Genomic DNA, 144,179 nt, shown 5'->3' with positions numbered 1-144,179 from the left:
TTGCAAATTTTAGAAAGATACGACAATATACTCTCCCTCTTTGACAACACATGCCAAAGATAACACAAATCAAATGAATAGAATTGTACCTAATGTATTGATTCATATGCAATGTCTTCATTACTTTGTTGCATCAACTGATAGATCTTCAATTCTATTCGTGTTGATGCATCACTAAAACTGTATTTTAGTGAGCTTCAGATAGGGGAATGACCCTTAACTTACCTCTTAGATACAAGAATGCATCCTTAGGTAAAGGCTTTGTGAATATGTCAACAATTTGTTCCTTTGTATGGACATATTCCAATCTGATTTCCTTTTCTTGTACCAATTCTCTAACAAAGTGATACTTTAGAGCTATATGCTTGGTCTTTGAATGCATCATTGGATTCTTGGATATGTTAATTGCACTTGTGTTGTCACAAAACATAACAAAAGGTTCTTTGATTTCTTGCTTCATACCTTCCAATAATTATTTGAACCATACAATGTTTGAGCAGTTTACTGCTACTGCAACATATTCAGCCTCTGTTGTGGACTGGGATGTATAGTTTTGCTTTTTACTTGTCCAAGAAACCAACCTCTTTCCAAAAAAGAAAGCTCCTCCACTTGTACTCTTTCTGTCATCAACATTCCCTGCCCAATCTACATCAGTGAACACTTTTAAATTTAGATTTCCTCCAAGTTTATACCATAATCCATAATCTTCAATTCCTTTTAAGTATCTCATAATCCTTTTGATTTCCATCATGTGATTTTCTTTTGATTTTGCTGAGAATCTTGCTACAATTCCTACTACAAGAGCAATATTTGGTTTTGTGTGCACTACATACTGCAACTTTCCAATCATAGATCTATACAATGTCTGATCCACTTCCTTTGATTCATCATCCTTGGTAAGTTTCAATCCAGTACACATGGGAGTTCCAACTGGTTTGTAGTCTTCCATACCAAACTTTTTCAGTATCTCCTTGATGTATTTAGATTGAGTGATGTAGATACCATTCTTATTCTGATGAATTTGAAGACCAACAAAGAATTTTATTTCTCCAAACATTGACATTTCAAATTCTTTTTTCATTTGTTCTGGAAATTCTTTGCAAAGATCATCATTTCTTGTGAACAAAGTATCATCTACAAATATTTCTACCAAAACAATCTTATTATCTGGTCCTTCCTTTATGTAAAAATTAATGTTGTCATTAGTTCTTTGAAAACCAATCTGAATAAGATAGTTATGTAGTCTTTCATACCATGCTCTAGGTGCTTGTTTCAGACCATACAATGCTTTATGCAATTTGCAAACTGTGTCCTTCTTGTCTAGATCAACAAAACCTTCAAGTTGTTCAATGTAAACTTTTTCATCCAATATGCCATTGAGAAATGATGACTTGACATCCATCTGATAAATTTTGAATCCTTTGTATGCAACATATGCAAGTAAGGTTCTGACACCTGCCAATCTTGCAATAGGAGAAAAATTTTCTCCATAGTCTACACCTTCTTCTTGAGAGTATCCTTTGCATACTAGTCTAGCTTTGTTCCTTGACGCCTTACCATCTTCATCTAACTTGTTTCTGAATACCCACTTAGTTCCAATCACATTCTTGTCCTTAGGTCTAGTTACAAGAGTCCATGTTTTGTTTTTCTCTATCTTTTCTATCTCTTCATTCATAGCTTCAATCCAACTTTCATTGTCTAAAGCATTTTTGACATTTCTAGGTTCAAAATTAGCAAGTAAACAAGTGCGTTTCAACTTACTTCTTGTCATTGTTCCTTTTGATTTATCTCCAATGATTTGATCTGGTGCATGATGCTTCCTGACATATTTGGCTAACACAGGCTCCTTGCCTTTTAAGTGACTTGCATTGTTATCCTTGTATGCTTCAATTTTCTAGTTTTGATTTTGGTTGCTCAGAATCAGTAGGTGTTGATTCGATAGCTTATGTTTGCAACTCGGTAGGTATTAGCTCGGTTTGAACTTCCTGCGACTCGGTTACTGTAGACTCAGGATTTGAAGATTCCTGATTGATAGGTGTATTTGGCATTGTATCAGGTTCAATGTAAACAAATCTCCTGTAATCTTTAGGTTCCCTTTTGCTTTCTTATTCAATTTTTTCTGCAAACTCATCCACTTTCACATGTGCACTTTCTATGACTTTGTGAGTAGACAAATTCAAACATCTATATGCTTTGCTTTTTCAAGAGTATCCCAAAAATATTCATTCATCACCTTTTACATCAAATTTACCTTTTCTAGATTCTTTCAAAATGTAACATTTGCTTCCAAATACTTTTAGGTAACTTACATTAGGTTTGTAGCCATACCATAACTCATAGGGGTTTTTGAATGAGTCCTTTTTTAGCTGTACTCGATTCAAGGTATGAACTGTAGTGTTAATAGCTTCCTTCTAGTATTTGATAGCAATGCTTTTTTGAATCATTAAGGTTCTTGCATAGTCCATGATAGATCTGTTCCTTCTTTCTGCTATTCCATTTTGTTCAGGAGTTCCAAGTGTTGAAACCTATCTTTTGATTCCCCTTTCAATGCAAAAGTTATTGAACTCATGTGAAATGAATTCACCACCTCTATCAGACCTCAAGCATTTTATTCTTTTACCTATTTCCTTTTCTACTCTAGCCAAATACCATTTGAACTTTTCAAATGCTTCTAACTTCTCTCTTAGGTACATGACAGTCATCATTCTTGAATAATCATCAACAAAAAGAATGATTTTTTTTTCACCAATATAACTTTCAATGCCAATAGGTCCACACAAATTAGTATGCACAAATTTTAGAATTTCTTCAGACTGATAGTTCTTTCTTTTAAAGCTAGTCTTTCCCATTTTGCCAATTTGACAATTCTTGCATAAATCAACCTCAGATTTCTTTATGTTAGGAATGCCTCTTACTTTCCTGAATTTACTTATTTTTACCAAGTTGTCAAAGTTTACATGACATAACCTCCTATGCCATAACCAACTTTCTTCAACTTGAGCAATAAAACATGAACATTCACCAAGTTCAAGATAAAACAAGTTACCTTTTGTTTGAGTGCCTAATCCAATCAACTTACCTTTGCCATCTAGCAGTCTTGCTTTTCCATGCATGAATTCTACTTTAAATCCATTATTGAGTAGTTGTGCCACACTCAACAAATTGTGCTTTAGTCCTTCTACCCAATATGCATTGTCACATACAAGTTCCTTGGTCAGTGAGATTCTTCCTTTTCCTTTTATACAACAAGGTTCATTGTTGTCAAATCTTACACTGCCACCATCATAGTCTTCAAAATGTTCAAACTTAGTTTTATCACCAATCATGTGATGAGAACAACCACTATCTATAATCCATGTATCATTTCTGCTCATATGAGAAATGAGTGCCATTTCTTCATCATTATCAGACTCATCTTTTACAGTAATGTAAACAATTTCATCTTCTTCTTTATCATCAAAATGATTAGAATTTTTAGCCATGAAACATATTTTCCTACCTTTATCCTTGAATGATTTGAAGTCTATCTTGCCATTGCACTTGTGACCTTTCTTTTCATCCTTGTTATGCTTATTTGGGCACCTAGCTACAATATGTCCAATTTCTTCACAAGAAAAACAAATTAGAGGAACCTTACCTTTGTATTTCCCTTTGCCTCTTGAATATTTTCTTTCTAGCAATGCTTCAACCACCTCAAGATCACTGTCTAAACTCTGTTATGATTCTTCATCACTATCTGACTAAGGATCTTTTATCTTCTTGCCTTTTTCTTTTAGTGAAAGCTTGGCTTCGAATGCTGATTCAATATTCTTGATAGCTGGAACATAATTATCATAGAACTTATCTAGCTCGAATGCAGTCAATCTTCCAACTATGGCCTCTAAATTTATCTTATGATTTGCTTCACATCTTCTTTCTTGAATTGCAGAGACTCTGATTGCATAAATAGGACGTAGAGTTCTAAGAACTTTACTTATAACTGTCTCCTCCTTGATATCTCCTCCATATGCTTTGATTGCACTAACACATGCTTTAACTCTTTCAACATATTTTGTAATGTTTTCATCCTCTCTCATCTTCATTTGATCAAACTGTCCTCTCAAAATTTCTACTTTGGCTCTTCTTACATTATCATCTCCTCCATAGATCTCTTTCAGCTTGTTCCACATTTCAAAGGCAGTTTTGCAATCCTTGATGTCATCAAATTCTTCATAACTCATAGCAAACGCTATATCTATCATCATGTTGTTGTGAGTCTTCTTTTAAGCAATATCATTGATAGATAATGTACCAGTAGGCTTTGCATATTTTTCATCAAGGTACTTCAGTCCTGAATCACCAATAGAAGCCAGATGAAGTCTCGTCAATCCCTGCCATGCTAAGAAGTTGTCCTTGTTAAGTCTTGGAATTTCCCTTTTGTAAGACATCCTAATCTTTAGCTTAGATCCTTGAAATCTCTTACTATAAGCACCAAGAGCTCTGATACGAATTGTTGGGATTATAGATGGAGTAACTGAGAGGGGGGGGGGGGGGGGGGGGTGAATCAGTTACCACAAAAAAAAATCCACAGATCCCTTAGATGTCTTAATAACTAGTTACTGATGTCACCTGGTAAGTATACGAAAAAATGTTGTAACTCGATAGATGCAGTGTATGTTAACTTATTACTGAACTTTAAGCATTCATAGTGATTAACATGCAACCATAAAAGAAATAACATGAACACATGAAACACCAGATTTAACGTGGAAACCCAATATGGAAAAACCACCAAGTAACTAGCTACCAATTTTCACTCTTCTAAAGTGAGCCTTGTTAGGAGCCAACCCTATTAAAAGTTACAATACACACTGTTAGGTGTGACCCTGTTAGAGGATTTAATCACCCTATTAGGAGTGGCCTTGCTAGAGGTATTTAGAACAATTCAACTGAACTGTCACCTTGTTAGAAGATTTACAAAATGGCTGTTAAACCAACTATGTTAAGAGATTTGAAATCACTGCTACAATATTAGAAAGTAACAACGAATTGACCTGAATAGGATGCAACTGAATTTGTTGATTACAGATCTATATTCTACACCATTAGATCCTCCTTGATCAAATATAGCTTTGCTGCTCCTCAATGATCTCTGATCATCCTTCAAATTCATTTCCACAATAATTAGTCTTCCTTCTTATTCACATTACATTGACTCCATCACTTACCTCTTATAATTCGCAACTTGACTTCTCATATATACCATTCAGACTATCAAGTCGGCTCATTCATAAGTTACATTTACCAATAAACCATACATCAGTCGGTTACAAATATTACTTTAAACAAATTAACGTTATTTCATAAATCAATAAAATCCTTCATTGGCCGACCCTGCTTGGTAAATGCTGCTTCCAGAAATAATTTCCTGAGTTAAATGTCTTTACTCGGTTAACATTGCAACATCTGCAAAATTCTTTGGCTGCCGAGTTAACTCGGTAAGAACTAAATTCCTTCGCTATCCATGAGAGCTTGGTAAGAATTGTTTCTACCATATTTCCCTTCAATGACCGAGTGAGTTCGGGAACAACTGAATTTCTTTGTTTAACCTTGAAAGCTCGGTAACAACTGTCTACACAAGGTACAACTTGAGAACACTCGGTAGACACTGTAAACCTTCTTTGCTAACCTTTTGAGCTCGGTAGGCTTTGTCTTTTTCCTTTCTAACCATCTGAGCTCGGTAGACTTTGTCTTTTGCCTTGCTGACCAATTGAGCTCTGTAGACTCTGTCTTTTGCCTTGCTGACCAACTGAGCTCGATAGACTTTGTCTTATGACTAATATGACATTTGTGTAACATCAAAGACAACACACAATTGAACAATTGTATCCAACAGTCAACTCATCATGGTGAAGTAATTATTTTATTTCCAAAATAATTCCTTAAGCCGTACAATACAATTTACTGGTGTGCTCTGTTAATTACTTGTATTGGTAGTCCTTCTGTAACTTATGTTGTATTGTCTGTACAGATCTATGCACTGACATACGTCATTATGACATTATCAATTATCAATCCTCAATTGTGCATGAGCTAACTCGAAGTCTGTCATTCGTACATACCATATTTGTCTCTGTACTGCTACAAATTGTCTAACACTTAGACAATTTTCTAACTCTGATTACATCACGAAATACCAAAATGGATATGTTGCCATAAATGACAACACTCATACATCTACCTAGCCATATTGTCAACATATTTACCTACTAGAAAAAGAAAAAAATAAATTATTTAAGAATTTACTTATTGTATTATCTTAAAATGGGCACATTTTTTATCTTTTAAACTCCCATCATTTGTCAAACTTATGGACCATGGATGGATTCATGTCATTTTGTCAATTTTGAGCTTTCTCTTAGGAATGTTGTGCAAGTTTTATTTCTACCTTTTATTCTATGGCTTTCCACACTCTTCACTCCACGATGCCATTTTGTATAACAAAGTTACAATTTTAAAAATTTGTTTCTTTTGAGAATTTAATTATAATCACACTTGATTTGATGATAAATTTCAAAATTGTAATGTTGATTTTTCTTTCAATTAATATTGATATTTTTGTAATGTATAGACATATAAAGGAGAAAAAGAGGAAAGAAAGAGAAAGAGAGGAAATAAAGAAAAGAGAAAGAGAAGGAAAATAAATGAGGCAAAGCAAGAGATGGATTACACACAAACATCTCTCTCTCTCTCTCTCTTTCTCCACCCCCCACCCCACACCACACCTCTTCCCCTCAATCTACCCATTTCCCTCAATCCATCTCTTTATATATCTCTACTTCTATCCATTTTCTTTTCTTTATCTCTCTATTCCCCCCCTCCCTCCTCTCTCTCTCTCTTTCTCTCTCTGTATCATTATCACTGCATCTCGTCATCTCTTTTTTTCCCCTCTTCTCTATATCTCTACCTCTTCATCTCCTATGTCCTTGTTTTTATCTCCCCCTCTACTTTTTATCTATTTCTACTCCTCTTTTTATATTTCTCTCTCTTCCTATACCTCTAAATCTATCAACATACCTCATTATCACCGTCTTTACATATTTCTTATTTCATCGTCCCTTCGTCTCTATTTTGGTATCATTTTATCTCTCTCCACCTCTATATAAAGCACTTCCCATCCTTCCTCTCTTCCTTTTATAAACATATCATGAGTATATTCACAATGCAACCTAATCATCTTTTCAACTCTATTCAGTTTTCTAGTGATTCAAAGTTAACTCTTTACAATCTCATGTAATCCACAAATACAATAAAAAATAGACCAAAATTTCCTTTATTAACCTTCCACAGCTATTTCGTATACCAATTTGTAACTTCCAATTAAAAAATTGTAAGTCCGTCCCTAAACTTTGTTTTTAATGGATCACCACTAAGAAACAAAGTACCTAAATGGACCACAAAAATTAACCAATTTAGAAGAGGAACTACAAAAATGTACAATTTCTATGATATCATGCGATGCCTCCAAAAAAAAACATTGGTGGTGTTATGATCGATCTGAAACCGCGCCTGTGCCATTCAGATATCTTCCCTCACATGATCTGCAATATATACAGCTGGACATTATTTTAGTTGCAAAATGCTATAAACCCTCTTGTTAAATCTCTACTAAGTTTTTATCTGAATTTAAAGTCGGGAGCGATTACACAGTATTGCCTGTTTGCTGTGGTATACTGATTTCATTCATTAGACATATTTGTTGTACTGTAAACGTATGATTATCACTGCATAAAGGTGAGTGAATTAATGGCGTTTCTGATTACTCTGCTCTTTCTTTCTGCACATCAGATTTATTTATGAAATTTGCGTGATTTTAATGAAATGAAAGAGCCAACAGTCACATACTTACTGTCCTCATTTATTAAATCTCTGTGTTTGCTTAACGTTTGAACACTGCGTGCAGGGTAGAAAGTTACTGACACTTTGAATTCTCGGTTTGGTTTTAGAAACTTGTACGAGATTTTCAGCTGCGAAGGAATGAAGAAACATCATCGCTTAGCCCTTCCTTCCTGGATAAATACACGAAGAGCACCATTGAGTGATTATAGTTTATCGTTTTTGACATTTAATTTTTCAATTATTAATTCTAAAAGAGTTTTAAAATAATTAAAAGTCTCTTTATAAGCTTTTTATATGCTAAAAGGTGGTAATTTTTTATAGCTTATTTGATTCATAATTGGTCTATTTGTGAGTCATTACGAGAACTTATTTAGGACATCTTTAAGTATGTATAAATTGACAATGAAATTGCTCATTTTTGACCTTTCGACTCTTAATGAATTCTAAGAGAGCTTAGTTAACACCCAAAAGCTTAAAAGTATTTTTTAAATAGCTCAATTGTATAAGATGATCAAATGCAATGTATAGTTTAGGCTCTTTTATATGTAGTTTGAAATTATGTTTATTGGATTCTTTTTATTAGATTTCTATCTTTAAGTTGAATGTTAATTATCTTAATTATGCCCAAATTTTAAATTTTGTAAAGTTATTGTCTTTAATGTATTTTTGTCTTATGATTACATGTTATGAATCTTGTATGTACCTTTATTATTATCTTTACATTGTCTTGAGAATATTTTTATCATTTATTTACATTGGAAACAAAATACACTACTTCACATTTATCCGTTACATATGTATGTTTTAATGATATTATTTATGTGTGCTTATATGATATGCTTGATGTGTTAACATAACTACATCTTATTCAATCATTAAAAGAATTATTATTGTTTATTATTATAATAATACATCTTTATTTTTCACTCTTCCAATTTCTTATATCCTTTGGAAACATTCAATTGGAGAGAGTATATATTGATAAGTAGGAGATATTTTCCACAAGTCAAATTGTGATATTGCTATCAAGATTCAACTATGTAGTTTTTGAGTCAAACTTATTCACCCATGTTTCATTAGTAGTGATTTAAACGAATCCATCTCTCATGACAATAAATGGAACACTTGACACTCATTAGATCCAGGTGATGCTCACAAAGGTGAAGCACCAAAACTTCTTGGGAGGTCACTCATCCTAGTACTACTCTAGCTTGAGTGCACTTAACTACAAAGTTTCCTTCATGGTCAAATCCATTCTTCTTGCAACCCCATTTGCAAAACCTTCACTGAGTGTTGTGACTTATAAGGATTCAATTGTGTATTTTTTGAGTCAAACTCATTGACACATGTTTCATGAGTAGTGATTCACACAATTCTAGGACTTCTCGGGAGGTCACCCATGAGAATAAATGGTAAGTCACCAAGTGTTGTGAGTTATGAATCATTCATTAGAAATCTCCTTAAGCTGACCAATTGATAAGTAGGAGATATTTTCCACAACAATTCAAATTGTGATATTACTATCAAGATTTAATAATGTACTCTTGGTGTGAATCAATACTCATGAAACATGGGTCAATGAGAATACTCAAAAACTACACAGTTAAATCATGATAGCAATATCACAATTAGAGTATATAATGTCATTGACCTTTTCATATTTGAAATTTTTTACAGTGTTTGTGCTAAATAAGTCTAATCACACATTTACATGTTATTATATTATTTCATTTAAACACCACCGCAACATTTGGAGCTTTAGTGCACCACCACATCATGTGGGATTTTATTATATTACCAAATTATGTAGACCTTTATTACACGTTTTCTTATTGTACATCCTCATTGCATGCTTGCATCATATGTATTCTTCCTAACACTATTTAAAAAGAAAACTTCCCTACCTATCATGTCCTCTTAATTTTTTAAAGATAAATAAAACAACTTGTAGTTTATGCTTATTTTGATCATGCGCTAGAGACACTATTCATTACATGTTTTTTGTATTTTTTTATGTTTCTATATAGTGCTACTATGATGAAGGCACAACAAAAATCATTGTATCACTTTATAGACGAGTTTATTCATAAGTATTTAAGTTTTTCCTTTTTTTATGAATAGTTTGGTTTCTTGAGAATGTATATTTTGCAATCAAGTTTTTGTTAGATTGATACACACATCAAAATATGAGGAATGCAATGATGAAAGCCACATACCAATGTCGTTTTCTATTTCATTTTGTGCTCAATTTATCTCTTAGACTCTTATAAAGATCTTTGACTAACTCAGGTTGATCCCAAGAAATGTAGAACCTTCAAAATTTAGAACTTAGAATTCAAATTCTAACTTTAGCATTTCGTGTTCCATCCCATTAACTAAACATCATGAGCCAATGTAGTGACACACGTTTTGTGAGACATTATTATGCCATGACATTCAAATACATTAATTGTGTGTTGGAATATGGAATATTTAGAATAACTAGTGGGGGGGGGGGGGGGGGGGGGGGTGAATCAGTTATCCAATGTTCATATCCATGTATCCATATCATGCATGCATCCAATAATTCCATAAATTAGTAGGTCACTATCCTAGATCAAAATAACTTTGTAAAAATGTAAACATTAGACACCACAACATCGATCACACATTTTAACACAAGGATTTAACATGGAAACTCAATTTGAAAAAAATCGCTAGTAACATGCTACCAATTTTCACTCTTCTAAAGTGAGCCTTGTTAGGAGCCAACCTTGTTAAATGTTACAATGCACACTATTAAATGTGAGCTGGTTAAAAGATTTCAATTACCCAGTTAAGAGTGAGCCTTGTTAGAGGATTTTAGAACATTCCATTAGAATGTCACTGGTTAGAGGATTTACAAATGACTATTAGGTCAACCTTAATCCAAATGATTTATCCAAACTGATATAATGATTAGAAAGTAGCAGCAGGATTTGATATGATAATAAAATACAACTCACTTGCAGATTATAGATCTCAAGTTCACTCCTCCATTTTGCTTGACATTCATACCCTTCATCTTTGATAGCTTGGTCACCCTTCAAGCCTTCAACTCCTTAAGCCTTCTTGCTCACTATGCCATTTGCAGATTCATCCCTTCGGCCACCATATGAAGCAATGTAATGCCCCGCCAAGGGATCCAAAGAATTTTACTAAGTTTGCCAAACAATTTTATTTTTTAAACATGAAAGATAAAACCATTCATAACATTTGCCGAAGAAATAGCAACAATTCAAATAAAAATAAACATAACATATATACATAACAGGCTACATTCTTTAAAGATCCCTTAACGTTGTATCACATCTAAATTAACTATTCATCTAACATCCCATCCTTATGAAATAACAATGATACATCCAATGTACTTAAACAATATACAAGTGTCCTTTTGTAATTATATTTTAGTTTAGCTCAATCATCCACTGTACATATCACAGGGTATGAAAAGCTTAAAAGAATAAACATACAAGTAAATAAAGTACATCATCATCATCTAATATTAATCCATGATGCAATAACATTAATGAAACCGCATATAATACATGATACATCATCACAAAAGATATAAACATCCATCACAAAAGATAATCATATATCACAAACGTAAATAACTAAGTGCATGGTTCCTCCCAACCGTAAATAGCATCATTAGACCATCGTGGATCCTAGCCATCCCTCCGTGCGTAACATTCCAAAGCACCGAAGAGATCATCGGTATTAACATAGTAGGAATGTCACCCTTAAAACATCCTACTAACATGCAAAGTAAAGCATAATAAATCATCAACTAACATATGCAAAGTAAAGCAAATCATCAATATAAGAAACATACCAGTAAATACATCCATCATAAGGTATATTATCTATCATAATGCTCCAAGAACATAATGAAGAATAAATACCAACCAAGGATACTCCAGCCATGGTGTCTCAGACGGATCTCAAATGATAAGAGTGAAAATACACTACCACCCAACCGTGTGGAACCTAAGTGGTCCACTCCCACCGTGCTGAGGAGATAATCTCAAGTCTCAAATAGGATATCAATACACATAGCATAAAAAGTTTAAGAATCCTAAAAGTATAGTAACTCAAAGGTTTCAACACACACAAAATCAACATCTAATTCTCAGAGGCACACAATGACATGTAGGAAACCTACTCTGCAAGCAGGAAAGTGTCATCACATTTATCACATACAAATTACCCTAGCATTTAGCTAAACTCCACGAGTCCATACTGATCTCATGTGGCCACTAGTATCCTCTCATACTGACGAGACATACTATGGAATGCACGGTCGCAACCACGCGTTCTCACTACTCCCATCCTAGCCTGTACAAGCACTCAAGGCATGGGTGAGAACATCAACAATTATCTTTTTAGGTTCATTTAATCTCCATTTAGTGTGTAAATGTTATCACTTATTAACCAAACTTACAATGAGTTACCCTAGTAGCCACTTAGGGCCCCGACCCCCATTGCAAGCCACTTCCCGACACTACAAGTAGATTACCTACCCTAAGCTCATAGAATCATAAAAGATAATCCATAATAAAACCATCAAATATGCATAAAAGCATCAAATATTCATAATAAGAATCATCAAATCTCCAAGATAAGAATCATCAAATCTCCATGAGCATCTGAAAAAGCATCAATAGAAAATCATGACCACAATTGGCAACTGAAGGCATCACTGATAATCATAAGTATCCATTGGTTCTCAACAAGCAACCAAGAATATCTCAAAATCATACTGATCGAAGACTCCAAAATGGTTGAGTCAAACATGTCACAACATGACATCATCAAGAAATAAATCCATATTTCAGTCCCATCATGGCGACTAGAAAATAATCCAAGGATAACTGATCGATGACTCAAAAATGATTAGCTTAAGTGTCTCGTACACATACATCTCAGCTTCACACATGAAGACTGATGAACAAATACAAACATTTCATAAAGCATACAATCACATTACCATGGTTGGGCTTATAAAGATCGAGACCAAATAAGATCAACATGCCAACACATCTCATAACCCCCGAGCCTCTGGTAACAACCTAGGACTGGTCAACACTAGTCAACCCAAAACCCAAAACAAGAAGCATATAAAATACACGATGCAAACACATGTTTTGGTTTACTAAATTCACATAGTTGAATAATGTGTAGGGGTTTCCAGTTTTCAATTTGCAAGTATATTTTCAAGTGTTTTAAGTTTCATCATTTGATCTACAAGTCAACTCATTTGTTCCCCGATAGCATTATTCTTCCATTAATAAAAAATAATACTTTAAGAATAACTTAAAGATAAATATTCACTAAACTGATTATCATTGACCTTTAATTGTTCTCTTGATTTAACTATGATCTATATTCTAATTAATTAACTCTTCTTTAAGGTTACTTCAATTTTTCAAGATAATCAAGGATCATTATTCATTATAATATAAGAAAGCCAATTATCAATCTTCGAATAAGAAGAAGATAACTTTATTTATCTCAATCCATTAACATAGGTACACCATCCATGACCTATTAACATCTTATAAGTTTTCAATTAGAAACTTAATTAAGTATTACTAAAGTTTGATTATTTTAATTTAATCGTTATCATCAATGACAACCATATAATATCTAAAGTCATAATTCAAGTCATAAGACTTATCAACTTTGATATAAATAATTTACAATCTCGTTAAAAGAATTATATCAATTAAATCTCTATTACATAACTTAATTATTAATTAAATCTAATTAACTCTCATTAATTGATTTAATTAATAATTGTATAACCATAGCAACGTTTCAATTAATATCAGTTGACTAATAACTAACTAGAATTCTGTAAGTTAAAAGTCAACTATAATTCAATACTCAAATGATCGTATTAATAATTCAATAATAATAACTTGTTAATATTTAATGACAAGTTATATTGGGAATCTTATTATTAAATCTTTAATGATCACATACATCACTCTGCAACAATGTTCTCATTTATATTTTAATAATAGCAAGTTATAATAAATCCTCAATACCAAGTATTATTATCTCAATAAATTTTCCCTACGTACGTTGATTCAGTTAACTGATAATCCTCCAAATTATTAACCAATTCAATTTGATTAATATCTTTTACAGTACTTCAATCATTAACTAATCTCCTTTAGAGTAACTCTGTTCGTATTTATTGATAACTATTTAAACTATTTATACTATTATTTATTAATAGTTTGTTAGACCCAACAAACATTAATAAATAATAAACTTATCACAACTATAAATAATCAATCTAGAGAACTTTTACATAGAACTTCATTCGCTAACTCCTAATACCATTAAGGTATTCAAACGTATTAACCAATAACATAATAATTCAATCTTAATCCAATATCATTTAGAGTTTCTAAATTTAAATCAACATAATATAAATTATCATCTTAAAATTATTTAATCAATATTAAAATCAACCATTAGACTCCATTTTCTAATTGTTCTAATAATATTTTGTCTATATAAAAGTTGTTTGAAAAAGATCTCTACCACAAACCAATAAGACTCATTATAGATTTTAACATGAATAATTTTCAAATTCTTAGCATTATCATTGTCATTAAACAACTCTAAAATTGTTTAATAGTATTCAATATACATTATAAAAAGTCCACTATATAAACCATATTAAAATCTCTTTTCTTTTAATCCATTTGCTTAGATTGACTAATAATTAACTACACTTCTTCTACTATTAACTAATCTTAATTAAATTTGATTTAATTAGATTAGATAATAGACCATATAAAACTAATACATATTAATAAGATTCTAATAAGGGAAGATTGCAATAATATCTTTAATTCATTTCATGCTTTGATATATATATTATTTTTGTGAAGTTTAAGCATAAAGAACTCTTAGTTATGAGAAATGGAGAAATATCTATCCTTGAATAAAAAAGTTCCAGTACGACGGTCATATCTCCCTAATGAACCATTGGATCGGGTTGAAATTTAAATATGTTGAAGAGGGCCAAGTTGCGCTGATTCTGACCGGAGCGATCAAATAAATTTGATCACAATAAAAAGTTATGAATGACTGAGTTCGGGTCTATCCAAAGGGCATCGACAAAACAATTTGTGATGAATTAAGAATTTCTTGTTAAAATAATTATTCTCTAAATTTAACCATAAAAGGGTTTGTTCATATGCATCTAAAAATATAATTGATAGAAAGATTACATCTAATCATTCGAATTTTCACCATAAAATTTCTATTTTAATTCCAAATCTTGTCTTTCTAATTTAATATAAATTCGAACCCAAACTCGATTAAAATATAATTTCTTTCTCATTTGGAACTAGGGTTTTTCTATTGTTTTCTTCTCATCCAAATAAAATATTTAGATTCTAATTTCAAATAGTAGATTCAATCACAGAGAGTATTCAGACACATAAAACAGATATGATGAAGACAAAAAGAGAAAGAGTGCAAAAGAAATATGAGAATATCACGAGTGCACCTGGACACTGATGCTACCTTGCCATGCCTCAGAAGTCCATAGAAAATCCCTTCCTTCTCCATCATTCGCAATTCTTCCAAGAATCCAAGTCGATCGAATCCTCCAAGTGATTAGAAGTGCTAGAAGGAGCATAGAAGCAAGTAGAAAATATATGAGCATATGAATCTTCTCTCATGCATGTAAGCTTTGAAGTTTCTATTTTAGCTTGTAGCTCGTGGCTTCCATTAAGCTTTTCATTTAAGCTTCTATGAATGCCTGAATATCAAGAGCTCTCAAGAAACCTTTGGAATGCTTCTTGAAACTGCTGAAAGGTGTCACCAACTAAGCATGGGTCTTTTCCAATTCTTTTTGATGAGTCATAGAATTGTAGACACCTTGTGTTTAATTGATGCACTAACCCCCATGTTGTTGACACATGTTAATTCTCATGCAAGCTTATAACTCCAATTTACTTTTTAAATAATCTCTATTTAAATTTTATAACTTTCATTTTAATTTTTATAACTTTTATTATTATTATTTTATTTATTACTTTATTATTATTTTATAATTATTATTAATTTTAATTTCTAGTTTCCTTTTATTTAATTCATTTTTCTCAATAATTCACATTTAATTAATTACAATCAAAATATCAAAGATCATGATATTTTATTAATTTTCTCAAATAAATAATTTATTAATTAAATCTATTTATTAAGACTTAATTAATGAAAAATTCACCATAGACCTCTAAGATAAAATATGAAAACTCATCATAGAACAAATCATACAAAATAAATCTAAAGGGTTAAAAATCACGAAATATGTCATCCGACACATTCGGTGGGCATTCAACTCAGATACTTGTCCTAATTTTTCAATTAAGACAAATGGCTCAAAGGGTTGGGATTTGGACTTGAGAATTTATCTCCCCTCTCTTATGATTGAGATAATGTGATAGGGTACGCTCATCTTGGCAATTCAGGAAAGTTGATACTCGGTACCTGCAACCTACATAAAAATCATGCATGTACATATACAATATATACTAAACTAAACAGACAATGGTAGGAAGTGGTGCATCATGTAGATCCCTACTAGCAGGTGACTACAACTCCCTTCCTTAACCACATCAGACATGCCATACAAAAGCAAACACGCACACCATACACATGCAAGTATGGGGTAAGTATCCATAAGAAAACACATATGATAATAAATCATCTTACTAATCATCATTAATAATTGAAAGCAATGTAATAATCATCATCAATAATTGTGAACACTAAAAATAATCATCATACATACATGAAATGTAGAGTCTAAGTAATCTCATCACATAATAAACTAAATCCATAACACAATATCTGATAATCTCAAAAGAATGCTGCTAACCAACAACATAAAACTAGTTCTAAAAGAGTTCAGCAACGATAACAAAATGTGAACTAGGGGCAAGCACTACAAGCAACACCTTCAAACTCTTTGCAACACTCATTACTTATGGCCTTGTATCTCCTTATAAAGAGAATTATGATCTTTTTCCACTTAATCACAATCGTCCATCTTAGGATTAGGTTAGATTCATCAAATCCTCCCTCTTTCTATTATGTTTCCTTTAGAAATTTCTCTTAAAATCTTCGTTAGATTCACCTCAAAATGGTTTACTTTGAATTCTATGCCTCCAACTCATCATAATTATCTTCCACATGCTTCACATAATTCAAGAAATTAAATTTGTCGGCTTAGATTCATCAAATCTTTAATTTAACTCATTTTGCTGTCACTCGACATCTACACTTTTGAAATGTCCCTTTTCTGATTTTACATGATATTTCCAACCTTTAATCAGATCTTTAAGATCAAACAACTAATATCACAAAGATCCTCCAAATTTCTCAAGAAACCCCAAATCGGGTATGCCAGAAATTGTGCCAAAAGCTTCACAGCTTCACCAATTATTAATAAATCTGAAAGTGGACATTTTTACAAAAATTTCAGGAGCATAACAGCCTACAAAATGACATTTCCAGATCCGTATAACCTTTACACAATAGTTCTCAAATGTAGGACAAAAACTATGCTCATCGGACTCCCGAAATTAACACAAAAATGCCCGGAAACACCACACAACACTAATAAACTATCTCAAAAGTTTAATCACGTCTCAATACATATATTCAGCTCTATTTTAATAGCTTAAAGTCTAAAATACAGCAGCAACCAAAACTGATATGAAATGCTCAACTGAAAACACCAAACTCGTGCAAAAAACACACCCAAAAACCCACAAATCTACACTGTTCAGCACAAAGGCAAACTCTGTATGAGAATGCACATGGAATGGCTTCAAACTCCTATCCTTAGCCTTCCTAGAAACTTGCAAACTCCCATTCTTGGGTCTCCCTGGAAACCTGCAAACTCCCGTTCTTGGGTCTCCTTCTCCACAGGTTTGGCAGCCTCTGAAGAATAACAAAGAATGAGCAAAATCAAGTTCTCCTCCGCCCAAAAATGCCTCCAAACCCCTTAAAAGAGGGCATAACTGTAACTCACGTCCAAGAGAGGTTAATGAAACATATTTTAATAATAATTTTCATTTATTAGTCCAACGGTTTCCAAAGATTAACCCCCTTTTTCCGAAACTTCACTTTCTTGGGCCTGCCTGCCTTAGCAAAGATTATTATTTTTTAATTATTTTAAAAGGGGACATGACAAGTCCTCCCCTCCCAAACATTGCTTGTCCTCAAGAAATGGTTGAAAAATAAACCAATCAATCCACCTGGATCCCAAATGTAGTCATGAACTATACTACTACCAATTAACACAGGCTCCTGCAATATCCTCTGCAATATGACCAAGAGGAATCCATAATCAAATTGACAATTATAGCTCAACCAAACTCCGAAATCACCACTACCACAATCAAAAACCCATGAGGCACAAACTCTTAGAACATCAGAACCCAAGCAAAGTGGACAAATCAAACTACCAACACAGTAAATACCATCAACGCATCCCACTGGCCTATACGGAATGCACAATCCAACTCTGCAACAATGGTGAATGCTCTCGAATGAAACTGTACCAAGTATGGAGAATCCACACACTGTACAACTCCTGCAGTCAACACAACTTTGCAAATCACCGGCCACTATCTCATTACCATAACTACCATGCACCCCTGATGGTGAAAAGCCATCACAAGATAAATAGCAAGAATTGGAACCCAAACCAAATCTTCCTGCCATCAACTCCTCAACACAAGGATCAAATGCTAACTGATGTACATACCTTGCAATATAATGTTGATAAAAAAAACCAACCTTAGTCAACAACTCACCATGAACAAGTGATACAAACCACTGTGACTGATCACCAGCTAAGTCAGGAGATGTCATAGCCAAAGGAGTAGAATCAATAACAACACCCGCTGAAGCATCACTCTGAAACTCCTGCTCTAAGTCATGTATTATCAAGCTGTCAACTGTAGAACCTATCGCCATGTCATGCCCATCACAACTCTCATCTTGAGGCATCAAATTGTCCCATAACTGATGATAAGCACTAGGAACCAAAGTACATCTTTGTATCATTATCTCATCAACATGGTCATCAAAGGTAAATTGATGAGCATACCTCACAGTGTAATGCCGATAGAATGCACCAATCTCAGTCAGTGGCTCAGACTGTAATCCAAATGAAACTAACTGCAATTGATCATTAACCATGTTGGAACTAACTACTACCTCCGAAGATATCACCAAGGGAGTAGTGTTACTAGTAGGAACCATGCCAACTGCCGACTCACCAACATCACACATGATCTTTGATAAATCTCTAGTCTCTGTGCCATCAATACTAAAGGCCACCACCATGTCAGGCATACAACAATCTGCTACAACACCCAACTCAACTGAACCTAACTCTAGTGGGAATGAACCTGATATTCCAATGTTAGTATCAAGAATGGATGCATCCCCATCTCCACTGTCTCTGACAATCTCGGCCATGGACATCCTCGGATCACCAAACACCACTGCTTGTGACTGTATAGAATCAGGTGAAGACTGTAGTTGCTCTAACTCCATGGTCACCTTAGCCAAATGAAACTGTGACTCCTTGAAAGCCAACTGTGTACTCTCAAGAATCTCAGAAGTCACCACAAGCTGCTCAGTAAGCTCACTCACCTCATCTTCCTTGGCCAACAATGCATCATATGCTGTACTGCCCCACTTCATAAGATAATCTCTGTCGGCTACCAACTGCATATAATCCTGTCTCAAAATCTGGATAGCCTCCCATAAAGAGTGGAACTCTGTCAAGGAAAGATAACTGCCTCCCTGCTCATCACTAGTAGGAGAACCCCATCCATAAACTGCTAACAACTGACGAGCAGCATCGAAATGCTGGCAAGTGATAGCAATATCTTGGTCACTAACTCTCAACTAATTAGACACATGATGGCGCTGGCTTGACTGTCTCCTACAAACCTCCTCTGATGCACTGTCTAAAGGAGTATCCTCAAAGTTACTAGTCTCTAGAGTATTACCATCCATATCCTGTGAATCAAATCTAAAACTCATATCAACATACGGAGTATCAAAAACATTAGCATTGCTGTCCGACTCCTCTATACCCAAGGAAACTAAGTCTTCAAAATTGCCCACTGCATCCTCCTAGATGTCATCAATGCCAATATGATCCTGGGACTCATCTATACACACTGCCAAATATGAAATATCATCAACACATTCTAGCAAGTATGGTCGACTGGATATATGAACAAAGCCCAACATCGGTGTATAAAAACTAATACCAACATTGGACAAGCTGCTAGCACAAGAAAAGACAACATCGTGCAATCTGCTAATCAAATCCATGATAGCACCCAAACAAACACTGCTACCAAAAAGTGTTAAAGATCTCCTGTCAACTGAATCCCAAATGCCAATATAACAATCTTGAGTCCATATTTGTAAACTAGAATCAGCTGGTAACTCAAGCAAAATCCTCACTTGAGTAATATGACCAATACCAACTAACTCCACATACCTATCATGATGAGATAATGAAGTCAAAATACTATCTTCACTCACCTTTAGCTGGCGGGATAAATCATGTGAAGTACTACCTGCCTCAACCTCATGTGATGAAGCATCTAACTGTGCTTGGTACTCTTTCTCAGCAAAGTCATGAATGCTCAATGTTTGCTCATCTCTACCAGGTATCTCACCATCCTGCACAACAACATCCTCATAATCATCATCTGAACCCACTACACTGTAGTCACTGCCTGTTGTAACTATACCATCCTGAATACCTGTGGCATCACCCTTTGACAACCTGTAAACAATTGTCTCAATTTGAGTATCAAGTTGACCGTTACTATCAATCTGTGTAATATCCTTTCCCACCACCTCCTGTGGCAGAGTAGAATCTGAGACCTCTACCTGGCTATCAGCTAGTTTCTCAAACTCCTCATGCAAGTTCTTGGGAATTGTGTCATCTGTCCTATGAGAAAATCTGCCAAATAGAAATCCAGTCAACTTATCCACCTTAGCTGGGTCAGATAACATGTCATTCATTATACGGTGGTGCTCAACCAACTGTTTAGACATGTAATGGCTTATTTTCATAAGTTTATCTCGAATGTCTAAATAACCATCCTTTCTACTATTTTGACTCTGGCTATCAATTGTCCAAGATCGTTCCCTCTGAGACTCTGTACTATACCTGTCCATTCTGGATAAAGTAGAGTGTAACCCCAATAGGATATAACTTCTTCAAACACCAAGAACTAACATGCAAATGATTATAAGTAGCATGCAACCATAGATTTGGACATGCAACTGATTAGAAGCAACATGCAACCACCAAATTATGACATGCAAGATCTGGGTAGTTGTCAAAACTGACATGCAAACTTCTACAACCACCAAATTCACCAAGAACTAACATGCAAATGATTAGAAGTAGCATGAAACCATATATTTGGACATGCAACTGATTAGAAGCAACATGCAACCACCAAATTATGACATGCAAGATCTGGGTAGTTGTCAAAACTGACATGCAAGATCTGGGTACTTGTCAAAACTAAAATGCAAACTTCTACAACCACCAAATTCACCAAGAACTAACATGAAAATGATTAGAAGTAGCATGCAACCATAAATTTTGACATGCAACTGATTAGAAGCAACATGCAATCATAAATTATGACATGCAAGATTTGGGTAGTTCTCAAAATTGAAATGCAAGATTTGGGTAGTTGTCAAAACTGACCTGCAAACTTCTACAAACCCTCAGGCTGGCAAGATCATGGCTCTGATACGACTGAAATGTTCCTTTTCTGATTTTACATGATATTTCCAACCTTTAATCAGATCTTTAAGATCAAACAACTAATATCACAAAGATCCTCCAAATTTTTCAAGAAACCCCAAATCGGGTATGCTAGAAATTGTGCCAAAAGCTTCACGGCTTCACCAATTATTAATAAATTTGAAAGTGGACATTTTTACAAAAATTTCAGTAGCATAACAGCCTACAAAATGACATTTCCAAATCCGTATAACCTTTACACAACAGTTCTCAAATGTAGGACAAAAACTATGCTCATCGGGCTCCCGAAATTAACACAAAAATGCTCGGAAACACCACACAACACTAATAAACTATCTCAAAAGTTTAATCACGTCTCAATACATATATTCAGCTCTATTTTAACAGCTTAAAGTCTGAAATACAATAGCAACCAAAACTGATATGAAATGCTCAACTGAAAACACCAAACTCATGCAAAAAACACACCCAAAAACCCACAAATCTACACTGTTCAGCACAAAGGCAAACTCTGTATGAGCATGCACATTGAATGGCTTCAAACTCTCGTCCTTAGCCTTCCTAGAAACCTGCAAACTCTCGTTCTTGGGTCTCCCTGGAAACCTGCAAACTCCCGTTCTTGGGTCTCCTTCTCCACAGGTTTGGTAGCCTCTGAAGAATAACAAAGAATGAGCAAAATCAAGTTCTCCTCCGCCCAAAAATGCCTCCAAACCCCTTAAAAGAGGGCATAACTATAACTCACGTCCAAGAGAGGTTAATGAAACATATTTTAATAATAATTTTCATTTATTAGTCCAACGGTTTCCAAAGATTAACCCCCTTTTTCCGAAACTTCACTTTCTTGGGCCTGCTTGCCTTAGCAAAGATTATTATTTTTTAATTATTTGAAAAGGGGACATGACAACTTTTCACTCAACAATAATAGTCTTCTAATGCCCAACCAACATTGGGTTGCTCGACATCTTCTAAGTCTTCCTTGCCTGGTCACCACTGTTATTTCCCTAATGTTCAACACTTACTATATTTTTATTGACACTTGACACCTACTATATTTTTTGACACTTGGCACATGTTGAATTCTGCTCAGCTTGAACTAAGTTTGCTTAGCTTACACTATTTGCTAGGCTAGGCTTGGCAGACACTTTTTATGAAAACACTTCTTCTTGGCTTAGCTAAAGTAACCATTCACTTTATCCTTAAGTAGATCAACAATAGACTGTATCATCAATGTCTAGCTTGGTCTTAATGCTCCTTTTATACACCATATAACTCAACCTTTCTCTAGGTACTCTTGTTATGCTTTCTTTTCAAGTCCTCTTTATCAGTCAATCAAATGATAACATTTAGATCAAAAAGTAATTGTCTCACTAACTAGTAGCAGGTTTGACATCAGTGACAAAATAATGATTGTTCCATGATAGGTTACACACTTCAAACAATCTCTTTTCAACATTGTGTACTATAACATATTTAAATAGCTATACAAAGATAAGGAGAATAAATATAGCATACATCAATTTGAAAGGGAAAAGATGAACTTAATCTTCATCATCATTTGGACCGTAAACCATGCATACATTAATGATTTTCTTCCTTTTAAATTTGGTTTGCTAAAAATATTGACTTAGAAGAACCTTACCAATTGAGTTGAGAAATTCTTAAAGGTTGTCTCTAAATATCACCTTTGATGGATTCAAATATGCATACGACAAAGAACAATAGATTTCAAAGAGGTTTTCCTTGATATTAATCTTACACATTTAAGATCATCCTTGCATACAAAATTGTTTTTTATCACAAATTTTAATAACAACTGATTTAAATTTGATCTCTCCCTTCTAATATTTATTAAATTTTTATGAGAACAATTATAATCATAATACTAATCATCATTAAAATTTCAAATATCGAGAGGATGAACAATCTAAGATCACAATTCTAAATTGGAGACAATTTCTTAATATATTTAAGAGTAAAATAATTTTATAATAAATAAATATTATAATATAAGTAAAATAATTTTATAATAAATACATATTATAATTATTAAATATTTATCCATCTCTATAACAAATTTAATATAAATACGTAAAAAAATCTATTAATCTTTTGAAAATTTTAAATATCTATATTGAATAAATCACTATAAACAAAAAAATCAACATTTAATATGCAATTTGAAAACATGAAACATTAGGGGAAGAGATCTAGTGGCCAGTGTCCAATAATCAAATATAGTATCATTATAGACTCTTTTGGTTTTAAAAAGCCCCCAAATATGATAGCACATGTACTAATAACACTTGTAGTGATTGCTGATGATTACACAGTACTAATAATAATTGATTATTTTTTAGCTTTCTTGGTGGTTGATTGGCCTTTTTGTGCAAAGAGTAGTATTTTTTTGGTGAGGGGGTGAACATAACAACTTTTTACAAACAATTTGGAAAGATGCTTTTTGACCACTCACACTCTACCACTTCTACAGAAACAACTCAACCTTAGCTTTTAAGCTCTTTAGTCACCTCCCATTGTTTACCAAATTTTTTATCAAATTTTTCATTCCTAGTAGTTTTCTATTTTTGACCATTAATATTCCTTTCCATTTCTAATCTTTTGATTAAAAAAAGCCATAATAAAACATATTTGAAATCACGATTAGATCAAAGTGTCGGCGGCCATCATCACTATGTACATTCCCTACGGTAAAAATCTTACGGGAATTTCAAAACATACCTTCAGCGCATGTCTAGGGTATATACACAAATTGATAATTCAATAAAACAAAGGCTCCAATCCACAAATTGAGATTTGAAGTCTCCATGTGAAAGAACTGTTTAGATAAAGATATGGGAAATAGCAACAGATTCCCTTTTTGAAGCTTTTTGGCATCAATCCTCCTGTTTGTCAAAGTTCACACAATTTGTTGAAGGCCAACTTTGAATTCAGCAAGTAATCTGAACGAACAAGCCAGTTTATGGGTCAATTTTGAAACTTACGTTTCGTCCTCAACCTAAAGCAAATCGCAGCATTCCTTTAGTCATAGAAAAATCAGTTGATATCAGAGCCGGTACTAGGATCTAGCCTTATGATACAAGCAGATTAGATTTGAGAATTCAAATAATGTCAAATGCTGTTGTGGAGATCTCTATCTACATTCACAAATTTCACAATCTCGACCTTTTTGAACAAGGGTGCGTTTTTAACTTGTCTGTATACGTACGTGTTTACATACGTGTTTCTAAAAACGATTGTTTACATACGTGTTTAATTCTGATCCAGGACTGCTTTGTCCATGTAGTCTACATATCTTTCATGACCTATATTTGCAACTACTGGTTTTCGGACGTGGGAAATCACCTACATTTTCCAACTAACAATTCTGAGACCTGGGTTATGATTTACATTTCCCAACTGATGATATTAAGATCTGGGTTTTGTGTATACCAGCCTTTGTTGTCAATGCAGAAGAACTTCGCTTTATATGAGAATTTCTCCTGCTTTGGTTTTGTTTAATTTTCTGTAAAAATGTTGTGTAAATGACTAGATCATCCCTCATTCATGAAATTTGCATTGATATAGCCTATTGTATAAGGTGGTCTTGATGGTCTAGCAAATCAATAAGAGATCTGCAATGGCTTAAGTTGATTTGCAGATTGTTGTTTCTTAGGTGAATGCTCATTTAGGTTTACACTTTCATCTAGTATTGGGGATTTCTACGATTGCCTTGTAATAGTGTCCAGTGATAGGGAAAATTCTGAAGAAAGGAAAAAATTATGCTAGGGAAACATGCATCTGCAGAAGTTTAAATAGAAACTACAAACAATTTACTTTTTCCAATTCTATTCTGTAGGTTTGGAAAGGAAAGAAAAATGAAAACTCTAAGGTTTCTGAGAAAAGTTACTGTAGTCTCGAAAGATAAAGGTGTTTTTCTAACAACATTTGGGATGAAAACTTTCTTCTGAAATGGGGAACGTTTCTTGTTCTCAAAAGAAATTGCTAAATAAACCACGAAAATTCTGCTCGTTGTGGATAAAACATAGGATATTTGGCTTTGCTTTACTTGTTTTCCTTGGAGATCGACTCTTGAAACTTAATTTGAAATTTAGAATTTTTAGGTTTTGTGTTTTGACTCATCTCTTTGGGGTGTAATAGATGGTACAAGCTAAAAGTGAATTCAAGGCTGGAGGGTTCCGAAGATGCTGCTCAGGGCATTCCTACTCGCGTAGTGCAATATGAAGGTAAAGATTTGCCAGTTTATTTATCATCCTTTATATATTTATATTTTGATATAATTACATTTATGTGATATATATGTACAAGCTATATGTAGGTATAAGCTCAGTTCACTTCTGATTTTCAAGAATATTCACAATAATCACTTTGTAGTAAAGTCTGGGCTCTACATGTTATTTTTCACTTTTATAATTTATTGCATTTTTTCTTGTTGCATTGCATACAGTGCTTGAGGTTGGGTAGGCTTTGTATTTGGACTCAGTAACATGCTAGCGTACCTCTACTCTCTGAATTAGGAGAATTCATATTATAATTACTATGTATGGGAGAATAAACTGTCCAGAACACACAAATTAATAGAAAGCATATCATTTTTTATCTACTCTTTATTCATGTTTCTCCTGTGATAGTGCAATACTTTTGTTTTGAGAAGCTGGAGTGACAATCAGTGTGAAATTCTTTTGCTCATCTCTTGAACAATGGTCATAATGCATGCATAATTTGAATAGCATTTGCCTTCCATGCTAACGAGACAATCTTGCAGCCTTTAAGCTCCCTGTATGTGACATGTAGATAAATGATACAGTGAGAGAGTAGTTGATTATGCACGTGCATATGAACAATTAGGTATGAAGTGTATTCATCCCGAAAGAACTAATTTTGAATTTCTGTTCTTGAATTGCAATTTATTATAAGGCTATCTTGTATATGGAAATAACGTGATCTACCTTGAATATGGAGACATATTGACTATGTTAAAATTGCTGATAGGAATTTTGATCTAAGAAATTCATAGCCTATACAAAAGTTGTGTCAAAATTAGTACAGTCATTTTTATACCAGGATTTAAATTTGGTTTATGTTTAAGTTACTGGACTTGGTTGTGGGTTCACATAAGACTATTTTTTCCTTGGGTGCCATTTATTATCATGCTGAATATCTAATTTACTCCTAATTGCTTATAAAAACAGAATATTCAAGTACCTCATACTTGTCATTTACAAAAATAAAAATGCTTAAAAATTCATTGCCGACTGGCTATGCGATGTGCAGAAGTTGCCTTATCTATAGAGACTTCGACAAGTTGAGCAATTGTGGTGTAATGCCCTGCCAAGGAACCCTTGGAACAAAGGGGTTAGATATGCCCTTGACATTTTTTTTGAAACATAGAATACACATTACATGACAGAGTGCATCTCATAACCATAAACATAAGTAAGATACAACATGCAAGACTAAATAACAATCATCTCCTGATCGGACACAAGCAACAGACTTCACAAGCACTTCCAAAGGTTGCAAGACACACACATGGAACAAAGAACGTATTTTCACAAGACGGCACTACAAGGATTCAAACAACATCCATGAATCACGAGAGGCTAAGTCAGCAAGATCTCACGGCTACTCTAGGAGGACACTAATTTTTTCCTCAATCTCATATAACTAATTTTCATTTTTAAGCCCAAAGTAAATGTTCCTAACATTGTTAACATTAACCATAAACATAAACAATAAGATAAGCAAAGTGTCTTCAAACAATCGTGCACAAGTGGAAGACTCAAGATTACGATCAAATCGTCAAATGAGAGTCATGCATAACATGCTGATTCCTGAAATTTGATTAAGTTCGAAATTTTCTAAAAAACCCTTAAAATCTAGAATATTTATTTCAACTCCTATGAAGCTGAAATCACTCTCAGACATCCTAAAAATATTACATAAAATGTAACTTAGTGTATAAGAAAATCTTATACATAAATGTTACATTTTATGTATGGTCCTGGAGCTGAAATCAGGTTGACAAGGCCTGAAAGACATCCAGTGGTGAATCAGAGATGTTGGTTTAGGTTGCGGAGGCGCTGATCCAAATAGACATTAAAGGAGGCAGAGACGCTGATTCATGAAATAGGACAAAATTGCTAAGGCATGAAGCCTAAGCCGTCTCCAATGTATTGCCAATAAGCATCTAGTTCCATATCGAGGAGTATAGGAAAGCATAGAGCGAGGCCATAATCACTTGATTATATCAATAAACATGTCATCCATAAGCATCCATAAGCATAAAGGAAACAAAGCTAAATGCCAAGAACATCAGTGTATAAAGATGTACATAAGCATATTCGAGGAATTCAAGAAATGAATGATAGACATTGAGCACTCAATGCTTCAAATCCTTCTAGTAGGAGGAAGTCCATCACTTGTACACCTATCCCTAGGAGTGGTAAAGTGCAATTGCCACCCTACCATGTGGAACCCTTAGGCCCACCCCACTGTGCTCGCGGAGATAGTAACCCAACCACGAATACAAGGTGTACACACAAGCAAGGAGTGGTTGACACACACACCAAGAAGATATATAGTCTCATATATAGATGCAATAAAGAAATGTAGACTACAAGGATACATGGAGAACACTCAACATGTGGTCTACATCCAAAGCACAATCACAATATCACATATCCCAACACATCAAGTTGCTACTAACTACTAATGAATCTAGATACAAAAGTACCAACCATAGAGTATCTTTGCACACACAGGTCAATATTGACATCTGAGGGTCAACTGCCATCTACCACCCACTTGAGTCACTCATGATATCTAGGGATTCAATGGAGTCCATTACTTGCACGGGTCAAATTCTGGCATCTAGGGATTCCAAATTACTCTTGATTAATGTTGAAGACCATTTTATTTTATTAAGTTTTCACTTCTCAGGAAACTCCTTTATGCTTCCACTACAATTACTTTTGGGCCAAGGTCCAAGTAAGGAGGTACTCTCCATGTGTACTTAACATACCTAGTCCTATGGATCAATGTCTCATGATGAATTCAACAAGAAACTCGTTCACTTGATTTATGCAAGGACATAAATAAAGCTCTTCATCTATACGGACTACACTAAGGACAAGAAATAGGGGCTTAGTCCACTCGGTTTACATGAAATAGGGGCTTTATTTTGAGAAATGTGGACTAACTTTTGTGCATGAAAAAGAATTTAAGAAAAAAATCATGCCTTGGACTTTGTTGTTAGGATACGAGTTAGATATCTTTTAGTTTTCTTGTTGCATTCAAAATTTTCAACAAACCATGTCAGCCTCAGAATACTTGAAACTTAACCTTCTTCTTTGCATGATTTCAGTTTATTGAGCTGGAAACAGTTTACATTGTACAACAATGGTGAGTCAGTGACTAATTGTAAATTTTTCACGGATACCATGATTTTCTAAAGTTTGATATTCTTCCCAGTTTAGTCCGATGATCACTTTCTATTGATAAAATGTTTATCTGAATTGATTCCTCCCTTATCACATATATTTTCTATTCAGTTTATTTATGTAGAGATCTAGATCTCTTTGGTGCTTATCGAGAATATACAGTAATTTTAATTATTAGTTATTATTAGCTACATTTTGTATGAACTAGAAGAGATCTTTATTTTGAGTACATACACAATGATCCATGTTCATTGTTTAGTGTTTTCTGTGCAGTGCCAGGTTCAGGTTCAGATGAGAATGCTGGTGTCTGGCAGATTGATAATGATGACCATAGTTTTTGTACTTGTCCTTTTGTAATCAAATATTCACGACAGGATGTTTATTTGTCAGTGATGGTGTCCTTTACTTTGAATTTAAGTGTATCAAAGGTAAGAGTTTGGTATATAATTTAGAAGATTATATAATTCATTATGATACGCAAAACTTGATAGTTCTTATCTGTCTTATTTTTTTAATATGGAAACCACACTTATGGAGACTTAATGAAAACCTCTTTGAATATTAGGGGACTACTGCAAATATTTTTGTTGATTTTTTAGGTCAGAAGAGGCATTTGTACATAAGCAAAAGATTTACTATAGCTTAGCAAAAAGCACAAGTTGAAAGATAACGTCAAGTTTAATTCCGACTACAACATTTTCTAGTAGAAAATTCAAGATGCTCTCTCAACTCTCTCAATGGATTCTTATTAAAATATTATAATGTTATTTTAATGGTCATCTTAGTTAGTCTTTAATTTATTAAGTAGTTTCTCTTTTCGTCTTTAGTTCATGATTGTTTCTTTTAGAAACATCATCTTCATAAATCTATATAAGGAGCTTTCATCTCCTTTGTTTAGTACAAGTACAACAACATTGATTTACCATAACATGGTATCAGAGCGGGCCGATGAGATTTCATTGCAAATTTTTTAAGATAAATTTGAGCCTTTTTTAATTTAGAATTTATTCTAGAAATTTGTTTTTCAAGTTTTTAAAATAAATATTGTAAGAGGTATCTTATGAAATTTGCGGTTTGTCTTTGAAGATTTTTATTGAAAACCGCAAACTTGGTTGAAGGTTTTGATCGCCCAATTTCTTCGTTTCAGCAAGTTTCTGATTTTCGATTGTTGCATGTATTTGCATGTTCTGGCATGTTGCTTGAATGTGTTTTTGTTACTTGCATGTGCTGTTTTACCATGCGAAGTCTCATGTTTGGCTACATGAAGGTTTCTCTGATGGGTTTTCATTATTTTTTCCCTTAAGAGATCTAATGGGTTTTCACAACATTTTCCCTTCAAATTATTTTGATGGGTTTTCATAATTTTTTTCCTTCTATTTTTTTTGATGGTTTTTTAATAATTTTTTCCCTTCAAAAATTCTCTTTTGGGTTTATAAATTTTTCCTAAAAAATCATTTGTTGTGTTTTTATCTTTTTTCCTAAAAAACAAAGCTTTGTATTCTCTGATTTGTGTCTCGGATTTTGCTGTATGGTTTTGATTGATTTTCACCTAAAAAATTGTGTTCGGTTTTTCCAAAGTTTCTCCTAAAAAATATGGCTTTTTGCAATTTGTTTCGGGGCATCATGCTCATTTGCAAATTTTGGAGGGTTTGCCAAATTTTCCTCAAAATCGTGGTTGTTCTCAGTATTTGTCTCTGTCTCTAGGGAAGAGCAACTTCATTATCCAACATCAGGTTGGATGTTTTGTGATGATTCCCAGTCAATTGTTTTGCTAATTCTGGGAGGGTAAGTGGCAGACTCATCTCAACGATAGAGTCAGTGGCCGATTCTTGTCTCTTTCTAGAGCATTCTGAAGAAGAGGGATCCCTTCTTTGTTATTTTTTGGACGCATTTTGGCTTCTTGGTCATTAACATTTTGCAGATCCAAGGAGGGTCTCAGCGGCAGCATAATGTTTTGTAGAATTTATTACCGAAAGATGACAGTTAGACGGTGATCATTAAGGGAGGGTATTAAAATATTATAACATTTCTTTAATGGTCATCCTAGTTAGTATTTAGTTTATTTAAGTAGTTTCTATTCTTGGCTTTAGCTCACGATTATTTCTTTTAGAACATCATCTTTGTAAATCTATGTAAGGAGTTTTCATCTCCTTTGTTTAATACAACTGCAACAACATCGATTTACCATAACAATTCCAACCATTTAAACGTGCCTTTTTTCTACAATCTTAAATAGAGATTTAACTTAAAATTAAGTACCTTTGAATTTGTCTCATACCGCAATGTATGCTGTATAAAGCAAAAGATTTACCATTGCTTATTAAAATCAAAAAACAAGTTAAAAAATAAAATCTAGTTTAATCCTGAATACAACATGTTTTGGTACACAATTTAAGATGCTCTCTCAACTCTGTCAATGGATTCCAGCCCTTCATGCATGTCTTTTATCTACAATCTTAAATAGAAGCTTGACTTAAAATTGTGTACCTGTGAATTTGTCTGTTGTGACTGTAATTTAAGCTGTATATATCTGGTTCTTCCAGCTATAAGAATTTATCAGTCGAGCATCATAAGTAATCTTCCAAAGTTCATCTGCTTTGCACTATTAAACTTTTGTCTGGACAGAGATTTCTTTTATTGAGACAATCCATCACCACTTGGATCCTAATTTTTGTTGCGAATATATTGCTGAATGGTAGGCTCAAGTTAATTGTATGTACTTGAAAAAGATAGCTTGTCTGGGGTGTCTAGGTATCCTTGAGCACTGATGCATAAAAAATAAGCATTAGTAGCTGAGTATGATGGTACAACTTTAAATACAAATATCAATCTCTCTGCAAACCTCGAGGCAAAAAAAATTACTTAGAAGATATGCATGCTAACTCAGACCAAACAAACATTTGAGCATAGTATGGTCACTGCAGTGATTCAAGACATTTGTACAGGAACCCACCTCACAAAAAAATCATACTCTTATAGATAAGTGTATATTTATTTTGTTTTGTGAAAACACATCTCACTGCCCTATGTTTATCGGATGGGGACGTCCCAAGGATGTGAAAATAGAGAGGAGATCACCCTCCCTGCAAATTGTGTTGCAGTTGCGGCTTGAGGATGTTCAATATTCTGAAAGTGCATTTAGGATTTTTGAACCAAAATACAAGATTTTCAGAAGTGTGAGAGCAAAGGAGAATTGCGAGCAGCTGAGCTTGGCATAGCAGTCATTTTTTAAGTTTGAGGGCACCCCTGATTATTTCCATGTGAGTCATCTGCAATCAGGATGGGCATATTTAATTCTATAGTTTGTCAATAGTTAACATCAGTTATTACATTCAGCCACTCACTTAAATATTACCACGTTACTCATTCAATAAATTTGGCCACAATCATTTGTATCTTTGAATTTTCAAATTGATGGGAGAACATTTATATATAATAATTTCAACTTTACATGTACATCCACTCTCTATCCCCAGAATTTTGGATTTTGCTATCCCTGCACTCCCATGCCTCTTATAGTTGAATCTCTCATTATAATTGTAAATTAATGTAAGATAATTAGATTTTTTAAACCAGGTCAACATAATACAATATATGAATATCCCTCTTTTTTATCTGAAGTTATTTTCTAATTTTTGTATATACTCTTTTAATTTTTGAAATCATGCAAACTGAAATAGTATAAATATAGACAGCTATAGTTACTTAAGATAAACTTGAGTGGAAGCAATCAAAATGGGACTAGCAATATAGGAAACTCAACTTAATCACTCACAGCACTGAAATATTTACAGATATAAATGTTCTGATCTGGAATGCTGTCATGCCCAAACTACGAGGGCAAAAGACACACAAATATTTTTTTTTTATTTTAAAAATTGATAATTAAAAAGCTCTAAGTTTTAATCTGATCTCTTGCAAGGGAAGTGAAGGTTCACTACGATACATCTTAAGTTTAAAATTCTAGAGGATGAATACATTGTTAAGATTTTGAAACTTTCGATAAAAGGTTGATATCCATGTTTATTTGATTCGTTATTACATTGCTTAACAATCATGTGAAAATTATTTTAATAACGATCTAAAAGAAATTGGGTTTAGATTTATCGCAAAATCCAATCAAATAAACCCGAGTTTAAACCTATTTCAAAAAGCCAAAAAAAAACTACCATACTCTATCTAATTAGAACGAATTAAAACAATAATAACAATTAAAAAAAATCATTAATCCCAAACTTTAAATTAAAGGTTAATAATGTGAAATATAAACTAGACATAAATTTAATTAACTAACTAATTTAATGCTTCTAAATTAAATTAAGCAACTAAACTAACATAATAAACAAACTAACTTAAATCTTATTTACATTAGCTAACTTAAAATCAGCTTAGTTAATATCTACAACTATCTTTAAAATAACTTACAAATAAAAGAAATTAAACTACTAGCAAGAAAAACTAATCTCTAACTAATAAAATTACTAACTAAAAAACAATTTTAAAAGAAATAAAATAAAATAAACTACTAACCTACTAATTTGCTAAATCTAAAACAATTTACAATTTAAATTAATAAAACTAACTATCATTATAAACTAGCCTAACCCACCCCTACAACACCTACCTACTCAACATCCTACACCCTACTCTACACTACCCCCTCCCTAAGCCCCCACCTACACCCTAGCCCCCTGCGCACGCACTGCCCGAGGCCTGCGCATGGCAGGTCGGGCCCCCTGATCCTGCGTGGGCGGCAGTTACGCAATCCCAAGTGGATGCGTGAGGTGGCGACCTGCGGCTGGGGGGGTAAATAAGGACCAAAGCAAACGTAAGTTTTTTTGCTATCTTGTTAACAACCAAACTTAAATGCTCCCCCCCAAGTTGAGCGCTTTTTTTTTAAAAGAAGAGGGGATGGGACATGGGGCAGGGTGATGTCACCCCCCCATGATCATTGTTGACCTGCCACAACTTTTAATTAACACCCTTTTTTAATAAATTTCAAAACTGACGTCCAAGGAAGATAACTAACATTGATTGCATAAAGTTTTATGGGCAGCAATAGATATTTTAGGATATTAGTATAGTATTTATTTAGTTATGCATAATCTTTTTTATTGATTATTAATTTCTAATTTAAATTAAAAAAAAAACAAGGAATCACAGAGTATATTCTCTGTTACACAAAACTAATTGATTGCCTCTCCCATACAAAAGGCAGAGAGTTTTACTCTCTTGCAACTCATTTATTTTTGATGAAAATTTTCTAAGTATAGAAATTACAAGGCAAGTATATATATTTTTTTCAAGGTGTATTTTTTTTTGGAATAGATTTAAAACATTGATACCAAAATCATTTGATCTCCTATAAATCTTAAATTGGAATAATTCGACCTTTGTCAATAATTTCTTTTTAAATGAAAATCCATAAAGCCTAATTACAACCTTAACATACCAAGAATATGAATTATCCATTTTATTCAATAATGCAATACTTGTTGATTCAAATAATCATGCAACCTGAATCTGCATCCATGATCATAATTTTCATTTTCAACATAAAAGAAAACTTGAAATTTTACCAAATTGAACATCATCAATTCCATCCTATTTTTGAGATTCATCCATCTAAATTTAAATCACGATTAAATCACATGATGACCAATTATACTCAAAACACGAATTTTATTGGCAAACCTGATTCAAAGGCTCAGCCGGGAAAGAACCAGGAAGAAAACCCGGCTTCGTTGCCATTTACAACAAAGTTTAAAATACAATTTACAATAGGATATCAATCCCAAATTTCAACAATTTAATTGAATTTTCTTCATGACCCTCATCAAGGGATTTATAGTGTTTTCTGCAACACATTTCTAGAACCATGGAGGGAACAGAATTTGATCAAGTGACCAAAAACATGACCAAGAACAATTCAACATGCATATTCATACAAGGTTTTCACAATAAGATCCACAATGAATCAACACTAGGGAAAGGTGGATTCTTCCAACAGGAGAAGTCAAGCACAACACCAAATCAGATGCCCAATTGGGGCTATTAACCAAGAACTTCCGTTCTTCCATTTAACCATGCCACACTCATACGAGGTTTGTGCTGACGGGTAGGGGCCCATAACACCCTACCCTCTCTCCCTCTTCTCATCTTGAGAAGAGACTCTACACTGGTTGGAGTCCAAGTAAACAGACCTTTCCCAAAATTGGTCACTTCTGCCTTCTCCAAGGGTGAGTAATACCAAAACACCCATGCAAGAAAAATCTCAAAATTGCAAACATAAACATGAAAGGAAATCATCCAAAATAACATGTTTTTCAAATCTTCCCAACATACCCACAAACATACAAACATAGAAACAACAACAAAGTAGCATAAGCATGAAACAAACATGAAAGCTGAACAAGGGAGATGAGAATTCCTACCTTCACAAAGAGATAATGGCAATGAACAAGTTTGAGTAGAGTTTCCACTTCCTTCCTTCAATCTTCAAAAACTCCTCTCTAAATGTAGAGATTGGGTAAGAACCTCTACTAATCCAAGAAGGGCCTCTAAATAAGCTTCAAACTCAACCACCAAAGGGATCAATAACTTCTCCCACCCACTTGCAATTCTAGAAACTCCTAACTCTACCCACACTATGGTTAAACACTAAGTGGAGGTGAGGTGAGGTGACTCAAGATAACCACTTGCAATTTTCGCACAAAGGAAAAATGAGACTTTTTGAGTGACCTCAAAAGTCAATAAAAAGGGGCTTAGGGGTTGGAAAAGACCCCTAACCCATACCCATACCCTTTGGGTATGATAATTTCATGTTTTAAGCCTTAGGAAAAAGGTATAGAGCCAAACAAAAACTAGGAATAAAATAGGACCATCTAACTACTCTAACAATGCAGATTAAGCACTAATCCGGATTAAGGGAAGACTAACCTCGATTAAGAACCCAATAGCAAACTAACACCAACTAAACCAACTTGGTCCAAAGGTTGAACAACTAACCCTAATCAGCACACTGAAGAACATAAACAATTTACGAGTGTCAAGCGACACTAAAAGAACATAGTTACGAACACTAACATTCACTGAACACCGAAAGATACATACATAGATCTCACAATACAATACGTGAATTCCGAACAACAAGGTTTCCAAAATTAGCACATAGAGATCAGTTCTGTTCCTCTGTAGGGTTTCTCGGCTAAAATATCTGCACACTCATTGCACACATCAGTAGTCCTGCAAAAATTATATGTACATATATGCATACGTATTAGAAATCCACATAAATTGAAACATACATCAATAAGGGTTTCTTCATCCTGCTTAATTTTTTTAACCATTTAAAATCACTTAAATCAAAGTCTCAATCCTACATTTACTGATTTCATCAACATACATATACATGAAACATTAAATGACAAACATCAAATATATCTGAAGGTAACATCACACAACATGAAATAATATAGTTTGTTCTAAGCATCAGATAATGTCTCGACATCTTGAGTCGTGAATATCAAAATAATAGTAATGTATCACTATGCTACGATGGGTCGGGGCGAGGCCTCACAAATGCAAAGTTCAGAATCACATGGGGTAGATACCAACTAACTGAATACCCTACTGCAGATTTGGGATGTTAATTTGAAGACCGGATAATTGATGCTGTTAAACTGAGCAGACCCTATGATATCTCAGAGCCTTTCCCTGTTCCACAGATGATCAATGGGTCTGCTCTGAGTCAAACTATATGATGTTGGCCAGAGCTGTACACTAAGGATATCCAATCTACCTATGATCAGTGGTAGGTTTCTGTGATCCCTTCTATGAATTGCTACCCATAATGTGGTGTGGTAAGGCTGCAATGCTGTCACTAGCTACTTCAATTAAATCAGCAAACAACAGCGAAAATAACTCTAGTGTATTAGTAACAAATCCCAAATATGTGACCAAAAGTGATCTCTGAATATGTTAGTCACCCAGCCAATAATGCAGAATTATATGTTTCTCCGCAGGGAATCCTTAAATGGTACAAACTTGTCACAAATGCAGGCACTACAGTAAATCAACAATATAATCAAATTGAAGTCTGAAATGAAGAAATTATAATTCCTTGAAGATGATAAATTATTTGCTTGCACGTCAAATGACCTAATTGCAGGCAGAAAGAACTCGTATATAAGCAACCTTGGGCTTGGCTGGAAATAATATTGATAGTGTCCTCCAGAAAGTGGTACTCAGATCCTAATGGGATGCACAGCAGCTATAAGTTTTGAAACCCAACATGAAACATTCAAAATGGTAATCGCCAAGTCTGCTCACAAATCTGCTATCAACCCCAATGCAACCCCATGTGAAGATACTCTAAAGTGTAATAAGATTTTCATCTTCTGAGAAAGAAATCCAAGAGGGTTTTCGTCCTCTCAAACCCCACAAAATCAAGGATGCTCATCCTTGGATATGCTAGATTGAACACACCACTCTAATTCTGAATTTTGGATGGAAAAGATAACTTGAAAATGATCCCTAGATGAAGGTAGGCACATGCTTGATACACTTTTTCCAAAATTGGACCTTCAAAATTTCCTTCCAGGTGTGAAAACACAATATTTTAATTTTTTTTTAACTTAATTTAATTTTCATCACAACATTTTTAAAAACTTTTATTTAAATGGTAGTGTCTAAAATCACCATTTATTGTAACTATAATTATATTGGTGATTTCTCTTGAAATTAGAGATCATTGGGACCAACTTAAATAATATTATTAATTAAATTTAGTCCAAAAACTAAATTACAGATTGTAACGGGCTGTCAAAATGCTTAATGGAGACTGCAGCATATTAATAAGCACTTGATCTGATTATACTCATGCAGTGCAACATGTGTAAGGGATAGACTTCCATTTCTTGTCAAGCATCTCCCAACATGCTTTGCATCTTTTGTTGCTAACAAAAACCTTTTTGGTTCTGTTTTTTCCTTGATCAATACCCTCACAAAGAATTCCTCTAGCAGGAGTTTCCTTTTTGGCTTTAATGGTACTTATAACCATGGGTTGACATGTTTTCGAGGCCTACATAGTAAGTCAGTGAGGATGACTTGTCCAATCATCATTTCTAGATGTCTTCAACACAATGGTTGAGCTTGTCTTCTCATGAGAATCATAATCCTGATGCAAAAACTCTTTCAGCACTGATTATGTTCTAGTAAAATATGTGAAGTATTCGTTTCCTTTGCAAAAGTATCCATGTGATGCAAGTTTTTGACATAAAATCAATTAAATACAAAATTTGTGAATAATTTTAGCAATTTTCTAGCTTGATATGTGAGTGCTGTTTTCATCAACAGTGGGCTTCCTACAGCTTAAGAAATGTAATATATTAATAAGTAATAATTAATTAAATCTTTTCACAAAATGTTCAGCACAGAGTTCAAATTTTCTCCATAATTAATTTAAGAGATATTTGTCCAATCAAAGCGATTATTGAAAACCATATGGACTACATTTTCTTCTTCAATTTCTAGAAATTTTCGTTAATGATTTAAAAGGTATATCTCCTGGCTTTTTTTCATTTCTAGCATTAACAATTTTGAAAGATTCTTTATTCCTTTTAGCCAAGCAGCTAATATTTTTAATAGTATTCCCATCAAATTAGTAACTTCAAACCTTATTGTATCTTTCTATCCTTTTCTATGCCAATGCTTGTATAATGCACAAATTTTCATATGGTGTGGTTGAGTACCCATGCATCTCTTCAAATGCTTTATTGTTTTTATTTGTCGCTAATAAGGAATTCAACTCTTCTGACATTCTTTATGATCTATTACCATTGAGTCATTTTTGGCAATAACAAATAATTATTTCTTTGGATTTTGAATTATTTTCAGACACTCTTGACATCGGGGGTCTTATTGAAGTTTGAACTATTATATGCCTCAATACATGAAACTTCGTAAGTGCCAAATTTCAAATAATTAAAATATATGTTCATTGTTTATTTCTATCATTTAAAAGGAGATGCACTGTACTCATCAGTTAATTTTTTACAGTTTGACAGCTGAAAATCCTCCCAAATTTTCTCCAGCTTCAGTCCATGAAATCCGCATTCCTCCAAAAGCACTTCTTGGTTTGCATTCTTACTGTCCCATTCACTTCGATGCATTGCATATGGTGCTGGTAGACTTAAGCATACATGCTCTTCTCTACACAGCTATCCCCAAAATATCTGCAAGGTAAGAGAAGGAAATAATTCATTTTTTTTGTTTAAAGAGGGTTTTTTCAGCAGCCTAGTGTCATCTATTATCAAGCTTTTGAGTCAACATATGTTCTCTCTCTCTCTCTATATATATATAAATATATAATTTTTAAATTTTTTTTCCTAATATGGATGAACTGGAATATTGCAGCAATGAGAGTTTGCCAGAGAACAGTCAGGAAGGGGTGAGAATTAAGAGTGACCTGGTGTGTATCCAAGCATATGCCATACACTTTGTGATGTTTCTAAATCACCAAACAATTAATAGTGCTTATTCACCTTGAATGTTACTTATTTTGAATACAAGTCATTTGATCTGTAGAACTTTTATTCCTTTTTCTCTCATGTGAATTTTAACAAGGAAAATAAATTTATAGAAAACATATCTTGCCTGCAATTTGCTGTGGCTTATATTGAAGACATAAAATTGTATTATACCTTATCCATAATTTAATCAATATTCAAATTGGCATCTGCGAAGCTATGAAGTTTCATTTCTAGTTGTCTTCTCAAGATGTTTTGTGACTTCATATATTTGATATTTTCCTATTGTTTGAACATTCATATTTGATATAAAGTTGTCTATATTCTCACAACAGTCATTGATATAAAAGCTTGAAGTGTCTTGACAATACAAATTTTATTTAGTAGTGAGGTTAACCATCATTTACACAAAAGGAAATAGTAAACTCTTATAAAATAGCGTATAATTGAAATGTTTTAATGCCTTTCTACATTAAGATCTTAGCACAAAAAATTTCTTCTGTTACTGGTTTGGGCTCAGTTTAGTAGTGATATTGCTATTATTAGGATTGTAGTTTTTGAGTCAAGCTCATTGACTCATGTTTCATGAGTAGTGGCTCACAAGGACCCATCTCTCATGAGAATGAGTGAAACACTTAGCACTTATTGCATCTAGGTGATGCTCATAGAGTTGAAGCATCGGGACTTGTGGGGAGGTCACCCATCCCAGTACTACTCCAACTCATTACAGAGATTCCTCCATGTTTAGTACTACTTAGCTTGCATTCTCATTTGCAAAACCTTCAATGAGTGTTGTGCCTTATAAACCATTCATTAGAAAGCTCCTTAAGCTCATGAAGTAATAAGTAGGAGATATTTTTCACAAGAAGTCAAATTGTGATATTGCCATCAAGATTCAATTGTGTAGTTTTTGAGTCAATCTCATTGACCCACCTTTCATGAGTAGTGTTTCACAAGAACCCATCTCTTGTGAGAATGAATGGAACACTTAGCATTCATTGCGTTTACGTGATGCTCATGAAGGTGAAGCACTAGGACTTTCCGATAGGTCACCCATCCTAGTATGTCTCCAACTCAACTATGGCATTTCCTCCATGATTAAACCCACTTAGCATGCAACCTCATTTGCAAAACCTTTAACAAGTATTATGCCTTATGAACCATTCATTAGAAAGCCCTTTAAGCTCATCAATTGATAAATAGGAGGTATTATCCACAAGTCAAATTGCGATATTGCTATCAGGATTCAATTGTGTAGCTTTTGAGTCAAATTCATAGACCCATGTTTCATAATAGAAATATCATAATTTGACTTGTGAAAAATATCTCCTACTTATCAATTGACGAGCTTAAGGGGCTTTCTAATGAATGGATCATAACACATGATACTTGCTAAAGGTTTTGCAAATGGGGTTGCAAGTAAAGTGGGCTTAACCATGGAAGAAACTCCATAGTTAAGCGCGCTTGAGTTGGAGTAGCACTAGGATGGGTGACCTCTTTGGGAAGTCCAAATGGCTCACCTCTATAAGCATCACCTAGATGCAATGAGTGCTAAGTGTTCAAGTCATTCTCATAGGAGATGGGTTCTTGTGAACCACTACTAATGAAACATGGGTTAATGAGTTTGACTCAAAAAGCACACAGTTGAATCCTAATAGCAATATCACAATTTGACTTGTGGAAAATATCTCCTACTTATCAATTGATGAGCTTCAATTTAGTAGTTTGCTGATTTCTTTTTGGTTCGCGATGGCTGGGTTTGGTCATACACATTGTGGACATATTAATCTTCATGAGCGACCAATACTAGGTTATGGGATTGGACAATACATCATTGAATGGAGGAAATTTTTAGGAAGAGAGCATCCTAGAAAGTACATATAAAGGAACAAAAGCACAAAAACCAAAATGAACTCCAATTTTGGCGCAAGTGGTTAATTAATCTATACAAATAACCATGTGGGAGATGTAGGGGGAATTAAATCCACAAAGATTAGGGGATGAGTAAGATGCAATAGATTTCATCAAATATCTTTGTAAAGTCTTGCAAGGGAAGAATCATCTGTGTCATCATTGATCATTGTGAAAGGACCAATGCATGATTTGGTATGCACACTAGGGAGTGTGAAAGGTTGGTGGCTTGGCATGACAGTGTAAGGAGGAAGCGGAGTGCTTTCTAGAATCTCTCCTAACATTCAAGGTTGGTGTGAGTATTCTAGTATTCTATGAGTTTGTAGTTTGTTTTTGTCACCTAGGAGCTAGTTAAGGAGAGGGACCATGGTGTGGAGGACCATGACCATATTGTCAAGAAGTAGAGTTAGGGTGTCAAGGGATCAAGTATAGGGGCATTGGAGTAGTAGTGGTATACTGCAAGAAATAATGTCTCATATGTCTATTTGCCTCAGTGTAAATAATGGTATTCAGAGGGTGTTTAGTGCTACTAATCTCCCAATGGACTACAAGAACAAGGTGATCAACATGGGGGCTCTAGAGCATGTAGGAATCCCTTTGGGGATTTGTGGTGAAGAGTGATTTCCTTCTAAAGATAAAGGGCTAGATGCAATTGCTTTGGACATTTGAAGAAGGTAGATAGACTATTGTTTGAGTCTCTATGTGCAACGGTATCTCCCTTAATCTCATAGTAAACAAAGCATTTGAAAACATTTTTTCTCAATCTCTACTTCATCAAGGGAGCACAAACAATGGATTTGGTCCTGGTAGAGAATATGATGAATAGGGTCAACTTGTAGTTGGTGAGAACACACCCTTAATTGGCCAAGGGAAACCTCAACTTGGGGGATTGATGGCATTGTCGATATTAAGGATGATGGATGATACCATCCACCACTTGTAGGAACTACATAATATATTAAGAAAGCTTGAGGTTGAGCAGCTTAGGAGGAAAGGTTCGTGAGACATGGATGTATTGTTGTAGATATCCTCTTTGATAGCTTTAGTGACGGACATACCTATTTTTTTAGTACTTCCTTGCTTTGGTAAATTTCTTTGATGAATTTTATTTGATTTTAATGGAGTATATTGCCATCCATTAGTTCTCTTTAAGTTGATATCCTCTTGGTCATTCAGGGAGTTAATATAATTTATTTTTGTTAATGTTATAATTCTATCGGATAAATTATTATATATATGAGATATATAAATAATATATGATAAATATTATATATGGAATTATTAACTTATGTTAAGTGTGTGTGTATGTATACATACATATATAAATATATACCTTGTTATGTAAGAATTATAATATATTGAGGGTATATTACTTATGTTATAACTATAACTAATCTAAGTTAATATATTAAAGAGACATGCCTCTTTATATCACATATATATATTAATTCGTATAGTAACTTGGAAAACACATAAAAATCTTCAAGTGTTATTACAAGTTACAAAAGCAAATTAAAAAACATACATCTATGAGATCTTTTGAAACAACCGATTTTTCTACAATCTAATTCCATCATTTAACTAACTACATTTGAGTATCTATTTCACAAGACAAGGATTTTAAAAACATTTAAAAAAAAAATACTGAATATAATAATCTCTAATGTTTTCCTAAAAAATTGACAAATTCAGCTGAACTAAATCTAAACTAATTTCTGAAATGAAAATACAATACTATGCTTTGAATAACTAACCATCTTTTAAAGATAACGTTCATCTTTTCCGTAAAGTAAATCTTTCAGCTGGAAAGGAAAAATACTAACTAAAAATTAAGAGTACATACAGATTTAATGTGAGATCCCTTTTCAAATTGGTTGTCCAAACTTGACTTTGGTGAGAGGAGAAGCATTATCATTGGCTTAACCTCCCAACCGCGGACCTTTTTACTTATCCCCACATGTTCTAATTTAATAGAATGGCCTTCCCTACCTTGAGGTCAAGCATGGGACGTTCATTGATCCAACCATCAGAGTATTCAGGTGGGTTGAGGTCCCAACAGCTATTCAAATGAATAATTGGAGCATCAAGACAACAACGCGATCCATATGTTGTGGCAGGTCTGCCTATTATCGCCTTGGCCAAGGATTTCAGAGGTGGGTTTGATACCCGATCTCCACCACTCAGCTTGACAACTAATTTTTCAAGGTGAAATTGCATGAGCTAAATGCATTAAATTTGTTTGTGTAATTTTTAAGTTACTGATTTCCTTCTTGTTTCAATTTATAACAGGTTCATTAACTCCTTATCACCATTTTTTGGCCATCACCCGGTGACTCATTGGTGCCTGAACCTACATCCTTATTGTAAGACTTGCACCGTCATCACCTTTTCTGGTATTGGTCGGGTGGTTTCCTTGGTGCTCTTACTCTGTTATCTATTATTGATTCACTTCTTCAGAATTAAATAAAGAGTTCTAAAGATGACATTTTCAGACTTAACACAAGATACGAGCATACAGATTTATTGAATCAAACAATTTAGATATTACTGTTCTAGACCTTTGTTATACATAGCAGAGACTTGCTATTTACGTGGTTGGTTATCACAAGCCTAAAGAAGGATTATGACTGCTCAAGTAACACAGAAAGAATCGACTTGCTATATTTTCATATGGAAGACATAACAAGAAAAAATAATTGTTTAATGCCGACTCTGTTTGGACATCATAAATGAAAATGAGATTTAAAGGAAACACACTTATTTCCTTATGTGACACAAGCTTTGAAGCTGGCTTGCTATTCCCGTATTCAACACTTTCTTCCTAGACTTCCACGGCTTCCTGGATATGATGTTATGAACACAATGAACACACAAGTTCTGTCGGCAGCTTAGAAAGATTACAGGAGATAACATTGGGAAACAGTATGGAGACGGTTTCAGGTGTTAATGATTCTGAAACTGAGCAGGGTATTAGATGTGAACAAGGTGATAGGTATGAGCAAGGTGATTTCAGAATGAATGTGAGTTAGCTATTCAATGTGCACGATAAACGACAGGGCCAGAATATTTATTTAATTGAACCTGACCTTACAGCTTCCTGCCGTTACAAGATCATTTTCGACTTCTAAATTTAAAAAGAAAGAATAGGAAAAAGGAAACGAAAAGAGGAGGAAGATGAAGGGTTAATTTAATAATATTATTTTATTGTCTTTGTTAAGTTTATAAATATGTACGCATAAGATTGCTATGTTGGATTATAAATTAAATGTAAGGGTGCCATTTTATGTTTATATATTTATGATCTTAATTAAGAGAGTAAAATAATATCAAGTGATATTATTATTATTTGATAAAATTTATTTAAGGTAAGAATTTTTTTGTTTATAATTTTTTTAGCTCATGCGGATTTCACCAAGATATTTAGTTGTCAAGTCCTAATAAACTTGCCAAGACGATTTTAGGGTCAAACCTGTCATTCCTGATGACTAAATCTTATGACCATCCCATTCTGATGACCTCGTTTCGTAATGCTTCCCCTCTTTCTCCAGTCTTCATCCTGCAACCTTTAAAAACAACACTCTTGCCAAAACATCATTTCATGTTCATAATTTGTTAGATAATATTGTTAGAAAAATTCATCATAAATACTAACTGATTCATAAGAAAATAAACTGTTTTCATTTCACATGAATGCAACGGCTAACTTTAACTGACTCAATTTCACATGATAATCAGATCGATGCAATGGCCAAAGATAATTGCTTCAATTTCACATGAACATGAATAAATAAATCAACGGCTATAACTACTATGGCAAAACAATGGCTATTATAAACTAATTTCAACTAAGCATGAGAAATTATTTTGATCCAACGACTATATTTAGCTTAAAAATTTAGGGCAAAAATTGGGATGTAACATCTTTAACATGGTATCAGAGCAAAGCTTGGGAGGAAAGATGTAATGTTGTCGTAGATTTATATGTTTATGTCATTGAAGTTGAGAGTCTTTGAATCAAATGCAATTGGTGAGTGTTAGCCAAATTTATCAAGCCCTGAGACATTCTTCTTTCCCACGAGTAAATGTGGAGCATGGATTGTATGGGCTCGCTAAAGTTGGAAGCTCTGACGAACTCTAAATGGGAGAAGTAGGGATTTTTCATCCACTCAAGTTTGGTCATTTATAAAGTCCATTGGGGAGAGAAAGGCGACTGTGAGCATTCGAGGTTATAGAGAAGGGTGTATTTGTTTTTGCCTCTATTGGAAACTCTAGGTCTCTCTCAGCTTTTCTTACAAACATGGCATAGTGAATCATGACCACCCTGGGTGCCAGTAGTATAGAAACAATATTTGTGTCCTCTAAGGCTTGGCAATGGGGAGCAGTTCAAAGGATCGCCACTTTAGTATAGAGGACCCGAGATTAAAAATATATTACTGGCATACTATTACTCCAGTGAACTAGATCTCAATTCACATATTTTTGAAGAGGAACAGAGTTAGCCTCACATTAAAATACATTATCAAAGCATGTGATGATTTTGGTGAATAATCTTCAGAGAAAGATCCACATTTAGGGTTATCTGTATATGATCGCGATCATGGAGTTTATCATATTCCTGGACATGGGTGATACTTTTATTGTAGTAGTGAATAGTAGAAATATCAAACATAATTCCTTGATGATTGATGCACTTGACTGCTTAAGGCAGGAAATTTCAAATAATAGTACCCAAGTGAGTGCACTTGGTTGAGAGTCCATTATAGTCCACACCTTGCATGTGACTAATAAATATGATAGTGGGATATTCATCTATCAACTAATACTTTAAAGATGTGGCTAATGAGGGAATATGCCATCTAGTTCCTTGACTTTAAAGAAATGGAAGCTTTGAGACATCTCGAGTTGTCATGGATGGAGTAAGGAGATAGATCTGTAACCGCACAGGCTTTAATCCATCTATTTTGGCTTCCTCAAAATGAAGATAAAACACCTGACAAAGAATAGTTGTCTTTCATCACTGCTTGTTTGTTTATAAGGCTCAGGTAGCGCAGAGGTGGAGGTGTTTCAACACTAATAGAGTCTTTATCAAGAGTTGTATATGTAATTGTTTATCCCAAATCATAGTTTGTATGACATCTCATCAATATTTCATTGGAGGATAAGCCAATGCAACTCAAGAATGGACAGATAGGTACCATTAGTTTTCATTGTATGAAGATAGAGGAGGTTGTATGATCTGCAACAGATGCAACACAATGATCACTATTTTTTAATTAATACTAGTTGGTAAGTTGAAGAGCTTCATAAAAGTAGCATCACCTTCGTTGAATCCGAAGAGACTCTTATGTGTATAGCTGACGGTTCTTCAATGCCAAAGAGTCGGGTCATTAAAAGAATAAGGCAGGTTGTTCATGTGCCACACCAATAGAACATGAAGTATTTCTTAATTCTTGCGACTCTAAAGTGGAGCCCAATATGTTATCTACTGTGCAAGCTAGGTTAAACATACAATTTGGGAGGGCTGATTGCAAGGGTCTTTGTTGTAGCCTATAATGTTTAATGTGATTATGAATACACTTTGCTATGTGGCGTTAGAGTTGTTAGCGTAAAGCATTCAGTTTGCAGATTCATTATTGCTTAGACACCTTTTCTCCAAAGGAGCACATACAGCAATGGAGAATTGATCATATACTTATATGATTCTGTATGGTATATATTATGTTTTTTACTTGTTCCCTTTACTAGTTGATCACTATGATGAGATAGATGTCAATGATGTTGACGAAGGCATTTTGCATCTCAATAAATGGACTATGTTTTCTTGATTGGGTTTGCATATACTCTGCTGGTGATCTCTTATTGAACCAAGATATATTACGAAGAATGTAATGATTGAGGGTAGCATTTGCTTGAAGGCTTTGGTCAAGACGATGATTCAAAATGAACAGAAATGACAACTTTCATGATCAACATTAAAGTGATTTACAGATTCTCTACCACCGTGTACAGGGACGGAATTATTAACTCCTAGAGACATCTTCCATCAACAAAAATAGTGCATACCTTCGTTTGTCACATGAGTTGTATCTAGTGTCCAAAAACAAAAATTAAAGACTCATTTGAGTGTTTCACGAGTAAACAGTACAAGAGAAGTGTATATATATATTTTTATATCTCAAAGACACTAATGATTTATGCAAGCTTGGTCAATTTAAATTATTATCTCCTCAGACTATCCATAATATCAGTCCCAAATCAGTTTAAGGCACCATGCAAACTATCATACAGTTTGTATGAATGGAGAGCCTTGCATTATATGGCATTGGGGGTTGCTTTTTTATTTTGAGATGACAAGAGCTTGGATTACAGAGATCATGTTCTACACAGAGATCGTGTTTTATGTACAGATTATGTTTTATGATGGATCTTGTAGGGATCACTTTGAAATACCAATTTCTACAGATGGATACAAAGATCTTACAAAATGATGGACACAAATTTTTGTTGTTAAGTTACATTCATTTCAAAATATCAAATAGAATTGGGAGGTACAAATCAGCGTCTACCAGGAAGGTCATATAAAGGCATTGAACATAGTTAGCTGGTATAAGAATGAGAATTTCACATTGCGAGGGGAAATAGTAAACAATGTTTATTTACATTTGGACCATCTTTAAAAGAGATGTTCCATTCTCAAATAAATGAAAAGACATTTTTTGATTCAATGTCTATAGACCTTCATGTGCAAATAAGTATTTATCATCTTTCAGTATTACAGTTATCTACTCATTGTAGTCTCTCTCTTAATTGTACTTCTATATGTGTTATAAGGAGTCATTTGCCTTAATATTTTCCTTTGTCTCTGAGAATGTCCTTGCAGGAAAGAAGATTGGAACATTAGGCATGCTACCAATATTGTACAAACTCAATCTTATGATAGTAGCTCCAAAGAAGTTGTGATTCATTAATCATCTGATGATCATGTTGAATAATGTGAGGCTCTTGAAGAAAATATCATTGATTATTATAATTATGAGAGGGAGTCCGACACTTTGTCTAAGGCAAGAAGCTCTGAAGATTGATGTTCAGAGGGAGCTTGACATTTCATTAGAGGCAACCTTGGAGAAAGAGAGGGAGCAGAAAATAAAATGCTTCAATCAAACTTTTGATGATCTTGGTTCAGAAGGAGTAGACCTTGTTGATGGATTTTCCACTAGTCAGAAACTATAACAGCTAAAGGACTATGATTCATGGGATAAAGTCTCATGTATGTAGGTTGGAAGGCCTTATGCTATCAAGATACCTATTGAACTAGGGAAGCATGACTTGACTTGCTAATAAGAGGTTAGAAGGATGATAACGGATTCAGAGGGAGTTTGACACTTCATCGGAGAGAACCTTGTGCTAAGAGGTCAAAAAAGTTGATATTAAACTAAGAGGGAGCTTTGACACTTTATTAGTAACCTTGACAAGAAGATCAAAAAGTTAGTGCTTTTTCATGAAGAAAAATCTCCAAGTGAAATCCTTTGTATTACATTCTTGTCTGTGAGAGATAAGTTTGAGGTGAAGACCTTATTCTCTAATATGTTTTATAGTGGATGTTGTGACAACACCACGTGACAGTATTTGTGGAGACTTCATGTGAACTTTTGATGTCATACGTGTATGAGCTTGTCCCCTGTGTACATCATGAAGAAGTGACAACTTCTAAATGATTATCACTTGTATTAGGAGAAGTTATTGAAAGGTGACGACCTTACAATAACTTGTATCATGATATACATTTTGTGTAAATGTTGAAATAAATCATGAAAGGCTTTATCTTATAAATCAACAACTAGGTGTTAGATGTCATTAATTTGACTATCTACAAGTTGTTTGTATAGATATATTTTAGGTACTTGGTGAATATCTTGCCTTGATATTCTGATAGGCCAATACTGCACTGAGCACTTGGTGAATATCTTGCCTTGATATTCTGATTGGCCATTACCGCATGGAGTACTTGGTGAACATCATTTAGTTGAAGTTCTAATAGGCCATTACTCAGAGTACTTGGTGAATATCATTTGATTGATTTTCTGATAGGCCAATGCTCATGTTACCTAATTTGATATCAAATAGTAATTGGTGAATATCATGTGTTGATATTCTAATAGGCCAATACTTATATGATATCATATACTAGAAATCTTTTGATCAAAGATTTCCTATATGTATTATTCTTGAAATATTACCTATGGTGTAATATCTATGTGTTTTATCCTTCTTCATTAAGAGAGAGTGTTAATGTTATAATTCTAAGGGATAAACTATATTATATATATGAGATATATAAATAATATATGATAAATATTATAAATGGAATTATTAACTTATGTTAAGAGTGTGTGTGTGTGTATATATATATCTTGTTATATAATAATTATAATATATTGAGGGTATATTACTTATGTTATAACTATAACTAATGTAAGTTAATATATTAAAGAGACATGTCTCTTCAAGAGACATGCCTCTTTATGTCACATATATATTCATTCGTATAGTAACTTGGAAAACACATAAAAATCTACAAATGTTTTTTTTTTTTTGAAAAAGAGGGGTAAAAATTTATTCAATCAAATGCAAGTTACAGAACAACGGCCAAAGGCCCAAAACCACACTACATACTCCTGTCCTCCAGTAACAACTGATCAATAATCTCACAATACTCAGAAGGTAACTCATCCCTACCATTAATAGCCCATCTATCCACCTTCTCTGAAGCCCACTTTGCCAGACAGTCCGCCACTCTGTTCCATTTGCGAGGGATATGACGAAAGGAGACAGAATCCAAGGAGCTACAAAGGCTAAGAATTTGTCTGGCCAAAGAGGCAAGTTGTCAGCTAACATCCTCCAACCTCTGGTTATTCAGCATATCAATAACAATCTGAGAGTCTGACTCACAGATGATCTTCCGCCACCCTAAAGAACAACCACGCTCAATAGCAACTTTAAGAGCCAGGGCCTCCATCAGATTATTAGAATGTTGACCCTTATACACAGAGAGGAGAAAAACTGCACCACCATCATTACCTCTACCAATAGCCCCAATACCAGCATGACCAGGGTTCCCTCGAGAAGACCCATCTGTATTGATCTTCAAGAACCTAGCCGGGGGAGGAGACCACCTCCCATCTCGACAAACCCTTCGCTTAACATGGCTAGGTCCTTTTTTGGGAGTGCATCCCCGGCTGTTATCTCCCAGGTTTAGATTCCTCACAATAGCTTGATCCCCAGGATCAATAGTAACAGACATATCACACTTTGCATAAGTCGTCTCCTGAAGCCTGTTGAGAATCTTCTCCCATAGTTGGCAGCTTCCTAATTTGGAATCACAAAAAGTTCTACAATTCCTTTCCAACTAGAGGTTCCAAAGAATGAAGATCGGTCCAACCATCCAAGCAACCTGTAAGAAAGGAGTCTTCACTAGAGGTTTGCCCAAACTTTTCCAGAAATCAATAAGAGAAGAAGCATGAATACAACCATGACACCAAGCCTCCCACCATCTGTGCCATATCTCTCTGAAAAGGGCAGAGAAAAAACAAATGAGAAGCACACTGCTCATTGTGCCAACAAAGACAACAAATCGAAGGTCCCTAAAAACCTCGTTTGCGAAGATTCTCCCAAGTGAGACATTTCTTCTGAGCCAACAACCATAAGAAAAAGTTACATTTGGGCCATGAAAAGCTGCTTCAAACCTTCTTCCACCAATGCACTTCAGTCAGCCCGTGTAAGTTCCTGTCAAGAGTAGCATAGCCTTGGGCCACTGTAAATTTACCTTTTGGACTAGGACTCCAAGCCAAGTTGTCCCTCCCCTTGAGAGAGTTGCAAAACCTATTCTCCAAAACTCTAGAGAGAAGGGCATGGTCCTCATCAGAGCTGCCAACCGGCCACTCCTGAGAATCCTTCCAATAAGCCACCTCAACCTGACCTAGGCATATGACGGTCTTAAAATGCTCCACTTTAAGCCAACCTGCATTAGTAAAAGAATGGGAAAGGGGAAGAAGCTGGGGAAAACTAGAGAGAATGGGAGGATGGCCATCCCAAGAGTCCTGCCAAAATAGAGTATCCGAGCCTCCATTACAAATCCAGAAGAGACCCTCCTTAACTAGTTGGGCTCCCTTCTTAAGTGTACCCCAAATACAGGAGCCTTTACCCACCAAAGGAAGTCGTGGCACCTCAGAGCAATCTGCACTAGGAAAGTACTTATGGGAAAGAATCTTGGCCCAATCTTGATCTTGATTATTACACCATCGCTTGTACAACTTGGCAGCCAAGGCCATGGCAGCAAGAGCCATCGCGTGAAGCCCAAGACCACCAGCCTACTTTGGTCTACACACAGACTCCCACTTGACCAGGCTCCATTTCAAGGATAGAAGACTACCAGACCAAAGGAATTGCTGGGATAAAGCATCAAAGTCCCTCACAAAATTAGAGGGGGGAACCTGAACACAACACTTGTAAATGGGGAGAGACTGCACCACAGTCTTTAGCAGATCCACTCTCCTAGCAGAAGATAACCATTTGTAAGTCCAGTGACTAACCTCACTCTTGAATTTGTCCAAAATCCCCTGCCAATAGTCCCTCCACTAAGCACCCAAGACTAGAGGGACCTCGAGGTACATCAGCGGAAGAGAACCAATTTGGAACCTAAGAATTCTAGCAATCCTATTCTGAATAAGCCGAGGCATGTTAAAGAAATAAATAGAAGACTTATCATCATTAATTCTCTGACCTGAGGCTTTCAGATAGGTATCCAGAGCTTTCCTGATATTCACTGCCTCACTGATTCTAGCCATGCCCATTAAAACGGTATCATCCACAAACTGAAGATGAGAATACGAAGAAATGTCCTTTTTCCAGCTTCATCCTTGGATAAGACCCTGTCGCACCTGAGCTTTTAAAAACCTGCCAAGACCTTCTGCCATGATAATGAACAAGCATGGAGATAGCGGGTCTCCTTGCTGAAGTCCCCAAGAGGCCCTAGACAAGTTTGAAGGTTCTCCATTAATAAGAACCGAGAAGGAGGCCGAGGTCACACAACTAAGAACCCAATCGACCCACTCCGCAACAAATCCAAAAGTCAAAAGAATTTTCTGTAAGAACTGCCAACTTACCCGATCATAAGCTTTGGCCATGTCTAGCTTAATGAACATAGCTTTCTCCTTAGAAGTAGCCATAGAGTGGACTGCCTCCGTTGCTATCACAACCCCATCCAAGATTTGTCTTCCGTCAACAAAGCCACCCTGTTCAACAGAGATCAAAGAACCAAGGATAGGCTTGAGCCTCTCAACAATCAATTTGGTGATGATCTTGTAGACAACATTACATAATGCTATAGGCCTGAATTGATCCAGCCGATTAGCCCCTTCCTTCTTAGGTATGAGAGCCAAGAAAGTGGAATTCAAAGACTTCAACATCTGTTTATTACTATATGATTCCTAGACCACATATAGGAGATCATACTTAATTATCTCCCAGAATTGGAAAAACTCAATCGGAAACCCGTCTGGACCTGGGGCCTTACCTTTCTTCATATTAAACACGACTTTCTCCAATTCTGGAAGCAAGATAGGGCATAAGAGGGCGTCATTCATCTCAGCAGAGACTAGATGAGGGATACAATCTAGGATGTCCCGCACCTCAGGCCCAGCAATAGGATCTTCCCTAGAAAAGAGATCAGAGAAGTAATTGACAGCTTCCCTGGAAATATCATCACTAGAATAGATCTGGGTCCCATTAGTTAGGACTAGAGAGGGTAGAGAGTTCCCATGCCTTCGTGCCTTAACAGAGTTGTGGAAAAAAGCAGTGTTCCTATCCCCCTCCCGAAGCCAATCAATACGAGATTTCTGCTTCCAGAAAATCTCCTCCTGGAGCTCCCATTCTTCCAGATCCTTAAGAGCTGAGGACTCAGTTATACTCAACTCAGAGCTCAACCCATAGTCACTAATCTGGCGGGTGATATTATCTAGCTTGGTTTGAGCAGCAACCTTTTGCACATGTAGATACCCAAAACACTGTTTATTCCATCTCTTAAGTCTGTACTTCACATGTTGGAGCCTCTTACTGAAAGTATACATGGCTGTACCATGATTAGGCGTCCCCTCATACCACCAATCCACCATAAGATTAGGTAAAGACAAGTCTCAGAGCCACATCAACTGGAATTTGAAAGAAGGATTCTTGGTGACTTTGTATGAAGTGATGGAAAGCTTAACGGGCCAATGCTCTGATCCCCTCTAGTCAAGAATTTTAGAACTAGTAATCCACCTGTTGTCCATCCAATAACAGGATACCAAAAATTTGTCAAGCCTTTCCGAGATAGCCTCACCACCACATCTTCGATTATTCCATGTAAAGACACCGTTGGTTGGCTTCACATCAATGAGAAACAATGAGCCAATCATATCTCTGAGCAGATTTGAAGATGGGTCCAGCCTGGCTAGCCCATCTCTTTTTTCCTCCAAGCTAGTAACTGCATTAAAATCTCTCGCAATAATCCATGATAAAAAAGGGTCCAGAGACCGGATGAATCTAATGTGAGCCCATAACTGGGATTCACCTGCAACGTCCGTAGGAGCATAAATATTGGATAAAAGGCACCTTTCTCCATTCTCAAAGCTAGTGACGATCAAAGACATGGAGGACCGACTGGAGATCCACCATACTAGGGAGACTTTCCTTGGGTCCCAGAAGCAAGCCACTCCACCTGAACTATTCAAGGCCCCCACCCCCTGCCAAGAGCCCTGGGGCCAGATATACGTAGCACAATTAGCCAATCCATCCAAAGAAAGTTTGGTTTCCTGAATAAAGACCATATCAAGAGACTGAGACTCGATTAATCTGCGAACAACCTTTTTTCCGGGGATGCTGTTCAACCCCCTAACATTCCATGACAACACAATCATTTATGGTGGTGGGCGAAATGAGAATCAATGGGTTTCACAGACCCGAACTCAACCAAATTTTCACCCATTATCTTCACTTTCTCCTGATCAGTCTTCTTGCCACTTTTTGACGGTTTATCTAAAGGCCCCTTTTTGAAGGGTTTCTGATGTATGCCTAAAACAAGAGGAGCCTTATTACTCTTTGCAGAATCGGAGGTCCCCTTAGGCATAGTGGGTTCCAGAGCCACCAAAATTGGGTCCTTTGAACCCTGTGATCCACGAAGATCTCCGATATCCTGAACAAGAGGGAACAAATCAATATCCAATTGCCCGGCCTGTAGGTCTCCTGTAGATGGAATCCAATCCTCTCTCTGCGTATCCCCTACTTGAATCTCATGCTGACTTTTGGCCTCAGAAGAGAGCTCAATTGGGATGCCTTCCTCTTGGACCATGTCTCCAAGAGCCTCAAACCTGTTAAAGGTGTCATCAGTCCGCCTATCCATCCAGGTTCTCTTCTTACCTTTGCCCTTATTACGAGATTTAACCTACGTAAATCCCTCATTGTCAATAGGTCCGTTAGATACCTTAGCCTTTCCCTTGTCCTCCCTAGGGGGTCCTGGAGCAGCCAAGGGGGGTTCTTATACCTGGGACATTTGTGAAGTAGATGCCCATATTCATGGCAGATTCTGCATCTAAATGGTAAGGTCTCATAGTCCAACTGCTGAATCCATGAAATTGAGCCCATACAAATCTCTAAAGAATCTGGCAATGGATTATTTAAATCAACTTCTACACAAATACGAGCAAAAGAGATTACCTTACGATCTTGAGTCTGTGAAGCTGATCCCACAGGTTTTCCCAGAAGCATTGAGATTGAGTGGAGGATATCTTCCCTCCAAAATTCCAAAGGAAGTCTTGGCAGGCGAACCCACATTGGAACTCGAGAGGGGATTTCTTCCGTAGAGTTAAAGCCTGTGTGCCAGGATTTGATGAAGAGCCCCACTTGATTAAAGAAATAAGGGCCGCCTTCAAAAGCCTTATTCCTGTCCGACATGCATGAGAAGATAACCATAAAATAATTATTAGCTGCTACCAGAATCTCCATATCTCCTTCTGGGTTCCACACCCGGCGGGCCCAAGAATCCAACGTAGGCAATGAAAGGCGGAGGCCCATAAATTTGCAAATAAGAGCATGATTGCTCTAGTACTCGACATCCTCTGAAACCTGTTCCGGTTGGATAACCAAGATTGGCTGGACCTCAGCTTTCTGCAAACATCCATTGATTTTTTGTAATCAGAGCTTCCCATTCGAGGAGGATTCTCCTTCCCCCGATTGGGGTATACCATTCAGAGCCTTACTACTGGCATGCACCACCGAAGCCGGCTCACCCATCTCCAAATCTTCACCAGGAGGCAAGGGAGAGGCGACACCAAGATCACCCATTCACCTCGAACCTCGATTTAACAAGAAAAAGAGGGAAGGATGGGGCAAAAGCCCCTCAACCCACAACACCACCGATCCCCCCCAAAAAAAACATAGCAATGGCCAGGAAACAACAGGCGTTCACCCGCAGCAAGAGGGAGAACCCGTGTTTGAAACAAGAGCATGCAAGCAATTGCCCCCAAAACCAGAGACAGACGCCACAAAGACCAGGACAGACGTGGGCTAGGGCACACAGGCCCTGGCAGAGCATGAAAAACTCGCCCATGACCTTCAATTGCAGTCGCAGCTCCTCCTCAGTCGCCGGCGCTCCAGATTGTCAAACTCCATAGAAGTGGATAATTTATCTTGAATGAGTTTCAAAAAATCTACGAGTGTTATTACAAGTTACAAAAGCAAATTAAAATATACATCTATGAGATCTCTAACAATTTTAATTAGTTTTCTTTTCTAGTTCTGCATCAGCAATTTCCAATTGACCTAGATTCTAGAGGCTATTTAATGTGACCTAAAACATCAAACAAGCAAAATCATTTAATGCTCTAAACCTTCCTTAGATTATAATCTATCTAGTCTATATCCTTTTCCTCCCATTTTAGAATGTTTTTTACTCCTAAAAAGTTCTAAGTAGCTGATCCCGCTTTTGCTCTGATTTTGGGTATGGATTCAGCAATTTTTTTGGTGCGGATCTTTGATACGACGGGGAATATCTATAGACATTTAAAAAATATATTTATGTATGTATATTCAAGATTAATACATGTAACATGTCAATGTCCATTCATTATTGGTTTAAAACTTCAAACATATAATAATAAGCTAGAAGTGTGATTCATAGACAAAATGATAAATCCATAATTTCCAATAAAATTATAAATAAAATGCCTCGTATATGATTATATCATATTGATACTTTGCAAAAGTCTCAAATTGTCATTATGTGATGAAAATTTAATTACAACCCATATTTTATATTTAAAAATTAATATCCACATTGATATTCATAATCAAGGTATATTTAGTTCCTCTTCATCTTCATTTGAGACTAAAGATATACTCTCTGATTAATGCTAAAGAATAACAAAACTTTCTAAAAAAAACGTTCCATTATTTTCCATGAATTGTGGAGAAAATTGAAATCATGTTTATGATGCAAAAGGAAGGATGAAAATTTCAATATAATTTGTTAGTTTGGGTGTGAAGGAGATATTTTGGAAATATTTTGTCAATAGACATTGTGAGTATTACACGCAAAGGTGAATTTGACATTTCTGTTGATTTTTTTCCCTATTTGTTCACTGATAAGTAGGAGTTATTTTCCACCACAAGTCAAATTGTGATTTAATTGTGTATTTTTTGAGTCAACTCATTGACCTATGTTTCATGAGTTGAAGAGGAACTAAATGTACCTTGATTCCTACGAAGATGAATGGTTCATAAGGCACAACAATTTGTGAAGGTTTTGCAAATGGAGTTGCAAGCAGAGTGGGTTTAACAATGGAGGAAACTTCGTAGTTAAGCGTGCTCAAGCTAGAGTAGTATTGGGATGGGTGATCTCTTGGGAAGTTTGGTGCTTCGCCTCTGTGAGCATCACCTAGATCCAATGAGTGCTAAGTGTTCCATTTATTCTCATGCGAGATGGATTCGTGTGAATCACTACTCATGAAGCATGGGTCAATGAGTTTGACTCAAAAACCACACAGTTAAATCCTGATAGCATTATCACTACATTGTTCATTACAATGTTTTGCTCTGACATTGTTGTAGCTATTTCTCTCTATTTTTGGTACATATCTTTTTCAAACTAAGTTTGACTACCATTTCGAAAATGCTTCTCCATGCTATTGTTGAGTCATTTGCTTATGAATTTCAATATATTTTACATGAATTGAATGTCTAGTTACAGAGAAATTTATTGGCAATGATCATTAAATCTCTTTGAAGGCTGAAGCGACGAACACATGCCCAGATTCCCACAGATTTCTCTAGATTCCATTCAGGTTCTGGCCGGATTCCAGACCTGAAATCATGTTGGAATCCAGGTAGAATCAGAACCCAAATCAAACTAGAATTAGGATATGGTCTATATTAGAGGGATCCGGTGACATATAGTACATCATGTTTGCTCTTGTTGGATCAAATGATTCATCATTAGGTCATGTGATTGGTTTAATGCTTTCGAAGCCTAGGTTGTAAGATTGCCTCTATACTTGGTTGCTTTTGTGTATATTGAAATGCAATCATATTTTAAACTCATCAATAACCTAACCACTAGCCTAGAATCTACAAACAAATCAACAACACCAATAGAGCTCTAAATCAAGTGTATGCAAATAGAATAAATCTAGTATACCTTCACACACACAATAAGCTTGATTCTATTGTCCTCCAATCCTTTAAGACCTCATACATATTATTATTGCACTCAACATTAAGCACTGACACAAGATGATATGAAAGGTTACAATGTGGTTGATTGGTGATTTAAGGGAGATAGCACTATGCTAGTAATGAAGCAATGATATCAAGTAGGTGCTGGTTGTAGATGTAGATAATAGACTTGTAGATTTTTCTTGTTGATGCCAAAATGATTGGAAAACCTCTTTTATAAGTCTTTAAGAGAGTCAAGGGTTTAGATTAAGAAGTGAGAGGAGAATGAATAGGATTAAGAGGTTTAATGAGATCAAGAGGGGCATTGACTTTATGATAGGCATATTTCACGTTCAATGAATCTAGTCATGTGGGGAGGTGTAATGCCCCCACTAGCAAGATCAATAATGCTTGCAAAATCAATGTTAAAAATTACATAATAATAAATTATATTTCACTGTTCTATCCCTCTATCCTAACCCAACCTTAAAGACATCTCCACATCAAGATCAATAACCCTTTTGAGGATCCTTAGATCCCTGGATACTTCTTCGTCTTCTATGAAGCGCTCCCTTTAAGGTCCTTTCTAGAAGAGACATTCTCTATCTAGGGCCCTTGACACATATGCATATGTTAACGTCTACGAAATATTCTAGTCTTATAACCATATTAAGATCACTCTCTTCCCAAAGGGAATTTCTTGATAATAAGCTATTAACCATATCAAGATCACTCTCTTCCCCAAAAAGGGACTCTCTTGATTTTAAACAATTGACCATTAAGTCATGTGTTATCCATTTCGAATTCCATCTTTACATATACATATGTATATACACAAATTATACACAAGTAGGATTCATTAATATAAATAAATTCATAAAAATAATTAAACAAATACAATCCATAGACATACCTTTCTTACCTTCCTCTTTGCTCGGTCCATGTGGCTCTATCCTTAGTCCGCCTTTCAATGAATTATTTATACTAGATTATCTCAACTTTATATTTACTTTCTAAAATTCTTCCTTTTCTAGTTATAAGAAAAAGATAAAATATTTTTTTTTTCTTCTTTTCCAAGAGTCACAACCAGTGTTACCAGCCTCGAACTTGGCTCGGACTTGGTCAAGCCCAAATTAGACCCAACCTCTGTCTCGGCTGCTAGACTTGGCAAATTAAAAACCCATGAAATTTAAAGATTTTTAAGGATTTTAAGTTTTTTTCATGCATTATTTAGCCAATTAACATCAAATACACACTAATTGAAGTAAATAGAAGCTACTTTGCACACATATACAACTTTTCATAGATCACATAAGTATAAATGAGAATTTTTGAGAGAAATTACTTAAAGTTAAATTGAATAAAATAATAAAAATCTGAAATATAGTGTAACTGCTAAATGTCTACAATATCCATGGAATCAAAAGTTCAATTTTTTTATGAGAAGAAAGGCTCATAGTAGCCTATTTCTTCCTATGAGTATGCCTAAAATAGGTCATGAAAGACTCTAGAGGCATTCTCTCTTGTGTTTGAGGTTGAACCTCAGTGACATGCTCATCACGATCATCCTCATAATCCTCATCATTAGAGTCAGATCCATCACTCTCAGCCTTAGGGTCCTACATTGGGTCTCCTCATGCTCTAGCCTCCTCCATTGACCTCCCCATTGCCTCTGCCTCTTGATCCACCTAATCAACCCACTCCAAGTCTTCATCGTTGAAGACAGGATCATCAACCTCTGTGTTCCACCTTGCTTGTATATCAACCTTCTCTAATACAATGAGAGATTTGTCGGTGCCCAAAATTTGTTTGTGGCAGAAGAAAAGGTTGTAGTGAAAAAAAACAAGATCATTCAACTTTTTTGCTGCCAACCTCTTGTATCTCTTCGAGTGTATATGCTCGAACATACTCCAATTGCATTCGCATCTTGAAGCACTAGATGGTTGGCTCAACATACTCCAATTGTGTTACCTCTTCAAATTTGCTCTAGAAATGGAAATGTAAATCAAGTTTGAAGGAGCCTCCTCCAAATGCTTCTTTTAACTCCTTGCAATGCTTATATGTAAGCCACAAAGTGCACAAACAATCAACAACCAATAGATGAGAGCCAACTGATTTGCTAATCTATCTCCCAAAACCCCAAAACCCCAATACTCTTACCTCAACTCTTATTTCTGTATTCTTTGTGCTTGCAAGTGATAGAATGACTTTTTTAGGTCTTACTTATGCTTAACATACCAAAAAAACAAAAAACAAAACATAATTTTTTTTGTTTGCCTTTTCCAAATGCTGCCTACCGGTCGAGTTAGGCTGACAGGACACGGCGAGTCAGCCGAGTCCACTGACTCGGCGAGTCAGTCCAAGTTGTAAGGCAATTTGCCTCGTTTTGATGAGCTCGCCGCGAGACTCGCTGAGTCTTGTAACACTAGTTACAATCTTTCATAATCTAGATCCTTTGAAAAGTCACAACACTTCATAGTTATAATCCTTTTCAAAAGTCACAACATTTCATAATTAAAATCCTTTGGAAAAATCCCAATGCTTTATAATAATAATATATTGGTGAAGAGTCACAACTATTCATAATTATAACCCTTTGGAAGGTTCACATCCTTTCAATATCATTTATACCTTTTCAAAAAGTCACTTCCTTATTTTCTTCACATTACTTTCCTCTTCCATTTTTTGTTTTTGAACTTCTATCTTCTTTTCTTCTTTTTTCCCTCTCTCTAAAATAAACTCTTCTCCCTTTTATATCTTAAATTTCAAGAAGTCATGTCTATTTATTAAATGTCTCTCGACTTTTCATTAGATTTAGTTAATTTATATTATTCTATGTTATATTATCTATTAATTTACTTATTTGTGTTTATTTTCAAATTCTATTTAGAAAGTTAACATATTTCTATACTATTATCTCTTGTATTTAATTTAATTTGTTTATGTATTCATTGTAATTTTATTATTCTCTAATTATTCAAATATCATACCGAATATTATTTGATTGATAATATCGATTAAATAATAATAATTTCCTATTTTGTATATTTTAGTATTAGTTTTAATGTAACTTATTATCATTATTTATTTATTAACATTGTATTATCTAATTATTATTAAAATTCTATCTCAAAACGGGGATATGACAGTCCACCCTTCCACAAATTGCTTGTCCTCGAGCAATTAGATAATTTCTTTTGTTGAGTTGAAAGATATATTTCTTTTAGTCCAAATTCTTAGGTTGTTATCATGGGTATGTTGGAATCCTTTCTAATAGTCATTAACTTTCTACATTAGTCTTTCATATGAATTATTTTTCTAGAGCCTCTTCAACCTTACAAGATGGCAAGATTAACTTTCTACATTAGTCTTTCATATGAATTATTTTTCTAGATCCTCTTTAACCTTACAGGATGGCAAGATTATGCTTTGATACCATTGTAATGTCCCCACTGGCAAGGACAATGATACTTGCAAAACCAATGTAAGAATTTATACAATAATAGATTATATTTCACTATTCTACCCTCTATCCTAACCCAACCTTAAAAACGTCTCCACATCGGGATCAATATCCCTGTTGAGGATCCTTAGATCCCCGATTACTTCTTTGTCTTCTATGAAGTGTTCCCTTTAAGATCCTTCCTAGAAGAGACATTCTATCTAGAGCCCTTGACACATATGCATATGTTAACATCTACAGAATATTTCGGCCTCATAACCATATTAAGATCACTCTCTTCCCAAAGGGACTCTCTTTATCGTAAGCTATTAACCATATTAAGATCACTCTCTTCCCAAAGGGACTCTCTTGATTGTAAGCTATTAACCATATTAAGATCACTCTCTTCCCTAAAAAGGGACTCTCTTGATCTTAAACCATTAACCATTAAGTCGTGTGTTATCCATTTCGAATTCCATCTTTACATATACATGTGTATACATAAATTATCCAAAAGTATGATTCATTAATATAAATAAATTCATAAATATAATTAAACAAATACAATCCATAAGCATACCTTTCTTACCTTCCTCTTTGCATGGTCCATGTGGCTCTATCTTTAGTCTCTCCTTCGATGAATTATTCCTACTAGATTAGCTCAACTCTATATTTACTTTCTAAAATTCTTCCTTTTTTAATTACAAGGAAAAGATAAAATATACTTTTTTGTTTCTTCTTTTCCAAGAGTCATAACCTTTCATAATACAAATTCTTTGAAAAGTCACAACACTTCATAGTTATATTCCTTTCGAAAAGTCACAATACTTAATAATTAAAAACCTTTGGAAAGGTCCCAATACTTTATAATTACAATATTTTTGAATAGTCACAACTATTCATAGTTATAACCCTTTCGAAGGTTCACATCCTTTCAATATCATTGATACCTTTTCAAAAAATCACTTCCTTATTTTCTTCATATTACTTTCCTCTTTCATTTTTCCTTTTTTAACTCTTATCTTTTCCTCTTCTCTTTTCCCTCTCTCTACAGTAAACTCTTCTCCCTTTTATATCTTAATTTCAAGGAGTCATGTCTATTTATTAATAATCTCTCGACTTTTCATTAGATTTAGTTAATTTATATTATTCTATGTTATATTATCTATTTACTTACTTATTTGTGATTATTATTTATTATTAAATTCTATTTAGAAAGTTAACACACTTTCTATAATATTGTCTCTTGTATGTAATTTTATTTGTTTATTTATTCACTTTAATTTTATTATTTTCTAATTATTTAAAATATCACACTGAATATTATTTCATTTATTATATCAATTGAATAATTATTCTTTCCTATTTTTGTATTTTAGTATTAGTCTTAATATAACTTTATTATTAGTATTTATTCAATAACATTGTATTATCTAAGTATTATTAAAAATCTATCATAAAACGGGGATATGACAGGTGGAGAGACAAAAGGGTAATAAAGAGGAATTAAAGACTTGTGACATGGCTACAAATTTGGATTACATGCCATGTGAACAAGTTAGAGGGCTATGATTAGAGTGAAGAGGAAATTAATTAATTAAATAAATAGGAGCATTCATTTAATTAATAGTTGAAAAAGGTGGGATTTGGATAATTAAATAAATAATATTTATTTATTTAATTATGAGAAAGAAAAAGCCAATGGTATCATTAAATAATTAAATAAATAAATAAATAAATAAATAAATAAATAAATAAATAAAATGTTATTTAATTAATAGAGGAAAAATGATAAACTAATTACCTAAATAACAAATATTTATTTAATTAAGTGAGAACAATTTTAGGTGTCTATAGTTTCCTATAAAGTGCAATTAGTACACTTATTACTTTACTCTTCTTTACAAGTGATGTAATTGTTCCAACTAGATCAATTTCATTATAATTTTCCTATCAAATTAGAAGTATAACATTGTGTATCAAGGCTTTTTCAATCACTTTGGAAAGCATCCTTCATTTGCTCAATGTAAAATGCGATTGTGGTCAAAGTAGGTCGTAGTTGATTAGTTCCTTTACATTATGCCTTTAGAGCTCAGATACCAATACTTGTGCTCAGACAGTAGAGGTCAAAATGAATGCGTGCACTTACTTGGATGTGGATGAGTGCCCTGTGGGTGCCACCTGGATGTCGCCCACAAGCACTTAGATGCGGATGGATGCTTGTATCAGGCCTCTGCTTGCATCTGAGTGCCTGTTGGCAGCATCTAGGTGGCATACATGGGGCACCTGTGCGCTTCCGAGCGCATTCATGGGTTGACGCCTAGTTAAAAGACAAAAAAAACACCTTTTTTCACTTAAAACACCAAAAAGAGATGTGCTTATTTGTACATTTTAATATTTTTTTGTGTCAAACCCTAAAACGACCCTAAAAGAGACCGACCTATTGAATAACACATCATTTCTACAAATGTAATTATATTGCCATTGTTATAGATATGTTCCAAATGTAGATTTGGATCTCATATAAATATGAGAGGAGAAGAGACATGTCTCCAAGGTTTAATCATCATTTAATTAATACATATATTTCATTATAATAATTAGTATAATATATATATGTATATATATTAGTATGTATATGTATTATATATTATATAATATGTATATTATATACTATATATAATAATATATATTATTATTACTTGAATACACATATATATAGAAAATGATGATTTACCAATAATAACAATATATCTGGGATCGAATTTATCTAACTGAAGCTACAACTTTAACACTTTCAACCAAGATAACACTTGCTCCAACACATTTTGGTGTTAGGAGATAGGTCAACTATTGATAAGATCGTCACCTTACAATAGTTGCCTTCTATTCGTTATCATCAGCACTCCGTGACAACAACTTAATGTAGTTTGTTATGATAACAAGTCTAGCTATTGATAAGATTGCCACCTTTCAATAGCTCCCCTCTAAATATATACATCAATGAAAGATCGTCACCTTTCATGACACAATCACAATAGCATCATGTAGTAACTCACATGATATCCACCATGAACCAAGTCAGAGGGTGGACCCACCATAGCTGCTACTAGAGGGTGGAATGAGGGTTTTCACCTTAGACTTGTCTCTTATAGAGGAGAGCACATTACAAGGAATTTCTCTTAGAACTTCTCCTTATAGAGAAGATATCATCCACAAAGGGCTGCATCTCAAAATATCTCTCTAAACAATGATCCTGGGAAGTCAGGTCCTGTAGTTACTCCCTTTGAGACTCTCTTCACCCAATGATGCTTCTCAGACTCTCTCTGAATCTGATATTAATATTTCAACCTTCAATGATAAGTTGTTATTTCCTCATGATGTATATAGGGGTAGGCCCATCAAAATCATGTAGTCACATAAATGTATTTTAAGACTCCCTCTGAGTATTAATCTTCTAAGCTCCTGCATTACCTTCAAAGAATTGTCATACTCCCTCTTAATGTAGAAGGATACTCATAATCTCAACCATCAAACATATTTGCTTCAAGAACCTCACAACTTCTTTCGAGCTAATATCATAAGATTGAGTCTATACAATATTAGTAGCATATGTAAATTACCAACCTTCTTTTCCTGTAAGGATATCTTCAAACACAAAAGAAAAGATCAAGGCAAATAAACCGTATAGTATGTATAGAATTACAAATAAGAGAGAGACTACAAAGACTAGATAAATGCAAAGGATAAGAATACTTATCTATACATGAAGATTCATAAATTTTCTTCTTAGAATATTTGAGAATGGAACATCTCCCCTCTAAATAAGGTTCAAGTGGGAATGGAACATTAGTTAATTATTCACCCCTCCCTACAATGTAGAATTCTCACATGCTTCATTATTAATTTGAACCATCAAATAGTCTAGTTCAATAGCTTTGAAAAGAGCATGACTTCCACTTTGTCAATGTTGCTTATTCAATGGATGATTGATACTTTGAACTTACAATTTCCATTCTTTAATTTCAAATTTAATTTCCACCCATACTTCTCACTTTAACTTTCTTTTTTCTCAAGTGAACTCCAAAGTGTATATTCTTGACTTTATATATAGAAATCAAATTATAATCTGATTACATATATATTTCTTTTAAACACATCTCCTATTTCTCTTACATCACTTTTATTTATATTTTCATTTTGGCTCACATATTCTTCTTATAACACACTTCTTTGTTCTATTCATTCTGCTTTAATCCACACACTCCAACTATTATTCTGATTAAATAGATATCAGATATAAATATCTGAATATATATTTCCTCTATTTTTCTAATCCCCATCTTTCATTAGTTCACATGTTCTCTTATATAACTTCCTTCCATTAGGGTTGTGATTCAGATTTAAATATATTGTTGTTTACTGTAAAATTTGAAGGTTTTGAATATGAAGGAAGCAACAATTTGTTCTCAGGAAAAGATAACATGACATTGCTAGAGAGATAGGTTGCAGTTGTGGGTGAAAGCAGTGTGTTTCACTATGCTGAATGCCATTCTCTCATAGAGACTGATTCCCACATAGTTGATGAGATGGTGCTGAAATTCATTGCCACTCTCATCTATAAGTGAAGTAATCCACATATTTCTCCCTCTACTACGTCCCCTTTCACTTTGTGCTTAGTGGTTATGTTTATTGTCAAATAGAGGCTCCATTCTCCAGAACTCATTAAAATAAAGATATCTCCATTTACTTCTATGGATACCCATATCCAGATTCTCAGTATGCATGGGTTCATTTTAAAACAGGTAGAATTTATGTTGGCAAAGGATGCAAAATTCGGTATTCCAACTTCCAATCAGTATCAAATGTTCAAGTCCCTTGTTCACAGCATGAATTTTGGATCAATCTCGAGATCATGTGTCGTGTTCTTCACAGAAGTAAGGACTAAATGTATGATTACAACACCACCTATAATGCTCTTCACGCAAGACATGATAATCTTGTTTCCCCTTAGATTTCAATACTAGTAGTGACTTTCATACACAAAAGACCCAAATACCTTCTGCCACATATGTGTTAGCCGACTGGACGATCCGACGGTGTTTCTGTATTCTGTAGCCGACGGTCCGACGGTGTTTCTGTATTCTGTAGCCGACGTCGTCGGTAAATAATTTGTAGCGGATAGAATAATTGTGGCTGACGAACCCCTTCGGGAAGGTTCGGTGGTAGTATTTATATCCCGTCTGGGATCTTTGTAAAGCATCATTCATCTACTATTGCAAATATAATTCTGCTTTTCTGCTATTATTGTCGGTATGCGTTGATTTCTTTACCTGTATGGTAAACATTTGGCGCCGTTGCCATATGAATCTGGAAGGTGGGAAGAATGAAGACTAATGCCAAATCAGCTTAACAAGGATCAGAATAAGGCGAAGGGAAAAGATGGAATCTGTACTGCACAAGAACATTTAATTCTGCACAATAGGCAGACCGTCGAAGGAGGTTCCAGAAGCTTGCCAACAGAAACAGGAGTGCGGAGGACTTGTTGGAGGAGACTCGGCAGCGGGTGGAATTGGTGGAAGAAGCACGGGAGCAGTTCTTGAACTTGTGTTCGCCAAGGGAGGAAAATTCTGATGGAAGAGCATCAACTTGCACGGCTCGTAGTGCCGACGGAGCACGAGCGTGGAGTGATCTCTTCGTCCAGGATAGACTTCCGCAGGAAACAATTTCAGAGGATCCTTCTTCTTCACCAAGGTTCGTAGCTATCGACACCTCTGGTGCGGAAGTGCAGACTGCCGGTGTGGGAGTGTAGACCGCCGGTGTGGGAATTCAGACTGCCGGTGTGGGAGTGCCGACTGTCAATGTGGAAGTGCCGACCGCCGGTGTGGGAGTTCAGATTGCCAGTGTGGGAGTGCCGACCGCCAGTGTGGGAGTGCCGATTGCCAGTATAGGAGTGCAGACCTCCGGTGTGACAGTGCAGACCTTCGGTGTTGCGATGGCAGGATCCAAAGAGAAGCTGCCGAAATTTGAAGGCGATGGTACAGTCGACCCCATCCCACATTGTAAGACATGTGAGACGATTTGGCGGGCAAATGGAATCGTAGATGCCGACGAATGGGCCAGGCAATTTTCGGCAACCCTACGGGGTGTCGCGATTGATTGGTTTTCGGATATGGATCCGTAGAAGTTGGATACATGGGATAACATTAAAAAGGAGTTCTTGGCAGAGTTTAAACTCTTGCGGGATGATAATGAAATCGTAGCGGAAATTTTCACTACAAAACAGGGGAAGCACGAAACTGTCCGCGTCTACGCTAGGAGATTAAAAGACTTAATAAACAAAATGGAAAGCAAGCCGGCGGACGGATTGCAAAAAAGGTGGTTTGTGGACGGCCTGAGGAAAATGAAAATTGTGCCACCGTCGTCATATGTGGATGCTTATAACAAAGCACTGGACCTTGAAAGTGCGAACAAGACAAAGAAGAAGAAAACTAGCTCCTCTGACTCTGATGACGACGAATCTACTGGAGATGATAGCAGTGACGACGAAGGTAGTAGCAAAAAGGTTCGTGCCTTACAGAAGGATATGGTTTGAATGATGAAGGAGTTTAAAAATATGCAGAAGGAGCCAAAAGGTAGTGAACTGTGGTGCACGGAATGTAAGACCGATGGTCATACTAAGGGATCGTGTTCGAAGAACCAATTCTGTGACATCTGTCAGATCATGGGCCATTTGACAAAGGATTGTCCCTTTAACATGAAGACAAGAGGATCTCCGTAGGTGCTTCTTACGCAGTAGGCTTCTCCGTCGGGCAGTTACAGAAATGCAAACATTGATGGTGCCACATTCGGAGGATATAGGAATAATAACAGAGGGCACAATAATAACAATAATAACAATAATAATGGGAGCCAAAGTCAAACTCAGTATGATGCAAACGGACGGCCGATCGTTCAATGCCGAGTGTGTAATTTGTGGGGACATTTTGCGTGGGATTGTACAGCGGCAAACACACCCAAATTATTATGCAGATGGTGTGGACCAGGCGATTACGAAGATTCCAAGTGTCCAAAGTCTGGAGTAAACTTGATCGCTGTCGGCACGGATGTAGAGGAGGTTCTAGCAATTACACGGAGGCAAGCGGAGGATAAGAGGAAATTGGGGGAAGCACAGGCGGAAATTGCAAAGGCATCGTCGGCGGGGACATCTCAGTTGAAGGACATCACCGACACCTTGGCAAGGAATTTCGCAGAACAAAACATTGTACGACAAATCTTACAAACGGAGATACCGGTCAAGATAAGTGACCTCCTTCTCACAATGCCCCAGTTACGGACGGCTATTCTGAATCATACACCGTTTCCGAAAGCACCGGAGGACACAGGAAGGGATAGTAGGGAAGTGATGACAACAGACCCAACGCTGCTGGCACTCACATCCGGACGGCACCCGGCAGTCGTCGAGATGGGGATTTTGGGAAATGTTTTGACAGAAACAATTGTTGACGGAGGGTCCGGCGTGAATGTCTTATCGGAGGATATCTGGAAGAAGTTGGGAAAGCCGACGCTGTGGCCACCTACATTCCAGTTGCTCACGGCGGACCAGCACGGAATCAAACCGTTGGGAATCTTGAGGGCACAACTGGTAACCATTGGTACGCAACCATTTTTATTGGATTTCGTAGTCATTCCATTGAAAAGAAAAGAATATGATGCTATTCTGGGACGGGATTGGTTGGTGCAAGCAAAAGTAAAACATGATTGGAAACGAAATACCCTATCGATGGAGCGCGGAGGCAAAAAATTTATAATTGACCTGCACACGCAAATGGTTGGCGAGGAGGCAGCATTGTCAGATACTGACAGTGAAGGCGAGTGATGACGAAGGAAAGAGGAGAATGGAACGGGATGAAGGAGGAGTATTGAGACTTGACGGAGGATCAAATGACAACGACTTGGACTCAGTGAATGGCCTTTACCACTGGCAGATAGAAGACTACGAACTCTTTCTGAGTTGCAATATGCTAAGGGTCGACGAAGATGAGAAAAAGGAGGAAAATGAATGTCCGGAGGAATGCAGGGAAGTGGAAGAAGGAAAAGCTGCCATGGCTGAAGCTGAGGGGAAGAATATACAGTCTGAACATAGAAAAATGAAAGATCCCACTGTTCGGTACATGGCGAACGGACCGCGCGGAAAGAAAATGTTAAAACGCAGTACAAAATTGGTGGAAGGGTGCCGACAGCAAGGAAATAAGCTAGATGCACGATGATCGCAGGCACAGTGGGCGATGGAGGTAACACAGAACAGATATAAGGCGCGGCATGACAAACTCAGTAGGTTTCAGCCGGGGCAGTTGGTACTCAAGTATGATGGCCGTAATGAAATCAAGCCGGGCAAATTCAAAGTGCGATGGGTTGGACCATATTAGATCCGAGAAATTGGCGACACTGGGGCAATCGAATTGGCAACCTTGGACGGACAGGAGATAGCTCAGTCCGTTAACGGATCCAAGTTGAAACCATATCGTGCAAGAAAGTTCTCGTCGTCATTGAATCCTCCCTCGTCAGTACAACACTCTCTGGCAGCGACGTCGTCCAAAGGTACCCCAGGTACCCCTGTTATTTGATGTATTCGAATTTTATTAAAAAAAAAAAAAAAAAAAAAAAAACGATGACAGATTCAAGTTGCTTGGAATGAGTTATAGATGATGCCAAAGGAAAGGGGACGCATCCGTGGTTGCCAGAAAGAGTGTAGAATCGGCGGAAAATGATAGAAATGGTGTGTTCCGTGCATTTCTGTGTGGGTTGCGAAGTGTTAATTTGGTCTTGGCGGCGAGGGGTAGCCGCACCCGGGGCGCTGCCCCAGGACCCCGCCGGGGGCGTTGCCCCCTGGACCCCCAATCGTTGCGGATATCAGTCATGGGAGTTTGAGCAGTTCAAAAGAGTTGAAGTTGCTGCAGGCATGGATTGTTTGTGTACCAGAGGCAGTGGGAGCAGGTTTTGGCTGTGAGGCTGTCTTGGTGGATGCGTAGAGAGCTCGGGAGGAGCTGATCATCCAGTTGGAGGTAGTATAGCGACACTTGGCTTAGGGTACCGAGGAATTGAAAATAGAGAAAGCAGCACAGGTGGCTATCAAGGTCAGCTTGAGGAGACAGTATTGTGTTAGCAGAGGCTACAGATGTAACCGGATGAATGTGGAAGTGATGTGACAGAAGCAGATTTCTCTTGTTGTAGTCACTTTGTTAATGTATTTTGTTTGTTAATTTGTCTCAGATATTTTGTCAGTTGTCAGGAGACGACTTTTCTTTTTGGGGAGGATGGTGTTAGCCGACTGGATGGTCCGGCGGTGTTTCTGTATTCTGTAGCCGACGTTGTCGGTAAATAATTTGTAGCGAATAGAATAATTGTGGCTGACGGACCCCTTCGGGAAGGTTCGGCGGTAGTATTTATATCCCGTCTGGGATATTTGTAAAGCATCATTCATCTACTATTGCGAATATAATTCTGCTATTCTGCTATTATTGTCGGTATGCGTTGATTTCTTTACCTGTACGGTAAACAATATGCACATGAATTCATTACTTCATTTTGTGCTCATGACACATGTATTCTTTTAACGTTTGTTGATAAATATTATTGTTTGTTCAAACTCTGTACTCTTCAATGCTCTAAGCTGCCAATCAACACTCATGGTTGCTCATAGTTGCAAATCTATAGAAAATAGAAAACTATATTGACAGAGGCGGGTTCGCTGTATGAGATTGATTCACAGCCCAAGGCTCTCAGCAACAATTTCATGTCTCAATTATTTTAACAAATTTTGGCTTCTCAGACTTGAAACGTGGCTCTGACCCATGACTCCTAGCTAATATGATTCTCTTACATGTTTTCAAGTCTCACACATCCCTTGGAACTGTTGTCTTTGCTCAAGTTTGGCCACACACGTCTTTGTGATCAACGCGGACAGATGGGAACCAAATCATCCAACCTTCCTTTAATTGGTTATTGCTGTTCCAGACTTAATGTTTATAGTGTAGTTGTATCACTGTTTCCTCCATTAATTTATCCCTGCTAGTTGCCGAGTCTATCTTTTCTTTGTACAAATGATTTGATCATCTTTTCTGAGTATATGACTTCTTGTTATCGCGCATGCCTTCCTCTCCTCCAGTCAATGATACTGTGGAGTATATATACCTTTATTTCTTCTGCTGTTGCATATGGATTTGTATGTTTGATGGACTGTGATTTGATGATCTGGACCGCTGATTAAGATGCAGGCTCGTCTTTCCTAATTATGTCTTTGGTTCCATGTATCTTTTATTATACTGACTTAGTAAATGTATCGCCTTTCTTTCTCAATGGTCTCCAATTACTCTTTGAGCTACAGAGATAAGCATTAACACCAAGTATTGGACTTGTATTATGTCATGGTGCCTCCATGAATATGCTCATAATAGGTGGAAATATCGCATAAGTGATCTTCCACATTACTTGCAATCAATGCCAATGGGCTCGCTCTCATTTCTCTGTAGATTAAGGTTGATGCTTGTAATGATTCTTTGCTGAACTGATAGCCTCTGTTAAGGTGCCAAATCCACATTAGTCTTCTTGCTAATGCCCTATACATTACTGACAGTATTACATATATGAGTATACTCTCCATGTTTACTGGGTGTGTGCTTTAAATTTGTTTGGTGCCGCTGAATGGGTTCTTATTCCCATTAATTCTATTTGCTGTTGGGCACTCTATACCTGTGGAGTTTTCTCTGTGCTCTTTCGCAGTCCTATCATCTGCCCAGATGATTATCTTTGGATATTTTTCCTTGTCTTTCATTTTACAATGCTGCACTCTCCTTAATGTCTTTCCTATTCACCTAATTTTATTAATGGTTGACTGGATGTTGATTCTGTTCCAGATAATGGTCTCTCTCTTTTACCGATGATATAGCTGGCTAGCTGTATTTTGATTTTGCAATCTTCCTTTCATGTTGATTTCGGAAATATCAAACATACAATCAATTATCTCTTAATGTTCTTCCTTCTCTGTCCATTCCTCTTTCCTCTCTCTCTGATGTGGCTGTCAACTGTCTCCTCTAAAATGGTGATTGGATGCTGTCATACTGCAATAATTTTTACCACATAATTGATCTGCTCTTCCCCTTCTGCTTCCCATAACATTTAGCAGTCTTCAATTCTTCTTTTGTTACATTTGCAGTTGGCTCTGATACCATGTTGAATAACACAGATCGTTTCTGCAAATGTAATTATATTGCCATTGTTATAGATATGTTCCAAAAGCAGATTTGGACCTCATATAAATATGAGAGAAGACATGTCTCCAAGGTTTAATCATCATTTAATTAATACATATATTTCATAATAATAATTAGTATAATATATATATCTATATATGTATATACATATGTATATATATATTAATATATGTATATACATATACACTATATATAATAATATATATTATTATTACTTGAATACGCATATATATAGAAAATGATAATTTACCAATAATAACTATGTATCTCAGATTGAATTTATCCGACTTAAGCTCCAACTTTAACACTTTCAACCATTCAATCTTAAATTCTTTGCATATATATATATATATGTACACACACACACACACACACATACATTTACACATACACATATATGTATATATTTACATATGTATGTATAAAAATGTATTTATGTATATATATGTATGTATATATACATGTGTATATATCTATCTATCTATACACACACACACACATATACATACACATACATATAGACGTTTCCAAACACATTTATATCCAAAAAAAAAACCATTACCGCATCCTGCATCCCACATCCGCTTCCAAATGGGCAACTTAGCTTTAAAGTTGATTTAGTGAAGAGAGCATAGAAAAACTTTGGATCCTTAAATCTATATTTCGTGGCTTTTTCAATTTTCCAAGACCATTTAACTTGAGGCCAAGTCTAAAATTAGCCTGCCAAGTCTGAGTTTGGTAACTATGACTTAATCTTCTTTTCTTTGGTTTGGTGTCTTTGCCTTGTTACTTAGTATTCCATCGGTTATTGTCTCTGGATGTTTGGGTACATTTGTCTATGTTTCCTCTGTATGCATGCTTTCTTGTTGGGCATAAACTGTCTATTTTACATAAGCAGTCTTCTTGACTAGGACTTTGTTCATTTTACACATAATCTGATCTTCACATTTTGGAAACTGATTGTGTTTGTGAAAATTAACCTACTCGTTCAAGTGTATCTTCTTCAAGAAAAGGTACACAAATCAGTGGCCACCCACTAAAAGCAGAAAATTATAAGTTTAAAATAAGGCGAAAAGCTAATGAAGAATTTTGTGATCTGAATTCTTCATGGTGGGATTACTTATCTAGAATGTAAGAATCTCGAGTTTTAACTTGAATGTATGCAGTTTGACCAAACATGACTGATAAATGAAAAATGCTCTAATATTTTTCCAGGAATGTGTCATAAGGAACCACGGCTTGGGTTTGGGATCTTCGATTCAGAAAATATAAAATAGATCACATCATAAGTTTGATGATGTTGCTATACTTTTGTATCCAACAATTCCTTCTTAATTTTGAGCACAATCTTGTTTCTTATGTTCAACAATGATCATTTCATTAACATTTAAATAACTGAAAGTTGGTTCGTAATAGCAGATATTGATTGGGTGTTCAAACTTCAGGCTAAGAGCTCTAGAGAATCTGGAGTTTGTGCTGAGGATATTGCCCTGTGGAAATTGCTGTGCGCTTCCCGAAATATTCTTATTAATGAGATTGAAAACATTGGTAGGGGAATCAATCGGAATATTGATGATCTGATAACAATGGAAGAAGTAACCCTTAAATCTATGCTAGGAAAGAAGGAATTAGCATCTGGAGAATCAGCAAACATATTGACACCATTGGACAAGGTACTGATGCTTACCTGCTTATGAAAGCACTAATGTATATGTGATTGACTGTTATGTTTGCAATCTGTCAATGTACACATGCTAGTTTGGGTGGCTTTTCTTAGCTGTAAGAATTTATCCTTAGTTGATATGAATTGGTGATTTATCACTTTTGGGCAGCAAGATATTGAATCGTTTGAAGTAGTTGAAGAGAGTAAGTGGTCATTGCTATCCAAGGCAGATACACTAAAAGCATTTCGGGCATTGTCAACCCAGCTTTCATCTATTTGGAGTTCATTTTTCGCATTCCACAGGTATTGGAAATTTAAAGAAAGAATCGTATTGCTTTTTTATAAACCATAAATAAAGCATCCTACAGATAAAGTCAGTTTGCAAGAGGATTACATTCATGTCCATTGTATATGCATATATATTTCAAATTTGAATAAAATGCATTTATTTAATTTCAGTTCATTTAAGAAGACTTGAGTGCTATAAAACTGTTTTAAAAGAGAACATGACTATAAATCTGACTTGTATACTGAACAGACTTTCTTCAATTTGTTTTGTCTGTTAACTTGATTACATTCTCCCTTTTTCTCTTTTTCGTATAGAGAGCATAGGATAGAAATCCTGGAGTATTTACGTCATGTATGGATGGAAGATCGGAGCACAGAGTGGTCTATGTGGTTGGTACACAGAATGGAGCTTAAGCAAAACGAAGCTGCTAATGGAGATTCTGGGGATGATTCTCGTTACTTGCAGTTTTCTAAGGAATTTTTCACAAGAACTTCCAGTGAAGATGTAAGATATATTGGTTGTGACACCTCTGTGAGAAATAAATTTTAATATTGACAATTCAATGGCTGGATTATTTGATAGCCTATTTATTTTGATAGAAAGTTAACATAATCATCTTACTATTCAATAATATTGTTGTGCTATGGGTTTTCGCTTACATTATGTTCTTGTTCACAGCCAGCATTGGTTGCAGCTGCTGCTGCTGAGCTGCATAGAAGGAGCATTGAGCAAATGAAGGTATGTTATGGGACTTTTTCCTGAGAAAATAAACATAAATGAATTAAATTAAACTGTAATTAAGATACATTACTATTGTTATGAAAGGGTGTAGGTTTTTGTAACCACCCTTGGAGTATATTTAAACCCATAAATAGAGAGTACGGTCAGAGGGATCAAAGCAATTAGAAGTCATAAAAGGGTGTAGGTTAAGGTCATTGGTTGGCATTGAGACATTTGGAGAAGGGGCACACAGTGTGTCTAGCTTGTTTTACAGCATACACCCAGTAGTGTACTGGCTAGGGCTGTTTCATTTATGCAACAGAGGCAGGTCTGTTTCTGAAAGAAGCAGTGGATTTCGTAAAGAAATCGGTTTCCTCCAAGGGTACCTTCTTGCCGGGAAGAGCCTAGACCTCTAACCATCTCTAGGTGCTAGATAGCAGACTTATTGTTTACACATATAAAGATGCAGTCATAAACACACACATATTTGAGTAAATTAATGCTGTTGATGTTTATTTATTAAATATTATTGCATGTTATCATCTTTTTATTTCTATTTATAATGCGCATATATGCATTTGTGATTTATTTTCTTTCCAAATAAAGTACTCAACATTAGAATATTGTATTAATAGTTAAAATACATATAACATCACTATAGTCAATAATAAATTAGGTCAGAGAAAAAGAAGGTATTACAAGATATATGATTGCCTATTGTAAAATTAACTTAGCTTTCTATGGAGCTCTTCATTTTTAGTTTCGTTGCTGTTCAGTAATCCTATAAAAGATTATGATTTGAAGTTTGTCGTACTTATCATTCGCTTTTTTTATTTTTAGTTTCGTTGCTGTTCAGTAATCCTATAAAAGATTATGATTTGAAGTTTGTCGTACTTATCATTCGCTTTTTTTAATGTTAAAGGTGGTATTTTTGGTGCAGATAAATAACCGCTTTCTTCAAGATATGCAAATATATGGGAATCTATCTCAGGTGCCAGTCCTTTATATTGAACGCCATTTAATACAGTCTCAGAGTTCTAGTTTGGATGAAGATGCTATTTCCTTGACCCTAAATGGTGCTTCGGACAAAGTTGGAGATGTCATCATACCGAAAGAGGGAGTAGCAAGTTTTCCTTCAAAGATGGCGAATCCTAGTTTAGCTAGAAGGGCATTGAGGGTGGTTGTCTTTGTCCATGGATTTCAGGTTAGTTTATCTATCAATGATGGAGTCTTGGTGTATAATTTATTCCTTTCCGTTTTAGATGATGCATTTTGTAACTTGATGGTCAACTTACTTTTAAAACTTTTATTACATTTATTTTTTAGTTCTCCCATTTGATCCTTCATGAAGTGTAGGAAAATCTGTAATTATGATTAATTAGAGCATTAGCAATCAGGTAATTGTTAATATGCTGTGAGGACTACATTCTGCATCTCTCTGGTGCATCTATTGTACAGTTGCAGGCTTTGGTGAAACCTCATGCTTCTCAAAGATACAAGAGGTAAATGAATAATTCTAGAAGCTAGTATCCTACAAGTCATAAAAATTGAAAAGAGGGAATACTAGTATGTGATGAAAACAGTATCCTTATAATACATTTGTATTTTTTGATAAAACAACTGTCCATTTTTGTTCAGCAAGCTTGTTCAGAATGATGTAAGGAGGAAAGGGAAAAAGTTGACATCCTAAGAATCTTCATGTACTAAGGAAACTTATTTTGGGAAAGGGTTGCAATCTTGAAATTGTCTTCAAGTCTTGACATTAATACATTTTTAGAAGTAAATTTGATGGTGCTTCCAAATGAAATCCAGGAAAATCTGATTTAGTGGTGTAAATTAGAAATGCTTCTAGTTATGATTATGTATCCCATTCATGTCCAATGGTTGGCCAAAAGTTAAATTGCCTATAACATGATCACCATTGAATTACCCCTAGAGTATGTATTTTAATAAAATTAAACATGGCAACTTTTCTAGGTGTGTGGACAACAGCCACATCATTCACTTGTTTATTAGGATGCTATCAGCTTCTAGGATGTAGAGTCACTATTAGCAATTTTGACTTGTCCCTCAACCATTATGTTTGTACATTATTATGACATGCTTCAAAACATGATAGAAAGTGCACAAACAATTCATACATTAAATAGCATCCAAGGGACTTGATGATTGTAAAGTCGCCCATGTTTTTGATTAGGAAAACTGGTTTTGAAGGGGCCCTGAAACCCTGTACATTAAGAGACTAAAGATTTAACATTAAGTCCAAAGACAAAACATAGCAAAAAGAGACAGAGCCAACAACCGAACAAAGCCAACTACAGAAGGACAGCAGAATGATTTTTTTTTATAACAGAAATAACACTAAAAGAAGTAGAAGGAGGACACCATAAGGGACTTAGCCCAGTTTCTTAATCAGCTCAGCGGCTTGCTTCTCCAGTTGGTTCATCTTCTCAGCAGCTTCTTTGATCTGGCTGATATCCGAAGAGGCCCCTGCAGTCAGTTTCCTTGTGCTGGCCCTGGTTCTTCTCCCAGTCCCTTCCTTGCTATCAAACAACTACACCCTGATTTTCAGCAACAGTGACAATGGCTTTCTCCCCCGGACTGCCTTACAATTTACTTGTAAGAATTTTTACATGCTCATTGGAGGCTTTAAGGATTTTATAACTTTGATCCACTATATTCCTGAGAGTGCTCTCAGTCCTATTAACATTATTGTCTAGCTCCAGCACCTGGGCCTCTAGCCTATAGAAGGTCGCCATGTCAGTTAGAGAACCCAAAGGAGGTTTATCCTTCTCAGCAACATATTGGAATTTTTCTCCATCAATTCTCCCTTCCATTGACTCCATCCTATCTTTCAAATCCATAACCTGATGAAACAACCATTTAATGGATCTAAGATTATCCAGAAGGTTGTTCATGGCATTGTTCGGTAAGTGCATGACCTCCTCCTTGCTGTTATCACTAAGAATGATCAATGAGGGATCAATGAGCTCCTGGAGATCCACTTTACTTGGTTCCACCTCACTAACCTTTAGGTTAGTCTTCTCCCTCGCAATCCCTAGCCTCACCGTATCCAGGCTCATATTTTTCCAAGCCAATTTCCTACCTTTCAAAGGTGTAGGGGCTTCAACATCTACCTTAGCCTTAGCAGTTTGGGTGGGCACAAATTCCACGTCCTCTTCCTCTGGAGAGGACGCATCCCCATACTGATCCTTGATAAAATTCAGTGGGGAAACCAAACTCTAATCGCCTTTAAGATCACCTTTTCCTACTTTTTGTTTCTTTTTGGCTGGCTTGGAGTTCTTGCAGGTACCCTCTTTATCAATATCTGTGTCCATTTCATCTCTAGCATCCTCATACTCATTAGAAGAGATGACAAATTTGACTTGTTTTTTGGGCACAAGGGTCCTGCCATACTTCAAGGTCTGCGTTGTCCTCCTCTTCTCCATAGACTCCTTTTCAAACAAATCCTCATCCGACTCCACTATTTTCTTTTTCTTCTTTTTCCCAGGAGACAAATTCTTTTTCGGTGTCTTGATAAAGTGACTTGATTAAGTTAATTTATTAAACAATCCTAAAATTTAAATAATATCACAAGGACTTAATTAATTAATTAATTTAATCACTAAATAAAGGGACCAAAATAATAAAATATTGTCGGCCTATGACCTAGTGTGACTGTTTAGATACTTCTTGGAGGCCTTTATAAGTAGATGGCTTGGCATTGCAAACCATCATGGAATGCATTTGAACTCTTCTTTGTATTTTTGAAAGCTGGAGGCTGAAGGTAGTTTGTACACAATTTTAGAGGTGGAAGAACCTTCCTAGTCTATATTCATAGTTTTGCTGGTTAGCAACCACCCTAGTCTTCCTTTGGAAATATCGCCTTTGGTATTTCACATTTTGCTTTATTGTGCAAATTTGTGAAGACTTCCTTAGAAGACAGGTTGATGCAATTTGAGATATATCTTTATCATTTGAAATATAGTTTGCACAAATTTTCATCTTCCATATATTAATACTCCATTAAAAATCTACAGTATCATAGGGGAGGCTAATCCAAAGGCAAAATTGCTAGTTCTGCAATGATTCCAAATGTACAATTGGAGCATTGAGGGGAACATCACAATGTGTGGAGTAATTGGTTGTACGATGTGAAATAACCTTGTTGTATGGGCTTTAATAGTTTCATACAAGATAGAAAGGTGGGCCATACAACTACCACCATACATGAGGGCTTGGATGCTACTGTATGAGAGTGAAGGAAATTGTTGTATTGTTGGAAACTTGGATGTGGTTGAAAAACTATCCATACAAGGGGTCCGTACAAGAATGGTGTAGTTGTATGGAGGATTGTCATACAAGTGTTTTGATACATTAAAAGGTAGCCATACAGGAGTGTCTTTAGAACGACACACAATTGGGTACATTATAGTGGTTTCAGTGCTAGTGATCCTGCCAGCTTGTTGGGAGAATCATGGTACCTAATGATGGGATGGGAAATGCACATCTCGATATGACAACCATGTTAAGAGAGTTGATAAAAAGTCAACAATAGCTTAGTAAGATCATTACGAAAGGGTACCAACAGATGAAGGAGACGTTCAATCACTTGTCAAAAGCAAGGGGAGATTCACAACACTTCAACACAAGGTCGATGATGCCAACCTTCCTTTCCAAGATTGAGTGACAAGGAATGCAAACGCCCCCTTTGGCCAAGTCATTGAAGCAATTCATAGCAGAATTAGGTTGATAGTGGATGACAAATGGTCATTTCTCTCAAGGACTACATAGACCTACAAATGAAGTATCCATCCTCCAAGGGTAATGTTGTCTACAACAATAATCTAAAGCGAGAGATTGACAATGGGCTACATGACACCTTAAATCTTAAAGAGGATAAAGATATGCATACAGATCCACTTTAGTGACAAAAGGGTATGGACAAGCAAGAATCATAATTGTCTCTTCAAGTGGAGATCACACAATTCTTCATGATAGCCATAGGGGCAAGGGAGATGCTTGTACTAAGTTTGTGAAGCCAACATTGACTGATCGACTTTACGAAGATGCACTCTACTAGTGATCTTATGAATGACAAAGCTATACAATTGGTTGAAGAAAAGATCATGTTGGGGATACAAATAGGGAATGGTTCGGCATCATATGAGTCTAAGCATCAAGGACCAACACTTTTTGATGATGACAGACTCTTTAAGGGATCATGAGGATTTGCTTGGCAATTATGGGCAGGGCATTGTTTATATCAAAGTAGAGTAGTGGAAGTTAATTAGAGATTTTTACAACGTTGGATCTAGAAGGTTTAAGGAGGTAGCACATGCGGTCATGATGAGGCATGAAGATAGCTACTAGTGTTTGCGCATGTTCTGGGATCTTGGAGATTGTTAGATGGAAGATAGTTACAAATTTCTTGAGGGAAAGCAATCTTTGGGCTGGGAGGACTGTAACATCCCCAACTTTAATAAAGTGATTTAAGTTGCCATAAAAAGTTTTTTTGATCGGTATGTTGTCCTAAAATTCAAATAATATTATAAGGACTTATTTAATTAATTAATGTAATCATTAAATAAAGGGGCCCAAAATAATAAAATAATGTCAGCCTATGACCTATTGTAACTTTCTAGATGCTTCTTGGAGGCCTTTATAAGTGGATGGCTTGGCATTGTAAACCATCACAAAATGTATTTGAACTCTTCTTTGTGTTTTCAGAAGCTGGAGGTTGAAGGTGATTTATAAATAGTTTCGGAGGTGGAAGACCCTCACTAATCTATATTTGCAGTTTTGGTGGTAAGAAGCCACCCTACTCTGTCACTGAGAATATTGCCTCAGATATTCCACTTTGTGCTTTATTGTGCAGATTTGAAGTCTTCTCTAGAAGACAAATTGGTGTAATCTGAGATATATCTTTATCATTTGAATATACAGTTTTCACATGTTTCATCTTTGCATCTTCCATATTAATACTCCATTATTAATCTACAATATCATTGGGGAGGCTAATCCAAAGGCGAAACTGCTAGTTTTGTGATGGTTCCAACCGTGCACTTGGATTGTCGAGGGGAACATCATTGTGCAGGGAGTAATGGGATGTATGATGTAAAATAACCTTGTATGAGCTTTAGCAATTTCATATGGTATAGAAAGGTGGGCCATACAACTACTTTTGTGCAAGAGGGCTTTGCTGCTAACATACAAGAGTGAAGGAAACTTTCGACAGTTGGAGGTGGTTGAAAATCTATCTACATGAGAGGGCCGTATGGGAATATTGAAACTGTACGGAGGAGGGTCATACAAAAGTGCTACCGGTACATTACAGGTTAGCCGTACGAGATTGTCTTCAATATCAAACACACTAGGTACATTACAATGACATTATTAAGCATTTGTACCATTAATTTTTCTATTGAAGCAAAAATAGGAGAGAATTATAAGAGGATAACCTCGTAGTGGGCTTTTGAAGCTTAACTTTGGTGGTGCCTTGACAGTCAATCTAGGTAGGGCAAGAGCAATAGGGTTGATTAGAGATTCAAATGCCTAAGGAATGTTCCATGGAGCTTTCAAAAAATGCTGATAAATAACATGGTGGAAGTAAGGAGGCATCATGGAGTGATTGCAACTTGGTACAAATCCAACAATTGGACATCTAGTTGTGAAAGGGAATTTCAAATTCATAATGAGAGTCATGTAATCAGGTGCGAGTCCTAGTTGGAAGAGTTACTTATCTTGAATGAAGCATACCATTTTTTACATGTTAACACATTTATATGGAGACATTGCTATAGGGAAGCTAAAAAGGTTGATGAAAAACTTGCTAGCTATGGGGTTTACATATTAAAGTTACTCCTATTCTTTGAAAGGCTTGCTATCTTTGATTGAGGGGTCCTCAGGGGCACCTAGGAACATGAATATTGTGGCTATGTTTATTTCTCGCACCTTTCCGTATTGTCTTGACTCTTAATTAATTATAATATAATCAGGTTGTCATATCATTATTATTAGTAATATAACATCCTATAGATCAACCCCAAGTTTATGCATGTTAAATATTATGAAAAGTAGTTGCTCTTAGGCCACTTTGATGACATTTCATTTCCTTATATATATTAATATTTGAGCTTATTATGATTGATGGATGATTTGATTTGTGGGTTAAGGTGATGCGTAGGAACTTTAGCAAACTCTAAATGTACAATTATTGTTTAATCCAAAATTCTTGTACCCTGCTATCTATTGGAAGCTTTGTTCTCCATCACAACTGTGCAAGTCCTGAAATTTGTGCTCGGTCTTAATGGTTCAGCATGGAAGGATGGAGTCAAAATTAGCATTATTTTTCTTAGGATGATTAGTTAGAAATTGCCTAGGAAAGTGGGGTTGAGATCTTTTCTCTATCTAGGTCGTATCCTCAAATTTAACTTTAGTGATACCTTGTGCTTCCATTTCAGTACTTTATACATTCAATAGGTTAATTGGATTTGTCTGATTCAATCTGTTTTATTTAATTGCTATGCAGAAGTTGTAATGTCCTTTTTTCCAGCCTTGTTTTCTCTTGGTCTCGTAGGCTAAGCAGGATATGAAAGGAACTTTGAGGACATTTGGCCTAGGCAGTTTTAGTTACAGTCATTCCAGGGTGTTCTAAGGCAGTTTTAGGTACACTTACTATTAATAGTAAGTCATTATGGCTATATTTGGGCTTCAAGTGGTGTGTTATATCGATGGTAAATTGCTCAATATTAATAGGATCATTTATTTATCGTTGATATAATTTATTACACATTAATAAGGGCTTTAATAAAGCTAAATTTAATTATTTAACTTTTTAATGCATAATCTATAGTTTGCAGGAAATATTTAAATTAAGTGGTCCCCTTTCATTTTTATAACACATTGGAGATGTAAGAGGTAACGATGCAAGATGCTCTTGTATTTTAATAGAATTAACCATGACAACTTTTCTAGGTGTGTGGATGACAACCACCACATTCACTCATTTATTAGGTTGCTATCAGCTTCTAGGATGTACAGTCACTATAGGGATTTTGACTTGTCCCTCAGCCATTATGTCTGTACCTTATTAAGACATACAAAGTTACAAACTATCAAATGTGCTTCAAAACATATGATAGAAAGTGCACAAACAATCTATACATTAAATAGCACCTAAGGGGACTGATGACTATAGAGTCCTCATTTTCAATAAAGTGACTTAATTAAGTGGTCCTAAAATTTAAATAATATCACAAGGACTTATTTAATTAATTAATTTAATCACTAAATAAAGGGGCCCAAAATAATAAAATATGCCTAGGAAGGATGGAGTCGAGTTTAGCATTACTTTTCTTAGGATGACTTCAGTTAGAAATTGCCTAGGAAAGTGAGGTTGAGTGGTTTGAGATCTTTTCTCGGTCTAGGTCATTTCCTCAAATTTAATTCCAGTGATACCTTGTGCTTCCAATCCAATACTTTCTAGATTCAATATGTCAGTTGATTTGTGTGATTCAGTTTGTTTTATTTAATTGGTATTGATTGTAATGTCCCCTTTTCTAGCCTATTTTCCCTTGGTCCCATAGGCTAACCAGGATATGAAAGGAACTTTGAGGCCATTTGGCCTAGGCAGTTTTAGTTACGATCATTCCAGGGTGTTCTAAGACAGTTTTGGGTACACTTACTATTTATAGTAAGTCATTATGGCTATATTTGGACTTCTGGTGGCGTTGTATATTGATGGTAAATTGCTCGATATCAATAGGATCATTTATTTATCATTGATATACTTTATTACACATTAGTAAAGGCTTTTATAAAGTTAAATTTGATTATTTAACCTTTTAAATGCATAATCTATAGTTTGTAGGAAATATTTAAATTAAATGGTTCCCTTTCATTTTATAACACATTGGAGATGTAAAAGGTAACGATGCAAGATGTTTCGTACGGTTCCCCTTCATTTTCTAATGCTCAATATCAATAGGATCATTTATTTATCATTGAAATAATTTATTACGCATTAATAAGGGCTGTTATAAAGTTATGTTTGATTATTTAACCTTTTAAATGCATAATCTATAGTTTGTAGGAAATATTTAAATTAAATGGTTCCCTTTCATTTTATAACACGTTGGAGATGTAAAAGGCAATGATGCAAGATGTTTCGTACGGTTCTCTTTCATTTTCTAACACATTAGAGTTATTTATATAGTTTTTTTTCGGGTTGATGCAAGATGCTCGTGCATCGCCCCTTCTTCATAATGGTCTACAACAAGAGACAAGAGCCTACCACTGAGATGAGTTTGCCTATAACCCTCCTAGAATTTGCAAAACTTATGACCTGAAATCGTCACAAAGGTCTAACCTAATGTTGGATAACAAAAAATCTTCTTCCATGTAGACGAAGACACACTATGAACTTATGCCACGATTTTGAGGGAAAATCGGCAAACCCTTCAAACGAATTGCAAGATACCATTTTTTGAAGTTTAGAAAGCATAGTTTTTTTTGGAAAAAATGGTCAAAACCCTCAAACAAACATCCTTGACATAACATTAAAACACAAACTTCACGAATCACTAAAACTAGAGACAATTTTTGAGAAAAATTGTCCAAAACCAAACATGATTTTTTAAGGTGAAAAATTGATTAAAACCAAACAAGATTTTTGATGGGAAATTTTGATAGAAACCAAACAAACCTGGATCAAAGGATATGAAACATATTTGTTTTGTGGAAAAAATTATTAAAAGGTAGCATATGATTTTTGAGGAATTTTTTTGTTATAACCCTCCCATGAGGGAGTCATGCCCATACCGACTCCTGCTCTAATACCATGAAACTTTTAGAAATGGAATTAAGAAAAATAAAAATAAACCTAAATGACCATTAACTAAGCCTCTAGAATAACAAGCTAAATATAGCAATAATCTAGGATACTAAAACCTGTCAGATACTTGAAGGACTAACTTAGGGAATACATGTCTAATACTATGAAATGATTTTTTTTAAAACATGAACGAGGATTGACTTAGGAAATACATGTCTGTTACTATGAAGTGATTTAAAAGAAAATTATATTATAGAATCTTTACAAACCTAGTGCTCATTCAAGCAATAACATGAGACCATTACAAGCTTATTCAATCATCAAACTAAGGCAAATACAAGCTCCTTACGAGCAACCACACCATAAACAACAATTGGAAAATCAAGAGTCACAACTTAGAATCCACCTTTTACGGGGAGACAAATACAACCAATGGAAAACCAAGAGTCACATCTTAGAATTCCACAAAGGTAACCCTATTGGGATTTGAACCAGAGTCTCCACAATGAGAACTCATTTCTTCAAAACCAACTAAGCTAAACCCCTTGGATGTCTTTAAAATTATTTTGCAAGATCCATGTTTTTAATGAGAAAAAAAATTGTTAAGTTGTGAAAGTTTTTGCTGAGATGTCAATTTGGTTAAATTTGGCTTTGCCAAGTCATGAGTTTTTAAACTATGATTGAAAAAATGAACAACTTTTGTAAGATATTATTATATTTTAGTAATTTCTTAGTGTGACCTTCTGTTTTGGTTTTGATTCATGGGGCCCCACAAAACTCACATTTTTGTATGAAGAGCTCCACATTCAAATGGAATCAAGTATTTGAGCTTGAAATTACTTATGATGATGATTAGGCTGACCTTTGTGAATGTTGTCATCGACATGTTAGGATTTCAACTGTCAAAAGTCCAATTGAACATAGTAGCTATGTTCATCAAAAGCAAAATATAGAATTTCGAAGTCAAATACCCATGCCAAAAAAATTAAGAAAAAAATGAGTTAGAAGACAGTTAAATATAAGATAATTAAGGTTTATAGATGAGGGGGTCAACATTGATTCACTTTACTTATCAAACAAGGTTTTAATTTGAATTGAAAAATAACAGGAGACATGTTTCAGTTTTAGCTTTTTCCACAGTTCATTTTTTTCCCACTCTACAATTAGATATATAAAAAAAATGACTTATTTGACATCACTTATTGCCAATTGGACCAATCTCTCTCGAAAAGGCCATTGAGGACATTGATTAATGATTGCAGAAAAAGAGAGCTTGCTTTGGGTATCACGCAGTGGCATCAACCAATGATGGAGACTACCTTTGGGGTTCACAAATCATACTCACCGAAACTGATGCAGATAAGCTTATACTGCCTTTGCAAACCAATACAACCCCCTATTCATAGTGCAAACAAAAAACAGTGGCAGAATTGCAGAAAAAAATCTGGAAGAATCTTAATCAGGTTACATTCAAAGAAGATACAGCCAATTTCCTTTCATCCATGATTAAAACAGCTACAGAAAATGAATGCATTATATAGAAAAATCCATTGAACAGGAAATCTGAAAAGCAATCAGACAGTAAATTTTTATCTCCAATAGGTCTGACAGAGATTATTTCTCAGATATGTCTATCTGACTTGACAAACTCTCCTATAAAAAAAAAACTGCACAAACTAAACAACAAAACCTCTGGAAGACCACTGTATAGCCTCCATTGAGGATTAGAAACTGGATTCCAAAAATATCTAAGTAAAGGAACATCCAAATGGTGTGAACCACATCATAAAATGGATGGTTATTTCCTGCTCACCTTTTAAAAATGTCTGTATCTCTTGGTTCAGAAGAACTTGATTTAATAAACCTTACATTGAACTATATTGTTACCCATATGTATGTTCTAACCTGCTTGTAGTCTGATCTTCAAAGTATTCTCTTGGGATTCCTTCACACAATTTCATCCATCGTTCAATTTCCCAATCCGTGCTCTTCTAGGGTCAGGAGGAGGCCAGTGTTGATTTTACCATTGGGCGGGGCTGAGAAGCCATGTGAAGTTAATTATGAAGAGTTAACAAAATAATCATTGCTACTTCCACCGATAGCCTTGATAAATCCTCCCCTTGTCCCAATAATGCTTCATATAATTGCTCTTAAACTGAGTCAGCTTGTCACCAATGACCAAACTTTTGATCACATTGTTGGAGAATTTTGAAGTATCTTGCTCGTACACTCACATCTCACTATTATTCTCAATTCAGTGAGAATTACTTGTATGATCTTAAATATTTTCTCCGAATGAAGGTCACAGTCAACTGAAAATCTATCTCTTGAGGTGCATCTCTAACCTTCTTTGTTGAATTGAAATGCAGCTCTGCTTCCTTTTCATCAATTTTTTTTGTACCATGTGTCAATTTATTTGCATTTTGGGTTCCAAACATGCTTTTAGCTCGTTTCTTGGCTTTTCTAGAATTTTTTTGTTCTCTTCAGTCCATAGTTATACCGCCCTATGGGACGAGGGGACAAGTTTTTGAGATGGGGGGAACAGAGAGGACTTCATTTGGGGACGGTGGGGGGCGGTAGGGGGGGGGGGGGGGGGGTCGTGGTGTGTGTTTGGGTGGGGTCGGGGTGGCGGGGGGAGCATGTTTACTGCATAGATTAATTAAGAAACAGACAATGAATACGAACATGAACAGCAAACAGCAGAACTCTTATTATTATTCGCATATGCCCACAGTACATTATACTTCGATGATATCATATGATGATAGGATGAATACAATGCTTCCCGAAGGGGTTATAAATACTTCCCGAAGGAGTCCGTCAGCCACATACATGTTGTTACATAAAAACCTTTCCGAAGGGATCCGTTGGCTGATACACAATTTCTTTTCCGAAGGGACCCGTCGGCTGATGCACAATTTCTTTTCCTAAGGGACCCGTCGGCTGATACACAATTTCTACCGACGACATCATCCCCCCCAAAAAGAAAAGTCGTCTCCTGACGACTATTACAAAATCTCTGAGACAAATCAACAACCAAAATACATTGACTGACTAACTGGTCTTCAACACTGTCACCTTAGCCAATCTGCCCTCTGACCCTGATAGCCACCTGTGCTGCTTTCTGCCTTCCAATTCCGAGTACACTGAACCAAGTGTCACTGCACTGCCTCCAACTGGATGATCAGCTCCTCCCGAGCTCTCTACACATCCACCAAGACAACCTCAAGGCCAACACCTACTCTCAGTGCCTCCGGTACACAGACACTCCATGCCTGTAGCAGCTCTAAGTCTTCTCAACTAGTCAGACTCCCACGACTGATATCCGCAACGACTGGGGGTCCAGGGGGCAACGCCCCCGGCGGGGTCGAGGGGCAGCGCCCCTCGCCGCCAAGACCAAATTAGCACTTCGCAACCCACACAGAAATGCACGGAACACCCCATTTCTGTCATTATCTTCCGATTTTGCACTCTTTCTGGCAACCACGGATGCGTCCCATTCCCTTTGGCATCATCTGTCACTCATTCTGAACAACTTGATTCTATTTTTTATAGAAAATCTCCTGTCACCCTTCTGTGATGAAATCCGTATGGCTTCAATCTTGACACTGTCTGCTGATTGCATATGGATGCCTCCTTCTTGGAGCTGCCACGCACACGGGTTTTGATGAAACAATTCTGAAGGCGTCTTCACTATTTCAATCTTCTAGAAAAGCCGTACTGCAATATCCCACCAAGTCTTCAAAATCCGTACGACGAAAAATAACAAAATTTGGCTCCAAATTCCGTACGTTAACTTGGAGTATTGCCAAATTCAGAATTTACAAAATGTATGCTAGCAAACTCCATAAATCCGTACGGTGAAAAAGTCCATACATTCTCAGTCTATTGAAATCCGTACGGTGGTTCCAATTACAATACTCAGCTCTTAAGAACCGCACCACTTAAAAACCGTACATCTAAAAAAAGTGCACCAATCTTCAATTATGGAAACCGTACCACTTTTTCCTGAAAACCGTACGGCACTCCTTTTCCTTGAAAACGGTACGGTACATATGGAAGGCGTACGGTATTCTTCCCTTCACTATGAAATTCGTACGGTACTATTTTCTTCAAATATTGAAACTCGTACACCAAAAAGAAAACCGTACACTGCAAGAAAAAGCCGTACTTCTCATACTTTATAATATGCAAAAGCCGTACTTCCTCCAAAACCGTACGGTGAACAGTTAAGAATCCGTACGGTAAGTAGTGAAATCCGCACAGTGAAAAAGTCTGTACAATGCAAAAAAACTGTACTACAGTAAAACCGTACACCAACCCTTCAATTATGAAAACCGTACATTGTCTACAAAATCGTACTTCAAATTTGAAACACGTACATTGTCTTAAAAACCGCACTACAAATATTAAATTGTTTGGAAAACCGTACTAAAACCGTACTAAAACCGTACATCATCCTTTAGATATGAAAAATCGTACGGTACTTCCTTTTCCCTTCAGATATGAAACCGTATGGTACCCTTTAAAAAAAAAAAAAAAATTTTTAAAGAAAGAATAGCAAAGTCAGTTTACCCTTCGACCATCGTCATCGTCGGTTTGCAATGACGAAGGGGTCTCCCGAAGGCCATTTTCTAACGCAGAAGTCTTCCGCCCGTGATATATCTTCAACTTCGACCCCTTCACCGCCTGAGGCACTTCGTGTCCATCCAAAGTCCATAATTTGATTGCTCCATTGTCCCCTACTTCCTGAATCTGATATGGCTCGACCCACTTAACTATGAACTTGCCTAGTTTGATCTCATTCCACTGTTCGAGTTGAAACCTGCTACGCTTGTTCTGTGTCATCTCCATATCGCCCAGTTTGTTCCTGAAGTTCACTACCATGGACTTCGTCAATTGCCCCTTCTGTCCGTCTATAACACATTCACTCTGTACTGCTACAACTTTTATTGAACCCTTCCTCTTTGTTTCCTGTGTAGACCGTATCATGTGCCTTCCTTGCTGCCGATACCTTTTTGCTATATCTGTGGTTTGACGTAATACTTTCTTCCTGCGTAGTCGAACAGTAGAATCTTTCCTTCTTTTGGGTTCGTACTGTATGTTCTGTCCTTCAGCTTCAGTCATACCCACGTTTCCTTCTTCGGCTTCTCTGTATTGCTTCGAACATTCATTTCCTCCTTCGGCTTCTCCATGTTCCTTCAAAGATTCATTTCCTCTATCGGCTTCTCTGTGTTCCTTTGGACATTCATTTCCTCCTTCGGCTTCTCCATGTTCCTTCAAACATTTATTTCCTCCATCGGCTTCTGTGTGTTCCTTCGGACATTCATTTCCTTCTTCTTTCTTACCTTCGTCGATCCTTAGCATATTACAACTTGGAAAGAGCTCGTAATCCTCTATCTGCCAATGGTAAAGACCATTTACTGAATCTAGATCGTCATCTCCTTCCAATCGTAGGACTCCCTCCTGATCGGGTTCCATACTTTGCCTCCTCTCATCATCTTCTCCTTCGGAATCCGACGATAGAGCTTCTTCTCCAACCATCTGAGTGTGTAGATCGATGACATACTTTCGGCCTTTGCTTTCGAGTGATAAAGTATTTTTCTTCCAATCGTGCTTTGCCTTGGCTTGTATCAGCCACCCTCGGCCCAAAATGACATCACATCCTCTCCGCTTCAGTGGGATCACAACAAAGTCCAACAGGAACGGTTGTGTTCCAATCGTCACTGGTTGCGCTGTGAGTACTCCCAATGGCTTGATTCCATGTTGATCGGCTGTTAACAACTGGAAGGTAGATGGCCACAATGTTGGTTGTCCCAACTTTTTCCAGGTATCCTCTGGCAGCACATTAACACCGGACCCTCCGTCCACGATCGTGTCCGTTATTACAGTCCCGAGAATGCCCATTTCAACAACCGCCGGATAGCGTCCAGATGAAAGAGCTAACAGCATCGGATCTTCTGCACTTGTGCCACTTCCCTTCTCCTTTTTGTCCATTGTACTTGCTCCACTTTCCTGCTTCCTTCCACGTTCTCCTGGTAGTTGAGCAGCGGGAATGATGTTTGTGAGTGCCGATCGGAGCTGAGGCGTAGTGAGCAACAGATCACTTATCCTGACGGGTATCTCGGCTTGCAATATTTGCCGTACAATGTTCTGTTCTGCGCAGTTCCGTACGGAGGTACTCGGCGTGTCCTTCAGGTGTGCCATTTCTGCCTGTGTTGCTTTTTGGATCTCTGCCCGTGCTTCCTCTAGTCTCTTCTTTTCTTCCGCTAGGTCAGGGTACACTTTCGCTTGCTTCCGAGTGATTGCCAAAACTTCTTCCTCATCCATCCCAACAGTAATCAAGTTTACTTCGGACTTCGGGCACCTAGCATCTTCATGATCACCAGGTCCACACCATCTGCATAACAACTTTGGTGTGTTCGCCGTTGTACACTCTCGGGCGAAGTGACCCCACAGATTGCATGCGCGGCATTGAACAATCGGTCGACCATTCGCATCATACTGAATTCGACTCCTTTTGCTTGTATAGTTGTTGCTGCTATTGTTGTTATTTTGACCGTGCCGGTTGTTTTTGTATCCGCCCGATGTGGCACCTTCCGTACTGGTGTTCCCGTTCCCTCCGGACGGGGATGCCTCCTGTGTCAGGAACACTTGCTGGGGTGTTCTTGTTTTCAAATTGAAAGGGCATTCCTTTACTGAGTGTCCCATAATCTGGCAGATCTCGCAAAATTGCTCTTTCGGGCAGGATCCCTTCGTATGGCCTTCCTTCTTGCACTCCGTGCACCATAGTTCATTGCCCTTAGTTTCCTTGTTCATGTTCTTGAATTCCTTCATCATTCGAATCATGTCTTTTTGAAGGGCACGAACCTTCTTTTTGCTTCCCTCGTCATCGTCACTGCTATCTTCTCTTGAAGGCTCATCGTCATTTGAATCCGATGAGCTGGTCTTCTTCTTCTTTGTCTTCTGGTCACTTTCGAAGTTCAACGCCCGATTGTATGCTTCAGTATATGTCGATGGTGGCACGATCTTCATCTTTTTCCGCAGCTTCGGGTGAAGGCCTTCAATGAACCATCTTTTCTGGAGCCCATCTGCCGGCTTATTCTCCATTTTACTGATTAAGTCTTTCAACCTCCTGGCGAAGACCCGTACTGTTTCATTCTTCTTTTGTTTGGTATTGAATATCTCCGCTACAATTTCATTATCATCGCGCAGAAGTTGAAATTCTGTGATGAACTCCTCCTTAATGTTATCCCAACTGTTTAACTTTTGTGGATCAGTATCAGTAAACCAATCAATCGCAACACCCTGTACGGTAGCGAGAAATTGTCAGATCCATTCGTTTGTATTTGTTATGCCATTTGCCCTCCAAATCGTTTCACATGTTTTACAATGTCGAATGGGATCAGCTGCTTCATCACCATCAAATTTAGGCAATTTTTCCTTCGGACCTGCCATTATCACTATATGTTGGGGGTTTTGTTATGTACCTGCGCTGTTTTGCACTCTCGCGCTGTTTTGAACACCCGCGTTGCTCTGAGCTCTCGCGCTGTTTTGAACACTCGCGCTGTTCTGCACACCCGCGCTGTTCTGGACACCCGTGCTGTTCTGGACACCCACGCTGTTCTCTACACCCGCGCTGTTTTCAACACCGGTGCTGTTTTCAACACCCACGCTATTTTTTGCTTCCGCGCTGTTTTCAATACCCGTGCTGTTTTCTGCTTCCGCGCTATTTTCAATACTCGCGTTGTTTTCTGCTTCTGTGCTGTTTTCAACACCCGTGTTGTTTTCGACTTCCGCGCTGTTTGGTGAAGAAGAGGGTTCATCAACCGAAGTTGTTCGTTCCGGAAGTATATCTCGGACGAAGAGGTCACTCCACGCTCGTGCTCCCTCGGCACTCCGAGCCGTGCGAGTTGATCTCCTTCCATCAGGATTCTCTTCCCGTGGCGTATGCAGGTTCAGAAATTCCTCCTTCGCTTCTTCCACCAACTCAAGCCGTTGTCGAATCAATCCTTTCGCGCTCTTGTTTTTGTCGGCAATTTTCTGAAATCTCCTTCGACGCTCTGTCTGCTGAGCCAGAATTAAATTTTTCTGCGCAACACGTATGTCATCTTTTTCTTTCAGCTTATTCTTATCTTTGTTCAACTGATTCGGCATTTAATTCATATCCGCCTGCCTGCGTATCAGGTCCATCAGGCAACGGCGCCAAATGTTTACTGCATAGATTAATTAAGAAACAGACAATGAATACGAACATGAACAGCAAACAGCAGAACTCTTATTATTATTCGCATATGCTCATAGTACATTATACTTCGATGATATCATATGATGATAGGATAATACAATGCTTCTCGAAGGGGTTATAAATACTTCTCGAAGAACTTTCCCGAAGGAGTCCGTCGGCCACATACATGTCGTTACATAAAAACCTTTCCGAAGGGATCCGTCGGCTGATACACAATTTCCTTTCCGAAGGGACCCGTCGGCTGATACACAATTTCCTTTCCGAAGGGACCCGTCAGCTGATACACAATTTCTATCGACGACAGAGCAGGTGTGTATATACTATACATATGGTACTTAAAATGCTAGTTATGAAAAGATGTACTACAATTATACAATATAAGATATAAAGATATAAAAAACTTAAACATTGAATATTGCATTGAAGTTTTGAACTGAAACATCATGATTCATGATCAAATGACAAACAATGAACATTGAACATCAGCAAATAAAATAGTGACAAATTATGTAATTTTAAATTTATAATATATATTAGTCTTTAGATCAATAGTTCTACTATCTACTAGTAATCAATGATCATATGAGTCATGACATAAAGATGATGCCTTATTTTTTAATTTTTTAATGTCCCCCATCTTGTTGCCGTGGGAGATATCCCGGCATCCCCCCGCACTTAAAGGGGATGCGGTTGCATCCCCCCGCATCCACAGGGGACGCGGAGACGTCTCCGATAGAGGTGGCACTTTGAGTGGCACCACCCGAGACGCCGAGACGTCGTCCCCCCATCTTGGGTGTGGCCCGGTTTTGGTGGGGGGACACGTCCCCATGTTACACTGCTTCAGTCTCAAATCTGGCTTTTGATAGAAGAGATTAAGCTGTAATTCCAAATGCTCCTTCCTCTTTCCACAATTTTAAGTGTTTTTTCCTTCCTTCAGCTTTTACCTCATAAGTATTCTCCTTACCATGGTGTATTCTACTCTAGTCATACTGTTAGGGCCTACTAGCAAATTATAAGCATCCATGGATACTCCATCATATAGCACTTATCCACATAAGGGCCAATTTCGAAAGAAGCAATTCAAGATTTATCCACAAGTGCATTATAATCCTTCTTCAACCAAGAAATCTTGTAAGGCTTAGATTTTGAAATGCAATCAAGCTACATTTTGTTAATGATTTATATTGACTAGATTGTAAGTAAATTCATGCATTTTGTTTGGAGGATCTTCTTCTTTCAATCAACTTTCAAGGTTTCTTTGTTAAGAGATTTCAAGGTTCTCTGTCGTCTTTGTCTCGACTTCTGTGAAACGTTGTTCTTTTGGGGTTACCATTGCCCTTTTGGGAGGATAGATTCACTGGCTTCGTTACAACTGAACATCTCAAGGGCATTCAAAATCAGGGCTTGTCCTCTACCTTGTAGTCTTCTCTTCCTTTAGAGTTTCTCTTTACATTCTCACCTTCTAGCTCATCATTTGTGCTAGGTTTTGAGGATACCGCTGTATTGTAGTTGCCCACCGTTTATACTCACCATTGTGCTTCTTTAGTTCAATGTCTGTACCTGTAAAGCATATTCACATTCCTTGTCCATAGTAGGCAGTATACACCCTAACAAAGGCGAGCTTATCTGGAAGTTAAAAATTAAGGTCATTGACATATCAGGCTCCAGCTTGCCCTTTAGTCTCTAGTATATTTGTCCAAATTTGAAGCCTCATAAATTGCTTGCTATAAGCTTTTATTGATTGACCCATTTGTTTTAAGTTCTGAAGTCTTTAAATATTTTTTGTTGGTAATTAAAAGGGAAGAATTGAGTCCTTAGATGTTTTAGGATCGTAGGCCCTAGTCTGATTTTTTCTTCCCGTGTCTTTTCATCCAACTGTGCATATCTTCCAGAATAGAACTACATGCAACTTCAATTTGTATTGTGCGATTTTTACTGTTTCAGGATCATTTTGTCTCTGTCTTCCATTTCAAAATAGATCTCTAGCTCCTAGGCCCAGTCTAAAAATATATCCGGGGTGAGAATTCTTCTAGTCTAAATATCAACTTTTACTGTTTCAAATAGCCTCGCTATGTGGTCTACTGCCCTAGCAACATTTTCTCTGTTCTTTTGTTTCTCTTCAGTCCTATGGAGATGTAATCTGATAACAATGATTTCTTCCCGACCCATTCATCCATCATCACCATTTCTTTGTCTTCCTCCTACACCTTCCTTGTTTAATGCATACTCTCTTTTCAGCCATTAATAAACTTGGTATAATTTATGTCTCATAATTAGTTAATGCATAACATTGCAATTTGCATTGGAGACACTTAAGGAATTGCTTATCTAGGAAATATGGTCGTAGGAGAAATTCTGCCGTTGGTGGTGCTATCTTGTCACTAGATTTTCATAGCCACTTATTGTGGAATGATAATTCCATCTTTGGTGGATTCTTTTCTCCTACCTACCCTACATCCCATTGAGCCACATGTCATCCATGTGTGCTCTCTTCTCCTTTTGCCTTGCTTATATAAGAAGACACATATACATTGTGCAGTTCAGCTTTTTGCATCTTCATGAGATTACAGTTTGTTCTTGTCTATTTTGTTCTCTTTCTTTTGTGCTATTCATTGGCCTCTAGATCTTGGGTTGCCATAGGAGAATTCTTACATGGTATTAGAGCTTGTTGGTGCAAATTAGAGGTTACCATCACATTAAGGAGGTCCAGAAACTCAGAATTTGACTTATGTTTCATCCAAATTGGACATTGGAGGCCAAATCTACAACCATTTGAAGTTTGGAGGTTTGGCGGCAATTCAGGCATAATAGGTATGCAAACGATTTTTTAATAGTGTTATCTCAGTCATATAGACTCCTTTTAAAAAAATTTTGATCAATTTTTTCTTTTTTTATTTGGGTAGAATTTCGTACTCTACACAGTGGTGTAAGTAATTTATGATCTTTTTGCTTGAGTTTAATTTTGTTTTTGCAACTTCCAAGGCCTTGTTTGTGTTCAAATGCATTTTTTGGAAAGTGTATAATTTTTTAATATTTTACAATGGTGATATCACTTTATAGTGAGTAATAATTGTACTTTTAGAATTTGCTTAGTTTTGCAATTGTAATGCATAGAGCTTAGTTTGGCCGTTTGCAATAGTGATCTAAGTTTATAATAGCTTTACTGTGACAATTGTAATCACTAAATGGAAAGTCCAAGAAAGAACAAAATAGAAAAAAAAAAAAAAATCTTTACTACTTAATTAAGTTTTGAAGTAATAATTAAAAAAATAAAAATTCTATAAATATTTAAATTGGGAACATGATTTTTGTCCACCTATCATACCTGTTACTATGATCTATCTTCTGCCTGACAGCTACGGGTCAATTACTAATTTTTTCTTGGCACATTAGTCCAATCGGAGAGCATCATCAACAATCATTGGCAACACATTTTTTGGTGGCATTATTATCAGTTTCCACATTTGCATTTTTATCATTTGAACTTTTATTCTCTTAGATGAGCTATGTTGTACACGCACTAATATAAAGTGCCATTCTTCTTTATACTTTTTCATTGATGACATATTTGATATGATTCTCCTTTACTTATTAGCATCTTGTTGGACTTGTTTAATGGTTCTAATTGGGACTTAAAATGATCCTATCTGCCATTGGTGAGTATCCAGTTGATGCTTAAGAAGGAGCCTCCATGCTTGATCTTCATCATATTGTAGTGGGTGATTTATCATCAGTTCATCAGCATTGATCCCTGGTTTTGTCAAACTTTGGCATTCTTGGCTCAATTTTGACTCTATTTTCTTCCTATGGAGTATTTGTTGACATGTAATGCCATCTTTGTAGGAGATTGACATTGAGGGGAGATTAATTGGTCTTTCTTCTCTCTTATTGGGGTTACTTTTTCCTCATACGAGGTTTTGTTCTTCTCATACATCCTTGAGAGTAGGTGTTCTCATCTCTCTTTTGGAGAAGAGTTTTCTCCCATGTGGTTTTCTCCCTTTCTCTGTTTGTGAGATTTGCATTTGCATATGTGCATGGGTATGTTAAATGGCCTAATAGTTGGACCCATCTTGCTTTATTAGATTGAGTCTACATTGTTTTAAGTTACACTTTAGCGGGGATGTTGGTGTAATTTGTGTCGTACATAATTACACATAGGATAATTCGTAACATAGTAATTTGATAAGAGACACTTAGGGAATTATAACTAAGGAATATGGTTGTAGGGGAAATTCCACCTTTGATGGTGTTATCTTATTATCACATTTTTGTATCCACTTATAGTGGAATGATAACTCCACCTTTAGTGAAATTATCTATTATTTTTTCCTACCCACCTTTGCATCTCATTGAGCTATATGTCATCTTTGTGTGCTCTCTTCTCCTTTTGCATTGTGTATAAGCAGGCACATGTACATTGTACTTAGCTCAGTTCAGCTTTGCACCTTGATGAAAATACAGTTTGTTCCCATTTTGTTCTCCCTTGCTTTTCTGCTATTTTTTGGCCTCTAAATCTTGGATTTCTTTAGGCAAATTCTGACAGTTTCTTTTGAAATCAGAAAATAACACAGCTATCTAATTGGTTTCTATTTTCTGCACCCATGGCCATGGTCATGGCCACAGCCACAGCTCTCCTTGAAGTTATCCAATTTTTTTGTTTTGTTTTAGTGACAGCCACAAACTCTCTGCTATTAACACCTTTGAATGCTCTGATACCAAAACTGACGCAGACCATCTTTGTGGCTCCAAATCGTGTTTTTTGAAACTAATGCATATAAGTTTCTACTGCAAGCTAGTCTGTAGAGTCAAACAATACTCTGGCCCTGCAAATAAACTCCAAAGGAATATCCTGTTCATGCGATGTGTACTTGAGACGAAAAAACAATAACAGTTTGTAGAAGATATGGCTAAGTTCTTTTTATTCATGGCTGAGCTCCAGAAAATGAATAAAAACCCACAGCATAGATCTACCTCCAATACACCTGACATGAATTATTTCTCAGATCACACTCTCATGCGAAAAAATCCTTAAAAACTAAATAACTGCACAAACTAAATAGGGAAACTACAAGAAGACTACTCGACAGCCTCCAGCGACAGTTACAATCTAGATTCCAAACGTATCTAAAGTTTAAACAAAGAGAACATAAGAATGGTGGGAATTCCAGCATAAAATGGATGGTTACATAAAAAAGATACACAATGATTTCGGCAAAGATAAAATCTGTAGGTTGATTACTTTATCTTTTGTCAAAACTGCATATCTCAGAAAAGTGGATTTGACATATGCAACATGAGTTTGACTTTCGCTTGAGTAGAAATTTACTAATATCAATACTCTATACTAATAAAATATGCTGTAGACTATGTTAGAGAGAGTTAATTGTTTATTTGACCACTGATATCATCAAGGCACTTCAAATGTTCCTTGGTTGATGAGTGCAGTAGATTTTAATTTGACTATCATATATGCTATGAATCTGCTCCTGTAGATAAAGAATTATATATCTAAGAATTAATTATTATTGAGTCTATCCATTACTAATTTCTAAAATTTGGTGCTCTTTATTACATATGCAGTGGTTTATTGGCAGTAATTGGTGCGATTTAGGATAGGGATACTCTCGAGTCTCATGGCTGTCAATGGTTTTAAATTTTTAATATATGCTTGAGCATCATGTTGAATTGGAGCAGAGATGGAGAGATTCTTTAATTACCTGAGGTTAAGTAGCAAGTTCTTTTTGAAAATAAGCAGCTATGGTTTATGTTTTATATGCTTTCCTATGTCATCTTTTAGTCCGTTGTAAATGGACATACATCATGCAGATGGAATGAAGATAGCTTCTTTAGTATACATCAGTATTTAAACTTCTAAGCAAAATGTTTGTAATTTGATTCAATTCAAAAATGCTGTTCTACTTTATCCATCTCAAATACAGCTAATGATCCTTAATATATGGCGAAATTTTGATTGCCAAAGCTTTCTTCAATTTTATTCAATATTTGGCGTCAATAGTTTTGTGAAAACTTCTCTTGAAAAACACAGGAGGATCTGGAAACGTATATAGGTCCAAGCAATCTAAATTTTATTTTATTTAATATAATAGATTTTTATTGGACAGGGTCATCATCTAGATTTACGATTAGTCCGGGATCAGTGGCTCTTGATTGATCCTGGTGCAGAGATTATCATGTCAAAGGCAAATGAAGACAGAACTACTGATGATTTTAAAGAGCTTGGGCGAAGGTTAGCACAAGAGGTTTCACATTTTCTAGAGAGAAAATTAGCTTCAGCTTTGCGAAAGGACACTTATGGTAGTTTCAGGCTTAGTTTTGTTGGACATTCAATTGGTAATATCATCATCAGAGCTGCATTGACAGGTATATTTTGTATGAAATGTAAGCCTTTCTGTTCTTTCAAATTTGCCAGAGTGGAGTGCCAGCTCAAAGTTTTAGAATCTTGATGTATTTTGTGTTTTCCAGATGCTGCAATGATGCCATATCTGAACAATCTATATACCTTTATGTCTGTCTCGGGGCCTCATTTAGGATACTTTTACAGTTCAAACACTCTGTTCAGTTCTGGTTTATGGCTTTTCAAAAAGCTAAAAGGATCTCCTTGTATGCACCAACTAACATTTACAGATCAAACAGATATTCATAACTGTTTTCTTTTCAGGCTAAGTCAGGTTTCACTTCATACTCTCTCATTTTGCTCCTTCAATTTATGTATTTTGTCAATCAATCTCAAATTTAAAACTACTCGTTTTGAATAATCCTGTTTTTATTGCATGAACCATTGAACTCTACCAGTCTAATCTTTGATTTGTAATTTTGGTTCAGGAAAAAACTTTTGAGCATTTCCAAAATGTAATTTTACTATCATCTCCACAGGTAATTTATTGACATAATGATAATCTATCATATTGCATTTTGTACTTATACATCTTTCTCAGTACATGAGTGGGGATTGATCATGGGATAACGTGTATAATGTGACCAAACAGGATCGCTATGTTCCCTATCATTCTGCACGTGTTACAATATGCCAAGCAGCCATCCAGGATTCCAAGAAAGGACCAGCTTACAAAGCCATGCTGAAAAATTCCTTGGATCAGATACTAATGCCTGCTACAAGTGAACGGCACTTTGTACGTTGTGATGTGAACTTTAATACTACTTCTCAGGCTGGAAGCCTCAATAATTTTATTGGCCGAACAGCTCATATTGAATTTTTAGAAACCTGTCTATATGCAAGATTTTTAATGTGTTCGTTGCCTAAGATGTTTTCTTGATTGTAGGCCGAGTACATAGATATTAGTGTCCTTGTAAGGCTGCAAGCCAGTTTATGGAACCTATATGACATATATGGTTCTTAAGCTCAATTTCCATACTAGTTGTATTATCTACTCTAAGATGTTCTTGAGATTGTCTGACCATCTTCTGCATAGGAGGGGGTTGTAAATTTATTTTTCCTTTGAGGCTAAGGAAAAGAAGTTATTCTAATATGCCCATCCAGTGTGCCATAAAACCATGAAGCTTGGTGCATATAATCTTTAAGTCTTCATGCAGAAATTACTATCATTGACACACATGATAAACTGTCAACACGAGAGGCCTTTAACCTCTGGCTTAAAAAGCATGCATGTATGGATTGTTCATATGATCAAACGGGAGAAGTGAAAAATATCTTGGATTTAAGTTTTCAGTTTTTTTAAAAGGGTGGGGCGTGGTAGGGTTATAGGGAGGGAGAGATATAGAGGATTCCAAGTGATTTAACAATAAGCCGGCAAAATTATCTGTGTGTCTGCACCTTAATTTTTGTTCATTGATATTACTTAAGTCAGGGTCCCTCTATTTTTGGGAAATATTTTTTGTTAGGGATCTGTTAATGAGTTGCCCTGGTCAGTCGCGTGATGCTTGAACTTGTCTTAATAATGGTAAAACAATTCAGATACAGGAAAGCAAATATTTAAGTGGGAAAAGTATCATGAAATATGGATTTGTGTGAGGTTTAAGTATGATGTCACAGGGGAGAGGATTACCTGAAAACATTCCAGTGGTCGTGATAACAGTTGTTAAATTGGTACACACATTTGCTAATTTAATATTTAATATTTTTGACACAACATTGTATCAATACTTGTGACTTAAAAGTTTAAAAAAATAAATAAATATTAGAATATTTAAGAAACCAGGAACGTCATAGTAAAGTATCTAGACGTGAAAGTATCACCAGTTTTGGCAGGAGACTATACCAACAATATTGAGTCCCAGCTGGACTATACATATGAACTAAACCTACTGGTAGATATTGCTAGTAATGCATTCTATAACTTGATTATCAACAACAGGGATAGTATCAGCTTCCGAAGTAACTGGTTCCTGTTGAACTTGACCATTGGTAGCCTAGTTCTCTTGATAAACCTGGGTCTCATTCACACAGTCAGTGCGGATATCTTATGTGTACACTCCCAGTTTTCCTTGCTCATTTTCATTCAGCATATCAGAATATGAGTCGAAATATTGGCTAGATTATACATCCTTTCTAAATAGAATCACAGCACCCTCTTGGATCAAAGTCGTGAACCTGCCTTTTGGAACTTCCAACACAACAGAAACCTGAGACATGATATGAAAATGGAGTTTATAATTAAACTCGGTGAACTCCCTCTTTTTGTTTTGAAAAATATCTCCGTTTCTCCTTCAAAGAAACCATAAAATTTCCATAGTAAGAAGAAACCAAAACTTAGTCATATTGATGACAAAGGGATCTGAAAAGCTTGCAAGAATTTCATGCCAGAATATGCCAATTTTGTACATATGTTTTAATTCTAGGTAAGAGGTTTGCCAAGAAAAATAGACCAGGTTTCATCAGAAATCTTGCACTAAAAAAAAGTGCTCAAAAGATTCAAGACAGCAACATAAGGAACAAAGACCAAACTCCAAACCCAGCGATGTTAATCTAGAACCAACTGTAAGTTTCTTAAGCAACAAAATCTATGTGAAGGAAGACGTGGGAAGGAAGGTGGTGGACTATATTGACCAGGGAAGGAAGTGGAAGAAACTATATAAAGACACTTACTCTCAGGAGGATATTCAGCTTCTTAAGGAGTTGGAAGAGTTGTTAGGAGCACAAAGACCCCCAATTCTAATCCAAGAGGATATTAGGGTTTGGGGCTTAACTTCTAGTGGCAATTTTATAGTCAAATCGGCTTACAAACACCTCTTTAGTAAGGACCTTTGTCCCCCATTATGGAGTAAAGTTTGGATTAGTAATCTACTCCCTAAAATTTTTTTTTTCTGGTGGACTGTTCAGCATGGTAAAGTTTTAACTCTAGACAATCTGAAAAGAAGGGGTTTTTTTATCACAAACCGATGCTATCTCTGCAAAGAAGAGGAGAGTATCTTTCACCTGTTCCTTGAATGCCAGTACACCTTAAAGATTTGGGCTAAGGTGTGGGAGAAATTTGGTTTGAATTGGGTTTTGAAGGATAACTTATGTCAATTTGTGGAGAATTGGAGTTGTCCCTTCTATCACCCAAAATTGGTTTTCTGTGGAGAATTGGTCCACCATATATTTGTTGGCATACATGGAAAGAAACAAACAAAATATTTTGGGAGGAGGAAAAACTTGCGGAGGTGGTTATGAGAATCATGAGAAATTGCTGAAAGAAAATATAAGGGTTGCCATGTCGCTTGTAGATATTGTGTAGCCGACGGGTTGATATCGTCAATAAATATTGTGTAGCCAATGGGTAGATTAGCATATAGTCATTAATTGTTATGTAGCCGACAGACCCCTTCGGGAAGGTTCCGTGGGAAGTATATGTACCCCATCCAAGATCATTGTAATCATAATTGTAAGCATTATGTAATCTCTTTGGCATATGCAAATAATAAAAAGATTATTGCTGTTACATGTTTCTGTTTATTATATGTATGCATTGATCTATTTACCAAGGTTGCATGGGGATGGGGGTACTTTGGGTACTTAGGGTACTGGTATAGGTACCGGTACGGCTGTTTTTCATAAAGGGGATGTGGGTACTTGGTTATCAAACTTAATTTTTAATTATACTTTTATATTCATAGAAAATCTGAAATTATGAGACATGAAAAGTTTTTTGAAAACAAGAATAGTGATAAAGTTTGTTAATGTAATGTATTGTTTTCAGTTTCAGATTGTTGTATGTTTGTAATAAAAATATATGATAACTATGTAGATGCATAACAGAGAAGGTAGACTTTAAACATGAACAAGATAATCATAAATCATATGATAATGACATATTGCAAATGATAAACTTCTGACTTGAACAATGATAAAGTTCATTGTTAATCAATATTGTATCAAAGTTTCAAACTAATTAGGTGTTGAATTAAGCTTGATAAACAAGCTGATACGCAAACAAAAAATCGAAAAAATAATTAGAAATATTAATCAACATCCTTAGCTATGATGCTCTCCACTGAGTACCCGATACTTAGGATACGTGTACTCGGTACTTGGGTACATGGGTACGAGTACTAGGGGTGTGGGTACGAGTACCCATGCAACCTTGCTATTTACCCGTATAGTAAACATTTGGCGCCATTGCTACATTACATTTGCGTGCATTAGCCAAAAACGGTGAGAATAGAGATTGTCACGAGGCGAACATGAATATGACTTTGGATAGGAAGAAGTGCAAAAGATCGTTGTTTTCATTGGTTGGGTTCATAACGACAGAGTTCTAAACTCCCGTAGATAAGAAATCTCCCATGGACAAGTAATTTTCCAGCTGGCTAGTTAAGGGAAACACTGTCACCAAGTGGAAGGAAAAGAAAGAAGCAACGGGCAAAAATATATTGATGCATATTATTCGCGGGAAGTCAGAAAGAGAAAAGAGGAGAAACCCTACATTATAAAGGTAAATCAAGAAGTCGTTATTATGGAATTCGCAAGGAAAAGGAAGCAGTGGAAAAACCAGTTGAAGACAAATATGGAGAAGAATGCTAGAGTCTTGGCTTCCAGAATCCGAGTTGTAGGGCCATCAACATCCTCCAGTAAGAAGCAAAAAGCAAGGGCTGAACTCTCACACCTCACAGTTCAGTTTGAAGGACTCAATGGCAGTGAGTGTCATAAATGGTGGCAAGAAACTCTAGACGCAGAGGTAATCAAACAAATTCTAGTATGAGCACAAGTGCATTGGGTCATACAGCTTCCAGTATTTTCAATTTGATTGTTTGAATCGATTTTGCGAACCATGATAGAATCATACAATAGGAACAATAGAACTAGTACATTTTTGTATAAGAAGCACCGCATGACAGTTTCTTTCAAACCGAAGGATTTCACTAGGGTTTTTGGCATCCTTGGCCAAGGAGGTCATAAAGTGGAGCTCAAGAATTGCAAGCTGTCACAGGGACGAAAAGAATATTGGGTGAAATTAGTAGGCCGCGATCTTATGCCAGAGGAAATGGAGTCAGTGGTAAAGGGTGCCAAATGTAGAGGACTTCGGCAATATTTTATTCGGGAGGGCCACTAGAGATGCATCATGGATGTCATCAAAAGCAGGTTGATAGGGGCAAGTCAGGCATTGGATATAGCTTTGTTGTAGATTGCATTCATGAACGACATCATGAACGGCACAGTGTACGATTGGGCCACGGTCCTTGCCGACAGGATGGAGGAGTTTATGACACTCCAGCACCGGACATTCTTCATGCCGCACCATGCCATTGGGTTCTTGGAGGCAGCAGTTAATTAGGTACCACTTGATGATTTTGAGGTTCCACCGAGGGGAAAGTTGGCGCTAGGAGAGCCTCCAATATTCTATTGGAAACATTTGGACACGGGTGGAACAACAGCTGGGCATACAAAGGTATTCCAAGGATTGGAGGCATACAGAGACACAGATAGCGGATAGGGGGACACTTCAAAGAGCAGTAGGGCATAGTCCAAGGAAGAGAGTACTTCTACAGAAGTTGGCAGTGACGCAGTGGGTAGCGAGTCCACATTCTCACCCTTCCTCAGTTGCCAACTTTGGTGCACTTGACTACCACCACTTCACTCATTCCTCTGTTTGGCCAGTGTCATGCACCGGTCGTTATGACTCCACTGGTAGCAGATGTTGTCCTATAGACAGTGGCAGATGTGGTCCCACGGATGACGACAAATGTTGTTGCATCGGCGACCACTACAGATGTTGTTTCTCCTATGGCCACGACCAAGGGCATGCCTTCCTAGAGTTGTTTTCCACACTCCGTTGCACCAGCATAGCCAACCTTAGAGATGGTAGAGTCACTAGCGCCAGAGGTCGAACCCCAGGTTCGTTTAGATGTGATTGGCTCTAATGCTATGGTTAGCATTTCGTCCTCTTTGTTGGCGGACGCGTAACCATCACAGTCAGCTCAGCCGATACAACTAGCATAGCAAGATGAAAGGATTGAGCTAACACAGACAGAGCATCTCGAGAAGATGGAGGTGATGGATAGAGGAAGCACATTTCTGCGGCAACAGTTCCGACTCATTCCTACAGAGGTTAGTCCATCCATTCAGTCCCCGAGGCATGGAGGGGTCTCTCTAGGGACAGCTGCCGTATCAGAGCCATAGGAGATGGTAGTTCCACAGTTCGAGGATGGGCCTAGGGAGGAGGCAGTGACTCCAGAGGTGGATAGTGATGGGGAGTGGACGATGGATGATGTGGCAAAGGAGGATTACAAGTCAGATGAGGACAGATGTAGGGACTACCTCAGAGCCATGCATGTTACACTAAAGAAAGGACACACCATTGCATTGCAAGCTTTGACTCGTTAGAAAGAGTTGCATTTGGTTAGGGCTTATATCCAAGAGGTTTGTCCTGAGCAGTTCTGCTCGTGCTTTGAGGGTAGGGGATGACCAACAATTGAGACACCTGAGATGTTGGCTAATTGGGCCATCGAGCCTGAGTTGGGGCCATGCAACACTCTGATGGAGGAGCTGGTGCACGAGATAGTAGGGTTTTATAAAAAAGTCTATTATGCTCGTTGGTGTGTAGAGGCAGATAGGGTAGCAAAAAAGGTCACAGTTGAGAGATCTCTGATAGTGGACAGGGAGGCTAGAGAAAAGTTAAATGTGGACTTGGCCAACTAGCAAGTAGCATGGGCAGCTGAGTGTGCAACACTTTTGTAGGATAAGGAAGCGGCTGAGTAGGAATTGCAATTAGCTAAGGCCCAGGCTATGGATGTAGTGCTTCTTCTGAAGGAAGTTGTAGAGGTTAATATGCAGACTCAGAAAGATTTGCTCATTCGGATGGATCAAGTGTATGAATTGCACTGAAAACAACACTCTTTAAGGTCACAACCTCCTCTCTAGTATATATTATTTCTATATTGTATGTTGTTGTCTCCTATTTTGTTGGTTTTGAAGTCGCTAGGAAACAACTTTTCTTTTGGGGGGGATGATGTCGTCGGTAGATATTGTGTAGCCAACGGGTTGATATTGTTAGTAAATATTGTGTAGCCAACAGGTAGATTAGCTTATAGTCATTAATTTTTATGTAGCTAACGGACCCCTTCGAGAAGGTTCTGTGGGAAGTATATGTACCCCATCCGAGATCATTGTACTCATCATTGTAAGCATTATGTAATCTCTTTGGCATATGTGAATAATAAAAGGAGTACTATTGTTACATATTTTTGTTTATTATCTATATGCATTGTTCTATTTACCCATATGGTAAACATGCCAAATGTAGGACACCGAAGGAAGAACCAGGTAGGCAAGAAGGTCAAATTGTTGAAAAATGGGGTATTCAAGAGGATTTTTATATTTTTGATAACTCAAAAGTGTTAAAGAAACAACAAACGAGATGGAAACCACCAACCCTAACACAATTTAAGCTAAACTTCGATGGAGTTGTTAAAGGGGGTAGAGGAACAGCGGGTGGAGTGCTAAGAAATGGGAATGGTGATGCACTATTAGTCTACTTTGGAAGGTGGGGGGTGTAAGTAATAATTTGGCTGAAGCAATGGCTCTGCTGTGGGGTCTTCAGTTGATTAGTGAAATGCAAATTAAGGAAATAATCATAGAAGGGGACTCCAAATTAATTATTGATATGGTAAATGGAGTTTCCCAACTAGGATGGAATATTTGGACTATCGTCATGGACATTAGGCATATTTTAGATGGGTTGGAGAACGTCCACCTACAACACATCTACAGAGAAGGAAATAAGGTGGCCGATGTTATTGTTGCCATGGGATTTGAATTAACAGAAATCACGTGCTGGAGAAACATGGAAAATCTAAACGAGGATATTAAGTCCTTGATATGCAAAGAAAGAGGGGGGAGTATTAATTAATTATGACAACAAAATTAAAGGTCAGGACCAATTTTGGCAATTTCTTCCTCAGAAAGTCGAAATTCACTAAATTTAATAAAAGTTTTAGGGAAATGAGGAGAAGACGTGGTCATACAAATGGGAAAATGAATGAATGCAAATTAAGGAGCATGTCATTTCGCCATTATGGTAACATATTGTGGAATTTAAATTACTTCCCCTTTGAATGTATGAATAATATGATTATTCAGACTGTCAGAGATTTTAGGGATGTAAAAATTATGATGTTAAGCATGCACGAATCCCATAATGAATTCATATGTGATTTTGAAGTGTCTCGAAAATGGGCTTGTAAAACTATTTCGTTCATTGCAGAGAGGCTCAGAGCTAATATTATTCACAGTGATATTGAAAATAAGGAAGTTTAGATGCGTATCATTGAGGTGGGGGAATTGGAAAAATGAGGGGAAGAAATGGGTGGAGATTTGAATAGGTTGGAGCTTACAAAAATGGAAAATTTCAAAGACAGGATGGCTACCTGGTTCCTGTTAAAGGAAGGGGGATTTTTGCCTTACATGCAGGCAATGGTAGGGAATGATGAGAATTGTGCTCTCCAGTTCGTCAATGGGTGGAATGATTGCAAGGTAACCATAAATGGCATCACATTTCAAGTGAATGAGGAAGTAATTGCTATGGCCACTTGGTTGTCTATGAACAGGAAAAAATGGAGGAAGGTCACGAAAACGACTGATGAGGCTAGTATGAGCAGTTTTTTAGCTAATGATGAAGAAGTAGTGTGCTACAGAGGAGGATTTAAGAGGGATAAGCTGCCAGCCCCGTGGGACGACATCTGCCTGGTGCTCATGAAATATCTTACGTTGGAGAGCAAGTTTGGAGTTTACTACTACTACCACTTTCCCCGCTTGAATCATTTTAGAAATAGGGATTTTATTTCTATCCCATTTTTTCGGTTACATTCTCTGGAGGATATGGTTAGTGATGTTAAGGAGAAGAGGAACAAGGGACATAATTTCACCATTATTCACCAAGGCCTGATATTTCGCCTGTACCAATTCCATCTTGCCCTTTGCTCCCTTAGGGTGGTGGTGGTTGACAACCAACACCACTGTCAGAATTCCCCCCCTGATTACCAGCACTGGTACCAGAATTCATTCCCTGTGACCTTCCCCTAGCCATGAAAATAAGAAAAAGAAGAAACCTGAAGTGGTTATTGAACAAAAGGGTAGTAAAAAGATTAAAGTTGAAAAATTGGTGGAGGTGGAAGAGGACTCGGAGAAGAAGGGATGTGGAAAGGGTAGGTGAAGATCAGGAAGACTTGCCCAATCCTAGGGAAGGTGTAAGAAAAAATCTAATAGATTTAGGATTATAGAGGTGGAGGAGGAGAGCTTTGAGAACAATGATAGGGAGAGGGAGGAGGAGAATAACTCTGACTCCAAGAGAGAAAAAGGGAAAGAGGAGATAGAAAAAAGTGAGAATTCTATTGATAATGCCCAAATGTCTGCTGGAAATACTCAGGTGTCTATTGGAAATGCCATCACTACGGAGACTACCCATGTTTCGGCCAGCTTTACCTTGCAACCCATTTCTTTTTGTGAAGATAGTGGCAAAGTGGATACCTCCCCCATTACCATTTCCTCCCCGGTCAAAGAAAAATCCAAGGTTTTTACTAACTCGAATGTTTTGCAGGTTGATAACCAGGTGGAAAAAGCTAAAGAGGAAGTGAAAAACGTGAAAACCAAAAACAAGGAAACGCTCGAGGAGCAAAAGGAGGTGACTGCCAAATTGGATCAAAGGGTTAAAACTTTAGAGGAAGGGTTCTACCCTTTCTCTAAATTTTCCCTAAAGGTCACTCATGCTGTAGCCACCACCCTCCAACTGTTGGCACAAGAGAAAGAAGAAACATGGATGAACATGGAGGATCATAAGCTTCTCTATAAGTTTCTTTTTGATGATTGGGCTCGGGTTTTATTGGTTGGAAGGGAAAGGAAAAAATTGAGAACTAAGTTATTAGTTTTAAGGGATCTTTGGATCCTAGTTGTTATATGTTGTTACTTGGTTTGTTGGTATCCAACTGTTGCTCAGACTTGGGTTGGCCTGGTTGTACCAACAATTTTATTTTATGAACTATAGTAGTATGGTAAACATGATAGTCTTCTTCTTTAGATTAGATGTTTCTGTTCATAGTAGTATGCTGGTTAGTAGTTTGGGTAGAAATATAGTGGTTAAGTTGCTTCTTAGTTTGTTTTTGCTTTAGTAGTGTTCTCTACTAGTTTTTGTTGGTGATGTGCTGGTTACCAGCCTTTTGGTTGTAAGGGCCGACCCCCTTGTTTTTGGTCACTTTTTATTTCAAAAACAAAATCTATGTGAAACATTTTCTTAGGTTCACCAGGGTAATGCCAAAACATATCAAGAACTAGGTGCTATCTAGAGTTAGAGCAGCCAAAGTTCCAACTATGATTAATCCAATGTAGAATAGAATCATTATCTTTCAGCATATCATAAATCCTTTTAGTAAATTCATCAAAAATAAATTACCATCTTTCTATTTTAACTGGTGCATAAATTGTTCCAAATTAAGAATTTTACCTGCGAAGAAAGGACTAACAACTTTAGTGACCAGACTATGAGTTTATTATTTAGTGAAAGGAAGATCCTTTTTTTTTTCTTTTCATGTCTCCCAATTCCCTAGCTGGTTGTCAACTAATAGATCTCTAATACATTTAATGCCCTTTTCATTCCATTATTTAGCAGAACAACTTTAAGGCGAGAGATTTATCATTTAGGTAGATGCCCCACTAAATGGACCTATTAGGATGAGAGAAAGAAGAGGGACCTCCTATAGCATCCTTGGAAAGGAGAGAGGGTCGCACCTAAGACCATGCCTTCCAGAGGGAATCAAAGATATTAGACCCAAAAGCTTTCAATTCAAACTGCTTGAAGGTCATACCATAGAGAGAAGTCTTTCCAATACTTTCCTTTCTTAATTCTGGATCTGAGAATGTTATTTCTTATAAGAACTTTCCATGGCTCATTACCATTAAGGCAATTAAGGATCCATTTACAAGCAAGTGCACCCCCACCGAGTCTTTAGGTCTCTAATGCTCAGACCCTCTCCACTTCTAGTTGACATAGCGTCTTTTGCTATTGCCTTATCCATCAAACCACAAGTAATTCCTTATAATCTTTGCAACCTTATCAATATGATAGTTTGTAAATAATAATGATGAGGAAAAATAAATATTATGAGGGGCAAGATCTTTTTGAACAACCCACCATCTACCAACAAGAGAGAGCATGTGTTTGCCACTTGAGGTGTTTCTTCTCAACCTTAGAGTATACCCAATGTCCCATATCTCTACTAGAGGGATCAATGGAAAAAGGGATACCAAGATATCTAACAATATTTCTTGTCAGTCCAAACCCATTCATTTTACAAAATCTGGTTTGGAGGAAGTTTTAACCAACAAATAATAGTGGACTTGTGAGGGGTGAATTTGGAACTTGAAGCAAGACAGAAGAGTTGGAGTCTATGCATCACATTATCAAAATCCAAGCTATTCAATCCCAGAAACAAGGATATATCATCTACGAATTGGGCAAGGTGATGCTTTTGATAGGGGGCCCTAGATCATTGGCTCTCAAAATGTAAAACATAGCATCAATCACAATTAAAAATAATGAAGGACCTTTGAAGGTAGAGGATCTGAGATATCAACATTAACATCAATCACAGTAGATGAGTTCTTAAACAAAATAGAAATCCATTTGTAGAAGAAAGGAGAAAATCCAAAGGCTTCTAACGCACCAATAACAAAATATTGTCCAATCCTATCATAAGCCTTTTTAAAATCTAGTAGAATCATCCCTACATTTTGCCTAGAGTACTTGACCCAATCAAAGCCTCCCAACTAGTGATCAAATTCTCCAAAATGTATCTTACTTTGATAAAGCCAGTTTAAGTGACAAAGACGATTCTACTAAGGATGTTAGCAATTCTTTTAATAAGAATCTTGGCAATGATTTAATAAGAAAGATCCAAAAGACTAATTGGGCATTCATCTCTTAACAAGTCTTATCACCACTTTTTGTAAATATCTTTATCAATCCTCTATAGATCTTATCCCCCCAAGGAGCCACTGTCGAAAGCATACTCATATAGAAAACATACTCATATAGATACATCAATTAAATCTTCACATTTTCAATTGATGTTATGTTTTTAGATTTTGACAAGGATTCCATTAGGTCTAGGATACTTACCATTCTCCACACTATTGATATCATCCTTAGTTTTACCAATCTCAATATTAACATTAAGCATCTTGGCTTCCTTAGTAGAAATCTTCTTAGGGATTAGCTTAAGACACCTATCTAGGGCTTTTGGGTTACCATCCTTATGTTCCAAGGTGAATAAATCCTTGTAAAGATTTAAAATAGTGTTATTAGTTGAAATCTCACCATCTATTTGAATTGCATCAATCAACTCTCTCTTATGCTTGGATCTAATGATATAAAATAAATACTTTGCTTACCAATCCCCTTCCTTTAACCAATTCATTTTGGCCCTAATTTATTTACCATGAATTTCATATTTTTGATGTTTCCTTAATTCACTTTTTCAAATGACAACTTTAATTCCATCTCTTCATCATGCCCTTTACTTTGAATCATCCCTTCTACTTTGTTATGAGTTTCTTGACATCTAGATATGGGTGTCTTCCTGTCCATAGTTTTTTTCTTTCCAATAAATTGAAATATTTCCTTCCAATTGTTAATCTTTTGGTTCCAAAGATCAATAGGGGACAAGCCTTGATTCATTAAATTGGAGATACAAGAGATCATTTGAACAACATCATTAACATAATCATCTTTAAGAAGAGATGCATCCTTGAAAGAGGGAGCTTGCCCATTTTGTCTCCTCTGGGGTCCGTACTCTTTATGTTGGCTCCGCTTTCCAATCTATCTCCATCAACTCTGGTATTATATCCTCTATTGAAACCATGGGCAAGGCCTCAGGTGATCTCTTCATTTAAACATACAATAGCAAGACAAGTAATGACAATATTCTCTACAACCACAAATTTATATGATGGTTTCTCAATATCACTATTTACATGGACAAGTTTTTCATTCTGCTTCCCACCTTTTTCCATGATGACATGCTCTTTATTTTGCATTATACTTCCATGATAGCTAGACTCCATCATAATCAGAGAAATCAACATAAAGGCAATGTCAATCAAACCCTAGACGACACCAGACATGACCATTGTGGTAGACACAAGTAACACACAAAAAGAAGACTAAAAGAAAAAACATGGACACCAAGAAAAGTTAAAAAACTTTAAGGAACCATGAGACATGAAAACCCTTCTATATTTTTCCATGAGTGCCCTCCAAGTACTGACCAGAATGTCACATGATCCACTTGCAGAGTGTCAACCTTTCTCTCTAGTTTTATGTGTGCAACTTGAAAGTTGTTTTTGCTAATGATGACTATCTATAATTGAATAAAATGTGTCCTTTTTCTTTCTTTTCTAAAGTGACATGTTAGGATTAGAGAGACTAAAGTGAAGATTACATGCAAATATAACCAATATCAGAAAAGCATGAAGCACAGAAGAGAACTCAAGACATAAAGATTTAATGTGGTTCACCCAATCCTTGGGCTACATCTAACGACCAACAAGTCCAATATTCTTATTATCTAGTGATTACAACTTGCTTACAATATGCAATCCCTTGCAACTCAATACCCCCACAAGAAGTTACTAAATCATCATACCTTATGAAATCCCTAATCCTAAGCCTTTTTATACAAGTTTTTTGTTGCTTACAAAATTAGGGCTAGAATAAGTTCAATAGAAAATATACAACTCCTGATGCCTTTTACAATAGTAAATTTATTTATGCCTAGAGCATGCTTGGGGCCACTATCCCCAAGACCTTGCAAGGGGTGCTATCCCTTAACCCCGCCTAAAGTGTCACTCCAATACCTCGCAAGGGGCATTGCCCCTTGACCCCTAACATTGCCCCCAAATCCCTATGGTAAAATATGGGGGGAAACTGGATCGAATGAAGCGGGGAACAATTAACTTCAAATTTTTAATAAGGCTCCATATAACACCACAATCAATCGTGGGATGCCACATCAATTGTACAAGTATGGGAGCCCTAATGAACTATGATTGGTCTCAATTATTTTTGGGTTGTTTTAGACACACTGGGAAAAAAATGTTGATGTGGCATCATATTTGATGATGTGGCCCTGAAACCTTGTCAAGTAAGTTTTTATAAAAAATAGAAGTGACTTCAAATTTTCATGTAGAATTTTGTCACATTAAAATAATAAAAATAAAAGAATAAAAAAATTAATATTTTATTCTCATCTCATTTTCAACATTTGTTTTGTTATATAAGAATATCTTCAACATATTTTTTTGATTAGATAAGTTAAATAAAACAGCTCTAATATAATAAAAAGGAATTAGATTACATACCAATATTGGCTCCAACATAATAGTAAATAAATAAATGCATTTTATAATGTTGGTACACAATTTTTAATGTAAAATAGTGTTATTATTTGAATGTTTTTTCTCTCAATCAATTAGTATAGCTAAAGCAATTCAAAGTTTGAGTGCATCATTTTATGCTTTTTGTGGTTGTAGATTTAGCTCAATTGATGATTTGAATTGTAACTATTTTCTTTGAAGTGTTTTTGAACTTTAGTAATGTTCTCCAAACTCCTTTATGGGAAGCATGCATATATTTAGTAAGTTTTTGTGTTGACAGTAATCTTTACTCCATTGTTTTGCTTTCATCTTGGCATGCTTAGCTTTAGTTTTTGGTGGTATTTTGTCAACTTGGAAATGAGTAATAAGATATTTATAGTGAAGTTCTAATTTTAATGTTATATTATATTACTTTATTGTTATATTCTTATATAGTCACATAAAGTTCCGATTAAGTCGATGCCTAAGGGAAAGAGAGTATCAAATGAGATGTTTTACTATTTTCTTATCGACTTCGATTTAAAAAATACAGACTTGAACATGATAATAATATCACCAATTTTGAATTGTGCTTTACATGAGAAATGTATTATTTAAATTTTAAATTTTAAAGTTTGTATTTTCCCTTCAAATTATGTAAGGAGGTTTTGGATTGTCATTCAAATTATTTAAAAGAATAAAAAATAGAATGTTATAGGTTGAACTTGTAAGTTCTTTAAAAATTTATTGAGGGTGAAAACTCTCGGGTGATTTCTAATCTTTTGGACTAGAAAGATGACTTCTAGTTGGTTGAAGTGATTACACACAAGGGTCACCAATCTATTTACATTACCATTTGTAATGTCTCTTGCTATATTTAGTCTTGCTATAACCAAAATTAACCCATTTTAATATTCTTAAGGCCTAAACTAAATGGACAAAGTCGCGTTGAATCAAATCTATGCTATTCCATAGTTCAAAGTAAGAAAAATAGTTCATTTATCATGCTAAAATATATTACGTACTAGTTGTTTTACTATTTATAGTTCTTAGTGTTGACCCTATCACTACTTCAATTTTGAGAAGGGAGAAGGCATTGGAAATAGACCCAAGCCCTTATTCTATCTTGGGACCATGCCCTCAAGATTTCCCCTCTTTAGTTGTTTCTGTGAAAATTTAGATCAGATTTGAGTTCATAACTCATGCTCAATTCTTGATTTTTTGATAGATTAATAGAAGAGTTTTGTTTATATATATGTTGGAATCATTGTTTCCATTACACCAAAAGCTCGAGCTATCAATAAATGTCACAACAACCAGAGATAAGGATCCATAGGAGGCAGTTAAGCACATGCCACAAATCTACTTGTCTATGTTGAACTTTATCTTCACCTAGAGGGGACAATAAACCTCCCTACAATACCCCCTTAGCAAGACTTGAGGGATTTGAACTCGTAACCCAATGTTCGGATACCACTTTTTGGAATCATTGTTGTTGTTACACCAAAAGCTTGAGATGTCAATGTAAACAATGATAACTAAAGACAAGGATTCACATGAGGCAGCTAAGCATATATCACAAATCCATTAGTCTATGCCCATCAACACCTTACCTAGAGGGGATGAAGACATAGGTACTTGTTAGAAATAGGAATTACTGGAGGGGGGGGGGGGGGGGGGGGGATGGATTAGTAATCTACAAACTTTAGTCACCAACTAGATATTATTTGTTACTTTAAACCATACATAACAGACTAATAAAGTAATGTTGAACAGTAATAGTAACCATGCACAAAGACAACTCATAACACCGTATTTTGTTAACTAGGGAAACCCTGGTGGGGATGATACCCACTAGATAATATATTGATATATAAGTTACTTGTTAGAGGATGGACCCTGTTAGGAGTCAATGAGCATATTTAGTATAGAGAGTCCTTGTTAGGAGACTTTGAATCCCTATTAGGAGATTCCAACCTTGTTAGGAGTTGTAGTACAATAGATGCAAGATGAGCCCACTGCCCAAACATGCACTTCCAATCAAGAAGAGCTCACTGCCCAAACAAGTAATCAAACTTTTAGAATATAGGTTCTATAACTTCTTTCTTGTCTGATCTCTGATCTTCAACATGATCTCAGATCATAAAATAGCTTTACTAAACTTCGCATATATTGCTTTCACAAAAGTTTGCATACAATAGCTCAACACAACATATAACTTCTCAAGAACATACACTTGAATTCACAAGATTTCTTTTGCATAAATACCATGCCTTTACACAAATTTTTATTAGGTCAGCTAAGACCATAATACACTTTTCCAACTTAGAGTAAACATCTAGGATGTCAGCCCTAATTGGTCAAGTAATTATTTTGTAAACAAAATAATTCATTTCCTTTAATTTCACTGTCATGTTTCACTGGTGAAACACAAATATCTCTTTTTTGTATAGTTCATGCTGACTTCTGAGGTTATACACGTTATCATCAACATGTATACTATCTCCATCTAACTTTATTAGTCATAATATGACGTCAGTAACAAGTTGCATACAAAACAATACACTGTTGTAAACCAAATTCATACTAAGGTAAGTATCTTTATTTCTGAGGTTTCTTGTAAGCATGTACATCATGTGTTGCCATAAATGACAACGTTTACATATCTTCATTAGCCAATTGTCAACAATCTCCCCTTTTGTATTGATGGCAACAAAATAGGGAAAATTGGCGAAGTATCAAAAACTTAACAAAAAAATACAATATTATTACATCTATTACAACTTGTCCATCTTACATATGCTCCCCCTTACAATATGATTTCATATCTTACAATTTTATCTTCTCTTTACCTAATTTACAATTGGCTTATGCATATTCTCCCCCTTTGACATTAATGACAAAGGTTAGAATGTCAAAAACTATTGTCAAAAATGTTGTTCTTCTACCTTTAAGTTGATAGTATCTTCATGCAATCATCAAAACTTTCCTTAAGATTGCTCATAGCTTTTGTCCATGTATCTTTGGCTGATTCAACAAAGGTGAGAATTGGACATAAGGCATATGATGCAATCTCAACTACATTAAGGTTTGAATACAAAAAGTTAGAATAAGTGTCCTTGGCCTTGACACATTCCTCCAACTGTTTCTCAACAATAGATATTTTCAGAGCAATAGACTCTCTCCAATACTCTCTTTAATTTTTGTTCCTTTCAAAGTTCCAATTTTCTAATATCATTATGAATATTGGCCACTTGTCCTTCACAATCATCAATTTTACTAGAAGGATGTTGTAACTAGCTAGATAGTGCCTCTAGCTCACTCATTTTTCCTCCAATCTGACTATCAATATCCTTAGTCAACTTATAAGATAGGGTACACTTGATGTATGATATCTTGCCATCCTGTTGACATTTCTAAAGTTCTTTGATACTGATGGGGACACAACCCAAGAAAAGAATGGACACAACAGAAAAGGGAAATTGTATTAACTGAGAAAAAAAAAACTAGTACAAATAGTACAAAGAAAATAAACTTCAAAACATGCCTTAAGGGTTTACAATAGCATAAATCTGGAGATAATTTCTCCTTTCAGTACCTCCTCACAAACTCCACTCCGAACTGCCTTTTACAATGCCAGAAATCTCCTTAAATAGACCCCAGAGGGTTAAGGACTAGGAGTACATTCTATAAAGTGCTAGTAGGCATCCACCGACCAAATAGAAGGTTCCAGAAGCTGCGTTAGAAGTCGGTGCAAATCTAGAAGAATCCAGAAATGGTAACCGAACTTCCGGGAGGCATAACTTTTGAACCGTAGCTCCGATTGACGAACCGTTTACATTTTCAGAAAGCTCTCGAAGTGCTCTATAGCCCTATGGACCAGCTTCACTCGTCCCCCATTTTTTGGCCCTTTTCAAGGTCATTTAATGCCCCTAACCTGACTTTGAAGCATTCTTAAGAGGTCTCCAAAACCCAAAAAATTGCAATAACTTTCAAACCGTGGGGCCTTTTGACCTAATTCTTTTTTTGGAATGCTCTAAATCACAATTACATTCATCTGGCCAATTCACACCTTCTAGGTCACCAAAATGATGGCCAAATTGCATGCTCCTATTTTTTTGAGATTTTCTAGCACACTGATAGTTGAACTGTGAGAGTTGGAACCTTTATTTGACCCAAATGGGTATCCAAAAATGTAAAGACATGAAACAGAAACTAATTCTAAGTACATTTTTTTGGGTGACACAGGATTGCCCTTATACCTCTGGATGCTCCTGCATCAGACACCCAGGGTAGATTGAAAAGTGACCCTGTCACTTTATGGATGGTAGAGGAAATCCCAAATGGGAAACCTCAGCTGCTGAAATCCAAGTTGAGTCCTTGATCGATCGTCCTTTCCATTTGACCAAATACTCTTCATACTACCTGTTTCTGGTACTCCTACCCACACGATGATCTAGAATGTCTTCTATCTCCTCCTTCTTAGAAGTAGGAATTGGACATGGCTCTAACACTAGCTCCTTATCTGCACCATCATCATGATACTCTGTTAAATCTGCAATGTTGAAAATGGGAGAAATGTGAATACCATTTGGCAGCTCCACCTCATATGCATTTCCTGAGTCATGTTTCTTTAAAACTTTGCAGGGGCCAAATTTCTTCATTTTTAGCTTGTTGTAAGTACCGGCTGGAAATCTTTCTTTTCATAAGTGCACCATGACTAAATCTCCTACTTGGAATTCCTTATGTCTTCTCCTTTGATCAGCCCTAGCTTTATACTCTTGATTCATCTTGGTTATGTGTGCCTGAACCTCTTCATGTAGACGCTTGATATGTTTAGCAAATTCCTCAGCTTCAACACTTGTCGTCTCCCCTTGTTCTATCTTCCTCAGCTCTGGTGCAGTCCTTGGGCTACTCCCATATACAATTTGGAATGGTGATTTTCCAGTACTCCTATTTACAGAGTTATTATAAGAAAACTTTGCCTGTGGTAGAATCAAATCTCATCCCTTGGGCTTATCCCTAACTAAACATCTTAGCAAATTGCCCAGACTTCTGTTTGGCCGTCAGTTTGTGGGTGATGCGTGGAACTGAATTTCAAGTCTATTCTCAACTTTTTCCATAATGTCCTCCAGAAATACCCCACAAATTTAGTGTCTCTGTCAGAAACTATACTCCTTGGAAGACCATGTAGTCTTACCACCTCTTTGAAAAACAAGTCTACAATATGGACAACATCATGAGTTTTGTGGCATGGAATGAAATGTGCCATTTTGGAGAACCTATCAACCACCACGAATACTGAGTCATTACCCCTTTGTGTCCTTGGCAATCCAAGAACAAAATCCATACTTATGTCCTCCCATGGCCTTGATGGAATAGGCAATGGCTGATATAGGCCAGTATTGTGACTAAACCCCTTGGCAACTTGACAAACCTGGCAACTCTGTACAAACTTCTTCACATCCTGTGAAATTTGAGGCCAAAAATAATGTTCTCTAAGAATGACAATGGTCTTATCTCAACCAAAATGTCCTACCATCCCTCGACTTATCAAATTGTTCTTCACGTTCTGACAAATAGTGCTAAACAAGTTAGCGTCATGTGAGATCTATGCCTTTGGTTTTGCAACATTCAACAAATTTGTGAATTCCTATTCAAAATATTTTAGTACTACATGTGCCTTCTATTCAAGATCTACCTTAGTATACTAAACTACTAGAGTACTATGTAATATGTTAGTAACCTCCATCAAGGTTGTCTATAGGCTCTTTACTATCATGTTCTTCTCAATAAGTTTTGACAAAGATGAGATCAAGTCAATTTGATCATCATCATCAGTTGTTAGGCTCGAAAGCAAAAGAAAAATAGATGAAATAGAAGGTTTAGTGTCATCTTCCCTTTTCTTCTTTTTAGCTACCTCTTTGATTCTTCTTTCTTCTTTCTCTTTCTCTTCTTTTTCCTTTCTTTCTTTTTCTCTCTTTTCTTCCTCTTCTAATCTCTTCTTCTTATATTCCTTTTCTTTCCTTTTTCATTTCTTCTTCAACTAATCTTTTCTTTTCTTCCTAAAATTTTCTTTTCATCTCACCTTCAAGCAATTTTTGCCTGGTCTCTTCTATTTTCCTTTTCTCTTCCTCTAATAACCTATTCTCTTCTTCAATTGGCTTCAATTGGTCTTCAATATCTTCGGTATGAGGTTCATTTTGTTCAGAACTTTCAAACAGGTTTGTATCATCAATGTTAATGGTAACATTGGTCTGATGTATCTGCATTGTGTCACCACTTACTAACACTTCTGAGGTTCTGGGTGTTGGTGAAGATGCTTTTTTGGACTCTATCATCATTTGACTTATAGCTACCATAATTTCACTTCTTAACTTATCTTTCTCATCCACCGTAAATAGGAATGGTCTTACCTTGTTTCTCAAGTAAGGTGCTAGATTGTTCAACAATCTCTTGACTTCTGCTTCATCATCAGTCTTGCATATTGTTCTTATCATAGACTTTTGAAGTTCTAAGTCCTCTTCTTGAGCTGGTGCCTTCTTCTCAATGAGTCTATCATAGACTTTCTAGTTGACCATGCCTTCAATATCCTTATGTTTCATGTTATTGGCTATTATGTATCTCACAATAGAGATATTAATGTGATCTTTCTCAAAATTATTATACAAGTCATAAAATTTGTTCATCTAAACAAAGTGATGGGGAGGATCTTGAACAAGGTTCTAGCCTCAACTACTAGAACTCACTTTAGGCTTTCTCCTAGCCTCTTAGGGTATTTATCCTATACCCTACTCCAAGGGAATCTTCTCTCTATTCCCTTATTACACTAATCCTCACCAATCAACTCAAAACTCTATTTATCTTCTCTATCTTCGATATCTAGGGTTGCCGAGCATTTATTTTTGACTACTTAGAAGTAGTTACCTTCTCTACTTGTTTAGCTTCTTGTTCATGTTCTTGTTCTTTGTTAGCCTCAACAATTACGAACAATGTCTTTTGTCTCTTTCCTAGTCCAATGGCTTATTGCTTGACCCTTTTAATCTTTGTGGTCACAACTTTCACTAATCTTTCTGATTTCCTCTTTGGTTCATTTGGCTGTACATTTGATACTTTTACGTAAGAAATGCTCTGTTCTAAAGATGTCTCTGCAATAGACACTGACAAAGGTTTCACATTCAATATACCTTGTTTCATAGTCTTTCTGACTTCTTGTGACTTACTCTCAGTCATACCAGCCTCTGGTAAAGCTTTCTTCATTATTGTTTCAATCTTCTTCTGAGATGCCTTCTCCAAGAATGCCTGATGAGCTGATTGGGTAATCTCATCATAAGTTCTAAATCTATACTCAGCTTGGTCCTTCTTAGATTTCAACAATAAATCAATGTATCCAACTACTATTTCATCACTCGATTCATAACCTAAGGGATCAAGAAATGTTTCCCAAGGTTCTACTGCTTGAATATAAGTAAAATCTATATCAACCATAACACAAATATATTCTTTAAATCTATCTACAATTGTAGGTGCAATTTTGAATCTTTGTCTCATCTCATTCTGAAATGTTTTCATTATCAAATTCCCACTATCCAAGATTTCATTCGCTGGATGTCTTTTGCATACTTTTGTGATTTTCTCCATTATGCATCTCTCACTGCTTATAATCTCTATGACTGAAAAATATGGAAAACTCTTAAGTACATGAAAGAATAATTGATTGATCAGTTATTGCAATCTAAACACGCCATTCTCAGTCCTTTTGATTTTCTCTAGGTTCTCAACAAGTTGCATTTTTAGAATTTCACTAAGGTTAACTTGTTCCTTTTCAACACATATCTTGTAGGCTACATAGATGAATCTGCCTAACATTTCATCAATCTTAGAACTTGCACATAAGGAATAGGCAATGATTCTACTCAGGAATCTTGCATCATCTTTTTTAATGGTGTTGATCACTATGGCCTTTCTATTATACACTACCTTGGTATAACTCTCAACTTTCTTCTTAAACAATTTATAGCTTATAGGTACACTACCTTGTTTGCTAAGACCAGTTACATCATGAATAAGGTTGACTAAAATATCAACTACACTATCTTCCACCCATAATTTTCCATCATGAATTCTACTTAGTATTATCTATGTCCACTCATCTATGTCCAATTCTTGATAGAGAAGATATTTGAACAGGTCTCTAGTTCCTTCAAATGTTCAAATCCAGGTTTCATTGTCATATTGTGATTAAAGACTAATTCCATATCCTTGTTCATATATTCACTTCCAATAGATTCAAACTTGCTAGTAAGATACCTTTGGTCTCTCTTCATTCTCAACATAATGAACTACTAAAATATCCATACTTCTATCAAATATAAACTTTTTATCAAATAAATTCTATAGATAAATGATAAAATACTTCTTTCTGAAAATAGGGTTTGCTTTGAAATCGCCTTGTCAAGTCGCTTCTGAGTGCTCTATGCTTCTAATGTAATCACAATGAATTGGTAATCAAGTATGTACCCCATTTTATTCCTTCAACTTCAACTTTCATTATTGCATACTTTGCAAACATGAAAAAGTTGTTAATTACATTCTAAAATCAAATATCTTCTCAAGATCTTTTATCCAATCTTTAGATTCTATTTGAATTTTACCATAGCTTCCTTCCATCATGATAGTGCCCCACAAAACTTCACTCCACAAAATTCTCAGTAAGAACATATTTTTCATCTTCTGCTACAAAATTAACTTTCCATGTAATAACAATAATTCTTAGTTCCTTCATAACTAGTTTAGATAAGCTCCAAATTACAAGTAAGCTTAGATACTATTTAAACTTCTCTTGATACACCTTTTCCCAACTTTGCTACATCTAATTCGATCTCTAGATGATGTTTCTAATTCTGGTGTTGTGAACAAGCTTAATTCAACTTAATTGAATCAAACTCGATTATTGACTTTGATCTTCCTATCTCATCATCTTCTAGCTTTTCTTTTGAGACATCTAATCCTTTTACAAATGCCTCATTGAGTTCTTCTCGAACTTCACTATCTACATTTCTTTGTTCCTGAGTTCCTTTCATGATTCCTTCAATCATTTCCAATGTTTCTTCCATTGTTCCTTCTATCTTTGAAGTTTCTTCCATTATTCCTTCTATCTCCAAAGTTTCCATCCATTCTACAATACTTCGTTGTATGTTCAAAGTTGTTGCATAACTGACATACTAGAGTTTTGCTTCTAGGATTCTGTTGATCATCAAGTACATGACAATTCTAAGAAATGTGTCCAAAGTTATTACACTTGTAACACATGATCTATCTTCTTTCTTCATGAGGTATTCCTTCTCTCAAAGTCCTTTCATTAGATCTTCTTCTATCTGCAGGGTTAGTATTTATAGACATTCTACTATTCCTTCTATCATTATCATACTTAGGTTTCCTATAATCAATTTCTTTATGACTCATACCAGGACAATTATGATAATAAAAGTCCTTAACATGATTAAATGACTTATTTGTACAATCTCTTTTCATATGACCTATCTCATTACATGAAAAAAACTTACCTCTAAATTCATACCTATTTTCCTTAGGAGATTCCACTTGCTTTGGTTCATCCAATATCTCAACTTGCTTGTCTTGTTCAACTTCTTTAGGTTTATCACAAGATTGATTGGATTCAATCTTATCAACAAATTTTTCTTTTTCTTTCAGATATGATCTAATCTCAAGTTTCTTTGTAGACATGTTAAATAGATAACCAAGACTAGTCTTATCATAAGTAGGTCTCTGTATTGACATAGAATCATCAAGATTTTCTCTGCTAGAATAAAGCTTCTCAAGCTATTTCGTGCACTGAGTTAATTCATATTTTATGATAGTATTGTACTTATGAAGTTCTTAATGATCTTCTTTCAATGTTTCAAACTTAGATGTCTTCTTTGCTAGTCTTGCTCTAAGATCTACATTCTCAATTTTCAAATTAGATTCAACTTTTCTAGGATCACTCCTCAAACTTAACTTTAGATTCATAGCGTTCAATTCATGCTTTAAGATCTTGTACTCTATCTTCAACTTTAATAATCGTCATCACTAGTTTCAGATTCAGTAGATTTAGGCTTGGATTTGAGATGTTCAATCTTTTCCTTCAATTGTCTAATGTATACTTTGGGGTCTTTATATTTATCCTTCAGCTTATCTCTTTGTTTGGTAAGGAGAGCAATTTGTTCAAGTGTCTCTTCAAGGTTCTTCATCAATTGTTCCATATCCATAGGGATCTTACTCAAGTTGTTAAGTCTCTTCTGAGTAACTGTGCTATAATACCAATTGTTAGAAATAGGAATTACTTGGGGGGGGGGTGTGTGAATCAATAATCTACAAACTTTAGTCACCAACTTGATATTATTTGTTACTTTAAACCATACATAACAAAGTAATAAAGTAATGTTGAATAGTAATAGTAACCATGCACAAAGATATTTCATAACACCATTTTTTTTAACAAGGGAAACCCTGACCAAGGGAAAACCCTGGTGGGGATGATACCCACTAGATAATATACTAATATATAAGTTCTTTGTTAGAGGATGGACCTTGTTAGGAGTTAATAAGAAAATTTAGTATAGAGAGTCCCTGTTAGGAGACTTTGAATCCATGTTAGGAGATTCCAACCTTGTTAGGAGTTGTAGTATAGTAGATGCAAGATGAGCCCATTTCCCAAACATGCACTTCCAATTACAAGAAGAGCTCACTGCCTAAACGTAATCAAACTTCTAGAATATAGGTTCTATAAATTCTTTCTTGTTTGATCTCTGATCTTCAGCATGATCTCAGATCACCAGCATGATCTCAGATTACAGAATAGCTTTACAAGATTTCACATATATTGCTTTCACAAAAGTCGGCATACAATAGCTCAACATAACATATAACTTCTCAAGATCACACACTTGAATTCACAAGATGTCCTTTGCATAAATACCATGTCTTTACACAAATTGTTGCTAGGTTAGCTAAGACCATAATACAGTTTTCCAACTTAGAGTAAACATCTAGGATGTCAGTCCTCATTGGTCAAGTAATTATTTGTAAACAAAATAATTACTTTCCTTTAATTCCGTTGTCTTGTTTCGCTGGTGAAAGATACATATCTCTTTTTCATATAGTCTGTACTGACTTTTGAGGTTATAGACATCATCATTAACACATATATTATCTCCATCTAACTTCACTAGTCATAATATTATGTTAGTAACAAATTACATACAAAACAATACATTGTTATATACCAAATTCATGCTTAGACAACTTTCTAAGTATCTTTATTTTTGAGGTTTCTTGTAAGCATGTACATCATGCGTTGCCATAAATGACAAAATTTGCATATCTTCATTAGCCAATTTTCAACACTACATCCTGACAATAAATAAATAAACTATATATATATATAGACACACAATATGTTGAACTCAAACATGGAAATTGGAATTTTTATTTGATATATATTAGCACTATCAAATTCATTGCATAGTGATTGATGGTATTATGTTGAATGATGGCATATTTACCACATTAGAAGACTGTAGGAGATATATGTAATCATTGGTAATCTTAACTGCTAGTTTCAACTTACTTAAGTAAGGTGCTATGGAGCCACGACCCTGCCGAGAGAGACTCCAATGTGAAGTCACATCCCATCGATTTGTGACCAATGATGCCTAAAACAACAATTTATCCTAACATAAGATAAAATAGATTAGCCAATCACCTTTTCTTAATCTAGTCAAGGTGTTTTTTAATCAATACACCAGATATATATATATAAAATTTCATAATAATAATATTAGTATGCATATGTATATACAAGAAAATATATCTATATATCATACATGTATTCATATTTTATCCAACTAAACTATAAGAGTAATAGTTTCAACCCTCTATTTCTAATTTCACATGTGAAGGTTCATCTTAGATAAATTAGCCTACTAGTTAAGTTCACTTCCATGTCATACATATTGGTGATGTTGTTGAGGATTTCAATATAATTTTTTGGTATAAAAACTTTGCCCAATTTTGAAAGTTTTAGAGGCTCCGAAAAGGGGATAGTCCTTGATTGCCTAAATCATGTGTGAGCTAGGTGCTATAGATTAGAAGTTGCTATTTTTGAAAAGTAGTTCTAAAAGCCAATCACAACCACAATTAAAAATTTATTGCCTCCAAAAGTTGAGCTACATGAAAATATAATTTGTAATTGTTTTGAGCCAACTCTAATGTAATAAATACGATAATTTTAGGATTGGACGGTCTCAAGGGTTAGGGATAATATCTAGAACCTTCTCGGATGGTGGAAAATTGTATATATAAGGAAAGCCAATAGGATTGTCTAGGGTAGTTCTAGGTGGTTGTTTACAACTCTATCTTACAAATATTGTAAGGTAAGTGCTCGCATGGCTTTGCATATTGTGTTTCTAAAAATTGTAATTCTATACTTTTGGAGATAATAAGAAGCCCATTTTTTTGTTCTTACAAATTATTTTTCTGTCTCTATTTCTATTATGTGTTTGTGGTATTGATGGGAGCACCCTTCATCAAGTAGTATTAGAGAAGGAGTTCCTAAGTGTCTAGACAAATCATAGAGTGTGAGGAAATTTTCACTAGGACTATGGTATAGGGTTTTAGTAATAAGCACATAAATTCCTCCACGAAGAGAGTACAGTGGAAGAGTTAGAGGTGTGCCACTTGAGGTTAGAGCCCTCCAAAGACAAGTGTGAGAATTGAAAGAAGGGATGAATCTTTTAGTAAGATATGAACGTGAGGATGAACAAGAAGAAGAAGGAAATGTTGATTAGGAAGGAGAAGGCATAGTCATGAATCGAGAGGAAGAAAATATTTTTAGGGCCATTTCCAATATTGGGAAAAGACCTAAGATTGAGGTCGCCACATGTTTGGTAGATCTTAATCCATATTAATTGATTGACTAGATCAATGAATTAGAAGAATATTTTGAGTATAAAGATAGCAAGGATCCTGATAGGGTCAAGATTGTGAAGGCCAAACTGAAGGGTCATGCAAAAATCTAGTGGCACGAGATCTAATTTGAGAAAAATAGAAGAGGAAAGTAGAAGATAACAAGATGGGATCATATGTTGGATAAACTGAAGTGACAATTCATTTTTGTTTATTATGAACTTGATATACTAAAGAAAATGCAAGGATTAAAGCAAGCAAGAAGATTTGTTCAAGAGTATACAGAAGAGTTCCATCGAGTCCTCATCAAAATAGGCCATGTGGAAGATGACAAGGAGAATGTTGCATGATACCTTAATGGGCTAATGCCAAGTATTCATGAGGATTTAAGTTTGGTTAGAACAGCTAGTATTGAATATGCATATCAATTTTTCTAAAGAGTACAAGAAAATATAAAGAAGTTTGAGAGAAGGGGAAGTGAAAGAGATCGTGGTGGAAGATCTAGTGGATGATCTTATGGAGGTTGAATTGAAGATCACAAAAAGAAGGATGAAGCTAGTAGAAGTAAGAAATAGAGGAGAAATAATTTCAATCAGTTTCATGATCAAAATAATAGAGATCAAAGAGGAAGACTTAGAAGAGGATGTTTTCATGGAACATGTTTTCACTATTCAGAAGACCATAGAGCATATGAATTTCCTTCGTGCAAAGGAAATACATAGGAGAAATAAAGGACAAGACAGAGTTACGCATTTAGATGGAGATACCAAATCATCATATTTTGAAGATGATGATAGAGGAGAAGTCCTAATTAATAGAAGAGTCTTATCGAGTGGTGAGAATCACTAGTAAATTTTGACCCAATTTTGATGAATTCTGGTCAAAATTCTGACACATTTTGGTCGAATGTGTGACCAAGTAGTACGTCACAATTTTTCTCATCAAAATTTTGACCAACACTTTGGTCAAAAATATTGAATTTATTGGAAGCCTAATTTGTCATTATTGGTCAAAATTTTGAGCAATTATTGGTGGAAAACTTTCAAGAATTGGTCAAAATTTTGACCAATTCTTGGTGGAAAACGTTCAAAGAATTGGTCAAAATTTTGACCAATTCTTGGTGGAAAACTTTCAAAGAATTGGTCAAAATTTTGACCAATTATGGTCCATCTCATGACCAGGATGCCATGGTGACAACCAAAGAGTTGGTCAAAATTTTGACCAAATCTTCAAGGAAAGCTTTTAAGAATTGGTCAAAATTTTGACCAACTCTAGTCCATGCCATGACCAGGATGCCATGGTCACAACCAAAGGTTGGTCAAAATTTTGACCAAATCTTGGTGGAAAGCTTTCAACAATTGGTCAAAATTTTGACCAATTCTGGCCCATCCCACAACTAGGATGCCATGGTCTCGACCAAAAATTTGGTTGAAATTTTGACCAATTATTGGTGGAAAATCTTGAATAGTTGGTCAAAATTTCAACCAAACTAATTTGCTTTAAAAAAAAATATAGTAGGTTGTAGTGATATTGATTACCATCAATATGCTATGTAGCTACTATAGAAATTTACTACATGCATAAATCCCCCAACAAATGTGTACCTGTGGACTCTCTCTTTGATCATCTTCTTCAATCACTCGCCCAACATAATGTCGCAAGAGGCTTGGCAATGGTTGTCATTCTATAGTGTGTCTATTCATTTATTTTGGAGTTGATCTAATGGTGAGCCCTCGTCTAGCATTAGGTGGTTTCTTGGGACTCTATCAATTTGTTATGAACCTATTGTGGCTAATGGGAGATTTGATAACAAAAGCTCCCAACGACCCTCTAATAGAATCATTGCTGGTGTTCAAGAAAGACATGCTTTTCAAATTTTGAGTATTGGAATTATCATCCTTTTTATGGATTCCACATTGTATTCCCAAAACCACATTAGACATATAATAGTAAACCAACATAGCAAATTACGCCACCATATCTATGTTTTAGTTCACTAGGATATTAATTACATCACGATACACATGATACACTCATTTAATCAAATGCATTGAACATATTTCTATATCAAGGAGAAAATATGAAAATGAAGGAATCATAAAAAAATAATGAAAGAATGAATCATCTTTTACTCACTATTATAGATACAGGAGCAACAAACATGTCTACTAAAACAACCACCCCAATGATCCCAACAAAGAATTGTCATCCTGTGCTATGAAATTTGTTATAATTTTCTATAGATGTCACAAATTTCATTTATGTTGGAATTTAAGTTTCTCTTTACCATGATATTGTTCCCCTTAAGTTGTTGTTTATGTTTCCTATATATATATATATTTTAATCATATTCACCAATGTTCTTTGTTGTCAATACTATCATTTGATCATATAATTACAACATTTATAATGGGTAAAACTTCATTCACTAAAAACATGAGTAACATTTATTGGCTATCTATTTTGTTTCTCTTACCACCAAATTATATACCATACCCATTAGACCTAGATATGTTAGAGGTCGAAAATGATAATATGGTCAGATATCTCCATTGTTGGTTCATAATAGCCTTTGGAGGTTTTGTAGAGGAGACAATGTACAGTAATTTGGTTCAAGAAGTGAACTTTAAGACTATGCTCTAGGCAAGTTGAATGGTAACCTAACTAGGAACAGTCATATAACAGAGAATTGAAACTTGAAGACGGTGATTGAATGAGCCAAACCAATGATTCAAGGATGTGTGTGAGAGTTAGAATAATAATTAATATCCTATTGGGACATGAAAATCTTGTAATATTTATTGCAGAATGCTAATTTTATTTAACTCATCATATCTACCTCCACAATTGACTGCATAGCCCACTTGATCACCTCCACACTTTCAGCCAATTCCAAAACCCATGCCAAAACCATGGAAATTACATCCATATTTGACTTGTACCTATGTTTGGAATCAACAAACTCCCCTCCAATAAATTCCATTACCACATCCACAAATTCTTTGTCCCTAAAATTGAACAACTACTTCAACTATTGGGGCGAAATTGGTCCAAAAAAGGTAGCTTGTTTCCTACAAGACAACAATTGTAATGTTCCCTTTCCAAACATTCCTCATTTTTCCCTCAAATTTATATTCCAGGCCTTCCATTTATATATATTTTTCTTTATATAATCCATTTCCCTCCCCCATACTAACGTAATACTTCTTTTTATATAGTACTAAGAGAAGAGACATGTCTTTTCTTTTAATTTGTATATTATATTATTATTTATTAATATAATATTATTAATATTAATTCATTATATCTACTTTAATTAGATAACTCATAACCTATATGCTTAATATATTAATATTTATTATTGTATATAATAATAGTTGATATATATTATCACTACTACATTTAACATCATTTTTCGACCAAAAATTTTGACCATCAACTAAATAAATTTAGGGTGGTCGAAATGTAAACGCAAAAATTTCATTTTTTTACATATAAGACCCGTGTTGGTCAAAATTTTGACCAACACAGGGTTATACATCCACAAAGTTCAAAAAACATTTGCCCAATTACGTTTTTCGCGCTCAGTTTCATTTGACATTTTTGGAGCATTTTCACATGGTTATCTCTACATTTTCGCATGGTTTTCTCTGAGCCCAGTTTCGTTTCAGGTTTTCTCCACCCACTTGATTAATGACACCTGCTAGTCTTGGGAATAATATGAAAGGAGGCCCTACATTTGCATCAATATAGGGGGGGCGGAATAGTAGTTCGAAACTCTCGATATTGTCTTTCTTTCATTCTTCCTGATGTGCTCGACTTCAAAAGTTGTTCCATTCATGACCTCCAATCACACCTGCATCTTCGGTGGTCGAGGAGAGGGATTTCTCTTCGAGCATATTTCCATAGGTACATGTGTATTTTTGTTGTAGGTTTTTATGATAATATTGAAGATGGAAGTGAATACTATTACTATCATTATTATTTTTTATGCCAAAGTTTAGCCATTGTTGTGTAATATAAATGGGAGAGTCTCCGCTCAAGTATTTTTTCTCAGTGATGTTTTGATGATAAGTGTTAAAAAGAGTCTAGTTGCAAAAAGAATGTAATGTACTTGTTGTTTCATTTTATTGAAAGTGTGTAGATGCAGATTTATCATTTGGAATGTTGGTCTATTGTAACAACTATTATACTTTTTGTTATAGTAATGAAAGAAAAGAAAGGAAATGTATATGTAGAAGCTGTAGTTGTAAAAGCTTAGAAGAAATAATAATGACAAATTTTTTGTTTTATAAATATAGTTGTGTTGGTATCATATTTTTCTTGTATTTTTGTTTTAATAATACATAATTATATTGTATCATTTAGACAATAGTTTCATATTCAAAAAAAGAACAAAAAGAAAAAAAAATTGAGTGTGTTTCTCTCTTCAAATCTAGAACATTCAACTTAAACATCAACACATAAAGATAATAATTTGAAATCTGGTGTGTTTAGTGCTTGGAGTTGTACCCTCAATACCTAGGCCATGTGGGCTATAAAACATGATATTCATGTGATTCTATGTTAGATGATGATGATGATAATGAATAATCACCATCTACTACTAGCTCATGTAGTGATAAAAGGTCTTCAATGCACCTCTAACTACAAGTATGCCATGGAAAACTTGTGATGGAGATGACTCCTCAAACTAATAGACTATCATGAAATTTTTTTGATGAAGATGACACCTACAAATACTGGACTATCTTCAAAAACTTATGATGAAGATGGAACCTAAATTTACTAGATTATAATTGAATTGATGTACTTTGGATCCTTCACCGAAAGTCTCTATCATTTTGTTAGAAGATGATTTATCTTCTAGTTCAACCAAAAGAATCTCTCTCCTATATTTCAACATTACATTTAATTGTTGCATTGCAATTAGGTCTTCCTACAAGGGTTTCCATTTGGATGAATAACAAACTTGTTGGTGTTTTAAAACTACTAAGCAACAAAATGCTTAATACCAAGATGACAATACTCACACAGTCTAAAGACTAGCCAATTTTTATTATTAATTGTATGTGCACACCATTTGGGCCAAACTTCTACAAAACCAAGGGTGGTTTTCTACTCTTTTGGCTTTGCAAAACCAGGGTGGGTATACCCAGGGATGATACAAGACTGGGAAAACTGTATGAGAATTATCTTAGTTTCATTCTGATTCTCATCTCAAATTTTCTAATACATGTACAATTCTTGATACTTTAATAAACACATCCCATATAATAGATATGGCAAAAAATCTTCTATAGGTCTACAGATGTTCTCAGCAATAATGGCTAACTAAAGCTAAAACATTCCATGCAAACAAGTAGAGGCCAACTTTGAAGATTTACAGGAAATAAAAGTAAAGTTGATTATAATTCTGCATTTTGACAATCATGTGTGACACATTTCTCTTTCAGCTAGATTAAATTTGATCAACGCCTAAATCATTGGGGTTCAAAGTCTACTACAAATCTCTAGATCTAATTTGTTGCCTTACAACAAATTTTATCAGCAATTCTTATCAGAAATCATCATTCAAAATCCTTTCCACTACTGCAACAACCTTATTAAATTCATCAAAGCTTTTACTTAATCCATTGAATTAACAGCCATGATAAACAGATATACAACCTAATTGAACTGCATTCAATTGCACAAGCCTTTACTTATACAACATCAAGATAACCAAGTAATCAAAAGGAGACAAAGTTCAGAAAGAACTGATATGGGGACAGTTCATAATTTGTATTCATTTTCCTTGAAAATTGTATACAATTTACAATAGACTCAGAATGACCTTCAGAAAGAAACACATATCATTCTATATTCATGTATTCTCAAGATCTGACAGAGAAAATACATCATGAATTTTTGCTCAAAAATTGTGGACCAAAAACAGACTAAGTGTATCACTTAGCAAATAGAATTCAGACATTTTCTCTTGCCCTGGAATTTCACTTATATAGTGTGAAATGCAACAAGCTTCAGGCTAAGAGAAATCGATAGGTGTCTTTTACAAGGAATATCTACATACACCTATCACAAAATGACAAAACTATGGGTAACAGAAGATATCGATATCAAATCATTCCTTTCGGTGGGTCAACTTCTGTTACATGTTCTAATGTTGTTGAGTTGGGTATTGATCTGATTCATCTTCATATGTAACTGCTAAATTAGCCAACGATGAAGCTTGTTCTGACGAGGGCACATTAACCTCCACTTACAGGCTTCCACCACCTTCATTTTGCATGGTAAGGACAACTTCTACCTTTTCCTTTTCTTTAATTGTATTGGCATCTTGTGGTCCCGGTTCTGCAATTGAAAGTGACAGGTTTTTCTTGTCTTCTTCTGATTGGGTTTGAGTAGTGATGGTATCAATGATTTGGACTTCCTCACCCTGCACCTCATCACTGTCAGTTTCATCTACATCAAATTGTTCACTAGAAGGCATTTCTGCCATCCACCTATCAAATAATGTGTCATCTGGCCAATTGAATTGCAAAATATCCTTCTATTTCTTTATTATATAATCAGCCTCATTATCAATATCAACAAATTCCTGTTTTAAAGAATCAAAGAATATTTTGGCTTTCACCATTTCTTCTGTTGTGGTGGCCCACCGTGCATGCCCTTTTTAATTTATGACTTGATTCATTCTTAAATAGAATAAATCATCAAGTTCCTTCGCCCATTCCTCTTTTCTTTTCAAACTATTTTTCTTATCTAGGGCATGAGGAAATAAATTGAATTTTTGGCTCTTATATTTGTCTAAGTAGCCTATTATTATCTTCTGTAAATGTATCCTTTTGCTATCAAAATCAGCAAGATCAGAAACAATGTCAAAGGTTTTATCAATCTAATCACAAGAATTATTTATAATAGATAGACACAATAAGGTTATTGCTTTCTCCCTTCTCACCCATTTGTTCACAATAGGCTTTAGAGCCTCATCATCTGCTTTTAACTCCTCCCAGATGTTAATCACCCTGGCCAATTGATCATGGATTAGTGGCCATTCAACCTTGTCTCCTAGATATGTAAGAGTTGTTCTTAGTTTATCTTCATATTTAGATTCTAGCTCTACATATAAGGCCCATAGTTTACTCTTTTCTTCTTCAAAATCTTCAGCAGTGTAATACTATGGCCCTTGGGGTGTGTCTGGTATTTCAATGAGGGGGGTAGGTTTGAAAGGTTCAATAGGGGGGCGAGGGTATGTTATTTTAGGCCTGGTGGATTTTCCCAGTAGCTTGTTCTCAAGCTCAACTCTCCTTTTTACCTCTTTATTGTAGGCATCCACAACTGCCTCATATTTACTTTATAATTCAAACATTTCTTTTTCCTCCCTTTTAGCAGTAGCCAAGGAAAATTGAGAATAATCCACATTCATGTGGGCTACCTGTACGTGTGAGGTATCAGCAACTCTCCTCACAATAATATTCCCTATCAGTCCTGAACCATCAGGTTGTGCTGATACAATCCCGGATCCTCTTCTTAATGACCACATAACAAGAGTAGCTTGATCATCACTAAAAGCAGTCCCTGCAAATTCCTTTTTATTTGGGTCTCGTAACTCCAGTCTATTAGAAACAAATTTGAAAATCAATGCATCTGCAATATCCCAATTAGGCAACAATAGTATGTTAGAAGTTTTTACCATTTGCCTTCCCTCCTTAGGGGTAATGTTCTGGAATTCTTGCATCATTTTCTCCTTTATTTGGTTTTGGATGGAGGCTTCATCCATTTTTGGATGCTCTATTTTCATGTTCTTACATCTTTCCTCAAAATTGTGGATGTTTGCCCTCCAAGCAAATTGATGGAAAACCCTAGACCTTACAAAACTGTCATCTGACAAAACTTGCTGGCTGGCTTGTTCCAAAATAGGGTCTAATTCCCTTCCCTTAAAATTAGCTACAGTCAGCTCGAGGCTTGGCACAAGAGGTTCTTGGGGGTTCCCTTCATCGATCGCTGCTTGAGTGACAAAAACTCCCCCTTGTGATCCAATTTGTTCAATTTTCTCAATAGTGAGCTGCTCCTCCCCGGTTCTCAAAGGGGTCTGTAAAGGTGAATACTCCTCAACATGAGAATCCTCCTCTCTTATTATTTTCCTCCTCTTAGGGGAGGGCTCAGTAGGCCTCTCTTCCAAAACCCTACTAGTGAACTCAATTATTTGTTTGCCTTTGTCCACTGTATTCTTTTTATTTTGAACAATAGTATATCCTGGCCTTTTTTGGACAGTTAATTGACCTGCCCTTATATTGGGAGTAAAACCCAATCTTCCCATTACTTCCCTGGCCTTATCTAGGTAGAACCTAATAAAGAATTGCTTCTTTTCATTCATTGCCTCTATTATTTTAGGAAAATTATTCATAAGTTTTCTCATCTTATCTACATTTGTAACTGCATCGTCCAAAGGACTATAATATGGATCAAAACAATGAATGAAATCCAAAATTTTAGAAAAGACTTTCCACTTTTCTTTCCTAGTCTCTTGCTCCTGCAAGGAGTACTCATTCCTTATTAAGTCTTTAGGAAAATAAAATTCATGCTCAATTTTACCAAGCTTAATTCTCTACCTCAGAGCCAAATGATAAAATCCTTTAGAATCACAAAAACAAGGATGGGAAGTGGCCATCTTATAAGGATTCAAAATCTTGTGTAGAGAAAGCCAAAGTCCTTTTGTGATTACAAAATGATGAGCCACTGTGCAAGTAGGAAAAATTGACCCCTTTTGTCTTTTCAATAGAAGGGCTTCCTCCACTCCTCCCAGCTGCCACAATATCTCAGCAACTCCTACCTTCAAAGGCACTTGGTAGGGTAGTACGTGAGGGCTTCCTTTAAAACCACATATTCTATGTACAGTAGAAATAGAATATGGAATGACATCTGCCCAACTATGTGAAACTTTCAAACCACTTGGGTTGTCCATAGGCCTAATGAGATTCATTAATGCTTTGGGGATTCTGGGATTGTCCCTTAATAGGAGGCATCTCAGCTTTGAAGTGAAATACCTATCAAACCTGACAAAACTGGCATTCTCTACATCCCAAGTCATATCTACACTCCACAATTGAACTAGTAATGCTTCCCCACTCTCTTCTCTATCTAATTCCATTTCTTTACTAAAATATGCTACTCCCTTGAATAAGAACATGTGCATTAACAGAGAATAATGGCCAAAAGTTTTTTCCACCTTACCCTTAGCAATTCCAATCAGTCCAATGTGAATCTCCTTAGCTAAGTAAGAAGAAAAATAAAAAATTATATCCACACCAAAAGAGGGAATCTGAGTAATCATATACATAAAGTCCATAGGCATGAACTCTTCTTCATCTCTCCCAAAAACTTTACACAAGGACCTATATATTTCTATAGACCTAGAATTGAAGTATGCTCTTTTGAAAGGCTCCCTGGAGGATGTTGTTATTGTTGGCAGTGTTCCAATTCTACCTATGTGTGCGCTCAATGCTCCTTGCCTAACTGCATCTCTCTTAGACATATACTCATTTTCTAACCCTTTCAAATCAATGTGCACATGATAATTAGTGATAGGCCCTAAACTAAAAACTTCCCTAATCTCCTCTGCGTTGATTGTAATCAAGATTTCACCATCAGTTCTCCTCACTACCCTAAGGGCTTGGTCGTAATTCTTAGCTATAGCTTCCAAAATATCATAATCCATGAAAACATTGGGAACCACCGTTTTCCCTAGACCAAAATTCCAGATGTTGGCATGTGGGGCAAAAAGGTTCCTCTTTGAAAACCATTTTTTGAATAAAACAAGACCGGTCTTTGAAGTTGTTGCATCCCTAACCCAGTTTTCTTTGTCATACAGCCCATCTGCTATTTTCAGCCTAGGGTTTAATGAAGTTAGCCTCTTAACTTCTACAGTTTCAACAGTGGAAGAAGGGAGCAGTTCAAGAAAATCATCATGGACATTCCTATCCAAATAGTTCTCTTGACCAGAAAATGCTTTCTATTTTGGAGCCATTTTAATTAACTCTCGAAGGAATTGAAACAACAGGAGGATTATAATGCAAGTACTTACTTTGATTTTTTCTCTAGTTCTTCTCAGTGTTACTGCAATCTTTCTATGAACAAACTGCTTCATAATCTTACCGAATCCAGCACGATCTTCTCAACAGCTATTTTTGCTTAGAAATGCTCTGAATCTTTGTTTGAGTATGGTGGAATTAAGAAAATCTTCTGTGTTATACTCTATTTTTCTTCACACGTGAAGCTTTCATCTCTCATAAATGCACAGGGTGGCATCACCTTCTATATTCAAATTTACAATGTGGATTTACAAAAATCCTATGATCCAGGGATGCAAGCAAAGACGACTCATGTTCCTCTTGACAAGCTGGTAGTCAACCCAATGAAAATTTGTCATGTGTACCTTTCCTTCATTGTTGGCGCCTCTGAATTGGACCCACAAAACTTTGAGGACACGTGTCACTTAGGCGCTATCTCGCTATACATAAAGAGTGAGCACCTTGCCATAGCAAGATAGCGCCCGTCATTGATCCTGATTTGATCACGTAGATGACATTTGATGCATTGCTCGAAAGAAATATGGTGGGACCCTTGTCGCCATGTTGCTATTCGTAACCTTCGTGCAACTCACCATAGCGAGATAGTGACGATCATGGATTTGAGATAGATCTGATGATCAGTCTTTCATATATTTTGTGAACAGGTTGTGGCTCCAATCATTGATGACGTGATGAGATCTTGGCTATATTACCTGTTGCTTGGGGCCCATATTTGTTTATTTCTCGATCGGGCGCTATGTCGCTAACAGCGAGAAGAACAAGTTCTTGATAGTGACATAGCGAATCTCAATGTCTTTGCTTTTCTCGGCATATACGTGTAGCCCATTAGATGCCAGCGTGTTCCAAAGCTTTATAATTGATATCTAATGGAGTATTTTTTGGGACCCACTTACTCTAAAAAGTTTCCGCAGTACTACTTTCTGTCTGGGCGCTATGTCGCTAATGGTGAGAGACACCAATTCTCTGATAGCGACATAGCAATTTCTGGTGACTCATCAAAATTTAGGGCCAAAAAGATAAAGGCGAGTGAAGTCATAAGTACCCTCGTTAATGCATTTGACACATAATAAAACAACACGTACACCACACAACCAGAAAAAACTTATGATCATCAAAAAATTTAAAAGTGACTGACGGCCATTATTTTTGGTGAAGGCGCCATGTCGCTAACGGCGAAGTGCCCAATTTCTCCGACAGCGACAAAGTGACTAATCGAAAAAGCTAAGATTTTTGTTGACGCCTTTTGTACCTCAATGTTGTAATTCCTTTTTAGGTTCTGACATGTCTGTTGTAAACGTGATGAAATATCTCTGAAACAATACAATCTTCGGTCATCGTATTTCCACTTGATGGTACCACTTTTCAACTTAGCGGTGGTCTCTATTTCGCTAAGGGTAAAATACTTGTATCTTTTCATAGCGAGATAGCGATTTCCATAGATCTTTTAGGGATCGAGCGATCAGAAACACAAAAGAAAAGATGTGACTCAGGGCACGAAAAGTTTGAAAAGGATGGGAATCTTCGCATAGTTTTAGTTTCATGATCGAAAAATTTAAAAGAAAACAAGAGCTAGGGTTTCGACAAAAATTTGCTTCAAAGACCTACAAAATATGACTTGGCTAGAAACCCTATTTACCATAGGTGGATCCCAATCTGAATTCTTCTATGCCTTGGACAAAGGAATTTGATTATGCAAAAATTCAGACCAACAAAACTATCATGGAAAAATTGTGATGAAGATGCCACCTGCAACTATTAGACTATCATAGAAAAATTGTGATGAAGATGACATTAAAAACTATTGGACTATCATGTGTACAAGTCACAAAATGATTCCAACATATGAAATTAAGTGTACTACATAGGATAGTGATGACTGAATTTCCATGCCCTCCAAATTTGGTGGTTGTAACATTTATACCAATTTCATTTGTGGGATACACACTCTTTAAATACTCTAGGCAATTTCTAAGTGCGGATGTTTCAATTCCTTAGTGTCAAAACTTGAATATATTTCATGCTTATCATTTCCTCTAGAAATTCTTACGTAAAACATCATTAAAATAATTGTTCCCTTTGACAGCATCAAAGAGTGTATATATACAATATTTTTGAAGTTGTTTTGTGCTAAATGAACCTTTTGTGATCAAGTCTTGTAAATATCTTGGTTGGTACAACTGTAGATTTCTTACTGGCTTTGTACTAGTACCCAAGATTAACATTGATGACATTAGTAGAATTCCAAGTTTTGCTCTTGTATTCCTATTAATTTTACTTGATTGTTGAATATGTTAAAGAAGAAACAAATGCCAGTTAATTTACAGACTGCAACTGACCTGAATTGCTTGATGTATTTTTTAAATGTTGAGATACATATACTAAGAATTTTTTGTTGCTGTAGGCCAAGCCACAGCTGACAGACAGGTCAAAGCTTAGAACTATTATGGATCCTGTGATTAAAGAGTTGCTGAACTTGAAATATCTTCAGCAAGTAAGTTGCATGCAAAATATTTCTTTTGAAGGGAATTGACATTATTTTTAAAAATACATTTAGTTTATACAATTTTACTCATGTTTTGGTGGATAAAAACTTAACGTTCTTCCACATTTCTTGCCCATTTTATTGCATATCTAAAATAAGACATAATCTTGCCATTTTCCAATAGCTAAATGTCTTTAACTGTGATTGGAATTTGGCATAAAATGTATTTTTTAGGTTAGATTGTTAGCTAGTTACGGTTGATCACCATTTGAAAATTAGAGGTGCTAATCCTTTCATTGAAGATAAAATTTATAGTGCACTACATATCATCACACTTACCCAAAAAAGTTGAGCCAAACATTTGATTATCTAGATTGAAAGTCATTGTCCACTTCATAATCTTAGCAAGAAGAACACCATAAGTGCTTGTGAACCAAGTATTTATGATGAAGCAAGAAGGAAAGAAAAATGAAAAAATGTGTTGAGTCAAGAGATAGACATTGGAAAGAAAGCCATTGATTATAAAAAGTATTAAGATCAAGTTTTAAAATAATGTTTTAATTGACAAGCACAAAGCAAGATTAGTAGCTAAAGAGCAAAAACATTTCCTTGTACATCCGTGCACTATCTCCATGATTCCATGTTTGGTCCTTAGCCTCTTTGCAATAACCACATGATCGATGATTTCCAAATAGTGCCAACATACTATGTGGAAAGGCCCTTTCTAGATCATATTTGAATGCAACAATTTATCAAATGATGGCGCTTTGAGGGGACAATGATCATCTTCAACCGTGTGACTTTGGCTCATTTCTTCGAATTTATTAGAGGATATATAAACTTACTGACTGTAAACAATAGGTATGTTCTTGGAAAAAAACCCATACTCATTGTAAACTGCAGGTATGGACTTAATGCATATTTCATGAGTTGTGGTTCATAAAAACCCATACTCATCAGCTTGAATTGTTTTTTTAATACCTAATGCATTGAGGTGATGCTTACAATTTGAATTCATAACAACCATTTCTCATCAACTTAAATTGTTTGTTTAGTAACCATTGCATTGACGTGACACTTACAAGGTTGAAGTATTGCAACTTCCTAGAAGGTCTGCCTACTCAATTCCATGATGATCCAACTTTCCTTGATCCTTGGGAGAATGATGCAGGAGCATCAAGGTCAAGGTTGAAGGCATGAGAAGACATTAAGGTCTCAAGATAACCAACATGACCATGTTAGAACAGTTGATGTAATAAGACCCTACGAAGGTCCTTTTTGATATGTTTTTAATCATTTTAGTTACATTTAAAAACATTAATTAACAAAAACCATATGTATAGATATAAAAATTAATCACAACATTTCCAATTTATTTGTAGGCATATTTTCTTGTGAAGAAAGACCACGCCTGACAATATGAATCTAGAAGAAAATAATGAGGCAATGGCTACATTGTGGGCTCAATTCTGAAGAAAACCTGATAAATGTTATTGTCCTTGCAAAAAGTGTAAGGGTTTAAAGAATTGAAGAATTCTAATCACAATAGCCCAGAGTCATTGTAGGCAATATGGTCATGTTGAAGGGGGCCATGATTTTTGTCCATTTCTGAATGTGGATTTCCTACTGGAGGAACATGGAGGTGTGAATATCCAAGTTGAGGATAACGCTCCCATGGAAGAAGATGATAATGTGCCAGAGGACATGATTGAAGAAGATGGTATTGGGGCAAGTGATGAAGAGGATCACAATGATGGTACTAGCGAATCTGATAATAATGATGAAGATGGTCTTGATATACCTTTACTTGAGAAGGCACACGAGCCCTTATACCCAGGCTCCCAAACGACTCTACTGTCGGCTATAGTGTTGTTGGTGAACTTAAAGGTTATGAATAACATATCCAATATAGCAATGTCACGTATGCTAAGGTATCTCATTTTTTTCATCTTCAAGGTTAGCATACAATTACTATTCATTATATTAACAATGCATATTTGTTGTTGTAGGTTGATTAGTGAGTTTTTGTTACCACCATCAAACATTTTGCCTCGTTTGTACTGAGAATTATCTAACATTATGGATTAGATTGGAATGAAGTATCAGACAATACATGCATGTCCCAATGATCACATTCTATATCATAAACAACATGAATTTGCAACAAAATGTCCTGATTGTCATGTTAGTAGATATCGGTCAGATCAAATAACAAAAAAAGTGCCTCACAAGGTTCTTCGGTACATTTCCATTATTCCACGTCTGGAACGGTTATTTAGGTGCACTAGCTTGGCACAATTTATGGATTACCATGCATGCAATAGAAGTCAGGATGACATTATGTGAATCCCTGTCGATGGTTCTACATTCAAAGAGATAGAAAAAACATGGTCACACTTTAAAGAAGAACCTCGTAATCTAAAACTTTCATTGGCGGCAGATGGTGTCAATCCATATGGAGATATGAGATCTGTTTACTCAGTATGGCCTACTTTTGTTATTAACAATAACTTTCCTCCTTGGATGTCCATAAAGAGGGAGCACATAATGTTGTCAATGATTGTGCCAGGTAATTTTTTTTTTATAGTTATCTAAATTAATTTATAAGTAGTGCATGAAAATGGTTATAATAATTACATAATGTTTATGTTCATTCAATTGCTAGGTAAATACCAAGTTAAATATATGAACGTGTATATTGAGCACCTAATTGATGAGTGTTTGAAGTTATGGAATGACATCACTATGTATGACATCTCTAGACCGATAGGACATCGACAATTTCAATTCCATGTAATGCTTGTATGGACAATACATGATGCCCCTGGGCTAACTCATTTTTGCGGTATGTTATGTTGTTAAGATCACATATTTTTGATCTGTTATAGTGCTTACACATTACTATCAAATGCTTAAGTTCCACTTGATAATTGCACATGATCCAATTATACATGATCTTTTAGGTCTTCAGACAAAGAGAAAATTTGCATGTCCATTTTGTGGTCCGAAGATGAAATGTCGTCATTCGAGAAGTTTAGGAAAGCAGGTGTTTGATGAGTTTAGACACTTTTTCCACAATAATCATAGGTGTCGAATTGACAAAAAAAATCTTTTCAATGGGAAAGAAGAGACATCATCAAGGCCATGAAAAATGACACTTCATTTATGGAAGTTGGAATACAATCGACTAAATCCTCGAGGTAATGTCCAATTTGTCATCCAAAGTTTGCAATTTGTATTTCAATATTGTCTTATATTTACTAATGTTGTAACTGATGCTCATGAAGGTCGTCAAAGCATCAATGACCAACTTCCTAGAGGAATGAAAAGTTATCCTACTCAATTTAGTAGGTTACCATACTACAAGGATCTCCCAATCGTGCATTTGTTTGATGCTATGCATATTGGAAAGAATGTAACAGAGACACTATGGAAAATGTTGGATGGAAGGCGTGATAGAGAACAAATTGCTAAAATTTGTACTGACATTCATGAATCTATCATGCACTAAAAGTTTTCATTGAATCAAATAGGAATGGAGAGCGCATAAATACAAGTGCCCTTCCTTGGTTATTAACGGAGCAACAAAGTGATGCATTAAAAGAAGTCATAAAAAAAAAAAAATTTCAACAGGATTTGCTGCAAATATAAGCACTCTTCTATTAAAGAAAGGTGATTTTGGGCCAGCGTTGAAGACACATGATTGGCATACCTTCCTCAAGGTAAGTCATGTTTTTTATTTACAGTATATTTGTAAGATTGAATGTAGTACCAGTTGCATTATTTAATAATATATTGAAATGATCATTTTTTAATGATTGTAGTTCGTCCTACCTCTATCCCTTCCACAACAGTTTGACAATAGTATTAAACAAGTTATATATGATCTTGGAAAATACATGAGGTTAGAAGAGTGTTTTTTCTTAGATTTGTAGCTTTT

At 35.8% G+C, this 144,179-nt stretch overlaps 1 protein-coding gene across 3 annotated transcripts; it reads left to right on the top strand.

Moving 5' to 3' along the window:
- Positions 1 to 24,455: 24,455 nt before the first annotated feature.
- On the top strand, positions 24,456 to 101,385 carry LOC149563963 (uncharacterized). Of its 3 annotated transcripts, none has more exons than XM_089827067.1 (15): positions 24,456 to 24,957; positions 25,919 to 26,004; positions 29,494 to 29,648; positions 39,118 to 39,182; positions 39,280 to 39,462; positions 39,637 to 39,691; positions 74,564 to 74,791; positions 74,951 to 75,084; positions 75,385 to 75,574; positions 75,749 to 75,808; positions 76,731 to 76,994; positions 99,996 to 100,254; positions 100,357 to 100,562; positions 100,717 to 100,767; positions 100,881 to 101,385. In XM_089827067.1, the coding sequence occupies exons 1-15, from the start codon at positions 24,887 to 24,889 to the stop codon at positions 101,166 to 101,168; spliced, it is 2,295 nt and encodes a 764-aa protein (XP_089683193.1). In that variant the 5' UTR covers positions 24,456 to 24,886; the 3' UTR covers positions 101,169 to 101,385. The 3 variants fall into 3 exon arrangements, with proteins under 3 accessions (XP_089683193.1, XP_089683194.1, XP_089683195.1); XM_089827068.1 differs by having other exon boundaries at positions 24,572 to 24,957; positions 29,480 to 29,648; XM_089827069.1 differs by lacking the exon at positions 24,456 to 24,957 and adding an exon at positions 25,061 to 25,687.
- The last annotated feature ends 42,794 nt before the right edge of the window (positions 101,386 to 144,179 follow it).

Source organism: Cupressus sempervirens, chromosome 4, assembly GCF_028749045.1.
Source record: "Cupressus sempervirens isolate cs-2001-9-10 chromosome 4, ASM2874904v1, whole genome shotgun sequence".
In the NCBI taxonomy this organism is placed as follows: Eukaryota; Viridiplantae; Streptophyta; class Pinopsida; order Cupressales; family Cupressaceae; genus Cupressus; species Cupressus sempervirens.
The sequence above is the reverse complement of the archived record's forward strand: the minus strand, read 5'-3'. Positions and strand labels throughout refer to the sequence as shown.

Coding starts and splice junctions, on each gene's coding strand:
- LOC149563963 (XM_089827067.1), top strand. CDS start 24,887: ATGTCAAATGCTGTTGTGGAGATCTCTATCTACATTCACAAATTTCAC. Junction 100,563..100,716: donor TTCTTTTCAGGCTAAGTCAG/GTTTCACTTCAT, acceptor ATTTTGGTTCAG/GAAAAAACTTTTGAGCATTT. Junction 100,768..100,880: donor TTTTACTATCATCTCCACAG/GTAATTTATTGA, acceptor GTGACCAAACAG/GATCGCTATGTTCCCTATCA.